Here is a 143,697-nt window from a genome sequence, read left to right as displayed (position 1 = left end):
TGGTGGTAGAGCATACGCCAGAGACACCATGCCCTGCAGCCCAGTGTAGGAAGGAGAAATCAATGAGTTTGACAGTAATTTGTCAATCACAAATGCTGCTTTAACATTTAAGGCAGTTAGCCTCACTCATGGTTTGCCGCACTTGGGAGACAGCAGGACAAACCTACCAGAAGCTGGTGGGTTTGAGGCTTCCCTTCAGCTAGAGAAAACTTCAAGAGGGACAAATTTCTTGAAACATCTTCAAGTTGAGTAAATCAGACTATAACATTCAATACAGCATTTGTTTTGGGACCGATGGCTGCAATTGCTTCTAGTATGAGAATCAGCTAAGAAAAGCCCAGGATCAGCAGGAGTCAAGTAACCTTCAAATAATGAGAGGTGGTGACAGCTCAGCTTCTGCACTGTAAATTCCAGTGCAAAGTAAATTTAGTTCAGCTTCACAAAAGATTTCCCAATGTATTTACAACAGGCATATGAACAGATATTATCTTAGCATCTTTCCTGTGTCTGCTGCTCTCCTACACTCAGGGCGCACTACCTTTTACAGCAAGGGAGTGATGTGTGTCCATGTCCTGCTAATGTGACAATGCCAGCTTTACCAGGCCAAAGAATGAGCTCTACAATGTACTACAAGAGAACTCCCAAGGAAAACAACATTACTGCAAATGAAAGCCCTTTGGCAGTACTCAGACATTGCAGAAACAGCATCACCATGGTGACTGCCATACTCTTTAACTTCACCTGCAGGACAAGGTGTGCTGGTCACCAAGCAATAGTTACGAGTGGACTGGGGTAACGCTGACTTTCATCGTGAAGAACCTAGCTACCAGAAGCAGCTTATTAACCCCTGTGATCCTTTGATATCATGGCAAGGTTAGTTTTGCATATTAAACGCATTCAACATGCCAGCAGAAGTTCAAATACAGCAGAATTGGGGTCCTGCCCATTGATCCAGGTCTACGTAAGGCCATGTGCTGCAATGTATCATTTCATAAATGTCACGTAATACTTATCCAAAAGCACCAGGTACTGAAGCCGAAGCTGGTAGAAAGCATAAGTACATCAATAAAGATGATGAATACAGTAAGCTGCCACCACAGATCTATCAAGACATAGAACAGGTGGAATGCTGCATGTGTTCCCTTAAGGTCTTTGCCTAGATCTTGTCTCCCACTGAGGGTGTTAGATTTAAAAATGTGATTGTAGTTGATTAAAGATACCTACACAGAAACCACTCAGATAACATACTTGCACTAAATTTAAAATAGCAACTACACTTTTCTTGTTTATGTTCCGACTACAGTGTCATCGGTCCCACAAAAAAATCACTGGTAATCTGTTAACTTATCTCAAAGGACCTGCAATTTTGCTTTCCCAAAAGCTCCACTAAACCAGAGATCTAGAATAACTTTATTTTTGTGAATAATGTATGCCAGTTGGCCAAGCATGAAAAAAAGAGATACTCTTTCAATCTAGGAGACTATGACCTTTTTAATTTTCCACTTTATCTCATAACAGCCTACTTTAGGCTTGAAATAGTCCTCAAAAATCAAAGAAACTACTGTTAATTTTTTTAAGAATTAAGAAAGTGTGCTCATATAGACCCCTACTGCAAGCTAAATTTGGCATGGCCTTCCTAAAAATGAACAGCAGTAGAAAGGAGAAACCAATACATGTAGTTGAAGAGCATTTGTTCATTTCTTCTACATAATCTAGAGAACTATAAAAAGGCTTTAAAAAATGGTGAAAGCTCCTACAATGTAAATTGGGTTAACGCAAATTTTTCAATACCAGTCATAATAACAGATTCAAATAACTGAAATGAAGGTCCAAATAACTGGTGGGTCTCAAATCCAGCCACTTCCAAACCAGCACATTCTCTCCCAGCTACACCATGTCTCAGAGCAGCTTTGAACTGCACCATCTCCTACATCACTGCTTTGAAGAAAGCACCAGGGCATTTAAATACATTGTTAAGAGGTCTTCCAGTCTGCCCCATCCCAACCTTTCCAGTAAATAACTCTCAGATTCTAAATACTGTTTACTTAGGATATATTTATCTTACTGCGATGTGATTCGAAACAGTTCTCAAGGTTTTTCCAGAAAATCCAATCATTGCAAGGTCATTTTCAAGAGTTTGTTTAAAATCATGAATCCTTGGGTATCATGGAGACAAACTAATTCATTGTGCAAAACGGAGGACAGCCAGATAAAAATAAAGAAAATAAATGAGTCTGGTCAGTAAGCACTTCTTGGATTTTGAAGGTTACAGGTGTGAACAAGGCACATGCCATGTTTTAAACAGGAACAGATCTAACAGTTATTTTACAGTTCAGTACAAAATAGTCACATTCAACAATGTAAGATCAGTCTATACAGAGCAAGTGACTGTCTAGTACATCTACAATGCTGTAATTACACAATAGTCCTCCTCGTATTTTGCCAGCACAGAGCACATTACGTTTTGAAGAGGAAGAACTTTCTACATAAATCATTGCAGTTCCCAAAGCAAACAGCACAGATGATATGGCAATTAACCATCGTAATTACAAACTCTGTATTAGTAGAGCAGCACGCTGAGGTTCCTGTATAAAAGGTGTTTAAGGCTCCCGCTTCACTGTGTCATTTTTCTTTCAACAGCCGTCATACAACACCTGAGGTTAGATTGCGCTCCGCTCCCTCTCCAGAGCAGCGCCTGCACTATCCTCCCAGCATGTGCACCATAGGTCAGGGCTAAAGGTGTATTAATGTTTACCCCACACAGGGATATTTAGTCAAATCACTGGCTAACAAAAGCAACAATACTGCTAGGAAATGACAAAATTGATAATTCAGGTCAACCAGCATCTGGCTACTATGTTTCAAAGTTACTAATTAAATACAAAAATGAATGACTGCAAAGTTTGGAAGACGTTAGAAGAAACTGGGAATAAAAACCAAAGTAGGTTACAGTTAAACCAGCAGACCCAGAAATTATTAAAAAGAGAGGAAAACACCCTGATGCCAACAGTATTTCTGCAAAATGTGGCTGAATGACAAGTGCACCAGCTTCCAGCTCTCCCAGAGATACAAAGATGATGTGAAAGGAGTTTTTAATGGGCAGTGGCATGGCAGAAGAGCTGGGGCACACATCAAACTAAACTTTTCAGCTGACCTTAGTTCCCCTTTGTTAGAAGAAAAAACACATTCCAGCCTGGGCTCCAAACAAGCCGGTAGTACAAGATACACTGATGACAGGCAAATCTTTCAGTGTCTGCACTTTTAAGGTGTAGAATTCTTTACTCATGCATCTGAAAGGTTGTAGGTGAATGAGCAAATGAATGATGCATAGTTCATCCAATAAACTGCCTGTACAGTCACAGAACAGCTGCCCTTAAGCACATTTTTGGTCAAAACTGCTACTGCTCTCCAGTAAAGATGGGACAACAGGATCCATGCTGAACAGGTACCCACCTGCTGGATACTTTTCTCATTCCAAAGATGGGAGGCATAATTTTGCCCAACTGGCATAAGTAAAATAATCATCACATGTATACAAACCTTCTTAGACAAGGAATGCTTAAGTGCTTTTAGCCATAAAGCACTAAGCAAACCATAACCCTGGACTTACTTCAACCATGTATTTAAAGAAAGGTTATGGGACAAAGTAGCCATGCTGGCTTGCAAAACACCTCACTTATAGTTCTGAGCAGTTTCTGAAATGTAAAAATTATGAACAATTCCCAAGGGAGAAACTGACAAACAGAAGATCTTCAAACTATATTCACGCACAAAATAATATTTTAAAAGTTTATCTGTTACTGCCATCTCCTGGCAGCAAACTAAATCAGCCTCTCCCGAAAGAGGGATGAGAGCTCCCAGGAGCTGTAAAGTTACCAATAACCAACCTAATAAAAAGGCTACATTGCAAGGCATCCTTTGAAGGCAGCCAGTGCATGGTTCTGTGGTTGGCTCTTGGTGGGTTTGAGGTTTTCCCACCTATTCCACCGTACCTCTAGTATCTTTCAGAAGACACTGAACGGGTCAGCTTGAGAGCGGAACTTGCAATGCTTTTCAGAGTTAGGACTACTGTATCACTTGTTTTTCGATAGTTTTTGAATCAAGCACAAACACTTTAGGAGTTTAATATACAGCATATTCCATTACTAGAAATCCACATCGTATTTTAAATCCTTTGTGCGAGTAAGAATGTACATGTCATTTAAGTAGCATTGAAGAATTTGATTTGTATTACAATTTTGAAACCATAAAAAGGTATTTGGATCACAAGACAACATACACCAGGGCTTGCTTTCCCCATCTTAAGACCTTTTAGCACAAGGCAAACACAGGATTGTTGAAGTCCATGGTTTTAATGATTTCCTATACAGAAATGAATGCGTCCATGTAATACAATGTGTGTACTCAGCAACTTGCATTCAACTGCTTTGTTTTCTTTTCCTTATGAATTATTTTTCAAAAAGATAGTACTCCATATTAAGAAAAATGAGACACAACAAAGCAGGAACATTTTGCAATTGTTCAATCTTTCACAAAACTGCCTTTGAAAAAGCAGTAACAACCCTCTGACAAACAGTTGTGAAAACCTGGCTCCAAAGCCTCCTCTCAAGCTTCAAGTCTAGAAATGCAACCTGAATGACCAAGGTGCCACCACCAATTCATCCAAAAGCTAAGCCTTTCTTGGAGAGATCACTGTTGCCATTTCTGGCTGTCAACAAGCTGATGTGAAGCAGAGGTGAAGAGCTGGCAGAGGCACCGGGGCATTAATGCCATTTCCTCAGACAGAGGAGGTACAAAAGTCACCCCCCGCAGCAAAGCCTCTGCTCCGCCTGGGGGAACGGTGTGACGGAGACTGCTCCAGAGTGCAAACAGGACAGGGTATTGCAATGTGTTTGGTGCCTTTCTGTGGCATGTGCAGAATTCAGAAGTACCAGGCTAACACCCAGGTCCCTCTCAAAATCCAGTTTTAAAAAAAATCATTTCACTGTAACATCAGACCAAACATTTAGAGACAGGGCTAGAACATGTTCCCAAGGACAGTAACTCTCCAAATAAAGTACCAGGAAAATCTTCCTTCCTAAGGTCAGTTTTGTTTTCTACAGGTCAGGAATGTTCCTGAGAAGATCTAGACTTGACTGCCTATCTACAGAACTATCAGACTCAGTGTCTGGAGAGACAAAATCCAAGTGACAAGTGCTCCGCTTGTTTTTATTCACTTCACTAACCCAAGGCTTTTTCAGGCTCCTGCCTGTGGTGTAATCCTAGTACCAAATGCTCATTAACCTTTACCTGAACTAAATCCAGGTTTTCCATAAAAGTTAACTGCAATGAGCTACCACATCTCCACAACAGCCAGAGCATATACATGTATGCGCATCGGTCTGGGACTGTACACTTTACACACACAGCTTGTTCATTATGAAACCATTGAGTTTTAAGGATCAACTGCAAATTACCAGGCAGAAGCCCTTTATTAAGATGCATAATTTTCACAGTTCTGTATTACACTGGCCACAGTTAAAACCAGATTTTTACAAAGTCAGAAACTCAAGTGTTTCCTGATGTTAAAATACGGCAATCTCTTCTGTGACCACACGGAGCCTTGAAAGTTGCATACTGAGCACAAATACACAAATGCTTTGCCACCAAGTCTATTTTAAGATTTTTACTGCTTGCAAAAGTGCACAGATTTAAATTGTTTGCATTAGAAAAAAAAAAAACATCAAGTAAAATATTTATCCTACTTAACACAGCAGAAACAGGTCCAAAGCACAGGTAATTACAGTGGGCCTATCTAAGCATTTCAGACAACATACAGGACTAAGTTTAAGACGCATTAAGATCTGAAATAGCTGCACATACCTATTTTACATTAAAAGATATAAGCATTCAGTTTCATAAACAGTTTCTCCAACAGGTACTAAAACCTATCAATTTTCTACAGTAAAATGCATCTAGCATTTATTGGTTCATTTTCCAAAGAAAAATATGCTCAATTCTTATGCCTCTACAAGAGCTTTTGCAGTTTTATAGAAAATGCTGAAAAGTTACATCTGTTATTGATTATAGGTACCAGATGAAGGTTTGGTTGAATTTCAATAAGAAATTAAAACAATTAAAATCCACAGGGATTTCAAAGCTCAATGTGTAAATATCACTTTGTATGAAAATGAAACCCAAATGTGGGATGTCAACTCTATAAAACTGACTAACATCAGATACGAAACAGTCACTTAGATCATCCAACTGCACAGGCTTTCATTATTTTAGAAACACATTTCAGAAGAAGCCTGGCAGGGTTTTACTTGCCTGACACAGTGTATAGCGCTCCTATAGTTCTAACACACAAAACAGATATGGAAGGGACTTTCTTTCCTAATAAAAGGTGATGAGGTAGTGCTCAAGGGTCAGAGTTGCAATTTGATTAAGGAAGAAGCAGAAGTTGCATGAGACCATGCAAGGAGTGTTAAGATCAACATCTTAAAGATAATTAAGAGAATCAAAAGCACAGTAGTGACTTAAGTCACTCTCGCAATTACGCTGTCCACCACGTACCACTGTCTTTTGACAGTTGTTTTTCACATGCTAGAGGAAACACTGTTGACAGATGTGGAAAAACAATGAGCATAGGCTCATCGATGAGGCTTCTGAGTCACTCTCATCAACAGGACTTGCAACAGCTGATACAGTATTAGCCATACTCCACAACTGTGATGTGCAGTAAAAAGCCCAACCACTGCCCAACTTGTAAGGACAGATCCTGCAAACTAAACGTTTTGCCACCCACTTATGGAACAGCACAGCAGAATTATCACTTTTTTCCACTGAAGCGAAAAGAAGCCAGATACCACAAACATTTTCCATTTTTCCTGCATCCTCACAGGTGTAAAATCAGTAAGGATAGTAGCAAGCAAAGACTATTTCCATGTACAACAAAAGAATTTTGCTTAAAAGAAGTGAGACTATCTTTTTAAAAGGTAGTACTGCACTGTTATCTTTTAATGTGACATTAGTTCAAGAGGAGATTGATTTCAATCAGCTCAGATTAAGTTCCTGGGTCAATTTATACAGATATTCCTCACACACCACATCACCTTCAAAAAGGGCTGGGCATGGGAACAGTTCCCAGTATTTACATTGTAAAAAACAACAAAAGTTGTTCCGAGCAACTGAAAGAAGGAATCATGGCTGGACTACAGAATAAAAATCCACAAGTGCTTTCGCTCTCGAGTCAGTAACAAGACCAGACAAACCAGATTCACTCATCTAAGCAGGCAGCTTTTTATTTAAGATTTAGGAAACTCAGAACAAAACTAAAATGTAATGAATGAATGAAAACACCTTTATAGTATTTTTCTACACCTATGGTGTCCATATGAAAATGGAATTTAGACCAGAGCTTGCAGAGATACAACTTTAGCAACAACTCAAGTTTCAAATTACACACAAACTAGTCTTCCGGATATGCTACTCAAACTACTTTTACATGGAACAACACTGGCATCCAGTGGCCAATTCAATTAATCACAGAAGGGAATGATTTCAGCTACCCTCCTGCCCTTCTTTTAATTAGGAAGCTTCACTTTATTTATACAAGACAATCTCAATCTGAAGGACATTCTGAAAAGCTGCATACACCCAAAGAATTAAAAAAAAATATTTATAAAAGCACCTCTTGTAAAATAAGGATTAGTTTACCTGGTAACGCAGTGATGAAGTCCCGTTGTAACATGGGCTTCAAGTAAGAGTTAATATGTCCATGCTGATAGTGACACATTCGTGAAATAAGATGTTCCACAAATTCAACTTGATCTGATTCAGACCACTGGTCAAAATATTTAATACACAAGTCTTTTTCCTTTTCGTAGTTTCCTTCCGATGGTCTTTTTCTTGAGACAATCACAGATGAAGTTCCATTACTTATCTGTGTTTAGAAAAGGAGTATTAGTATTTAAACATAAAAAACAGAAACAGCTTTATAAAGAACTCTCTCAAGGAAGAGTATGTGAGAAGATGCAAGCAAATAATCAAAACATTCTCAAAGCTACAAGTTACACCATATAAACTTCATCTTCCATAGATAAAAGATCAATGAAAGGACTTTGCTGGTAATTGTAACTCACTTCTTACACTGAAAGACTTGAATTCTCTTACACCTCTTACCATTTAAACAGCAAGGAACTTAACTCTTTTCAGAAGAAACTTTTCCAGATTAAACCAGTGATTTCTGCTGCATATTGCAGTCTCCCTCTTCAAATTATTTACTCGGGTTCCAGCAGTTAAATTAATGCACATTTACAGACATGCTGACATTGGATATTAATATTCTAATTAACACAAAAATTCAAGACCTTTATGTCAGTGTCAAACTGCCTGGCCATAAATGAAAACGGACAATTACACAATATCAAGGGCTTGCTTTGTTTTGGAAACACAGCTCATGTCAATGTTTGGGACACACACATAAAAACACCATTAAAATCCTGGGAGCTTTACCTACAGATAAGGATGCTACAAGAACACCACTCCAGGACTCATTACTAATTAGTAAATAGAACCAACGATTTATGCCAGGCTCTTCTGAGCCCTTCAGGAGACCAAGAGAGCTGTTGGGGAACAACTGTCAGCTCTGAAATATTCCCAAACTTCTTCAAAGCAAATGGGTTGCAAGTGCTTGCCATGTGAAGGTGCTGAAATTTCCCTTTTAAAGGACAGTCACATGCTCAGAAAGGTTGAACTGTATCTCAAGTATCCTTTGATGCAGAATTGGCCTTCCAAGGTCAGCACAAACTACAAAATCTGAGAAGATCTAGTAATTTCTCAAGTATTATTCATTGGCATTATCCTTCACTTGAAGGCTGAGATAATTTTAGGATGATACAATCAACTACATACAAGGACGATTATGCAGATGCAAGATTTGGAAGTTTCTCAAAAGCAGGAATGTACAAAATCATGCCAACTCTCTTTCCACGCAACTGTTAGCCCTACCTGCCATAGGGTATTTTTCTTTGGAGACTCATCTTCATTCTGATCCTCCATTACTGACGTGTTCTAGGGGAAAAAAAAACCAAACGAACTTCAATTTCTTTATTCTATGGTAATTCCTTGCTCTACAAGCATTATGAAAAAGCAAATCAACTTAACAGATAAAATTCACTTTCCCAGTGAATAGAATTATCAAAGATTTCTGGCCAAAAAAACCTGGGTATTTTGAATAAATTCCCCTTTTAACTGACATGTTTATCAATTCCATTTACTGTAAAGATAACTCCCCAACCCCTCTTCAGTTTCCCTTGACAGGTTTTCATGCAGCCTTTCAACGCTTTTCTCACTGGGAAATAAATTCACTTTCATCCTACTCAAGCCAAAGTAATTAAACCTGTCAAAGTAATCAACCAGCACTTTCTGCCAAAGTTAAATTGCATACATCTAGTTAAAAAAAAAAAAAAAAGAAAAAGAAAAAGAAAAAAAATCACTATACACTACTTCATGCAACAGAATATGTTGGTTTTGTTTCCTAGCTCTAGCTTACCACAAGGAGGAGGGACGGTTCTTGCAGAACGTCTTTGTAATACCCTGCCACAGTCTGTGTCCTATAACCCTTGGCAGTCACCATCTCTTTCCTTGGCAGTCACCATCTTTCTTTACCCTGACTTAATTACAGTGTTCTCCCCACATTATAACTGCTCCTCCCTACTGTTTTCTTCCCTTTTGTTCGAGAACAAGAGATGTAAGAATTTCTACAAACATTCAGCTGCAAATGTTTCTTTTACAGCTTACCTCAGTTTTTCAAACTCTTAACTTAATTCTTCCCTTTTCCTTTTCTTAACTCTCTGCTCCCTTTTGCTGTCCATAACACAATTACCATCTATTTCCACCTACTCATTGGTACCCCACACCTAGGCAATTACCGCTCATTTAGCTTCCCACCAACCCTGTCCTCCCTATCATTCGCCCCCAGGAGACACCAACAAACTGGCAGAGGGCTATTGTGAAAAGCCCTTAAATGTCTTAAAACATTGCATTTATTTCAGCCTTCTCCCCTCTTACCAGCTGTCTCAGTAGAAAGAGGAACAACGCACTCAAGTGAAACACATGATGGAATAAGTCACACAATTCCTTTACTCTTGCCGTCACAGATTATGGATTAACTCCTTAACAACTACATCCATCCCCATTCAAAAAACACAATTCCACTCAAAAGCATTCACTGCTTCCTCTCCTCCTCGTGTAAGGGATGTACCACACCAAACCCAGAAAACCCCCAAGATTACCAGTATTACCCCTTCAGGCAAGCCTTCCTCCACCACTTGACTACACTGCTTTGTCTGAAGTTTACCTTGAAACCTTTTCTGCCTTGCAGTAAGGTATGAAAAACCACGTATCACGTGGACAAAAGATTACATTATAAAAACTATGTCCACTGGGTGATGGAAGAACTTAAGTATATCTAGTTACAACACACATGACAATGACAAAACACAAGCCCAGGAGATGGCCAGAGGCAGCAAAGGTTTTGTGTTACTCCACAGATACATGTATTTTAGTGTTTCTGGACATACACAGAACAGTAACACTGGAAAAGTAAACGCCACATTCCACATTTTCAAAATCATACTTCCTCAATTGCCATTCTAGTTATTCATAACTACAGACTGTTCACAACCAGCGCTACCACTTATGTGCACATGGTGGGCGAACGATGCTCTCCTGCCACACGGTGCCACAAGAAGGAGCACACATCAGCCACAGACTCACTGGTACCCAACTGGCCCACACCAGTTACATTATTCTGGAAAGCAAACATGACTCCAGAGAATTATGCAGGGCTTTTCTTCATTTTATTTTAAATTTGAATGTGTAGAAATACTCACTACAGTGATTATATGTTGTTAACTGTTTTCAATTAGTATGTCCTTAAATGAGTAAGAGCATGTCATCCCTTTTGCAGCTGAAGGCTAAATATATGCATCGATCCTGTGAGCTAAGAGCAAGGAACAGGACCTCTCATTGAGAATATCAAACGTTGATGGCTTGGGTCAGCATATTCACAGAAATCTCACATGATACCAACTTAGCTCCAATCTAACTTCCCTTCGGTAGGTCATGGCAGGACTCTACCACTGTTTTCTTCTGCTCCTTGGTTGGGAAGTACCTTCAGAGATCATCGCTAGCTTTCCCTGGGATGCAGGATAAGAACTAACTCCTAAATGTCACATTTTTTCATTCTAGGAATCCATAATAAAACTTGCAGAGCAGCACTGTAACGCAAAACGGGCAATAACACAAACTTCACCAAACTGAGCAAACTTCCACGCTAAGCAGATTACAGAGCAAAGTTTTGTCTTTGGTGCACACCTATTCAGTTCTACCGTGGCTCTGTTGCTGCCTAGGTAAAGAAGACTGGGTGGCAGGCTTTAGGGACATGCTCCATCCGTGGCATGTCCACTGATACAAGGGAGAAGTAGGAGGGACTGCACTTCTCCTACCCCTTGCCGCTTGTCCCTCTTCTTTCAGAGCATCAGAGCCCACTCCTGGCTAAGATGACAGTGTCTTAGATCCACAAATGGGTGACCTGGCACAGGCAGTACTGTTGCTGATATTTCCATACCCTCTCAACATCTGGGCTGTGAACATGAGGGCAGACTACACAGACTGACTTTTAGGCTGGAAATTTAACTCTGTATTTATGCATTTAACCAGGAAGTAGGCAGTTGTGTTAGTTTAATGGTATCTACTACCACCTCATTTATGGTGTTTTCCCTCTTTTCCCATCCTAAACTCAGTCCAATTTTCTTACCATATTTTAGAGCTTGAGATTTTAATCCTTCCTTCATTCTTTTCCCTTCTGCTCCCAAATATATAGTTTGTTTTCCCTATTATATCTTCTCTTCCAAATAAATTTGCTCTATTTCTGTCTTAAACAATTTTTGGGTCATTCCCCTGATTACATACATCCTAGGCTATAATGTGTCTCTAAAGCACTTAAGCCTACTAGCTGAAGACTAAAAGATGGCCAGGTGAGGATCATGTCCTGGAAAAAGCAATTAGACAACTCTAATCTGTCCTGTACATCCACAGCACTTGGCAAAAGAATAATTTCAAAATTCCTAACAGCTGGTGTCACTAGTCCTTGCTCAGGAAGGCCTCCAGCTCTTGTGCAAGAAGATAGATAGGCATCCCCAAGTCCAACTCTTCCCTTCGTCCTGCTGGTCCCTTCTCTCCACGTGTACCTTGTTGTTAACCTCACCCACCCTCTATATAAAACTACCGTGCTGCCCACCCCACCTCTGCAGGTTTCCCAAGTAGCTTTTTGGTGGCGTTAACATGGACTTGACTTCATTTCCCTGCAGCTCTGCTGCTGAACAGCATCAAGACCTGCAAACTGTGACCTCTCATTCCAGTTACCCTAGCAGGGCCGTCAGCCCCGGCAATACGAGCGACCTGCGCTCGCAGGCTCTGAAAGAACATGGCTGATTTTTCACCCCCACAACACAAGAGCCTAGCAGCTTCTCACAGTGGAAGCACAGCCTCTAAATATGGTCAATTAATCCTGTTTGTAAGTTCATTTTTTCCAGAAATTCTTGTTAAGTTGCTCACAGCTCTTGCGAGAGTAGAATGATTATTTCCAACCAGCTGTCATTCCTTAATTAGTCAGCCTGGAGTAAGCGCTCTCCATCCCCTACTGAGAATGGCAGCAACAGCGAAGTGATAACAATGGGTCTAAGCAGAGATGTTTTCCATTGCCTTATAGTTGTTATAACCCAACTGAATAAAGTTACACCAAGAAAAGCCTCTGTCTTTTATTTTCACTAACAGTAAAACCAGCAATGGCAGTAAAATTTACAAATTGCTCTACAAGTTGTAGTTTTAGTTTTAAAAGCTTGTTTCCTGAAGATTTGCATCTCATATTCCTTGCCTAGTTCTGCAGTAACTTCAAGCCTTCTTTAGTCTTTCTGCTCCACAATACCGCAAGTCTTTGGGATTTCTGAGATGCAGATGAACATGGCAAACAGGTTCAACAGTTTCTTGGGGAGAAAGAGGAACTGACAAGCATAATTACAAAAAGCTCATTTCCTTTGGAGATTATGAAAAGCTTCCAAATTAATAAAAAAGAACAACCATGAATGATCCTCAAAGGCAAAATATTTTGTAGGTATTATAAAACTTCATGAATCGGTTTCAGTGAAGATCCTTAGCTACTTGGTAGCAACTAAAACCGGCATCTCAAGCGTAATAGTTCCATGTATATAGGATTGTACAACATTTGGTGCAAAAGCACCTAAGTTTTTCTGTAGATGAACGGCACTCAGCCTGCAAGGCTCATCTCACTCATGACAGATATGAAAAAAAGCTGCGTCTTTTCTAGCAGAAATCTATCCTCCACGGGCTAACCAGATTCCTACCAAATTTGTCTTAGCTATAAAGCAGGTAACACTTGGGTTTGCACCATGCTTCAGGACTTGGGAGTGCCTTCAGTCACTTAATTGACTCTGAAGAGAAACTGCATGGTGCAGCTTTGTTCTTTAACCCAGTTTTAGTGCCAGTATCTAGAGAGCAATTACAGAGGTGATAGCAGTAATCCTGGGAACTGGGACAAGACACACGAGTTGCAGGAATAGTACCTAGCAAGGCAGAGAACATTGCTAAGTTTCTTTGATGAGAAACTTTTCCCTATCCAAGAATGGACTCCCAGGATACAAAGAATGGATGGACAAAACTAGACAGTAGCTGTGTTACCTTGGGGGAAAAAAAAAAAAGGCAGTCTTCAATTATTGTATTTTTGGCTAAAACGAAAGGGAAAGTGATAGAAAACAAGAACTACTATTTTCCCACTACCCTTGAGACTACACCAGTAATTCTGATCTGAGTTAAAGACTGAGCTATGTCTTTAAAATCTGATTTTTGACAAAATTCCCTACTCACTGAAAAGCATACCAGGAAATTTCACTTAAAATTACAAAACAAGCAAAACTAATCAAAACAGTTCAGCTAAACAGACTCTGATCTCCTTTAACAAATCACATCTACATCTGACCTTAGAGAAGCTGAAGAAACAATTTTAAAAAATAATTAACACATACTTGGATATCTTGAAGTCAAACCAAGCAGATTATGCTTGAGCTCCGTGAACTCACATTGCCTTCTGAAGCCAGCTCTGCCAGCACAAGGATTGCTGAAGGCATTAATTACACATTCACCCAGAGGAGGAGAGGAATCCACCATCCTGGGTGGCGACTGGACCACATCAGTAAGGAAAAAGCTGGGGAACCACCTTTACCATCTGAAAGCGATGAGCGTGTGTCCCTCATGGCTTCCTGCTTTTAGTACAGACAAAAAACCCCGGGTGGTTTAAAGCATTTCAAAGTGAATGCAAGCCTCTCCTTAGGATGTCATGGTCACTATTTTCCAATCCAGGAACCTGTTAAATAGCGTTTAATAACAACAACTTGACACTTGATCAGGAATATGAGAGGATTTTCTTCTTTTAACTACTGAGAGCCTTAATATACTGTAGCACAAGAGCTAAATGAAGTTGGAAAACCACTACTTAAACTGCACAAGATGCACCAAACCCCTTACATATCACACCCCTCAAAATCTGTAGATATACATCTGCAAAGAAATACAAAAAATACTACAGTGCTTCCAAACGCCGGGTCAGAAATAGGTGGTCACTGACAAAGCATCCTAACCACTGCAAAGACTCATCACTTCAAAAAAATTTCTTCAGAAGCATAGCCATAGGCTATATACAGAGGAACAACATAAAAGATTCCATGTCAAAGGAATCTGTGTAAGAAGGTATGGACGGTTATTCAAATCGGACGTCTGGCTCCACAGAGAAGACAGCACCAGCAACAACCAGCTCCAGCTTATGGGTTTAACCTCACTCAGATTGCCTGTACGAAATGGTTCCTTGCAATATTTCTCCATTAATTATGTACTAAGATAAAACACATCTTTTTTTTTAATTTAGAGAGATAATCAAGTGATACCTTTATGCAAAAAAAAAAAAAAAGAAAAAGAAAAAGAAAAAAATCCCTTCAGAAAAGTAGAAAAGAGAGCCCACAGCCGAATGATTTTCCAAATAAAGACTCTGAAAATATCTGATGGTAGATAAACTCGATCCGCTGTCCACAGTCACTATAAAGCATTGGAAAAGAAAGCTCTAAGGTTCATCCAGTTAAACTTGGTTTAGTTTTAGGTAGTCCTACAAGCTTCCTACGAGCAAGGAACCACACTCAATGATTCTTACAGATCCCTTCCAACTTGAGATATTCTATGATTCTAACTTGAAAGTTAACTCTGCTGACCACGGACTTGTCTATATTTGACATCTGTGTTAGTAACTGCTAGTTTCAGCTTAAATTAGCTGATTTATATAAGCACTTGGGATCTGCACAAATTAAACTCAATATGCTCCATTTCTTACCTAGCTAGCTACTCTGCCAATTGCCAGGTTTTATTTTAGTGCAGTTATTGCTGAAAGTTCAAACAAAAATAGACTTGAAATACTAAAAGAGTCTACCAAGATCCAACAGCTGAAGGCAAAATTAGAAAAGAAACCCTTAGGCTGAAAATAAGGCATCATTTTTAATTGGCCTTTGACTAACCACCAAAAAGCGTACAGGAAGATGGGGTAAATTCAGTACCAGCACACAGTTACCTAGTTTGTGTTTCAAGTCTCTAAAAAGAAATGCTGTAGTTTGACCACAAGCTGTAGATACGAACTTTTTTAAAAGATACCCAATGCTTTCACATACCCAGTCTGACACCTCTCAAGGGCCCATCAGGAAGTTTTGTCCAGAGCAGTAAATCCCCCAAAACCAACATTCTCCTGCTCCTGTCACTGCTCAGAGAAACAAAATCTTCACCTAAATGTTCCAGAACAGTTATTTCTATGGGTTCAGAAGACTACAAGCAGGTACTAAACAAGTTATCTTGTTTAATCACTAATGCTTTGATGACTGGCAATTAGTACCACTGATTTCACTTTGTTTCTGAAGTATGTCTTCACCTTAACCTCATTACAAAATTTATTTGCTGATCTGTAAATAAGTAACTGCATACCTTTTAATATTCAGTATGTCTGGCTTAACAGGAAATTAATCTCAGAAGTCAGATCAGTATGGGCTGTGTCCAGATAGGACTACACTACGTAACTTGTTTGTACGTAATTTCATTTAAAAACATGATCAACAGTTTAGAATTACTCTTCTGATCCAATTCCATGAAACACTAAGCAAGGGCTCTGACTCCACCACAGAGCTTTTGGTGATGACACATCCTTTTAATAGGCATAAAACTGCATTCTGAAGCCTGGCAGAGCAGTTAATTTCTTAATTCATACCCCAACCTGCAAAGCATAATTGCCAACGAAGTAAGAACCGTAACAGCAAAATCACTCTGCTGGCTTTTAGAACTTCAGAAATAGTGTAATACAGGTTCTCATAAATTTAAAAAAAAAAAAATTAAATATATATATAATTTACTGATTAAACCTTAAAAAAAAAAGTAGGTTGCAGTAAAAAAACAAACAAAAAAGTGCTACTTTTGTCCAAGTTACCAGCTATTTTCCAGCATGTCTGTATTTCCACTGAGCAAACTGGCATCACTAGAAAAAAAATATAACTATTGCAATCCCAAGAGACATCCAGTGTTTTCAGCAGCAGGTGTAGTTTCTAAAATCAGATGGGGAAGATGCTTTTGATCTTTCAGCCAATTCAAGTCGTCCATGTCTTGGGGTTTTTGTAAGTACATAATAGCTTATTACTTCTTAGGGGCAGGCTTACCTCAACAGGTACTGCGGGATCACGTCTAACATATTCCTTGCGTAACCATTTCAAAGACACCCTAACTCTCATTTAATATTCTGAACGTCTGGAATAAAGAGTCAGTAATCCAAAACTGCCTGTATCCATCCTATATTAATATGTTGTATTTACAAGGACAATGAGTACCGAATTGTGTAATTGTAGCAGTTTGATGACTCATCCCTGCACCATTCCGAGTACCCAACCATGAAGGCTTGCTAAACTTGCGCATCATGCAAGTTATTTTGCTGAATATAAATATGTTGAGTCCCAAATATATACATATTTAATCACTTTCTCTACACCTGCCCCTCAAAAGTACCATTTTATGCAGAATCAGCTTACTAAAAAAATGGCAAATGCAGTTTTAAATACAGCTAGGCGAGGTCTGGGGGCTACATTAAGCCTTGCTGTAACATTTTCCACAGTGACTACTTGTTCAGCTTATGCTGGTAGTTGAAAAAATACAAATCAATAATAATAACAACAACAAAATCTTAGGATGTGGAAGAGCAGCCAGCAGTTAAGGGGTAATCCAGCAAGTCTTACTGCAATGCTCCACCTGAGGCTTACTGATCACGTTTTACTTCAGATGAAAACTGGCTTTATTTTCCAACCGGCTGGACTCTGCAGCCCTTTCCCAGCCTAACAGGAGGTTTAATTATACCTTCAGCTTACAAGTGTTGCTTTTCAGCTGTCTCAGTTCATGCCTTGAACTATATGGTCACTCAGCCTTTCTTGGCAGATACTGGATGTGTGCAGTAGATTAGCAGTCCACATTCTTGCTTAGAGCAGAAAAATCTCAATACTTAAATAGTATATTAAAGCAGTCATCAGGCTTATCGTTCCTAGCACTGCAAATGGTTGCAATCACTTTCCTAAAACACTTCCGAATTAGCTTTCACAACTCTAGAGTATGAATACCCCAAGACAAACCCTTTCTGCCTGCAAATGATAATTTTAACAGTAAAACGTTTACATCAGAAATATAGCTATGACGAACTGGCTGTAGAAAGATACACAGACACTAGGAGCAAGGTACTGGGTTTGGTTTGGTCTGTTTTAATTAAGAGAAATTACCTCAAGTTCTCAGCTACAATTCCTATTATTGCTTTTGCACTGACAATAGCACTAATGGTTCACCTAATTGATCCTCCAAATAAACCTATTCAGGCAGAACCTATGTGCACTCTAATCTTAATCCATCACGAAGTAAAACAGTTTTTCTGTATGTTTAAAACTCAAGGGAAACTTCCAATTGCATGATCTATACAGTGAAGTCACTGAAACTACTGAAGTAAACGCAACATGTTTTCAGAGCTTCCACTGCATCACGGGCACTTGCCCCACACTACGTATTTGTTCAGACCATGTGCATCTACAACTACACCAAAAGCTACCTTAAATAACTGGATGTTGTTACGCAGTTAGCAGGACTAGACGTCAAGCTTTTATTATTATTATTATTATTACGAAAACATTAAGTAGCATTTACTACCTTAGAAACTGTCTCAATACCTAGTAAAGAGCCCCTTTAGTTTTTATTTCCTATATAAACAAAAAAATCCCAAATAAAAACTTGAGGGGAAAATACTGGCTCAAGATTATAGCAACTTTTATGCCAGAGCAGATGCAAAGAAACCTCTTCAGATCCACTCATCTATTCATTTATAGGACTTATAAAAGGAAAACAATTTAGAATGTTGCATTTCACTGCTGACTGCTCAGATTAGCACCTCCATCATAACCACTTTAATCGAGGAATTTAAGCACGCCAACAGCAGCTGATTTCAAGGACTCCATAAGCAGCCAAGACTTTTTCAAGCTGACTGATGCATCCCCGCAACACACTATTTCTACATTAGCATTCATGTTTCAAAGTCCTGAACCAGCTTACACACACCTCCTACCAGCCAAGTAGTTCAAATGGAGTACCATTTCCAAAAGCATTTGCAGTGTGTGGACACCCCGAGTCAGGTGCAAGGCAAAATTCAAATTACGCTTCACACTGTACAACGCTGCATACAAAAGCTGTAAGTTGTACATTTTTTTTCTGCATTATGTTCATGTGTAAATAAGGCAGAAAACACATTACCCTCCCCTACACAATTAATAAGCCTGTTAAGTATTTCAGATTAAAGGTAGGATAAGTAACATCTCACAAGCAAATTTCAGACTAAGCTAGTAATTAGATGACTTCAGATTCATCAAAAATAAATTAGCCTATGTTGAGATTAACTACATCTGCAACTTGGCTGCCTGGTGTAAAGGTAAAATAATTCAAGGGTTATTCCTAGATTCCCAGAGGGAATTTAGGTTCAGATCTCTGCTACTAGCTCCATGTGAAACCAGCTCTGTCCAAATGTAGTTACCTTGACATGCCAGCCAGAAGACTGGCACAACCCTCACCCAACACAAAGGTGGCTAAAAAGCTGTATGAGACAGGACATTGATAGGCATCAGAAATACAGACACTGCAGCCAGTTAAAGACCCAGATCAATAAGCCATTCTTTCCAAAGCCTTATTTTTTTTTTCCTGATATCCACTAATGCTTAACACATGCATTGGTGCTTATTACCTGATTCTTTCCCTAAGATCTAGAAAAGATCTGCAGTCTTAAACTCTCCAGTAAAACAATAAAATGGGTCAGAAGGAATGGAAGCAGCAGACGTACTTCCAGCTTGAGAGAACTGGCTGAGCAACAAACACAAATACCACATATTCTTCAGTTATGTGTGCTTTGATAATTAAAAGTAAGTAACTCTAAACAACTACAAATCCACAGCTATGAACTCACTTGCATTAAATAATATGACAAGATGACTGGAGAACCAAAATAAGCTGCAAGCTTCAGTTACATGTTCAATACTTTCATCCAAGCACATCTTATGTATTTTTTTCCCTAATTTTTTGAAGGCCAGGTTCTGGCACTAGTTTCTCTACATCCCTTCTTGCTTTCCCTGGCCACCAGAACTACATCAGAATTTATTCTCATTCTGTGGCTTTTTTTGCTCTTCCCCAAGGATCAGCAAAACTTTAAAATATTCTGAAAGAGGTTTCTATACAAACTTTTTCTGTAAAGGTTTTCAAAAGGTTACTCAAAAACACTGAGGAGTCTGAAATAATAAAATTGCAATAGCCCTCAATTATTTGTCTTTTGCAAAATTGAAAGCATTTGCACACAAAAGAAATACAGAATAACGTAGCCACCACAACAAAATATTCAACAAAACTAAAGCCTTAAACCAGTCAGCTACTCCAAGAAGAATCCCATGCTGTTGTGAGTCTGGTTTTTTTTTTTTTCCTCCAAAGACGTACGGTAACATATTCCAGATTTGGCAACTCATGAAACTGTTATCAGTCCATCGTAACTATTCAGGAAATCCTAATCACTCATTAATTGCCTGAAACACAATCTTTTGCTTACACACAATTTCAGTGTGTTTTTGTAATTGCCGATATCCAAGCAACCAAAAACCTGGAGAAAACCTTATCTCAAAAAAGGCTGCAGACTAACCTCAGCTAAAGAAAGAAGCCTTCAGTAATAAGAGATGTTAAAAAAACCATGCGCAAATCATTTTTTTCAAATACTCACTCAGCCTTGCCTGGGGTTAGGCAGACATTCTGCATTTGAGTGCTGATTTTATCTAGGTATTAAAAGGAATGTGCAATTGCATAATTTAGATTTCACATGATTTATATAATGGATGTCTAAATGCTTCTGACCCATCAGGTCAGCACTACTTCTCCCCCTGTGACTTCAAGCTACAGTTGATTAACACAAAAAGTACATCATTATAAGACTCTACAGAAAAGGATTTGAGAACAGGAGGAACAGCTGCCCGATGTCCCAGGTTCCTCTTTTTGGAAGATTATTTTTATTCTGTATCACATCAGTGACTTACTTTACGTTACAGCACACCATCTTGTAGCAGCATAACTGAGAGGTGGTAAGCTGTTGCATGGGGGCAGCAGATCGAGAAGGCAGTGGACAGCTGAAACCAACATATTGTGCAAGGAAGATTTAAAACCAAAGCTGTGACCACCGCAGCATGCCAGCAACCATCTCCTTACTTCCTGAAGACAGCTGGGTTTGATGTCACTTCAACGGGAAAACTGCTGTATGTTTCTTTTACTTCTGAACAAAAGGACAGAATTATACGAAGTTCCAGCTATGGTTTCTGTGGCTTGATCTGGAATCTGAAAGGGCTTTTGCTTCTGACAAACTGCACTGAAGGATAACTTTGAAGTTTGCTGGGCTCAAAAAGAACTGAAGAGATAATGCAGGACAAGATAAAAGTCTCTACTGTAGAGTGATGACAATCACTTAGCAGCAAGCATCCTGAATTTTTACTATTCAGGTACTGAATTTAAAGGCATTTGACCTAATTCTTATCATTTTTCCCAAAACATGTACTCAGATATAAGCATGAGACTTTCAGATGACATTTGCTCCAACAACCTGAGCTCAACTGTACAGAACTGTACATGGATTCCTGTAGCATTACTGTAAATATTTTTTCAGTATTATATGCCTTGAATAAATTCTCTAGTTCAAGTATGTTCAAATGCAGACAGAAGTACTATGATTTTAAAAGTTCAAGTGTGCATTCAAAAGATGTTTGCATTCATATGCTTTATAGTAAATATTTAGCAGTTTGTTTATTCAAAAATAATATAAAAAAGTAGAATGGATGCCAAAAAACCTCAACAGGTTAGAAGCGTAGCTTGGATCATCCCTAAAGCCTAGCTTAATAATTGCATCAAAATCACAAGTGAATTGAGGAATGCAAAAAACATTTAACAATTAAAATGTGAAGAGTTTGGCTTCAACAGCTGAGAGTTTCTAAAAACACCAATGCAATGCCACTGAACAGAATTCAATACTTGCAAAGTAAGTGGAAAGGCTGGGATGGAGACAACCTGTATTATTTCTCTACGGCAACAATGTCAACTCTAACTTTTGAAGTATATGTAAAATACACCTGTCCAAAGCACTGGGAGGCCATCCTGTGCCACAAAGTAACGCCTTTCCCTAGTGGGGCTTTGCAAGTACGGCTACTTTGCCATAGAAATATTATGCAAAGTAGTACAAGGGTTTGGTCATAGTTCCTTCTTTCTCTGCTGTACCACTCTTCCATACCTGACAGATGGATTTGGTAAAATTTGCTCAGTTCTGGTGTTGAGTTTGTAGACAGCCATCCCACCCTCGATGCCGACTCCTCTGATTGATTTGGATTCTACCACCATTTCAAAGGATCACAAAACCCAAACCACATTTGTGAAGACTCTCATATGCCACAGCCTTGAAGACTCACATAACTTATCAGATGCAAATACGGGAGGCCCAGGGAAACCTAGGAATGGCCTGCCTGCTAAGCACCCCAGGAACTTTTCACACTGAAAGAATAAATGCCCTTATGATGATGACTCCTACAGTGGAACCACTAGGACCAGCAAAATCACTACTAACACTGGTATCAAAAATGCTCCTTAATTCCCCACAAGCAAGAGATCCAATCCTCCTGCCAGCGTTGTTTCTGATAAGAAGTTTAACAGTGCTATGTAAAGACACCACACAAATGTAATTTCAACATTAGTGAGAAATTTTTCATTATATTTTTCTGTTTCCTGGAAAATTCTTCCATGGGAAACAGACCAAACACCTGCAAGGAAGAGGACTATATCAAATATACCAGGAATAGACTGCCTTGCATTTTCTTCCCTCTCCAAAGAAAGACTTCACTCCCTCCCAGCACAAGCATGGCACTACCAGAAGGCAGGCAGAGCGCCAGGCACATTACCTAGCAAATTCCTTTGCACCATAACAGGATCACATAGCAAACCCCCCCTCTTCTCCAAAAGAGGTTGAAAAAACATAAATACAAAGCAGTGGCTAACAACATCTCTCCACTCAAAGACATACTCTCCTGCAGATACATCATAAGAGGTATCAGGAATAACAGCTCCTGCCCACTACTTGCGAAATGTATTAAGCTTGATGTGATTGTGTTAGCTTTTATGAGGAACAGAAATCCATGTTCGAAATTATGCTCATCTGTTGCAGCTATAAGCAACGGGCTGTGGATTTACTGAGGCAAGGTCTAGTATCTTGTGTTGATAAATGAGTCCATCGTGAAGAAACATACTTGCATCCTTTGGGACATACCCTTCCCAGTCTGAGAGACAATAGACTGTGATCTCTACATGGTACAAGAGAGAGACACTAGCGAAAGCCAGAATAACTAGGAGTACACCCAGGGGAGTAAGGACTGGATCTCTAAGCTCACATTACTTTTTCTGCATTCACAAGTGCCTTCTACAGCAGACAGCAGCTTAGCAAAATATCCAAGAGGGAGTCGTATCACCACTCCCACCTAATCTCTGTCATAAAGATTACTGAGTAAATTACTAACTTTTGAACACCAACAACTTCTGAAGAGAAGACAAAGGTGAGAGAATCGCACACCAACTAACAGCCACAAGTGAAATAACTTGAAAAAGCTGTTTAGAAAGAGAACCGCTTCTGTTCAGGCTTCTGTTCAAGCAAACTTGCAGCCCGGGGATGAAGCATATGATCCTTAGTGCTCTCTAAAAACTGCTGAAAACAAGAATCCAAAAAAAGCACTCATAGATACAAAGCTGTTTCTACTAGCAAACCCCTCTACCCACAAGCAGGAAAGTTAGCGCTGGCAGCACTCACACAGCCCCAGCCCAGAGAGGCCACTGCAGTGACCCCAACATGTGCAGTGGTTTTCACAGCCTGCGTGCACCTCCCGGCCCGCAGCTGCCACGTGCTGCGTGCTTACCACAGACCAGAAGGAATACAGACGGACTTGCTCGGCAGAAGTCATAGGCAGCTACAAATGACTGATGTACATCGTGTCTGGGGATAATTAGGAACCAAAACTTACAGGTATTTACCCCATTTGCTAGTCTTCTGACATCAGGGAACATGCTTCTGCTCCTCAGCTAAGGAAACTGAAGAGGAAGAGCTCTGGTTCGTAGCTCAATACTAGCTCACTGGCTGAACATCTGAAGTAATCTACTAAGTAATCACTCTCTTCTACTTAAAAATAAACAATATGAATTGACCATAAAGAAAAGGTCTCTCTTCGTGCCCCTGAGAAAGAACAGGCTTAGTTAATAATTAAAGTCATAAAAACGAAAGCACACAGATATACAATGGATGACTGAAAAAAGTGCTTATCATAACACTTTCCTTCAGATAATAAATCATGCTTAGAAAAAAAACAATCCCTCCATATTATATTTACTTCTCCTACTGATGTCTAGCCCTAGCAAAAAGCCATGGGCACACCATCAGGAAGCAGCACCCCAAGCCACAAGCAGAGCCATACTGGGTGCTCAGGAGCCCACAGCCAGAGCAGCGAGCCCAGCTTCGGGCCCCCCAGTACAAGAACTGCAGTGGGATACTGGAGTGTGATCTGCTGAAGGTGACCAGGATGGCTGAGCACTGGAGCACCAAGAAAGGTAAAATGCAATGTTACTCTTTGCAAAATATTTGCAATATATGCAACTAACACCAAATCCAGCTGTCACATCAGTCCGCAGTCTGCCACACACACACGCCAAGAACTGGGGAAAAAAAAGATATTATGAAAACCTGCTGAAAACAAAATCAACTTCATTAATTATGAGAGGAGCCTCCAGCTTTGGCCAGAAGAAGCAACAACACTGGAAGCACTGCTACCGATTAACGGAGGGAAAACTGGACAGTTTCGCATCAGATCTAGAGATTAGGTAATTCAGGGCATCTCACTGCACAAAAAGGCAACAGGCCTACTGCATGGATCTCTTTCATTGCTTCTACAATGCTATGCTCAGCTTTAAAGCTGTCTTAGAAAGAAGTCTGTTTAAAACAGAGGGGCAAGCACAAATATTTCAGGTCTTTGAGAGAACATTCTGTTCCCTTAAAGAAAAGGAATCAAATATCCATTTCTTTTTAATGGACCTGTTGGACTGCTTCCAAAAAGAAATGGTAACAGCGCCACTGTTTTGAGGCAAAAAACCAGACAACATGTCAACGAAGTATTTGTAAATTACTTCAAACCTAACAGAAGAAGCAAAGCAGTTGTCTGGCTATGACAACTCATTTTAACAGCTGCATAGAAGAATAACATTTTCAAAAGGATGCAGACTACACACAGCGACAGGCTATTCATCATTTCCCGACTTGTGATTTCATGCACCATAAGAAAAGGTTTTAGCAGAATGCATCTACTGCGCTCATTGTCATTTTAATACAGAATCTGTACTGTGAAAAAAGGATGATGAAGTTTTCATGTCAATGAATCAGAATTCTTAGTTTTCAAATACAATTTTTTCCAACTATAGTTTCCATTGTTGTACTTCCTTCTGGTATGCAAATAGAAATATCAACCAACAGAAGCTCAAAGTTAGTAAAGAATAACAAATAGAAGCTTAAGAAAGTTAATGCTAAATTGTATCTTATCAATAAATAGAAAGATAAACTTCCTTCTCTGTGCCTCAGCCCAGATGTGACAGCACTGAGATTCCTCACCACTAACAAATCATTTCCTTTGCAGGGAATGCTATTGTAAGAAATAAATATTAAAAACTTAATGCACTAGAACTCCACTTGCCACTGGCAAATAATAAGTTCTTCTGAATGGTAATAAATTATGAATTAGCCAATGTAAAAGGCTTTTAAGACCACGTTTTTGTGAAGATAGCTTCCAGTTATGGAGAGTAAATCAATACACTCCTGTCTTAATCTACAAGCAGGAATGATACTGGCAGGAACCAAGTCAATGTCACCTTCCTGCTGCTTGTCCATCACCGGGACATGTGGTGTAAGAATGAAAATGCAGATCAAGGAAAACCTATAGAGCTGGGCATCCCACCGGGCAGAAGTCAAGAATAAAGGACAGGCAAAGTGAAGTGCACTATCACAAGCCTACAGACCGCTGAGCAAACGGGCTAGGAGGAGGCAGCATAGCTTCAACTGAGAAAGCCACTGCGTGAATTGTAAGATCTGGCCTCTGCTTCTCACGCTGGAAGCTCTGTAAGTGAGAAGTTCATTGTTCCTCCAGCAAACCAGCGCTCTGTTAAGCTTCCAAGCTACATACCCTACGTGTGAACATAAAAGGAAGAGCAGGACAAACATTTAAGAGCTACATACAATTAAGCTGAAAATTTTAAGGACAAGTAAATGGGAAGATGTAGGAAAAAAAATCCCACGACATATTGGGGAGGTCTAAATAAGCAAGAAAAAAATAAGCAGAATTTTAAAGAGGGATAAAACTATCTCTTAAAAAAAAAAAGGTCAAGGAAAAGTGTGACTGAATAGAGGGAAGAAAGTTAGTCAAGTAGTATTTGGTTACTAGCTTAATTTCATTACACTGAACTAATAATTTATTCCCCAAGTGTTATTTCATCACACCGTACATTATGCAATCATTCAAAGCAATGTTTGAGCACTTATCTTCTGTTGCTTAATGATTAGCCTTCAATTCACACTGGGGATGTTTAATTACAGAACTGAGAACATTGGACATTTCTCCTTGTGTGACAGCACTGTTGGAGCCATCTCTCAAATCAGTATGACAAAATACATTTGAAACCACTGCAATGCTTCACGAGGATGAAGCTATGGAAGGTGATGTATCCATATGGTTACATTACACAACTAATTACAGAACCAGTTTCTCTAAACACCTAAATAAGAGACCAGTATGCTTTTAATTTTGCAGTCAAATCCATATCAAAGAGGATGAAAAACAGTAGCTATCTGAATCCAGGTGTGTTCATAATGGTAAACTCTTTGGTACAAAAGCATTATTGAAGATAATTAAGTAGGTAAAAAAGGTCTCAATCTGTAGTAGTTTCAAGTACTATGAACGGGCATTTAACTTATGCTTTTCAGTACAATAATAACAAGTGATAAGTGTCAAGGACTTTATTTCCAAATAATATTAATTACACTGAAAATCAGAATAGATGATAGCAAACATCAAGTACCACAAATGGGAACAAATATTTTTTAATAATTTCTCTTCTCCATTTGCTAACAGCTCACAGAATGCAGAAAGTAAAAACTTCTCCAGTAAACTACAGGAACTATGAAGATATTTTACTGTGTGAGAAAAAGCACAGACTGGTTTTGGAGAATTGGAACACTACCTCCAATCCACTGGCACCATAGGATATTTGCTTAAATGTTACAGCTTGATTTTAAAAAAAGCCTAGTCAGGTTTTCTGATTGCTAATAGCATTATGGAAAGGCAAGAGTAAACCTAACCTCTGCTTTCTTCTTTTAGACTGATGGTAGATTACTCTCGAAGCCTAAATGTTTGATGAAGTACCAAGACTAAGAGCTTTCTGAAGAAATTCTACAAGGCTCCAAATTTAAGACTAGAGATTTTTCCCCTCTTTCTGGTCACATACAACACGCACAGTTAACAGATACAACTGCCAGATAACTTCTGTGAATCACCACAGGGCTTCTATATTTCCCTTAAACATCCTTTCTTAAACATCCTATCAATCATCATTACACTAATCGAATGTGTGCTAAAAACGAAGACCTTCTGGTGTAAATGCCCCACCTGTTTTTACACAGGGGCTTACAGCTCAGGAAACAATGAAGGGCAAGTCATGGTACCAAAAATAAAAAATGGGAAAGGCAGCTGGTGCCACTTTCACTTCCAAGTTCCCCTTTGGGCATCACTGAGTCACCAGCCTGAAAGGAGAACCTTACTTATTTTAAATAATAAAAAAAAAAAAAAACACCACCCAAAAAAAAACCCCACACCCTCCCACAGATGCTTCTAAAAGATTCAAAACCTCTTACACCTGGTTGCAGTTCTACAATAACCACTTAAAAAAACAACACTAAAAGCACCTTTATTTTGGAATAAAATTTAAATGAACAAGGTGCTCTCCACACCTCATCAAGCAGCACCCCCCCACAGGTATCTGCTTAGGACAGTTAAACCTCTTATTCTCTAAACAACCCACCAGGAGGGCGACAGCCAGCAGAAAAGCACAAGCAGCCCTGCAACACAGAGGGGCCAAACACCCTGGTGAAATCCCTTCTCAGTCACTCCTGGAGTACAACTGCCTGGATTGTTACTTTCCACACACCGAGCTCCCCACAGCTTCAGAGCAATCCCACCAGCTTGACCACCACGGTTGCCCTTGCAGTGAGGTACTTTATTACTAAAATTTGTTAACCCTGTTACCTGTTATTATATAGTTAAAAATGTTCTGGGATTGTTAAAATTCCTACAGGTACAGGGAGCAAAAAGCCTACACAAACTAACTAGTACTTCAAATGTGGTCTTTGTGAAAGCTGACAGATCTGTAACAATTCCTGAAAACAACATAGGGTTGAGAAATCTCTCAAAGTGACGCATCCTGACATCACAGCTACATTAGCTATGGTTTTTAATTATACATGACACCACATCTGTGTGGTAACAGGTTTCCAAAAATCTTGTGTATAAAGCAGAACATTCATGAACACGCTGCTTTGTATTTTATGCTGTAATCAATATTATCAACAGAATTTTGCCATGCAATGCACTCTGCATCGATTAACCTACCATGCTGGTCTGAGCTTTCACTTGTTCCATTTACAGTTAAACTACTATGCACCTACTGACAGATACTGTAACAGAAAGAAAAAACAGTGTTCATAACAAAAGGCTTTATTATTTCAATAGAATACATAGATTTTTCTCTTCGAAATACTGTTTCCTCTGTTGGGGAAAGAACCACTTCATTTGCTGTGATGTGCTAACTGATGAGAAATTTCCAAAGAGCTCATTTTAAGAAACTTGGGGCAGTCAAAGTTCTCAGATTCATCATCAAGGAGTCCCTGCAATTCTCAAACCAGGTATTTGCAGAAACGCATGCCTTGCTTGCAGTAGGGAACCTGAGCTTGTTATGGAGCCCCACAGCCTGAAATTCCCTGTGTGTGGCTCCAGCAGCTAGCCCTCCCCAAGGCTGGCAGGCCATGAAATCAAGATCTACATCTACCACTTAAAAGGCAGTTATTAACAGAAAAACTGCTCCTGTCCTGAAATAGTTCTCAAACTGTTCAATACAGTTAGACATAAGTCACAAATTCAAAAGTTGGGTAGAGAAGGTAAAAAAAATTAAGCAATAAAGTACGGACTGCAGCCCTAGATCTGCACTGAAGAACAGCCTCATAACAGCACACTTGAAATTCACATCCCTCACAGGGTTCATTAATAAGCCTTGAAATGATTACTGGCCCATCCCACAAGACTCTATCCAACCTAGTCCCAACATCACTGTCCATCTTTAAAGCAACTATGATACCTTGCTGAAACATTCAGAGATGGTCTTTGGACACTCACAAGTTAAGTCCCAGGAGAAAAAAAAAAATTCAGAATTCCCACTGAAAAAAGTTTTATTTTCCTTTTCCAGTGAGGGGGCGAATGCTGAGGATCAGGGAAAGAGAGCAGGAAAATCTTATACTAGAAGTAGCTTGTAAATATTCCCAAGGCAGACACCAAACCTCCATGACTTTGCCCTATCACGACTATAAGCATCTACTATAACCATTATTTGGCCATGAGGCAATGCCAATTACTATAAAACTGTATTATCCATCTATACATTTATCTTGGTCATGGGTTCTTTTCCCCATTGAATAGTATTTCAAGATTGGAAACACAAAGCATTCAAACAGAATAACATGTTTGTATGTGAACAGAAATTTTGAAGAAATTTTTAATTCTGAAAGTCAAAATTTGCTGGAACTCAAGTGGCCACATTTTGCAGGCAAGAGCTTTCTTAAGGCAAGACATTCATGTTTTCTGAGTGTCTGAACCCAAACGGACTGACAGCAAACAAAACTCAATTTGTTTAAGTTTTCATTCAGAAAATCAGTTTAAGTATTCAGTTTGCACATGTGAAAGACTGAACCACTAAATAATGCTATTGTGTTATAAAAGACACTAATATTAAAGAATAGTTATGTTGTACTAAAATTGTTACATGCAGAAACACCTTAGGAAGTGCCACAGTTACAACACGTTCTGTATTTTCCTTCCAAACTGAATATCCTGAGAGTTCAAAATTGTTAACCGGTATCAAAATCTCCTTTTTTAACGTTATAAGTCCCTCCCAAACCAGTGAAGAAACAGCAGCAATTCCCCCCTCTATAAATTACGCAGGCTCAGCTTCAACAGCTTACTAGAAGAAAAACAAGAGAGAACTTGACATTTAGTGCTCTTCTATGCAGAGTAAGCCCCCCATCCCTTGTTCTTCCATTTTTAACAGTTAAGAAGCTAAGTTGGCAGAGTAACCCAAAGAGCTCCAGGACTCCATGCTAACTATTCTGCATTCAAACATGCGCAACAACTGTAATGTAAGGCTATAATCAGAATGATGCTTAGCAGAAAATAAAAAGTTTATCCTTTCTAAATTAAATCACACAAATATTACAGGCTAGTCAGTTCATTGCAATTAAGAGAAATGGCAAAGCTCATTATGTTATTTTTTAAATTAAATGAGAAAGCAAAATGTAGCAGGCAACATGCACAACTATGCTACTTATATCACAACTTCAGTAAACAGGCAATAAAACACAAAAGCTCACCACCCCCCGCAAGAGCCTACTGTACAGAAAGCCCTCTTATGATTCACTCCTACAATGCAGTTAAGTAGAAGATTTCAGAAAAGGATGCACAAAAAACATTTAGCAGACTTAACAATTTGATTAAACAGAGTCCTGAGAGTTTAACACAGTTCAACAGCATACGCATAACATTTACAACAAGAAAGAAGAAAGGCACCTGGAGACATCTGACACTGGGCATGCTCTGCAGGCATCTCAGTGCGCACATGCTCTCTACCAGGTTGGAGCAGCCTAGCCACAAAGACCTTGGCACAGAACACTGCAGGGTGACAAAAAGGAAGGAAGAGAAGAAGCAGTTAGATGCCACAACAAATCACTCAAGGCAGGCAACTCATTAGTATGTTAACGTGGGTACTTATCTATGTTATTTCTACATTAGTCACAAGGTTAGCAGCCAAGGGTAAAATAACAACTGAAGATCCTTTTCAGAAAATAAGCCATCCCTCCATCCTATCAAGGATAACGAGCTGATTTTCCTCCATTTGCAACCGCCTGGCACTTTCCATGCCCAGCTGAACATTTTAACTTACTACCAGTAGTATTAGAGTTGTTACAGTTTGGGTCCACCTGTTCAGCAATGCATCCACAGGCTGCTACCGCCTGAAGTTCTGCTGCACCGGGGAAGATGCCTTACTCAGCAATCTGGCCTGGCAGTAATTGCTTGTGAGGTTTTCACCTTCGTGGTCACCCTTGGGGAGCAGAAGTGCAGGAGCTTTGAAACATTAGGGTGGCAAGTCTTTAGAATACAACCTGGCGGAGCCTCAGTAATTAAGGTTTGGCACCCCGAATTGTCTCAGCTTTCTCTATTTGTGCTTAATATGTCAACAGCAAAACCGACATTAACTTCTGATGTTACGGTCTATGTACTGAGATACTGACAACCAAAAAATGTAAGCATTTTAAAGAGGAACAACACCTAGCTAAGGCCAAACTGCAAGACCAAGTTCTGCTTAGTCAAGATGCACAGTATCCTGATTCAACAGGTTATGGGTAAAATGTTTGTATTACCAGTCAAGGGTATCCTAAAGCCAAATTATACCCTAACTCCATTTATTGCTCACAGCACCAACCAAGCCTAACTACCAGACTCCACATAGCTGACACTAGGAGTTAGGAAAAGTTTGGAAGTCTTTTTTGTTTCTTTTCTGAAGCTGAAGAAATTTGATGCAGACTACCCAAACCTTTTATAGCTCCATAATATTACTTCACAGTTCCTTTTAAGGACAGAATAGTACATACACTACATAACCATGAGATCAAGTTAGGGAAAAGGATTCAATTTCTCATTATCAAGCAGTGCACAAACCCAGCTCTAAAATTTGGCACCAACTTAGCTTTCAGAATCTTTCACACAGACTTCCAATTTAGTTATAAAACACACCAAATCTTTAAAAGAAAAATCCCACACAGACCAAAGTTGAAAGTGGAATAACCAGAGGTGAAGACTCAGGGAAAGTGGTTTGTGCCAGTAAGGAGGGGAAGGGGGGAGCCACAGCAACTGAAGAGGTTAAAAACTATTTTTTTCATTTTATATCTTATGAACAGAAGAAAGCCTAATATTTTCATCTCCATGCTAGGGAGAGAAATTAAAGCAAAAACAAGACAAGCATGACCCTAGCAACACCAAGACATACTGGAATTCTGAGTCCTCTTATCCAGCAGGAAGTTTGCCATTCCATATGGATGTTCTGTACTACACACTCGTCATGTGATGAGTGGGTGCATATACCTTATGTACAGATATAAAAATAAACATATTTATGTTATATTGTATTATTCTTCCTTCAATATCAAAATAAATCAGTTTTCTATTATTAAAATTTTCTTAAAGTTTAGAGAACTGATTTTTTATTTAGCTATCAAGTAGTTAATCCAGTATATCTAGAATCACTTTGCAATAATTTACGTTGACATGTCCTCACACAAACACTTGAAATTTAGTTCCCAGAATCGTTCTAAAATAGTCAACCAGTGACATCAGGGGAACTACCTTAATTCCAACAAGCCACCAAAAAGAAGATTTTTGTATTTTTAAAGAAAGGCAGGATGCACTATTCAAACCCACTGATCACAACACTGAATATGGAAGATCTTATACAGACCGCTTACAGCTCTGCTTCAAAAAAGCATAGGGAATTCAAGAAAACTCCTTTCTAATCAGTTTTGTTATTTAATCCTACGTGGCACAACACCTGAATGGTGTCTCCGCAACACTGAACCATCGAAGTTCAGAGCATGACTGCAGGTATTTATTAAAGCCCAAATATTTTTTTGCATTTTTAACTATACAGACCTGTTAAAATTTTTAATTCTGCTCACGTGACTCAGTAAAAGTCACTGATCAAGAAACACAACAAACTCCTCTCCTAAGATTTTTCAGATAATGTATAAAACATTCCGTATAACATATATAATGAATCTACACCTACAGGAGCCTGCAAATTATAAGCTAAAAATCACAAGTTTAGGTTATTAGACTGTTTTCTTTCAAGAACTACTCCAACTAAATAAGCTGAATTCTAAGCACTTAAAGAGAAATATGGGTAACTTGAGAAGAATTTTTTAATTTAGTTCAAAATACATTAGACACAGAGGCCATTTCCATGCCAAGTTTAAGACACACAAAAACGTTTTCACAGTATTACAGAACCCAGAATAAAGGATTTGTAAAAATCACTGGACACTTAGCTGTAGCAATGATATTGCACAACACTACAAATTAAATATTGCATTCTACTTCACACTGAAACAGGAATGTGCAAATATTTGTGTGCTTCGTTGACATGTTATTTCTTGACCCTGCTTGCATAGGAACCATCAAATAAAAGTGTAATAGCGTACTAAAGATTTAATTCTTGCATAACAAGAGCCTGAACTTAGGCCTTCCTTCACTTTCCATTTGCCTTTCATCAGGATCCCAGGGCGATACAGCACTATTTAATAAAGTTTGGGAAAGGGAAAATGACACTGGCCAGTCGGTCTAATATTAAATGCACACATAAACCAGCGTCAATCCCACCAGCAGACAACAGAACCATACAGGTAAAGATAAGACCAATCAAAACTTAAATTTTAAGGAACAAACTAATTTACAATGCAGAGTTTTAACCTACTCAAGATAGCTGCATGTTCCTCTGAACACCCTACTTGCAGGGAAGAGCAAGCAGGTAAAAGAGGGGCTTTACAGCTTCAGGACAAGGAGCGAATGATGCTAAAGAATAAAAGACAAACAGAGAAACCCTCACCCTGCTCTTTTAGCTGCCTTATGTTTAGAAAGATTAATACATTAATTTTATTATTCTAGGATTTTATTTTAATTCTATGCAAAAAGAACTGCTTTGGTAGTCCAGCCTCAGGAATTAAATTTCAAGATATCGATTTCAATGTTCAATCTCAAATTTAAGAAACCTATGCAAATGCTTGCATTTGCGTTCACAGCTATAAATTCTCAGTAGTTTCATAAAAAAAGGAATATGCTTCCATGTCTTTAAACCTCAGATGCTAAGAACTTCTTATATTAAAGGACACAGCAGTGTTTTTCCAATAACTAACTTTGTAGGTGGTAACTTTTAGGATAGAAGGACCAAAAAACCCAAAAAAGCCCAAAAAAAAAACTAACTCCAAAACCCCACCAGCCCCTGAACAATCCGAAGTTTTCATTCACTTGGGACTTCTCATAGGTGTAAAGCACTGCTATTTTGTTAACACACTGTAAAATGTCCAGAAACCTTCATTTCAGTGCCTCCGAAATTCAGAGTTACATCACACAGAAATCCTCATGCTTTCTTACCCCTTAAAAAAAAAAAAATAATACCCATTTATCCGATAAAGCCCACTGAAATGCTCAAGAAATTAATATGGACTATCACCTGTGTTCCTGGTGGACCAAATACATACAGCTTTGATACCCAGAAACAGAAATCCTGCAATGTCAAAATTAAGAACGCCAGCATTTACATAACCAAGCCTTATTGCTGGAAGTTTTATAAAGTATTAAAATTATGACCTTGTAATTTTTCACTGCATTCATTTTATTTATTCAAGATAATGTAAGGAATCAAAATTTATTGGTATGTTTACAGTTTGGCAAATTCTGCTCTTAAGGCAAAAGTATGCTTGCTTTTGAAAATCAGTCTCTTGACAGAGTCCAAAAAAGACTGGCAAGGGGAGATATTTTGTAGTTTCGAAGAAGAATACAGTAAAACGAAGGGGCTAATTTATTCCATTTTTTTCAAGGAGCATGACTAATTATATTAATTCACTCCTCCTGCACCAACTTCTTTCTTATGCAGTTTATTACAAAACAAAATTGAACATAACCTAACAAATCATCCAAGTCTACAAATTCTAAAGTCTGAAATACTTTTCCCAATTTTCTTGTGAGAACAAACCAGCTCCTCAGTAAGGTTAGTTCACGTTCTGGATGTCCACAGGGCTACACAGAGATTTGGACTGGCAAATAAAGGTACAACCAAAAACTTCAACCTTTACTCTGAATTCTCTTCAGGTTTTTAGCTACAAGAAACTCACATGCTAGTCAACACTGGTAACTTAGGGTTTAGTTTACTTCGATTTAGTTCTGGACCAACAGAACTGGTATTTCTTTATTTCCATTAACACCTAAAATTGATAGATTCATGGGGTAACTGCTGTTACTTAAAACCCTCTCTATGGCTGGGACCAACAGACATTCCCCTGTAACTCAGATTTAATGCTGTGAAAAGGGGTATTCTGAAAAGCAGACTTAGGGGCAGTATGACTGTTTATGAAAGCTATATGCTCCCAAGTCAAATTTAATATCAAGCTCAGATCTTAGTTTCTCAAACATCACCATTAATCACAACAAGATATTAAAATAAATATAAAGCAGTTACACTGTTCAAAGGCCTTCAGTATTATTTTACACTTGGCAATGAATAGTTGCCAACTACTCAAACTCCATCCCCTTTTGCTAGCTGGGATATCATCCAGATCTTACCTGGTGTTTTTACCTTAAGTGATTTATTCAATATAGCGACAAGCAGAGCAGTGATGAACCCACTAGATATCAGAAGTAGTCTGAATATTCGCAAGAGGTGGAAAAGTAAAAATTTCAAAGTATACTCTTAAGCGTGAACACTTAATCAGAAATAAAGTGTGGGGGCATGCACGTAACACAAATACACGTGTTCCACAAGTGACAGCCTGGCTTGGCACGGTAACACATTGACTGTGCTGCACATTTTGGTACAACCTTTAAGATCTTTGCTGAGGTACTCAAAAACAAAGAAACAATTAACATCAGACCAATAGTAGTACTTTGTATTGTTCCTGTTCTCACTTCAAAACCAAGTTGTCCCTTGAGAGGTGCAGTGTATTCACATGCTTCATACAAGTTTGTTGGAACCGGTGCCATCACATCACTACCTTTTTTCCACGTCCAAAATGCAATCTCACATCCAGTCCTGAGTGTCTGATTTGGAAGGCTGTTTAAGTACTATTCATGTAACATATTTCCAAAATCCATGAAGTTTTACCTATGCATTCCAGTGTTCTACTTTGATTTAAGAATGGCCACATTCTCAGGTCAAGAAAGTTGTCTTAGATGCAATTTACTCTCACATTGCTGTCCTTTGATGAACTACAAATGCAAATGTCAATTTCTCAAAAATAAGCATCCACAGGACACCAAACTCATTTTAACTTGTGAAGTGGTTTTGATTATTCATTTATTGCTATCAGATCACTCTAAAAGAATAGGTTACCAATAGCTAAGTTGCACTTCCGTTAAAAAAAAAAAAAAAACATTTACCTAAACAATTGCCATTCAACATAAAAATCACTCCATGTTACAACCTTCCAATAGCCATTCAAGATCTGCACATAAGCTTCTTGCATTTGAGGAAAAATTCTAAGTGAGGATTCAGGAAATTTTAAGCAAGGCAAGGGTAAAATAATTTATCAGATAAATTCTCCTCATTACCACACCGTTCTTCTAGATAGGACAATGAATTCACAGAAGGGTGATCGATAACGCAGTCTCACTCTGCTCCTGAAGATCAAAGTATGCGTTTGCTACAACAAAATGAATGCTACAAAAGGAATATGAGTTCAGCGGAGAAAAGATTAAATGCTTTCTTTGAATATAAAACAATCTTACTCCATTATAATTTATTAATTGGGATAAGACTCATGAAATGCTCTAGATTGTTTTCAGGAAGATACAAAGGACTAGGAAAAAAATCCTAATACATTTACATAAGTCAGTGTTAATGAAGTAATTTTTTCCGAAACACACAGTATTTAGATTAGCCCTTGCTTCCTTTATGTACATACACCCCAATTCCCACAGTTTCAAGACTCCAGAACTATGATAGTCCTTTCTGCATTAACATATCCTATGTTACATTAAAAAGGCCATTTCAAAATAAAAATGGCTTTCCTATGCTCACACAGTAGGAACTAAGGTGTTACGGACATCTACAGACAGCAGCACACCTGCTCGTAGTAAATCGTAACTGGGGGGGAAAAAAGAGAAATGCTGAAAAGAGACTTAGCACTCCCTATTGAAATAGTAGAAAATAAGTTAAACAGACGTCTAAGTTTCAGTCACATTCTAAGATGTTAAAAGTTGTCTTAGACTCTTTTCTGTATTTTCAAGGGTGAGGCCTAACACAATCTAAAAATAATATTAACCCCATCTAAAAATCTAGCATAGACAAGGCAGCGTGCACCTTAACTTTATGAGTTTAAATGCATATGAAGACTGGTCTCAGCACACAACAAAAAGCTAGCTTCGCATTCAGGGTTTGTACATCAAATGCTGCAGAGGAATATTTACGTAGCCTTTGATAGCTGACTTACATCTGACTTTTAGAAATATAAGATTCAAAACCTTGGCAAGAACTAAGCCTCCAATCTGCATACACTTGCACTCCAGTTCAACTTAGTTTTAATACCGTCTTTGATAGGACTGTTCCAGGTTTCAAGAAGTTAAGCAATATCACGTATCATAATATCAGTGATCTTAATCACCAGGAGCACACATTTATGCTTCCTCTTCCCGCCCCCCATGTACTTTAAATTATTTCCGCTTTTCAGTTTCCATCATTAAAGATGCCAAGCTCACTTCTGCCTCCCCATTCTCTTATTTTAGAAAAAGGCACAGCCTGAACGGCAAATATTCCACAGGAAGATGTTGTTTTGCAGTGTTAACTCCAAGGGGGGGCTGATGAGCACGTGGGACAAATTCAATTTGGTATTGGATGAGACTGCAAGAAATGTGTCAGACTAAGGTTAATGAGCATTTCCATTAGATTTGCCCTTTGGTGGGTTTTTTTAAGAATTATGCTAAAAAAGCATGCCCAAGACTTCTCCACCCTAACCAAATAAAACTCAAGTACTCAAAAAAATCAAACCAGGAACCAACAGTACCCTGTACACAAACAATTTATTATATGTACTCAATTAAATTCAAGTATAATTTTTGCACAAAATACCATGCTAGCAAAACAAAGACAGCTAAAACAATACATAAGATCTACAGCACTTTCTTCTACAGTAAATATTGAGGCCTTAACATTCACTTTAATAGCTGTCTACAAAAGAGAACACTCAAGCAGCTTAGTGTTATTGCTATTAATATCAAAAGAAATGGAGGTATACTGCTTTGTACTAACTTTAGAAATAAGTTGCCAAGTTCCTTAAAGCACTAACTTACAATAAAGCTGGGCATTAGGAGAGAAGTGCAGGTCTCCCGTTCACACCAGGTATTTAACTCACATTACTGTATTTTCTTACCAGCCAGGAACCCAGCTTTCCTTCCTAAGCCACACAAATACCTTCCAAACTTGTCTCTAGGGTAACATGTTACAGCCTTTTACAGCCACCTCGAAAGCTCAGATGAACATCATTCAAAATACAACCATACTCCCCTACTCTGAAATAAATCTGCTGTAACTTTAAAATGCCTCTTGAAAACTGTGCCTTACAACTGGCCCAGCTACGCTTTGAAAACAACTAGGAACAGAACTTTACGTTGAAATCTCTTGAAGGATTTCAAAGGCTGACTCCAAGTGCTTCCCACAACAGAATTTCAAATGGCATTTCAGCAGGATAAAGCTACTGGAATCTGTACTACAAACAACTAGACAAGTTCTCTCAATTTTTGATGAACTCACCAGAGGACACAGCTAGAAATCAGAGCAGATAGCTATTACTTTCCTGAATTTGACTGAGAAATTCAACAAAGTCATTGGTAAGGCTGCTTTCTCCTTTCAGAAGCAGGATTTATAAGCCATTTGCTCAGTGCCCGTGCCCCTGCCCCTGTAGATACTGCTTTCCAGCTCCACAGAAAGCAAGTTTAGCTTATGCTCCTAGGTCTGTTTTTCCCAGTACACTTGCAATTTCCTAATAAACAGCCCATGTATTTACTGAATATGCCCTTTCTTACTCTAAGCTCAGCAGCTAACTTGGTGTGTTCTAACACCTTAGGGACATTAAGCAGTTAAAGCAAGATACTGAATTTGCGGACAAACTCATCTAAGCAGAAGCAGCAAGATATAGTACAGGGTGACTTCTTACCTGAAACTTTGTTTCTGGGCTTCAGATCCACCAATCCAGAATGAAAGGGGATTCGAATGGGTTTTCCTTCTCAGACTTGTCTGTTAAAAGAGAGCAGCCAATCATCTTCAGCTTGGTGTATCTACTTCTTTCTTGAATGAAATCCCAATTACGTACTCCTAATGCTGTTAGAGAGACAAGGCAGCCTAGGCACCTTACCAGTCCGGTAACAACTACGTTAGCAGGGTCATCGGATTGGTGGATCTAAGACAAAGAAACGGATTTAAGGACAAGAACTTGCTCTTTCCCCTACCCTGAATCACCCAATGGACAACAAGAGTTTTGGGACTACAGCTTGCTTTGCAAAGATTAAGGAAGATGAGAAGAACCTACACTGCAAATTAACGAAGCGAATCCTAAAGCTTCAGCCACCAGCTTTCACCTCACAAGCCTGCTCCATTAACTGCCAGAACAGTAATACACAGGTTTTCAAAACAGTCCAAGTTCTCCTAACTTGCCATATAGGTGCTCTAGAGCATTTTATTGCAACGATTATTTCCCTGTTTCCAGATTCAAGATGACCTGACTTGCCTTACACGTCTGCAGCACAAAGATAGAGTCTTCAAGACACTTATGATCTGAATAACTGCACTGTTCAGTATCACTGTGCCTCTGGAAAAGAATTAGAAGTAAGCCAGCCAAGGCGTGCTACTCAAGAAAAAGTCACCTCTTACTGAGCAAGATGATAAAAGGCCTTTATCCAGTACTTTCAGCAGTACACGTAGAGTGACTAATTTAAAGCAGCTTTAACAATAAACCTAAGAGAAGATGGAGTCTGCAGAAAACCCACACTATGTGTGCAACAGAAAGTATACCCTAGAGAAACCAGACTGCGTGCCTTCCAGTCAGATCTTCAGAAAGCTTGAGATAAGGCCTACAAAATTTCCTCTAACAGGAGCCAGAAGCAACAGCAATGTTTTCTAGAACACAATGCTGCAACACACACAGAAGACCGTGCCACCGCTGTCTCTCACCCTTTCCTCTGCTGCGCAAGCCCTCTGGAGAGCAGAACCAAGCATTCTTCAGCCTCCACAACTGTGCCCCATGTCTCAAAGCACCAGCAGCTCAGAGAAGGGTGGGAGAAACTGCCACTGTTCCCAGCTGTGCCAAGAAACTCTTGATGAGGACAGTCATGACCCTGACTGACCAGAGCTACCCAAAGAAAGGAGCGTCTTCATTGTGGGGCGATTTTCTGTTTTTCTACCACTGGTAAAGCAATACTCAATTATAGGGTGACATTTCAAGGACAAAGCAGCACTGTCAGCTTGATACCATGTCCAATTTATGATTTTTTTAAGGCTGCCAAGTAATGCGATAAGATGTCAAGGCATATGACTCAGAATTTCAAGAGTACAATATAGCTTAGTAAGAAGCCAGCTATCAAAAGTATATAAATGTACTGATCTGCTAAGTCACAACAGAGCCAGCGGGGTGTTGGAAGGAGAGGCACTACACCATGAAGGCATTCCTTAAAAGTATTTGCGTTATAGCACAGGTCTGATTTTTGTCTCAAGAAGCGTTGGTGTGATGGAGACAGCCTGAATATCAAGTTTCCCTGGCTAGTCCTTCCCTGCCCAAATAGTATTGCCTAAAAGATTGTCTTTCAAATACAAGCTATAATTGTAACAATGAGCTTTGCAAATAGATTCTGAGTATAGATTTTCAAAGAGCTGTAAGTATTTTTGTCCGAAATCTTTAAACTGGCTTGACTGAAAAGGATGGAAGATTTGAACACATCACATTGTGCAAGCCATCCTGAAATACAAACACACGCCTCATGAAAAGGCAAACAATGGAAGTTGTCGTAACTTCTTTTGTACCAAAATTCTGTATTCAAGAACTCTTCAACAGGATGAAACTCAGAATGCAGCCCCGCAGCTCCTAACACTGAATATATGACTGTGGTTCTCCTCTGAGTCAATGTGCAAAACAAAATCTTGCAGCATTGCCACAGCTAGAAGTTGACCCGAAAAGCTTATGCGTTTACCCACAAAGCACATCAGTCCTTATTCCTAACAAGTAGGTACCTACCTACATCTTAAAAATTTCTGACTGTATTCATACAAAAAATGGGCCCAGGAAGCTGAACTACTCTTTGATCTCCAATAACAATTGTAATTCCCTGGGGTAGAAGTACAGAGATGTAAATCCTGAGGGGACCTGGATTAACAAAGCAATGAAGAAACAACATGCCTTCAAACGCTCCCCATTGTTAATTTAGCCTGCATGAGAAGCAAATTAAGTTTCCAAAAAGAGTCAGTGCTTTTTTTTATTAAAATACAAATGGCATTGTGTTATTTTTGCATTATCTGGTCTCTGTTGTGCACTACTCGCACTGGGAAACGCGTGGAAGTAGCACAGGAAAACAGAGTAGGCTGTCAGATGTCACACCACTGAGCTCATGAATACACCAATAAACTGGGGAAGGAAGGGATTTTCCAGAAAAAGTGGATTTTCTGCAAATAATTAAGTACTAGCAGTACCATGAAAATCAAACCGAGAAATCAGATTATATAACAACATAAACAGTGGCCTTAGTATAAAGAAGACATCACCAGAGAAAAAAGCTGGAATGTAAGTATTGTTATTAATCAGCATTAATTTAAACAACTCAGTAAATATTCTCATTTCCCTTCAATTTACTTTCTCCTTTGCAACAACAAAAAAAATTACTTGTCACAGAGCAGCCCTCTTATGACCATGGTCTCTTAACTCTCTCCCACACATCATTCTGGCACGTTTGCTGCAACATCCATTTCATTTTAAACCCATCAGCAATCTCACTTTGCACACTGCTGCACAAGCACTCAGAGCAGCACAGGAAGATGAAACTGAAAATGCCAAAGCAACAGTGACCTCTAAACTTCACAGCAATAAAATGTAACGCATCAAAAGACATACATCAAGTGGATTTAACAAGTAGCGAAGGTGTTTTAGAAAACACACATGAAATGAAAAGGTACATCATCCTTCAAAGAATGTTCCCAAGTCTCTCTAAGGGTACATCCTGTAACAAGGCAGCTTGTTTTGCTGAGATGCTGCTTGCAACGCTCATCGGTGACCCAAATTTTCAGCACCGTTCAACAACTCTAAGGGATACAGTCAGCACAGTCTGAAATGCAGAAATGGCATACATGTGCTTTACAACTTTTTAAAGGAGCAACCCCACAGCACTTCAGAAAGGGCAGCTGGCACGCATACCAGCATGCCTGCGGAGATGTGATCTCATTCCACAGTGACACCTGGACGCTGGATTTACAAGCACAATTCGGGAGCCCCAGGTTCCACACCAGAGCTCACAGGCAACGCACCACCCTGAAAACTACCCGGCAGTGCTCACACACAGGAAGCTAAATTCGTGTTTCAGGCAGCAAGGGAACTTTCTGCTGCATCTTACTTGCTCAGCATTGTTGCAAAGTCTGGAAAATATAGCAGTGGTAGAAAATTTAACTGCATTGTGAAGCAAAAAAACCCATCTCTGAATCTCAAGTGAGATTTAAAAAGCCTTTGGTGAAACACCAGTTTTTAGCCTCCCCATGAAACCATAACATCTTTCTATTAAGAGCTAAAAGCAATTCAGTTTCTGAATTTTCTCTACATATAAAGCATCTGCAGTTTTCCTTTACTTGTAAAAACTGATGGCTGCTGCTATAATTATCACAAACTTCAGATAACTTTTTCTTTACAACCTCTCTTCTGCAACTTCATATTCTCCTTCTTCCCTTTGCCACCCCATTTCCCCAGTCAGTCTATTGTTTCATCCAACCCTTCCCAAAAGATACCACTTTCCACACTTCTTTGTCCGCCTCTCTCATTTCATCATCACTCTGCTGGCTCTAAATGCAGTTGCCTTGCTTGAACTAATTTTCTTAAGCTCTTCCTTCCCGTTTTCTGCACTGCTGCCGAAGTCCAGCAATCTATTCTCTTTATTTTTGCATCCTTCCTCTTAACAAGCACTCTCTGAAATGTGACTGTCACTCTGATAGCCTATGTAGCAGCACAGATCTTGCATCCCCTGCCCCGAAGGTTCATCTGTGCCTTCCCAACAGCCATCTAACCACCACCTCTTCAGATATCTGCTCTAGCCATTTCCCCGCCTCCCCGCCTCCCGCCCCACATATGCAACTGTCCAGCATGCCATCAACTGCATGCTTTAATGTCTGACACACAGCTCTCAAACCTGCTAATTTAGCTACTGAAGATTAAAAGGATAATTGCAGATAGATTGTTATCTGGTCAAATAAAGCACAACTAGTTTACACACAGGTTTACAAATGTCTTACTAACTCTCATCTACTCACAGCCTTTAAGAACCAATCACATTTTAGCTAGAACAATCCCTCCTTTGTTTCAGATGCAGAGATGATCACCAACTAGTCCATCTGTATCTCTATTGCTACAGAAGTAAACTCTTTGAAGGATTCCTCTAAGAACATGCAGAAAAAAATGCACAAAAATGTAACTGCCTACTTGGCTTGCAATGACTGAGACAGGGAAGAAAAAAAGCCAGAACAGCCTTACTGAGATATATATACAGCAGCTGTATTTTAGTTTCCAAACAGAATCCTAAGATTTATTTTGCACTGTAAAGCTTTAAATAGTTTGGGGGCACAGCCATCTCCAGTTGCAGTAACCCAAGGAACTTCAGGTACTGCTGGCATGATTTACAGAAGAAGTTGCTGCTGGCAAGGCATGCCTGCATGAAATACTTTATTCTGAGACTATTACCTTTTTAATTTGAAGACCTTCATCTCACATCAAAGTTCTGCCAGGAGAAACTGAAAGACTTTTGGCAAGATGTTAAATTATAGTTCTTCATTTATTATTTACAGAAGCACTTAAACACTGGACACTTTTATGAGAGAGACATTCTAGATGGTGAAGGTAGTGTATTAGGAAGAATATTTTCCATATATATATAAATATGACTTTAAGATACAAATGATGATACAGTGTAAACAAGTGCTTCTCAGTTTTATTCCTACGCATGGTCTTTCCATAACCCTTTCATGCTACTACCATGGAGAAGTGTTACACTGAATTTAAACTGCCAACTCTGCAGCAGGGGGATCTGTGTTTGGAGAGCAGCACGTGCATCAAAGACACAGTGGAAAGGCTGATGATTGTAAGCTCAGTAAGCGTGAGAATTTACACACAGTTGGCTTCCTGCTTCAGTAACCATGTCCCATAGGTGTCTGGTGGGCACAACAGTCTGGGAGCAACACTTTTTTTTTTTTTTACTATCCACATCTTATGCTGCATGGAGTTCACTCCACAAATGTGTAACTTTTTAACCGGTACAAAAACCATTATTTGCCATACTTATGTTTACTTTCACAACCACTTTAATACAAACTAAGCAGCTAACTACCCCCTACTTTGAAAGCCTGCTGGTAAAACAAAAGTATGGTTCAATGAAGCTTCCTGAAAAAATGAGAAACACAAGGTATCGAAGGCAAACGCACAGAACCATTTTGATGTGGCTGAACACCACAGATTTTATATGCAACGCAGAATCTCTAGGTAAAAAAAAAAAACAACCTACTTCACAAGGCATTGTTGTTGGTACTTCACCTTAAGAAAGAAAAAAGTTTGGTTCTTTAAAAAGGTTACCGTTATCTAATTTCACAGAGAAAATCAAAACCAGGGGAAGAAAGAGCCCTTTCAATCATTTTGGCTAGCCCTCCATCTGTTCTGGATTACTTCCTTACTACTCATTTTCTAATAGTTTGCCCACTCACGCAAAGCATTTAACTGAGACAGCATAAGTATGAAGGTATCTGAACTAAAAACAACCCTGTCAGATCTGCTGTTAGCCTAAATCCGGACCTCCCACAGTCAACACAAGTTAAACTCTGAGGCCTCACACCTCTTGAAATCACCTCTATAGGAAACAGGTACCTTGCCTGTAGAGTTAAGAGACCGTCTGCAAATGAAAGCCATGAACAGTCAGCACCAAATCAACTGCTCATCACCGTTAAAATGGCTAGACAATACGATTTGCAAAACTAGAATAAGACATGTAAAGCCTTAAGCTGTCCTAAAAGATACAGTGACTTCAGAACACTCGCTAAAACTTCATACAGCAAATGAAAGTTCACTCTGAAACCTTGAAATATTTCTCTTAGATTCCAGCTTTAAAAATAGAACAGCATTATTTCAGTGACTGGTTTTTCTTTAAATAAATGCAAACCATCTAGACAGCGAAGGCACAGTTGAAGGCTAGAACATGGTGTTCTGAAACTTCCGTGCAATTAACATGTTGATACATTATCTCTTGTTTATCAGCCACTTCAGAATTACATTGTATTTGCTCCTCAGAACTTTTGCATCACAAATTTGCTCCTGTGTTTACTACAGATTCATCCTTGGCATGGGAGGGAAGTGATCGAGTACCCAAAGCGCATCAAACACAGTCTCCTGTATCAAAGAGAGGCATAAAACATCCTGGGTTTAGTAAACAATAACATTCTTAAAAAGAAAAGTATCCCACCAAGCCTGACACGCCAAGATGATCCCTGGTTTAGGCATGTTTGCCACCAGCATTAACAACCGATACAAGAGTTTGCATGGAATACTGAAATTGCTGACTGAAACCCGGTCAATACAGCTTCTGCTTTGTGTATTTAAACCAATCTGAAGAATCTTATCTTCTACAACACACGAGAAGGCAAATCTCCAAGTCATGTCTTCATCTAGGAATGACTTTCAATTATTTTAGTGAAACATTTAAACACAAGTGCTTCTATGCAAGCCTTTATAAGCTTAAAACTAAATTCAACTACCAACTACATTTTAAAGAGTATCATTTCCTACTGGAAACTACAGAATTAATAGTTTATTGATAAATATAAACATTTAGTAAGATATGTCATACAAGTGGAAGAAATTTGTTTCTTAAACCTCCTACTAGGTAATAAAAAAACTTAATAACCCATCGATATTTGCACTGATTAGCACATTTCCAAGGGTACAACAGTTACCAGCAAAAGTTACATTTGCATCCACTTGCTAATGATTTGGCCTCAAATAGAAGACACTTCTAAACAGAAGAGCATTTACAAAAAGACAAGCAAGAAAGTGGAGCGAGGTAAACATACCTTCCAGCCTCAAATGCTATTTTAGCACTTCGCATAACCCTAGGCTGAGGAGTATTAGTAATCCTCTGTTCCAGGTAGGAAAAAAAGTCACTAGAACTCACTTTACACTTTGGAAATTCAGCAGACATCTTTTCTGTAGATGACTCGTCCTGTAACGGATACCTGCACAGCTGCCCCCAGCCTTTATCCTCGATGCTGCAGTCCACTAACGCGGAAAGAGTTCTGATGTCACCCACGGTTAAGTGCAAGATCACTGAATCGATAGGGATCAGGAAAGGAGTCTCGCTAAGAACAGCTTTTAAGCTACTGGCCTCAGTGATCAGAAACAAATACAGGCAGAATCAAAGGTTTTCTGGGCTTCCCCCACTTTTCCTTTTTTTCATTTTTCCTTTTGAAAGCAGACAACACTCCAAGAAAGTTCGTATTTTCCAAATCCAGTAGCTTAGCAAGAACTCTACTGGCTAAAAAACCCCATTTAATGTCTTCACTGAACCCAGCTCACCTTTGAAGACCCTTAAATGCATATTTTTTCATTTTATTGCTCAATTCTGCAGTACTACATGAAACGCTGTATGCAAAAGAAAATTATGACAAATAAATTCACAAGATATTTACTGATTATCTTCCTTTCTCAGCTCCTAATTTTTTTACTTTATGTTAATGATCCCTAAAGGCAGCAAAACTATGGCCCCCTAATATTTGGCCACAGAGACCCAAGATTTGCTTATATTAAACAGAAAAACCCTCCTCTTTCTATTGCTTCTATCTGGCCGCCACTGCACTAACCCTTATTTAGCGGCGTAAGCGTTAATTCGGGGTTATAACAAATAACACCAATTAGGTCTAGTTAGATAATACCTTGTGCGCTGGACCGGAGCCCCAGCACCGGTGCTGCCCCGGGGAGCCGGGCCCTGCCCCAGCACCGACACCAGCGGCACCGCCGCTACCGGACCCCCGCAGCCTCACGCCGGGAGTTTAAATACGCCCCCCCCCCCCGGGCCCGCCAGCCCCCCGCAAGCGCCAGCGGGGCGGGCCCGGGATGCCCGAGGGGGGCTCTGCCGGGAGCACGGCGCTGCCCGGGGGCGGCAGGAGCCCCGGCCCCAGCCCCGCCGCATTTCGCTTTCGGTTTTTGCAGCGTGCCCGCATTGCCCGCGCACCGGGCGCGACCCGCCGCGCCCCCCAGGCCGCCTCTGCCTCCTGGGAGGGGAGGTTTGGGGTGGGCTTTTTTAATTTATTTTATTTTTATTGAAATTAAAGCGCTCGCCGCGGCTCGGCCTGCAGCAGGAGGACCGACGGCGGCCACGGCGGATGGGGGAGCAGTGCGGGGCCCCCCGCGGGGCGTGGGCACCACCGGCCGGGTGGGCCGGGCCCGGCCCCCCCAGCTCACCTTGGCGGCAGGGCCGGACCCGCAGGCCCGGGCGCGGCAGCGGGGCCTGCCGGCGGGCGGGGGGGGAGGGGGGCGGGCTGTGGGGAGGGGGCTGCGCGGGAGGCGGGGGTCACTCACCATCAGCTCGATGGTCTTGTCCTCGATCACCGAGTCGGGCTCCATAGCGGCGGGCAGCTCCGCCGCGGCGCCCCGCCCGCCCCCGCCGCCTCCCCGCGCCCGCCAGGCCCCGCTGCCGCCGCTCGCCCGCCCGCCCCCCCCCCCCGCGCCGGCCGCACGCACGCACGCATGCGCCGACGCACGCACGCTGCGTCCTCCGTAACGTCACGGCGCCCAGAAGCAGTGAGACGCCCCCCGCCCCGCCGCCCCTGCTAACCGACCACAGCTCCCGGCGGCCCCCGCGGCCCCGCGCTGCCATTGGCTGCGGGCGGCTCCCGGCAGCCCCTGCGCGGGACGCGGGGTATCCCGGGTGCTGCCGGGAGCGCCTGGGGGCCCAGTTCTCCGGTCTGGGCCTTACTGGGCCGGTTTGCCGCGGGGCCGCACAAGGGCGGCCCGGGGCCTCGCAGACCCGGGGCTCGCTGTCTGGCAGCACCGGCCTGAGCAACAGTGGCCGAGGGGCCCGGGTGTCGCTTGGGGCCCGTCACTGGCGGGAGCGGCACCGGCGCTGCATCTGCCCCGCCTCCGTCAGGGCAGAGTGGCGCCTTGACCCAGGGACGGGGGCAGCCCCCCTCCAGCAGAGGCCGAGGACGGCGGGGGGTTCTCTCGCCACGCTGCCTAGGGTTCCTCGGCGGCTGCAGGGTCCAAGAGAGCGAGCTCTGCTTCTCACGGAGCCTGCTGGGGGCTGGCGCAGGCACCGGGGAATCGGGAGCGCTGGAGAACCCACCATACACTTGCCCCGTGCTCTGCTGCCTTGGCTTGCTCTGCTGGCCTCCTGCCTTTCGCTCTCCTGACTTGCTTGGCAAATCACCACATTTAAATAGATTACTTTATCCTGTTCTCAATACATTCATACTGACCCAGACAATTGTAATATCCTAGTATTGAACCAGGAATTGGCTTGATTTTGTCTTGCTGCTTTTGGTACCAAGACCAGTGGAGGGAAGATGAAACCTTGTGGCAGCCGGACCCTAGCACAGTCCCTTCACCAGCTACAAAGCATGCATGAGGAAACTTCTCAAATCCTTTTGACTTACCTGGAGACTAAACTGGCCCCTGTGTTTGTGCCACACCTGAGGACTATGTTCTTTTAATTAAAAAATCAGAAACACTTGGGGAGGAAGGAGAGCCAAACTCAAAACTACTGAAAAAGTCGGGCACTACTCTGGCAGACCTGTCAATGTCACAGTAATATTTATATTAGGGTTTAGGAAAAGTAACGTTTTCATAAAGACCGGTACTTTTGTTGGTTTTGTAGCTAATTGCTGCAAGCTGCTACAGCACCTCTGACCGAGTTTCTTCTTGGCAGCAGAGCTGGGTATGACTCAGTCCAAAATCACAGCTGAAACCCCAAGAAACGTTGCAGCACGTGATGGTACCTTGGGAAATAAGAAACTTCCCTGTCTGAGCTTTGCGGTGTGACAGGGAGGAGGCATTGCCACCTGGGACTCTGCGTCACAGTGCTCCAAATCAGTCTGTAGGGACTCGGGGCTGGAGAATGCGACTTCATCTGTTTAACAAAATAAAGCACCAACAGCGTTTTATTTTTACCTTTTTCTTCTTCATAAAATTGTGAATACGCAGAAACTTGTTAGCAAAGGGGTTTTTAGAATTGCCGAAGTGCTAAGTGGTGTTGGTTTTTTCCTAGTGTTTTTTTTCCTTAAGTAGCATTAAGAAATGAAAATAGAACCCATGAAAAATACCAGCTTCTGCAAACTCTACTTAATTAGGAAAGCATTATGATATGCAGAATCACGTGCTGATTTCTGCAGGCTGTACTGTTTATTTAATAAACAGTTCTATTTAATAAGCCCCATTCTGTCCAGTCATGTGCCTCCGGACCTGTCTTGCTGGCATCACCTGCTCAGGCAATCGTGTCGCTGCTCTGGAGCGGAGCTGTACCTGTTTCTGCCTGCACTGCTGCTCCAGCTGCTCAGCGGGCCAGCCCTGCACAAGGTGAAGAGCCACCCCATCATGGATACGCTGAAATGGATGATTTACCAAATGCTGAGCAACAGCAGGTGCAGCATCCAGGAAGTAAACAAAAGGTCCTGGCTGGAGGAAACTTTTGGTCTAGGTTAAATGAAGACAGAAAGGGCTGAATAAAAAAGCTTGCAAAGGAGATATGCTGTACTCACAAGGAAACGTGGAAACACGTGGGTAAGGCAGTGGCATTCCCAGCTAGCAGGTCACAACCCTTAGCAATGAATAGCTTTTTCAACCTTTAGGGTCAGTATCCTGCTGGCAAACCGCAACTTGCCACCCTCCTCCGCTGCCACCAGCGCCAGGAGGCACCGAGCACCCGCAGGCGATGGCTGCCAGCAGCCAGCTGGGGCGAGCGCCAGGAGGGATTGCAGGATCGGCGACACTGCGAGCTCAGGTGCTGTGGGTGACCAAGGGCACACAGGCTGCAGTCTGATGATGCAGCAGGGACCAAATGCATTTGTAGGCATTGGGAATTGGAAGCAAAACTGTCATGAGCAGCAATCTGGTGTAACAGCACAGTGCTAGGGCTTCTGTGCTTGCGATGAAAATGGACTCAGTATCTTCATGCTAAGCATTTTTTTCTGTTACCTGTTTAAATCTCTGCCAAATGGTTAAGAAATGGAGTATGAACAAATGGAAATGGTGCAAAATCCTTTCTTATTGACAGCACACCTGCTTTGCAGGACATTTATGTCAGCAGAAATGTATTTCTCTTCATTCAAAAATGCTTAGAAGAATGCTTATCACGAGGTCTAAACTCTTTTTATAGAATTTAAAAAAATAAACCAAGAGCAGCGGGTCCCTCTCCCCATCAAACAGCTGCTGCTGCTCAGAGTCTGGGGCTGAAATCCCAATGTGCTCCAAAAGCTGCCCCATTCACATTCTTCTGGACAAAGTGAATACTAAACATGCCCTTGCCCCAGAGCCCCTCTAACTGGGACCACAAAGCCCAAACTCACGCACCGGTGCAAACATCAGCTTGGGCTGTGCCAGCACCTGCCGACCCTTACCCAGACACACTCCATTACCATGTGGACAAACACCCAAGGGCTTTTCCTGTCAAACCTGGGCACCTGGGCTGACAGCTGAGCTGAATTCTTTCTACCTTCGCATCATGACCGGTAACAAAGGACTCAGGTCAAATTATACCCTGTCCTCTACATTGTGTAACGCCACCGACCTCGACAAGCTCACAAAGGTGTCACCGAGAATAAGGTGGGACAAAATCCAACTTGCTTCTGCTCTCCCTGTAATCAGATGCTTGCTCTGGAGATCAAACAAGGCAGCAGATATTTGTTTGTGACACCAAAGTAAAAAATCAGCATGTCTCAGTCTAAATATATGCTGGGGAGAAATTTGCTGACCAGCACAATACTGTTTCATGTGGCACTTTCCAAAGTACAGTTGTACGGTCAGTCTGGTTTTCTGGCTACAGGAAGGATTGCCCAAGACATAGGGAAAGGGAAAGGAAAAGTAGAAGAGAAAACCAGGCAAAACCTCCTCCATTTATTTGAAGAAAGAGTAAATCGGTGATCTCATTCTGGCACTCTGAATGGTTAATGCATCGCAACGATGGATGTTACAGGAGCAGGCGTGGGTCTTTGAAACTGTGACATGAGCTGTCAGATGGAACTTGAGTTCCTGTATTCTGCTTTTAATCACTTGGAAATAACGATTTGTATGATAGGAAAGAAAGAAAAGAATGTTGAAAGTAATTAAGGAAAGCATTATTAAAAAATTAAGGTTTTTGGCTTCAGTGCAGAACACCAAGAAAAGCAAGAGCAGGGGATATCGATCCTTGTATCTGTAAATTAAAGTAAAATCATCTCTGAGCAACTCATGACTTAAGAGCTCATGGGGACTGAGCGACGTGTCCAAGGCAAGGTCTAGTAAGGTGGATGAAAAAACAGATTTTTGATAAATTTATTCTGATATACAAAAATCTTGGAACCTGATGAAGCCAAGCGCTGTACTCCCACAGCTACCTGAACTATGTGACTGCAATAATTTGAGGAGCCCGTCTCTGGGCGTGTGCGCTGAGCTGGGGTTAACACACCGCCGTATCAGCAGCTCCTCCGTGCGTATAGCCCTTCGTTGACAGATCCCTGTCACCCATCTGCACATCAGCCAGGCAGGGCCAAAGCTGGTAATTAAGCCCTAATGATGACCTTGTTAAGGCAGAAGAACACCAGGGCGGTGGGGCAGTTTCAGCCTAAGAGGACTGGCTCTGCCAGTTTTCCCATGAGGATAAGGATGAGGGGGAAGTGGAAGAGGGAAAGCCCCAGCGCCAACGAACTGGAGACACCTCCGCGTTGTGCAACAGGGCAAGAATTCATTGAGGCTAATGTCAATCAAAGCAAAAGCAATTGTTTAAAAAGCCCTGGGAAGCTTGTATGGTGGATCCTGACACCCGAGAGCTGTGGGCATCCGAGCCAGCGTGTCTGCACTGCGAGGGGGTGAGAGGCTGCCCCGATGAGCCCCGGATGTGCCAGGATGCAGCCCCCACCCAACCCCCCACCCCTGAGCGGGACCTCTACCGAAACCCGGCGGTCATTTAAATCCACATTTTCTGTATGTTCATTGCATGATGTCCCAGTTTCCTCTTCCAGCAGGTGTTTCCCAGCAGAGACAGGTGGGGAGGGAAAACCACACCGGCAGTGGGCCGGCAGTGCAGGGGAGCCCCCCGGCAGCCCCCCACCGGCCCTGGAACCTGCCCAGCTCCAGGGAAGGATTTGCTCACTGATCCCCTTCCACTCCACAGGGTAGGTCTGTCAGTGGCTCCTGCTGCTGTGGACCAGCACCACAAAGCACCTGGAGCAGGATATTAGGACCGACACAATATAGAAATATTTCCCAGTTACAACACAATTTGAATTTTTTTCTCCCTGCATCTTTTCTGTAAAGTGAATTATTTCTGAGCCTATGTCATTTTTTGCAATATTTTTAGGCCTTGGATAGCCCAGTGGGACGGCAATCATCCTGCCAGCTTGTTCCCTATTTCAGAGCTCCCCCTTGATGTTTAACTCCCATGGGAGATGGATAAAAGCAACTGGCCATGGGTACATCCCCGACAGGCTCCTCCATGCCCACAGGCTGCCCCCAGCCCCACTGCCAATCCGGCAGGGCTGCACACAGGTGGGGAAAAAAGAAAAAAAAAGAGGCAGTAGTAAAACCACACAGTCTCTGGGATTTGCTGCAGAGCTGGCGGGAGCTAGCTGCTCACACCTTCCGGCAGCTCCGTGGGTATTCATTTCCCAAACTTCAGATGCCTTCCTGAAATCCCCAGCCTCACACAGTCTACTCACCAAACCCCTCATCTTGGGATCTTACGCTCATTTCTTTGGCTGTTGGGATAGGGAGCAGAGGTTACTCAATGGCCACTAACAAGTTGCAGCGTGAGGAAAGCGAGGGCATGTTCATTTCATATGCTGCTGCTGGGAGAATAATTATTGAACTTACAGCTAGATATAAATCAACATTCTTCTTAGGGCAGGGATGACTGCACCTCCAGTATGTAAACATTTATTCTTGCTTCAAAGAAATACTTTGTAGCCAAAATGGGGTTGACACTAGGTTTCATAATTTTTTTTTTTGAAGATCTGGAAAAAATGGAGCAGATCCACAACGATTCTTACCCCTGCCCCGTAAGAGATGCACTGACTGCAGCCACCTGGGGAGAGTCAGCTGGTCCTTGTCCAGCCCCGCTATGGCACCTGAAAGAACAAGGTCAGGAGTAGGGGGGCTCAGAATACCAATATCTGTAAAGAAGAAAAAAAAAATCAGTGCAAAGCCCCCATGTCCTGGGGTGCAGGAGGAGGTGCTGCCTTCCGTAGGACCGTACAGGATGTGGAACAGCAAAACCCACAGGGCTGTCCAGGGGTCCAGGGCTGTCTGGGGGGCCAGGACTGCCCCCCCCCCACGGCTGAGGGGGCTGCGGGCACGGGGCAGGGGGCTCCCAGCACTGCCACTGTGGGGTGACGGGGCACAGGGCGCCCACAGGCAGGACAGAGCTTCTGCAGGGCACAGGGTCCCAAGCGTGGGATCCAGCACCCCGATCTTACTTTCCTGTGGTTTTGTTCGTTTGATAAAAGGTTTGGAGACAAGGAATGGAGGGAGGAGGACAGCGGGTGCGGGCAGGGCAGGCAGGGCTGCCGGCTGCTGTGCCCCCATTTTGTGGCTCAGGGCTCAGCTCACCCCCCAGCGACCCCCTGCTGCTTGCACAGCCCATGGGTTGCACTGCTTCAGCTGGCACATTCTATGTGATTGATGTGATCTTGTGATCTAAAGATCAGAGAGTCAGAAGATCCCCTTCCACAGCGTGGTTTAACGTTTGGCCCTCTGCACCCCGCAGGATCGCTGCTTTCCCTCGTTTTCCTCCACTGACCTTGTCTTCTGCTCACAGACCACTGCTCATCCAGGTCGGACAAGTTGCACTGCTCCTCAAGCCTCCCAAAAACCCCAGGAACCATTTCCCACGTGTAAGAGAACAGCACATCGTTGCTCTTTTCACATGCAGACAGGTGAAGCCTGTAATATAATACTGCCCAGTACGATGGCACTGGGTCCTGAACGTGGAATGAAATTGCCTGTCACGAAACTACATAAAACTTTACAAGCTCATACAATTCAGAAGGATATCTGCAAGGTGGGAATAGTTTAGAGAATGTCAGATTTGGATTATTAAGGAAAGAAACCCCAAAGTTTTTAATAAATGATAGTTGGAACTGGCTGGCTCACCAGAGCTGCCAAGCCCCAGGACTACTGTACACTGTCGCACCCCCTTAATTAAGCTTTTTGACACCATTTTGTTCAAAATAATCACACTTTTGGGGTGGAAACTGCACTGTCTGGCTTGGTGTCCCCCAGCCACAGTGCACCTGCCCTTCCCTGTCAGAAACCCCTCTGGCCTCAGCGGGGGGACCCCAAGCAGAGAGACATCCCAGGGGGACCCTCGGCTCCCAATCTGGCTTCTCCCCTGACTCACTGGCAGCATTCACAGACACCCTGGGGCCATCAAAGTGCTGTTCCAGAGCGCTGGTGTCCCAATATAAAAGAAAACAGAAAGCAACAAAATAAACCCAAACCTTATGCACCCTTCTAATTATTAATTCCATGTCTTGGCTGTCTGCAATGCATGTGTTTCCATCCTCACTGGCAAATATACTCTCTGTAGACACGCCGTCAGGTTATTCCAGCAACATCTTTTATTTTCTCGTGATGCCTTCAGTGCGTTGTGGACGTTTAGGAAAGTGAAATGTATTTTCACCCTGTGGTGGATGCAGAGAACAAAACCCAGCACTGAAATCCCTACTTTAACCTCAGAGCCAGCCTTGCCCTGCAGCCTTCCCAGGGCTCTCACCTGTATTTTGAGGTGGGACAAAATATGTTCCTCCATCCCTCGCCTGGCACATCACCCTCTATTCTGCTGTCACTGCACGATGCACAAACAGAACCAGACCTTTACTGAGGCTCAGCCTGGGGGTGTCAGTCCCGCAGTGGGCTGTAGTGCAGTAAGCACGGTGGTGCCGTCACTACCAGCCACACACAGACCCTAAGGACTCCTCTTGGCCTCCCCTTGTTTTGGCTCGTCTTGAACTGGACCACATCCCCCACTGGTGCAACGAGCTCTCCTCGCCGCATCGGCAGGGCTGCTGGACCGTCAGGCCAGCAAGCGGCCGCTGCACCCCCAGCTGCGCTTTGGGTTCGTGCAGTGATGTGGTTGTTGCCCTTGAGAACTGGATCGTATATGGTGAATCCGCTGCTGAGCTCAGTCCTCACTGTTTAATTAAATCTACAGACCCATCGGCAAGCCAGGAGAGTTGCCAGCGGGCTGCTGGGGAGCAGGCAGCTTACCCAGAGCAAGAGTTTGACTGCAAGAGCAGGACAAGAGCTCCTACGTGTGGAAGCAGGCAGTGGCGATCCTACACGGGAGGAGGGGACATTTGGGCAGCTGCCGTCCTGCCGACTGTAAGACAACTTCTTGAAGCCAATAATTAATTGGGAGATGACAATAACCCTATGAACACACTAACAGACCTGCTTCGCCACTCCGCATCCTTCAGGCACATCCACCTACCTAAGCGAAGCAGCAAGGTACTGTGAGTAGCTCTGTCGCCCCGTTAGTAAGAACAGGAGAACAAAAGCAATTCACACGTGATGTCTTTTCTATTCCCAGCACTGGGCAGCGAGGGATTAAACCACCCGTTGGTTCTGCAAGTGAAAGGGAAAGCCCCAGCCCTTTTGTTGGTCTTAATTAGAATTTATTGCCAGGCTATTTTTTACCCCATATTACAACTGTGCGGATTTTGGGAAGGATCAGTGCACTGGGGTTCCCCTCAGACCCAGTCGGGGTGTCTGCCCCAGGCAGCGCTGCCAGGGCTGCAGAAACCTGCTCGGGAGCCCCTGGAGCTACAGCAACACAGAGCCCTGAGGACCCCCACACCCCCTCTCCAGGCAGACACCAGAGGAAACGTAGCTCTGTGCAGATGGAGGCTTAGGAATAGCAGTTCTTTCCAAGCCTCGGCTGTACTTTTACATATTTACGGCAGCTCTTTGATTTCCCTGGCAGCCTGTACCGCGGGGGATGAGACGGTGGGTGACGGGGCACAGGGGCACCCCTCAAACCACAGCATCAGGGCAGTGCACACTGGCTCTGTGCCCACGGGGTGAGAGGATCTCTACATCAGCAAGGAAAAAGTCAGGAGAATGATTTGTATTTAATTTGTTATCCTCAGCTATGTTTACAGCAGAGGAGCTTGTCCTGGTACCATCTCCACCCACCTCCCCTGCGCATCCCCCCAAACCCAGCCCCAGCATTCCTCACGAAGAAGCTCGGATACACTTGAGGGAAGTCAGTTGTTACACAAAAGCCAAGGAGCTGTCTGAGAAGCCCGGTGGGAGCTGCCCTTCCCACGCAGAGCATCACCTGATGGACTTTTGGGTCCCAGCGCTCCTGGCACCAGAGCCAGCACGTCCCCCCCAGTGCCGCCTTCCACCCCCGGAACACTGCTCCCGGAGCAAACAAGTGTGACCCAGGCATGAAACCAAACGGGCAGAAGCACAGCAAGGCTCATCTCAAGGAAGAAGTGCAAAGGTGGATCTACAGAAAGACAGTCATGTGTGTCGTGTCCCATCCCCCCCGCAGCTCTGTCATCCCTAAATGTGCTCTGGAAAACCGTGCAGACCTCGGTCACAGCCGAGATGCACAGAAGACACGGGAGGCAGGTGTTTGAGATTTGCTTGGCCATGGATGCAACCAAAATCCATCGTGGCATAATAAAATCAGCAGGTTAAGTGGAAAGGCAGAGCAGCGAGGAAGAGGCAGGGCACCTCGGTGTGTGACAAAACAGGGGGAATGGTGGCAGAAACCCCAGCGCAGAGGTACACGAGGCGTCCCGGCAGCCACAGTCCCGACGGCCACTGCCACCTGTGGCGCGGGTTCAGAGCATCCCCTTCCCTCCCTGCCCTCCAGAAGGACGTTCTTGGCTCCCAGGTGGTGCCTGAGCGAAGGCGGTTGGCTTCGGCCTCCAGCGCCCGCTGCTGCACCTCTGCCGTCTGCGCGGGAAGCCCCCGCGCTCTCTCCTGTGCGAAGCATGAAACCCGCCCTGTTGGCTGGTTATCTGCAGGCAAGGAGTCAGTGGGAGCTTTCTCAGGCACGCCGCACAGGCAGGGTAGGGATGAAGTTTCTTCTTAATGAACCCTGGCTCCAGGAACACGAGGTGGTCCCTCTGCCCATCCCCACCACCTGCCCCCACGGTGGGCTCCTGCGGCCACCACCAGAATGCTGCTGTGTAAGCTAAGCACTAAGCAAACCCTGCAAACCACTACTTAAATAGATAAAACCCCTCTTCCTTTAAACAGAGACAATCTCTAAGCAAACTTTTCCCTTCCTATTTTCTGACCCAAGTGGCTTCAACCCATTGGTGTCCAGCAAAGCCGCAGGGATGGCGATGCCCCACAGACCACCAGGCCAGTGAGGGGGGGTAGTGGTGGAGAGAACTGCAGAGCAGGGACCGCCGGCCAGCCAGTTTGCGGGGGCTCCACATTTAGGAAGCTCACAGTAGGTGCCGATATCGCGGTAGTAAGTGTCTGGTTCGGGGGCATGGCTGGATGGTGCTGGTGTACGTGGGGTTGGGTCTATCCTGGCCAAACAGTCCTTGGGAAAGGCATCGAAGCCCTAATAGCGCCGGGGAGCATCACTTCTCCCCTCCCTGGAGGCAGCATTTAGTTTGTGACCTGTGGAATGGCATTTGTTTAGAAAAAGCTTTTTTTCTAACATGACCATGGATGTTTCCCGGCCTCAGAACAGCTCCGGTTTCTCTGAGCAGTGCCCAGGTCTTACCCGGAGGAGCAACCTGGGAGCCACGGGGCCGTGTGCTGTGCTGAAAGGCAGGCACCTGTGGAGCACCCAGCAACAAGGACCGTGGGGTCCCCTCTGGCGCCAGGCGGGGGGCACCTCCACCTCACCCCACAGCAGCCAGTGCAGCTGGAGGCCCCGCGACTGCTGTCCCCTCCACTGTGGATGTCTGCGACCAGTCAAAGCCGCCCGGTATTCCTGAAGGATGGCACTCAGGTGAGAGCGGCCATCCCTCTCTCTTTTGCCACCCATTTCCTCTGTATTTTCCGTTTTCCTCACTAGGAATAGTTTTTCCGCACACTTTCAGGTTTTGGGCAAGCTGCCTGCCTCCGTCTCCTCCTGTCCTCAAACAATACAAACTTCTCTGCTACTTCGGGTAAATTTAGATGTGACTACGCGGGACTGCCCCACTGGGGGTGACCCCGAGGGCTGTGCTCTGCATGTCCTTCCCACACACCAGCCCACCCGGTCAAAGTCCTCCTGTGCAACCCCAAACTGGTCCCAAACCCACTGGTGGCTGGGAAGCATGTGGGATGTCGGGCAGCGAGAGGTGCTGGTGCAGGCACACAGCCAGGGCAGAGGCGTGGGCACAGCCTGATCCTGGGGAAGGATCCCGGGGAAGGATCCTGGGGAAGGATCTCGGGGAAGGATTCTGGGGAAGGATCCAGGGGAAGGACCACAGAGAAGGATCCCGAGGTAGGATCCCGGGGAAGGATCCTGGGGAAGGACAATGGAGAAGGATCTCGGGGAAGGATCCTGGGGAAGGATCCTGGGGAAGGATCCTGGGGAAGGATCCTGGGGAAGGATCAGGGGGAAGGACCACGGGAGCTGCTTTGTTTAGTCTAGAGAGACAAAGATGGTGGGGAGATGTGACAGAGCTCTTACAGGGCTGCATGCGGGGAGAAGTGCTCGCACAGGAGACGTGGGCAGGAGGTGACACCTGGCAAGTGCGATTCCTTGCACCCAACCAAGCGGTTAAACACCCTTTGCTGAGCTTAACAGGGGAGCGTTCCAGTGTGGCTGCCTGGTGTGGCCCCAGTATTCCCAGGAGGGTTCAAGAAGTGTGAGCAGCACCACGGGAGCATTCAGGAGCTTTTCTACTAAATTACAGCAACCTGGCCTGCAAGCAGCTTCCAAGAGATCAGCTCGAGGGAAGCAGAGGGGTTTTGTGAGCCTGGGTAAAGCGGCTCTGCCTGCAGCCTGCTTGCCAGGGGCTGCCCCGCACCATGCCCGGTGCCAGGGCAAGCTTCCCGTGGCGCAGTGGGGACGCAGCTCCTTCCCAGCATAGCACAGGGCCCCTGTATGGATGCTCAGAGCAGCCCCCCCCAGCTCCAAACCCAGGTGAATCCCAAAAAGGGGAAGATAACCCCGGAGGAGCAGCCAGGAGGGGGGTCAGCACCTCTGTGAGCAATGCACCACGATGGGAACCACCGTGAAGATGGAAACCATCAGCCCCATTCAGAGCTCGAGGCTTCATGGGCTGGGACAGCCCCCCCTTGGCCGTGCCTCGGGGTGGGTTTGGGCATGGGGACAGGGGTGAGCACATCAGGGTGGGCTGAGCGGCACGGGGGGAGCCTCAGCACCAGTAACAGCAGCCAGCCGCAGCGTAGGAAAGCACAAGTCACCGCCATCCCCGCTGGCTCCCGCCACCACCTCCCCACCACGCAGCCCTCTCCGCTGTGGTGCCGGGGCTGCCCACCCAGCAGCACCCTCCAGCCGCTGCGGCAGCCCCCAGCCCCCAGCCGGGGCAGGGCAGGGCAGGAGCTGGCTGCGGGCTGGCCCGGGGTGCCCAGCTCGGTGCACCCCGCAGCGTGGGCAGGGTCAGTCCTGCCCACAGCTGCCACTGGGGCCAGCCACGGGTCCCCTCCCCAGGGACACTGCAGGGTGTCCCAGAGCTGCCTGGCAGCTGCACAGCCCATGCGTGCCCAGGGTCACTGCACGTGTCCTGCCAGGAGCTGGTGTCCTCAGCACCCTCATACCTCCACGGGGCTGTTGGAGCCTGGCCCAGGTGCAGAGCAGCTCACAGGTAACTGGAGGCTACTGGGAGCCTGCCAAGCCAAGCCAGGGTCTCTTTTAAACCATCGTGCAGTCCCAGCACAGGGAGAGGCTCTGGGACTCTCCAAGCACACACCAGGAATCACCAAGGCAAGGAAACTCAGCTGTGAGGATCCCAATGCCAGAGAAGGTTTCTGTGCCGATGTGGAAGCTTGGTAGCCAAACAGGTGAAGCAGCTTCTGAGAAAACTCCTGCTCTGGCATTAAAAAAAAGAAACTGTGGGTTAGAAACTTTTTTTGTCTTACAAGCTACGAAGCTGGTTGGGGTTGAAGGGAATAGCGCAACACACGGCAGCTTGATGTTCAGCCTCCTGGACTTACAGCATCCTTCTGGATCTCCTGCCTCCAGGTCCCAGCTTTCAAAGACCTGCTACATCCAGGGTGCCCAGCACCGCGGCTCTGCGGTGCGCAGCCCTGCACACAGCACCACCATGGAGCGACATGGCTGCGGCAGAGCTAAGGGTGACGCCCGGGGAGGCAGAGGAAAATGGCAGGACAGCCCCAAAAGGGGCACAGGGAGAAGAGTGAGGAGCCACCCCAGCAGAGCGATGGCCATGGACCACCTGCATAAAGCAGGACAGGCTGGTGCAGCGATGCCCTCCTGCCCTCACAGCCCCATCCCCCCGCCGGGCAGCTGGGGTCCCTCCCCACACCCACACATCACCTTTGCACCAGCTCAGCCTCCGCCAGCACCTTAAGGTCACCTCCTCATCCTGCTCGTTTGCAAGAAGTCAGGATTTGCCCTTTGATTTATTTAAGCCCTGACAAAGATTCAAAAGTGGTGGAAGTGCAATTTTTCACCACTGACTAAAAATAGCCGAGTGAAATTCCAGAGCTGCCTTTCAGTGCCGCCGGCTGTGCTCGGCTTCCCAGGACAATGGCATTTGTAGCCTGCTAGCAACAACAGTGCAGGCTGGGCTCCAGCGCCCAAAATAACAAGTTATAAAGGGCAAATTCTGTCTTTAATTACAGCTATACAGAAAGTAGCGTTTAAAAAGAGCATTTGCTGAATATCTGAGCACGTGGTGCCAACTTAAAACCGCGCTGGGGAATGCAGCAAGAGCGGTATGGACTTCAGTACACAGAAAATAAGAATTGAGCAGGTATTACTGAGGACATGAGGCACATGCGGTTGAAGCATTTAGAACAGCTGAAGACTTTTGGCATGAGAGAAAAAAAATATGTATTCAGCCAGCAAGCAAAGCCGATGACCTGCTACAACTGCTCCTGTGAGCCTCCTCGCAGCCGGCTGTGGCGGCACATGTTCATGCTCCGTGCTTCCGTGCGTGTTCATGTTTGCATGTGCATGTTCACGCATGGAAGCGACACCATTGCTTCCAAGTGCAGGTGTGAAATGGAGCAGGTGGAGCCGCACAGGGACGGGACCCTCAGGGGACACGAGAAGCACAGAGGCAGCTCCACACAACATACTGGAGATGACACTTTTATTTATCGTCTTGATTCCAGCTATCCAAGATCAGATCCCTTCTAGGGAAATAACTTTGTACAGCAGGCCCGCGGAAGGCCACCCTGCCGAGCTTTCAGATACAAACCTGCATCTTCTGATCCCTCGTGCCCGAAAGCGCGAACTCGGCCCTGCCAAACTCCCTTCCAAATCCCACGTCGCAGCAATTCAGTGCGCCGAAGGTGGTCGAGTCTTTTGGATGAGAGCACTGCAAGGGGACACTCCTGTTTATACACTGGGAAGAACCCACCCACCTGATGCTCTGCAATGTTTGATGTGAAAAAAAATGACTGTAAATCAGCGCTTGCAAATACGAGACAATCCAAGAGCCCACACTGACCCCCGCGACCGAGCCACGAGCAAGCCTGCAACAGAAACTGCCTTCTGAAGGGTTGAAGGGACACAGCGACCTTATTTCAGCAGCTGTAAGGAAGATCATTTCACCGTTCCTCTCCAGTGGCCTCACCTTCCTGTAACTCTGGGAGGAGCTGGAGGCGAGCACCTCTGTGGCAAGGCAGCTGGAGGGAACCCCAGCACCCACCTCCTGCGGCTGCTCTGCAGACTAGATGCATTTGTGTGTTCTCACTGAAACGTGAGAGAGACACGAGAAGCAACCAAGATTAATACGTGAGGGCAGAGCAGCTTCCAAGCGTGTCTGGCGCAGAGCATTTGTGACGCTGAACTAGATGCAGCAGCAGCCAGGCTTCACTGCTCCTCCCTGCCCCTTGGAAAAAGGGAAAAGCAAAAACCAGGTTTGCTGTTGCTGCCAGTAGAGGGTTAACTGAGAAATATTTCTGGGTGGTTTTTTTTCAAAACAGTATATACATCCACATGCCTGGTTACAGCAAGTGGTGAGACTGCATGGGCAGCCTTCTGCAAGCAATAGCTTCTCCTGCTCCTGTGACACGTACAGACTGATGGGATTATTTTTTTTAATATATATTTTGTGCTGATCTCAGCTTGATGCTTTTATCTGCACCACGAGCTGAACAGTGATCAGTTTTCCGTACTTAGGCTGTAGACAGCATGAGATGCATGCAGCAAAGCTGTTTTACGCATCACTTTTATTTCTGCTCCAGCAGAAACATCACATCTCCAAAACTTCTGCTACGAAGGGACCAGAGGCACGTGAGCCACACTTCCCCCATCTGCTATAGCTGCAGATCCAAGACAGTGCAAGGCAGTGAGTACAAAACCTGAAGCCTGCTGAAGCTCCCAGGAACACCTCTTGCTGCACGAGCAACAGTGTGACAACACCGGGCAGACAGCTACAGCTCCGCGGCGCAGATCCTGCTCCCTTCGGGTACTGCAGCATGAGGTGAATGCTGAGCTCCAGCCGGAGAAGCACCGCTAGGCAGGGCCAGCTGACAGGTGATTTAAAGCATCTGTTACAATTCCTGATATTGAGGATGTCTTTGAGATATCCCTTCCCAGCTAGGGGAGGAGGCAGGTCCTCTCCAGGCACCGACACATCACAGCTTGGGCGCAGGGAACGCGAGGCGGCAAGGCCACGTAGCAGCCACGCTTCGGATCCGCATTTGTCCCACGCTGAGGCAGGGTAGAAAGGGCTTCTTCAAAAGAAAATGCCCAGGTGTTCTGTGACTGGAATATCAAGGGCAGGTTCCTGCATCTGCAGGGTATTTTTCATCTGCCTGGGCTGTTCAGAAGACCACCCCTGCTAACCCTCCCAGCACAGCTTGCTTTGAGCTCGGGCTGGTGGGATTCCTCCCCCCTTCTGAAGTCAGATTTCTGCTACAGCTTAAAAGAGCAGCTCGGTAATGATGCAGAAACACGACGCTGAAGCCCAACTATGAAAGAGCTACCTTAAAACTCAAATACTGCCCTGAAGCTGGCAGCGAGCCGAGAGTGAAGCAGGTGTTTCCTGGACTAGAGAAAATAAATCAGGAGTCCGTACTATATTCTTAAATATGGTTTAATACTCTTCTCCATTTCTGTACATCACAACACCAAGATATCACTGCTTGGGATCTCTCTGCAGAGGCTATATAGTATGCGAAGGCTAGGATTTTTCACCCCCGTTTAATGTGTTTGTATGTGTAAGTGTAATACATATCAGTATATATTGATATACACATCAATATATAATGCAATATATATCACTGAAGAGAACACATTGATTAAAGAAATACAAAAATTTGGCATCATTTCCAAACTTAAATAGTAAAAATAAAAACTACAAAAAGGAGCTGCATACCCTAATGTATCATGTGAAACAACAAGCAGTATATTCAAAAATGTAAATTTACATCCAATTTTTCTGGTCTTGTCATGTCACATTAGACCCATTTACAATGGCAAAATCCAGAACATACCGCTGTGAAGACCACAAATGTGCTCAAACCTTGGTTTGCGCAAATCTGCGGTGGACCCAGTCACACCTTCCGTGAGAGATTCCAGCGTTGATGTGAAAACGACAGCAAAGCCATCTGCCCGGTTAGAAACAAGGGTTGCAAATGATATTGCTTACAATGACAGAAATTTTGGACCTCAAAGAACAGTGTGGCAGAAATTTTAAGACAAGCCCCCCTCCCCCCCCCCCCATTCAAGTGAAACAGGATTATTGGAAAAACAGGCAGGTATGCAGCTTGGAATGGAAGCTGCTTTTGACCAATGCACCAGGATGAGAGCCAGCAAGACCAGAACTGCCAGGCATCACCGTGTCAGAACACCCGTCGGAGAACCCCGTGACCCCCAAAAAGAAGCAAGACTTGTGCATCATCTTGTGCCAATGTCCACTTCACCCTCTGCCTGCAAGACCAGCTGAAAAACCCTTAGCCGTTTCTAGTAGGTTGAAATGCATTCTATATAGCAGGCCTGACAAAAAGCTTTCTTGTTTCTTGATGTGACCAGAAGTTTTAACCCGTTAAGGGCACGTTAGAGTTCAGCGTCAGATTGCCGGGATGCCTGTGAGCCAGTACAACCGAGCGCCTCGGTGCTGGGGGTGGATGGCCCCGGTGGGTTGTGCTAACGTTCAGCGGACTAGTATCAAATGCTCCACATGCACCAGCACTAAGGTTTCAGGCAAGGACTCTACGTACTAATTATTCCTGTAAAACACCCGCTTCCATTGAAGAACTGTGGGTTCAAATTCACATAATCAAGGAAACCTTACAAAGTCATAAAGCAAAAAGAAAACCTTACTGAGGAACAAAACAAAGCAAAGTGTACCTTACTTCACTTAAATCGTGTGTTTATTTTTTGTCAAGACTGAAAAAAAAAAAAAATAATTCTGAAGGCTGCACTGCTCAAATCCAAATTAAGCCCAAGACTTCAGCAGCATTTTCATCGCAATCAATGAAGTGCATTTCCTAGTTTGTAAGAACAGTGCTTCTGCAAATAGATTAAAGCACGTTTGGCTGGTAAGCCTCCCCAAACCATCTGAATTTGCATGCCACACATTATAAGCTAGCACTCTAGGTAAGTGCCTTCTCATTCTTTTGAAGAGAATGAATGGCTCCCATTTCATTATATTTCTTAGTCTGCAGTCTAAGCTGAGAATGCCATGTAAATGGGTCACGCCGCTGCAAAATGCAGCAATTGATTTCTCCAATCAAAGTAAAAAGAAACAAACCAGTAGGATCTTACTTCTATTAATTTTTGAAGGAAGAGGTTTACAGCAGTTAATGTATCATGAAGGTTAAAAAAATCATTTTCATAAAATACAAGAGCAACCAATTTCACCATTGAGTAAAAGTAAAAACTGGGATTCTTTTTAAATTAGTCCAAAGTGGCATATAGGAACTTAGTAGTTTGCTGCTGTACTGACACTATGACAAATCAAAGTGTAGGGTTTTGCTTTTTTAAATCCAATGCTTGTGGATCAAGTTCTGGAAATGTTCCAATTCTAAGGCAGGGATCTGTTGTGTTTTCCACCATGAGTTTGCTCCTTGGGTTGGATGCTGGAGGGGCGAGGCACGTTTTGCCGGACCCAGGTCGACTACCTAGTAGTCATCAAGGTCAAAAAATTCATCGTCTCCTCCTTGGTATTCCATTCCCTGGAAGTCCACTCGGTACCGCAAGATACCTGGTAAAAACAACACGCTTTAGCTTCTTCAAATTTCAAAGAGCTAGAAAGGCATTTTAAACAGTTTACTGAGCCCTGTCTGCACATCAAGAGTTTCTCAATTAAAATTTCAGAAACTGACTTAGTACTTGTATTGCCAGTTAGGCTCAAAGTGGTGACTGACAGCAGACATGCAGCTAGAGTGAAAACACCACATCCCTGTTACAGCCTGGCATGATTTATTGCCAGAAGGAAGAAAAACCTACCTGCCCAGCATAGGCCAGCTTTCTTCTGGAAAAGCTAAGCCTATTCTAGGAGGCCTGTACCTCCAAAAAAATACCAGTAACAGATCATTTGTCCTAATATAACTCTCAAAAGTCCTGTCGGTTAAACTAAGATGACAGCTGGCACTGAAATAACTTCTCAAACGGAATAAGAGCAGTATTCAGGGGCTGTCTTGCTGGATTCTTCTCACCCCAAATACCAACCTGGGCTTCTGGGAAACCTTTATCCGCAGAAGCATTTACTTAAGTGAAAGGTATTCAAGGAGTATTTCCTTTCAGGTCTATGAGGACCGGAGCATGGTAGCAAAGAGTATACCCCACCATGTAAAGAGGCTGGATCTGGCAGGATGGGTACAGACCCTGAAAGTTTAGAAACCTGTTGCTCCTTATGTAGCCAAACAATTCGAGCTTGTTTCCTTCTAACTGGTGTTCTCCGGCCCCTAGAAATTCCACTTTACCATACACTCATCTATGTTTTACATCCATCAACCTAAACACAGCACATGGCAACGGCTGGCTTATCAGCAAACAAGCAACAGCTTTGCCCTGGAACCCCCGGTCTGGGGAAAGTAAGGTGCACGGCAGGTGGTTTTGCTCTACCCTGCTAATGATTTTTGTTAGACAAGTGCAAAAGCTACCTGCACCTCTGCCAGACTTAGTCAAAACTGGTCAGTGAGCTCAAGAGAAGGACAGAAGGATTTCGGAAGCCTCATTTCTCCATGAAGTTGGGCTAAAAATACACTTTTATTTTGAAAAGAAGCGGAAGACCAGGGAGCAAAGTACAGGGAGGTTCTGAGAGATGAGTAACAGACATCCAACTGCTTCAGAAACTGGGCTGGTGTTTGTCATACACCACTTCTACACAGCGGGGCACAGCCTGCCACAAAACAACAACTGCGCAGAGACAGCGCAGCGGCTCACAGCCCTTCTGAAATTCAGCCGTTGGAAAGAAAGGACAGTCCAACCTGGGAGCGCCCTGGAGGACAGGGGGATCCGAGGAACACAGTCAAAGCAGCAGCTGACTAACATGCAGCATCATCTTGCTGAATAAGGACTGAATTCACCTGGAGATCCCTGATGAACAGGACAGTATTTTGAGCTGGTGTCCTGACTAAGAGGAGTAAGACTAATCAATCCCATTTGTGTCAGCAACAATTATCAAATCAACCATTAAAAGCAACAAACATTCTCCTGGAGTTTACCTCCAATTCCTCCAAATCCTTTCACAAATTGGGATCCTTCCTGTGATTTGTCTGTAACAATTTCCAATGTTGCTCCGAATTTCTTGTAGTTGTTTGCGAACCACTCCAGAAGGGGCATACTTTCTATCAGTTCATGTTCCTGGCCAGTCTATATAGACAGTTGAGGGGAAAAACAAACAAACAAACAATAAAAAGCATTAGTCACTGCATGTAAAGTCTTGATAAAATTCATACCAAAAGTTATCTTTGGCTTAAACATCACCACTGCCTTTTTAGTCCCGAGAGACACCAGCTTTCATGGGCTGCATGCTGGAGCACCCAAGAGGCAGGGTCTGGGCGGTGGGCGCTCCCGACACACCTGTGCCAGATCACTGCTGGTACAAGCAGATGGCCCCTGGTGCTAAGAAATTACATACGGACAGGCCTTGCTTTGGGCATCCATACTATGGAAGTTAGTGCAGAAGCAGGAAGGAAAATGCCTTCTTCATTTCTCTGGCCAGGTGTTACCTCACACTATGTTCCTGGCTTTCACTGTTTCTTTAAATTTGCTTTATACGCTGCAAACAGCCCACGGCCACTCATCCAACCAGGCGTGTATACTCTAGGAAACACTGACCTATGCAAAACCCATAGTTTCCCAAGTAGAAGGTCAAGTGATTATTGGCATAGAAACACTACATCGTTGCAGATAACATTGTAAACCTTCCCTGCGCAGAAGGAATTAGCAATTACTGCACCAGGAGGGAAAGCGGCTGGCACGGCTCCCCTGGCAGCCCTAACATGAGGCAGACACGACCACCCCTTTTGCAAGGGACAGAATTTTCTGCCCAGCTCACTCTGCAAGTAATAGATACCCCCAACCCTGTTGGGGGGTCTGACCTGCGCAGGCAAGAAACTCACAGGCAGCACACAAAGATCCACATTTCAAACATATCTAGAAGCAAACACTCCCTTGCGCTTCACTCCGTGTCATAGTCTGGAGCCTCACAGCTGCTTCAAATTGACCAAATCAGCCCACAGTAAGCAGGGAGTAAATGGGTTTGGGACCTTAGGTTGCATATTGCATGGTGGCTACCAAATTCTTCCAGCAGATGGTTTGATGGTGGTGAAAGATTCCATATTGCCTGTCACTTCAGCTCATTTATACAACCTTGGAATTGGCAGCAGGGAAGACTGGAGAAAAGCAAGTCTAGAATCCAGGGGTTACACTGAAGGTGAACAGGAAGAGCTGCTGACTTCAAGTCCCACCCGAGTGCCAGAAAGGTCACTGTGCTCACATGCTTGTGACAAACTAAGCTCAGATGTTCGCAGTGCTGCACCAGTACACAGAGAATAAAGCTACGTGACCAAAGCTGAAATACCTCTTTATCTGTGAAGTGGGATTTATCCTTCTCTTGCTCTGGTGTCAAATACAGGATCTTCTCCTCTGAGAAGGATAGGAGGGGGAAAAAAAAAAATAGGTTGGACAAGACTACCAGACACAGGTTAAGGACAGCAAGAAACTGACAGCAGCCAGTAATTACAACACAAAAGGTCTGATCATTGACACTGCCTTTCTTCCTAGCTGAAGGTCTATGAGAAACCAGCCAGGGCACACCAGTAGAGAGCAACTGTAGTGTCAACACAAAAAAAGGCAGAGGTCCCGCTGTAGGCATATGGTTTGTCTGCAGTCAGTAAGAATTATGTTTGTGGCTGTAAGGAACAAGCCAGTCTCCCCTCTGTGATGCACTGGTATCACATTTCTACTTACCCAACTGAAAGGCAGGATTCATGGTAGCTAGCTCTGTGACAAATTGCCACGCCTAGCTGGGATACTGCAAGTTAGTGACCTGCCTACATAACATCTCCTTGACCAAAAGTCCTTAAAGATCTGCTTAGGGAGTTCCTCCGGTGTAATCTATCCAAGTGAGACAGCTTAGGTGTTAAACCCTCATGGACTTTTTCAGTTTCACAGAAGTGCTACCTACCCTCTGTGCCTTGGCAGTGGAGAACGTATCTCATTATATCCAGATTTTCATAGACTATCAGTATCTCTACTGCTCCCATTTCCAAAGCTTTTAGTGTATCTTCAACGCCAAAACAGTACTTTCCCGTGTCCTGACTGATTTCGTCGAAGTATCGTCCTGCAGCCAGGATACAACAAAAGAGATTGTCATGAACAGTGATCGTGCCACATGGATTTTTAAACAAGCCTGATTTCAATGCAAGAAGCAACTGGACAAGGAGACTGCAATGCCACTGAAGGAAGCAAGGGATATGGTAACATGTAAAACCATGTAATTTAGAATATTTGTTGGTAGAAAATCAACTCCACCAAACACTGCTCTGTCAGGAATCTCTCTCCATTGAAAGGCTTACCTTGCTATGAGACAGTCAATTGGACTGACCCACCAGCAGGCCCTATTGAACTTCAGTCTTTTCAGAGGAAAGCAGCTATTGTTACTGTTGCCCTCCAGTGCTCTCTAATTAGTAACATTAGTCTGCTGACAATCAAACAACGGATCATTTTTACTGCTATCTTAAAACAAAATAAATCTTTACTCTCATTTTGCTGAAGGTGCAGACAACCTGAGGAGGTATTTTTTCCCTTCCTACCCAAATGTCATGAGAAGGCCTGAAACTGAGGTGACCTCTGATGAAGGAACAGAGAAGATCAGAGAAGTTTGGTGGTAAAAAACCCCACTCCTTAAAGTCTCATTTACGTCCTGCAGCATTTGAGAAGGTGCCCAGGTCACAAAGTATCACGACAAGTCACGCTCTGCCCAACTCTGAAAGCATTGCAGGGCTGAGGTAGCACACAAAGGCACTGCCAGGAGGTCTAAAGCAAGATCAGCACATTCAGTCAGGCACATCTGACTCCGGGAAAGGCTGAACATGTAGTCAACATACCTATTAGTTTTTTCTCTTGAATGAATTTCACATTGGAGAGGACCTCAGTTGACAACTCAATTGCTTGATTGAATCCATTTTCTCCTCCATATGAAATGTCAACTAGTTTGAGCACTTTGGATTGCAACCGCTACACAAGAGAAAGAGGAGACACCAAAAAGTCTATTACACAGCACTGCCGTAAGGACTACTTCATAACGCCACAAGAATAAGTACCTGGCAAGAGTCACAGCATTAATCTATTTTTCTTCACTTGCAAGCAGATGTTCTGAGTCAGAGGGACCTCTGAATGCTTAATACTGACGCACAATTTTCAGGCAACAAAGCTTGGGTTCAGTGGAGTTTAATTTCAATAAAGTTTCTACTTCAGATTTGGCAACATAAAGAACGTGAATGCCAGTTCCAAACCAGGGAGGACACATTTCTTCTTAGCACCGTTATTAAGGAAAGGAGATCCTACCTTCGTGCAGTAGGTTTTACAAAAGGGAAAGCTCTTTAGGATACATCAGATTTTTAGTTTTGCTCAAGTCACTCCAGACACCACTTACATTCCTCCTGAGATGCACCTTATACCAGAGTTACTGCTAAAATCACTATGTTACTACTGAAAGCTTAAACATTTGGGCTTTGCTCAGAAAAGGCCACTCACCTGATCAAACATGTCAGATTGACTTAATTCAGTTTTGAAGTCAGCTGATCCAGCTAAGACGAGACCAGCCACGTTCACCTTGTCGCCAGAAATGAACAGTTGCACAGCCGTCTCTGCTACCTTCCTTACATAGTTGTGTCGTTTTTCCATTCTCAAACGAGCAAAACGCAAGGCAGACTGACCTCCTCTACCTTTACGAGAGAACAGATGCGAGGTAGCAATTTGGAAGTAATTTCATTTCAGGAACATTATTAGCATGTGGTCCCAACTGGGCCCTGAATAACCGAAGCCAAGGGCAGATGCAGCTTTCAGAATTAGTTTGCCACAAGCAGAGCCAGGGGCACTCATTGAAACATGACGTGAATAAAGAGGGCTCATTCACAGCAAGAGATTTTTCTCCATGCACCCCATAGAGGAAAATATGTTGGGCTTTTTCCTTCCCCCCCCCCCCCCCCCCCCCCTCCATACAGACTCACAACTCTCTACAGGAATTTTGAACATCTGTGCAAATTTTTATGTCCCGTACCTTTATTAAAAGCAGTTTCCTTTGCTACACTGCCTCACATACTCTTCTTGCTGATGCAATGCATCCCAGCAGTCTGCTGCAAAAACTTGGTGGGGGAGACATTTCTATTTCATTTTGTCCCATCCTAAGCTACAAAGAAGGATGGTATGCCAGGAGCAGCTAACAGACAATTTGCTGAATTCATCAGCGGCTCACTACAACACAGCGTCATACCGTGGAACTAGAATTTTGCTTGCTCCATTAGGCTTCTGTGCTTCTTGGAAGGAACAGCTGCTTGCTTTTCGGTGTGGTGCATGCAACACCATCAGATGCAAATTTTAAAGACACTACTAAGTGAATATTACTACTTGTGCTAGTAGTAATATTTAGTTAAGGCTGCACCAAGTAAAGGGTCAAATGCACCAAGAAATAAAAAGCACCACTTTAAGAAGATCAACTGCGTATTACAGTGATGCATTAATTTTGACAGAAGGCTCAGACTAGAGGCTTTGCTGTCAGATTTCAAGGGAGCAAAGAACTGAGCAGAGCTGAACACCTACAGGCCAAGTTCCCTGCTTTTACCCTCGCATCTCACCCAACGACACTCTGCTGCAAACAGTCCAGAGACAGACTAGTGCATTACCATGCTTCTTTGGAAGATCCACAGTGAATTTGTGCAGGACTTCTCTTGTGTTTCCTTGAAGAGTTCCAAAGAGTGCACCGCTACCATCTATTACAATAAAGCCAAACTTGCTGTCGTCAGAAAGCAGCGCTGTAAGAGCCTGGAACAGAAAACAAACTGGTGCTTATTGCTGACAGCATCATTAAGGACACTGGTTCAGAACAGTTACCAGAAACAATACACCTCAGTTTTAGTTACATAGGTGGTCATTGCTATTTTTCACAAATAAATAAACTAGAAGAGCAGCAGATTCAGGAGTTGAGACTGTCCCAGATCACTATCTTGCACATTACTCCAAGAGCAGAAAGGCAACTGATGTTTAAGCTTGATAACTATTTTCACAGCATTACCAGTTCATCATATGACATCACAAGCAGATATAACAACAACACAGTAAAGACTGGCTCTGGAAAATGTTAAGTGAAACAGATCACACCTCTCCGAGGCTGCATCACCTCTCCAGCTGGCAAAACTGGAAGAGTTAAGCTTCCTAGTATTCCAGCCAGGAAAGCAGAACTTGCTTAGTTCACCGATTGGGCTATTTGTCAGTTCAGCTTTATACTACAAAGCACCGATACAGATTTTCAACTTGCCAACTATCACAAATACTGGTTTGCTGCACCTGCTGAATTCAAGTCCCAAAGGTAGAATGATGACACCTATAGTGGCTATGACAAATTCAGCCTTACAAAGCAGAATTAAGCAACAGCAGCAATAATCATCCTGTGCATAACTGGCTACAGAGAAGTCAGCCATAACATCTGCTGGAAAATGAAGCTATCCTTCACTTTTCTTCCCTTTAAAGAAGGCAGCTACATTAATCCTGTAAGGTCATTTCAGTTGACTAACAACTAAAGCACTGCTTGGCATCAAGGCTTTTGAGTTACTTTTGTCTAATTTGCTGCTCAGTCCTGGTCCTGGTGGTTTGGGACATCCACAAGTACCCAAACTCTGCACTCCTTTTTTGAGGGAATCTGTCAGCTACTGTTCCCTCAAGGACAGCCCAAGCAGGCAGGAACATTCAGCATGCACACAGACACATACACACACTCTTGTTCACAGAATTCATGCCCAGTAACAGTAATAGCAAGAATTCTGTCTCTGGCTGGCAAAAACACATCAGCAGCATGGAAAGCTTGTCAAATTCTGGATTGTTTTAAGTCACCAGTTTAATACTGGAAGAGTGATGGTGTTGGTTTACTGCACAGGACCTTTAACTGCCTGCATGCCTGCCAGCTTCATTATTAGCCTGAATGGAAAGGATAAAACCCATCAGTCATCTTTATCCAAAATCCACACAACCAAGTCTACAGCTTTCAAGCTTAAAAGAAACAGACACTAAGGTTTAATGGAATCTACTGGCCAAAATAAATATTCTGTATTAATTCTTCAGCAGTGGGATGAATGAGAGGAGGAAGTGGCATATTACATTGCAATCTATTTAACTGGGACAGAGCCAAGCAAATCGTGTGACTGGAACGAATGCTCCAGCCAAGGTATCAAAATAAGTCATTGTAAATCCTACCCTTCAGACACACATCAGGGTTCATACCCCTCTTGGGAAGTTGCTTTGGTTTCACACAGGCAATAAAATATCTAGAGGAAATCTTATCAGATACTCTTGCCAGGCAGCAGATGACTACAGCTCTGATGTTCTTGATTCCCTCTTATTTTAATAAAGTATCCAATGATCACTGATTCCCTCAGCTTCCCCTTCGTAAGTTCTATGTCAGCAATTCCACTGTTTGACCTGTCAAGCACAACAAAGGGACTATTGCTTTTATTCTACGCCTTCAGCCTGGGCTGAGTTTCCTCTTTGCAGCTTCAGCCTAAAGGAGAAGATCGCGTCCTTTTTCTGCTCCTTGACATGCCCTCACTTTCCCAGGAGATCTGTTGGTCTGTACCAAGACAGATGCTCTGTCTGTAGAGTTCTAGCTGCATGCTGGGGGGAACCAGTGGGTTAAAAGCATGGCTCCGCAACCAAATGAGACAGACAAATGAAGACTTCAGCGCTAACATCATCTCGTTGCTCAAGACAGTATACAGCAGGGTTTTACAGCTAGATTTGATTCTGCAGTGCAGACAATACCAAGTAAAATAATCACATACTCGAAAGACACAGGAGAGCAAACAGCCTACAGGGAAAGGTACTGTCAGTAATCACATCACCAGTAGCAGCAATTACCACAAATTCCTCAAGTTATTTCCACTCTCGCTGAGCAATGCTACACACCAGCAAGAGCGTATCTACAGCTGCCTCCTGAGAACAGTCCACTGGGCAGCAACTTTTTTTTTGTTATTATTATCATTTTTTTTAATATTGAATCAGTGCCCTGAGGCAGTAGCTGCAGACAAGACCAAATGAATCCCTTTCCTGACAGGGCAAAGGCAACTCACCGCCACTCACCCACTGCCAACAACTGCAGGGACAAATACCTCCCTGGGCTTTGCACCTCTGGCTCTCTCCCGAATTCTCTTGTTTACCTTTTGCTCTCAATTGCCTATGGGCACGTGGGCTCAGCAGAACCCAAGAGTTCTACCTGCAGTACAGTTGCGTTATTCCAGGTAGGTCAAAGATGTATTGGGATTTCATCCTTTTTGGGGAGACAGAATAATAGGGATATGCCTCACCTGTTCAACAAGCGTACCTTTCCTTCCCGTACCCCTCCCTACCCTTTGAAACCCAATCGTCTGCAAGATCTCAAAAACCCCCCCAAGGAACTACATCACTGAAGGGCCTGTCAAGCCCATGTCATACGGGTTTGATGACAGGCAACCAAGTCTCAGTCTACACGTTTATCACAGTTGAACACCATGGACGTGAAAGGCAGGCAGTAATTACTACAAATATTGAGACCTCTGCAACTGCCAGCAGATCCAAATCAGACTTAAGACGCAATAAACTGACTTTGTGCAGTCAAGACTAGTTTAATCCGCATTACTTTATATATGCCTCAAACCATTCATTTAACTAAGATAAGCAGATGTTGGATAAAAATAATCCCACTTTAGTGCAGACAGATTAGGCACATGCCAGTTCTCCATCACGGGCCTCAGTTAACACATGTGATATCAAGACTGGCAACACTAATATTATCTTGGCATTACTTTAAGGCCTAGCTTGGAATAAGATCTATGGGCCTCTAAGGTTAAGAAAACCCACTGCCTCCAGTTACAGAGAAAAGCTTACACCTGTGGGTTACACAAACTCAGCAGTTACTAGCTGGGCCAGTTAGCTGTAGCAGGAGCTGGACAATATCTCAGCTCCTTTCAGCAAATCTCACACATTTCTGAATACTGGCCAGTCACAAGCCACCCAGTGGCTTCACCAGCAGGATGTCTTAATGAAAGCCTGCTGTCCTACAGACTGTGGACTCAAGCACACCAAGGATTGTTCCAGTGAGCCTAGCAAAGCAGTCTGATTTTGACTACTGCAAGACCAGCAGGCAATAGGAGTCTTCTTACCTCTGTGTGGAATTTGTTGTCGCACAAATACAACGATGTATTGATTGGTTTGAAAGGTTCAAAGTCAATGTTGACTTTCTTCTCTTTTCCTTCTTCTGTCACAATTGTTCCACAGTAAACAACCAGACCATTTGGAGGTACTACAAAGGACATAATGCAATTTTAGATCACTAAGAAATATTGCAAGCTGGACCCATCAAAAACTAACTGCAAGGGCCCGAGACTTAAGGCAGAGTTGTAAAAAGCTTGGGAACTTCCATTTCTTTCCATTTTCCCCACCTCGTACCCTCCCAGATCTCTACAATGGAAAACTAACTTAGTGCACCTATAGTGAACAGCTTAGAGCCAGAAGCTAAAGGTAACACTAACGGGAAGGCCTGCAACAGGGCTGCAAGAACATGTGCCTGTCTGTTAAACCCATGAGCTGGCAAGCTCAGAGAATCCAGAAAAAGGCTGAACAGCCCTGTGACGCTTTCCTAGTTCTTACACAACGATTTATAGATTGACCATCTCAATGAAGGCCACTTGCCAGTATAAAGACAGTAACAATGAACTCTTTCCCAGTACTTATTTTAGATGGCCTGGAACTATTTCCTCTCAAAATGATGGTAGCGGCACAGTGGCATGCATAAAGCATACCTAAGTTTCCACTTGATGGAAACCCACTAGTTTAATGCAAATACACTATTGTGGAATAGCTCTTAGAAGATTGGCCAAGTTTAGAAGAGCCAGCACTGCCAAGGACAAAATCATGACCCTGCTTATTAAAGACAAGGACCACCTTACTACTGAAATCCCAAGGTCTACCCCTGAAGTAACCGTCCATGGGCAACATACCTGGAATATCAGTGCAAAACAGCAGCACAGGCCAACAGATTTGATTAGCAGAAAACTGCATAATGCAGGAACATAAGGCTGCTTCCAAGTAAGGGAAATTTGCCAGCATCCATACAAGCTAGAAGTTACCTTTGTTATAGAGTTTCAGTCTTTGCTGTACAGATGTAATGGCTCCCAGTACTGAAAGGCGATTCACTCGAGACTTAATGTTGGAGGCGGTGCCAAACTCATCCGCTAACATTTTTGCCACTCGCGAAATCTGGTCTTTGGGGGGAATGATCAACGATATCATGCTGGTACCATTGCTAGGAAAGGAAAAAAGAGGGGTTGTGAGCAGCCACCGGCCAAAGCAACAAGTGTATTCATACCGTATCCCGTGCACACGGTTGCCTCTCCTCCCTCCCCACAAGGAGGCTTCACGTCAGTGTTGTTGGTGTAATTTCCCTTCTGCTGGATCATAATGGGAAAGAAAAGAAAACAAAACTCTTCGGAGGATTTGACTCTATAATGAAGTATTCAGGTTAGCCACTACCAAGTCCTCCAAAAGCTGCTCATTTAACATGGGATACTACTCTGAGAAGAAAAGAATGTATGTACAGGCTAAGGGTTTCAAGCTAAAGGCATGTAAGCAGTCCCTAGCAGAGATTTTCTAAAACAATGCAGCCACATACTTTAAGGATATTTTAAAGCCCATTTCATTTGTTCTCAGACAGCTGGAGCACTAGCCAGCCCAAGTGCTTGTTTAACACTTTGTTCTCCTCCGATTAATATAGAAAACTGAACTGGAATGATCCTTTTGTCGCAGTTAGTCCTTCCTAATTTCCCACTAGCACTTTGCTTTATAGAGAAGCTCACCCTCTAGCAGCTGCTTTAAATAAAGCACGCTTAAGCACATGACAGCTAGTTCAGAAGCACCAACCCCAGGCACTGAGTCAGGAGATAAGACCCTACAAATCACAGAACAGGCTTAAATTAAATGGCAGGGGGGAAGTAAGTTTGATATTCGTTCTTCCTAAGGCTTTTGGGTGGATCCGGCAGAGGTCTTAATCCCCAGAGCAGCCTCGTGGTTCAAATCCATCCAAAGCCAAAACGAAAATTGGGAAGTTCCTGTCTGCCTCCCAGCAGGTACCTCCCATTTGCCACTGAAGTATCCCAGATGTCTGAAGTGTTGCTTCTGCATTGTCTCAAATTTAACCCAGACCTCATACTTCACATTAGAGTAATGACATAAAAATCAAATACCTCATCATGTCCTCTAGCCCTCTCAAGGGCAAACCAGCTAAGCTCAGTGAAAAAAGCCTCTACTCAGGATGCCGAGTCAGAGAACTAAAGTGCTTTTTCAGCCATAATTTTTTTTTTTTTTTAAAGGGTTTTGCTCTTTTACATTTCTTACAGTAGGAGAAGACTAACACGGTACCTGTGTGCTGCTGTTTCAGCTTGTCATGCACTAGCGTCCTGCCTGAAGTGTTTGGGCTACAGAGACAGCAGGGAAGTGCTTTAAAAAGCATCACTTCATTAGCCTCTTTACAAAAGTTGTACAGCCCTCTTCCAAAGATCTTCAATTCAGGACAAGTTGAAACAGATGCTGGTAGGTCAAGTAAGTCCCTGACCTTAAAGACAACTAATTGGTTTTAATATCCAAGATCCCCATACACACTAATCAAGAAAGTCGCAAAGAGACACTTGCACACATTATTCCCAGAAGGAGCTTTGAGCCATGCTGACAGCTATCAGACTTCCAGGTCACACCAGCCAAGAATACTCCATATACCACTCAATTAAAGCCGTTAGCTACCCCAGTGAATGGCACAAGCCTTAGGGGAGATATAATGGCCTATCATTCCCAGCAGGCTCCTTTGAGCAAGAGGCTGATCAGAATGAAAGCAACTCTTCCCGACTTTTCTGAAAGTAGCATTCGAGGCAAGCTCACGCAGTTCATTTCTCCCCCTGAAAGAAGAGATTCTCACACTTCCCAGAGATGAGAAAGGTCTGCACATCACGCCCAGCTTGCTGCATGAACTAAGGCCTTCTCAATGTGACAGACAGGTGGGAGGTGGGACTGTTGTGCCTCTTGGTCACTCCATAGCTCTCCTGCTAGGAAGATGTTCCATGCAGTTTTTCCTGCATTGAGGACGGAGGGGGAAGAGCAGGCAGCAAGCCAGGGGAGCACGGGGGAATAGCAAGGAGGAAGGGTGGGTTCTTCAGTAAAAGAGCACTTCACTTTTGCAATACAAGCCACCCCTCGAATCCCAGCCCTGGCCTCGCGTTATGTTCCACTGCCCCAGAAACACTGGCGTTAGCACCCGCTGCCCAGGGTGCAGCTCTGCGTACTGTGAGCCAGCTGGACTGTACTAAACCCACACTGTGAAGAGGCCACCGTCACCGGCGAGTATTTATATTACACACAGAATCTTATCCACAAGGCAGAGTCACGTGTGCCAGTCAAATCACTGCTCCTTAGGACCACCCTGCCCAAAGCACCCTACCCGAGGTAACACAGCAGACTTCACAAGCCCTCATGATTTATTACTGCTAACAAATGAATGAAAAGGGTCTCTTAGATGATGTGTTCTCCTTCATTTAAGTCTCAAGCTAGTTTAACACGCACAGTGCAGTACTGTGCTTGGTCCAACCCTTCAGCAAATCCCAGCCCGGACTTACATCCAAAAGCACCTTCCATTACCAACAGCAAGTGCATTTCTTGGGTTTGACGTGCTTTCACCACTATTTAGTCCACCAAAGCTATTTCAGGCACTAACTGATTCCTGCAGAATCCAGCAAAATAGCAAGCGTGCAGCTTGCCACAGGAGCAGCAGCAGCTGGAGCACCTCGCAACAAGCCAGGAGCACAAGGAGTCAGCCAACTCGTCACCCTGTGTCCGCAGGCACCCAGCACCCCAAGGGGGGCAGCCCCTGCCAGCATGCTGCTGCCTGCTGGGTACAGCTAATCCACCCAACCAAGTAGTTAATTAGGCAGCCAGCTAATTGAAGGTTAACAGTCAGCACCCCCTGCTCATCTTCCTCTTCCTTAAACAAGCACACTGTCAGTATCTGATCACTAAACTAGAACACGTCCCAGAGAGGTTGAGACCAGCATGACACCAGCTGAAGCAGATCCACACCCAAATGACCAGGATGGCTACAGAACTGCCTCACACACCACTAAGACCTTGTCACCCTACCGCAGAAGAGTGGTTTTCCCCTCTCAAAGCAATCTTGTACCTGTATGTGACCTTACTGCAGGACGGCAAGGTCTAAAACAATAAAACAACTTGTGGTTGCATCTGCTAAATTCACCACAATGAGACAAAGCGTAGCAGTGTTTCCAAGAAAGTTGCTGGTCAAAAACACCTAGGAAAAAAAAAGGTTATTCCGTATAGTAATAAAATTTCCAGGTTTCCTAACGGTCTTTGCAGCCACTGCACCCGCACAAGACAATGGGTATTTCTGCAAAATTCCATGCCAGGCTCTAGAGTACATTTAATCTGGGAACAAGGTAGGGCAAATCACGCTGACTACAATCTCCCAAAAGGGGCCTTTCCAAACAGCAGACCTCTAAAACCAACAGGCTCTGCCATGCACGAAGCACACGGGACATTTGCTGCCTGGCAGGCCGCGGCCAACTATGCATCCCCTAGCAAGCACACTGCCAGGCAGAACTTCATTACAGAATTGTTACAGTGAACAATTAAGTAATCAATCTAGATTAAGGCAGTGCTCACACACTGGCAGCTCGTGATCGAACGTGCAATGAGCTGGTTCTTCCCTGAATCATCCCCAGCGCTCCTGCAGGAAGGATGGACCTGAAGCACTCTGGATTATATTCCGCTCAGAAGGATCCCGATTTCAAAATGCAGCACTGGCAAGAGGCTCCCTCCCTCGTTTTAGTGTACCCAAGACAAATTACACTAGATCAGCTGAAAGCTAATGCTTTCAGACTGAACTAAGCCGGGGAGTTTTAAGCAACTAGAGACAGTTGCTGTCCCTATTCTGGGCTAAGGAGTGCCTGCACAGCAGCCAAATAGCTGCCACTGTAACGCAAGTATGTGCATCAGGACCCGAAACGCTCCCAGATTATTTGCTTTGCAAGTAACTGGCATCCTGGACCACAGGCCAGCACAACATGTGGCACTGCACAAGGGACTGGAGAGGAGGAAACGAAAGCATTAAGGGCACCTGTTCACACACTACAAAGAAACAAGGGGGCAATTAAGCACCGACCTCTGGAAAGGTAGAAACACTTCACTGTGGGTACTACGGTAACTACTCATGCTGTGCCAGCCCTGCCAGTAATTGGCAATTAGATCAGCTTTAGCATGGCCTGGAAGGTACAGCATTAGGTATCTCTAGGATAGAAGATGATGATCAGGGCTCCAACTTTGCTCCTAAACCACTGCAGGTGAGCTCCAACAACCTGCCAGACAGCTGTTGGGGGGAATGGGTGGACAAACACACACAAACACATTTTGCACTCTCAAGACAGCAATTTCTTTAGAAAATTGAGGTGGATAGGACAGCCTGTTCTATTATTAAAACTTCAGTGTTACTACAGTTTGAATTTTAGAGAACTGTACCACAAACTAAACAGCTTTCCCAGTCACACAGAGGCCCAAGAGCAAATGTTAACAAGTTATCACAGCGAGTGGCAGTGCGTGCGGTGCTGAATCATCACTAACCTAGCCCTGAAAAGCTGAAGGGGAAAGTTTTGCCAGTAATCCTGCAAACAGGTATTACGGCATCCAAGCAGCTCATTTTCCCTGCAAGATCTTCCTGCACTGCCTAACAGGTATCATCTGACAGATCTCACTGTGCCTTACAACAGCTGTGGTACCTGCAGACCAAGAAGAGAACCACTGGGTTCTTTCCAGAAGCAAGAGCAAGGATTTCACAGAAGACACACCAGCTGGACTGCTGTTTGGAGTCCCAAGCCATGTCTGGCACCAGGAGCGGTGCCCACTGCGGACACATTTTATGGTTCAGCATGAGGAAACCACCACAGCAGAAGGGCAGTGCACAAAGCGAGCTGTGTGTCACATTTGAGATAAGCTGCCAAGTACACCCCATGGCTGGTTTTCATTACAGCTGGCAGTTAAGCCTCCTGTTCTGGGTGACCATCTTCATCCACAGGGATTCGGTTTCTACTCTTTTGCCCATCAGAAGGGAACAGCTGAGCAGATCCTCAGACCTTCAGCTTTCAGCTGAAACTAGAAACTGGTCTAATGGTTTTCTAAAAGACTTCTACCATCTTACACAGCACTATGTCAGTAAAACGGCTACCTGCATGGCCACGTACCACACAAAACCAAACCAGTGAGCACTGACTGTAGCTACGCTTGACTTGGCAGCCAAGAGCAATCCCCACCAGAAGTCTGAGGAGTAACAGTCACTCAACCTGTCTCCTGGAATCTGGGATATGTGCTGGCAAAGGAGAGCGTTAATTTAACAGACATGCCATATAAATAGCAGTTACTGGCCTACCCTGTGGTATCAGAGGAGACTTCACAAACAGCAGCTGAACTGTAGTTGTTCCACAATGAAACATTTTACACGAATAGCATACTGTGTAATGTGGAGATGCAGAGGCAAGGAAGGTCAGTCATTCCCTCGGACTCAAAATGAGCATATTTTTACAGTGCACTAGCTTCATGAGCATTTTGCTTTCCCCAGGAACCAAGGGCAGCACAAGGCCTATATGTGATTGTGCCAGAGACTGGCAGGAGCACGGAGCAAACATGCTTTCAGATAATCTGATCTTAACCACGTACCACAGCTAGGAAGCTTTCTATGAAATAACTGTTGCCACATACTGCTTCAAGCGATGTTACCTGCCCAAGGTAACATCTGTTGGTCTCCATCCAAGAGGACTGCAGATTACTGGGCAGGCATTACATGTACCGAGGAGCCCAAGCTGCCTGGACAGCCAAGACTGCTGAAGTTATATGATGGCTAGACCAGTTCCATCACTGACACATCCACAGCCAGCTGCAAGATGGATGCCAGCAATATCTATTTAGCCTAAGGCAGAGTTTCACCAGGCACATACCACAGGTCCAGGAGAAGAGAGCTACCTTTGAGCAAATATCCACACAGCACTGCAGGCATATGGTACTTCAGCGAAGGACTAAGAGGAGAGCACAGTCCACACAAGCAGTGACGCAAGTAAAGAATATATGAGCATTTTTTTGATCCTGTATCTGAGCAGAGATGTTGAATCAAGCACTATAAAAAGTAAGTGTCCTTTGGTATAGGCAAGCACAAAACTGCTGGTTCAGGTTCTCTTACAAAACACAGGCCATTAGACACTCCCTATTCATACAAGCTCTGTATGCAACAGCACTGACCTTGCCGTAGGGAAGTTCTAAGCATATGCTCTTACAACTTATGAATTATGCTTGTGAAGTACATAAACAGGTCACAGCCATGCCCTTTAGAGACTTAAGGTCCTTTAATAAGACAAAGCCTTCATCAAATAGGAAATGGCTCAAGTCCACTTGAGATGCCAAATCTAGAGAGAAGACAGCAGATGCAAAAGCTACGTAACTTTTCCTGGAAATCCTGTCAGCCTGCTAAGAAACAGCAGAGACAATCTTAAGAGTCTAGGATCCCTTCAGAACTTTCCAGAGGCAATGTCATCTGGAAGCTTACCCAAAGACTGCATTGCCTGTGAGAATATTGGTTGAATGCTTTGCAAGAAACACAAGCCAACATGCCTCAATATAATTGCCGCTTGAGAAGCAACAGCTTTTTGTGATGTCTCCATCAGAAATAGATGAAATCCCACTCCCTGTTCAGATGATGGGCTCAAAGCACAGCTGGAGCAGGAGACAAGTGCTGCATGGATACCTAGACAGACCACACACCACCAGTTAGCTTGGCAATGGGATCTACCATTAGCTCCTTTGAAGTTTAACGCAAAGTTGAGCTGAAAGCTATGCAGTTGGCAGTACATTTTACAGCACTGTTTCAGCAAGAACCTCACAACTCCCACCTCAGAGGCATTCTGCATTTCACCACAGCACACGCCAGAACTCTGGATCATCTATTAAAAGGCAACATCAATACAAGTTGCTCCTCAAATGTTTCCAGGTCATGCAAAGAAGGGTATGAAGATGTGGAAGAGACCGGTTCCCAAGCAAAAGTATAGCAGAGAGATGACCTCTCTGGATCCAGTGCCACCTCAGAAGCCCAGAAAAAAGCACAAGGTGGGGGCAGGGTGGATAGGAAGGGAGGACTGCAGAGCCAGAAGACCAAGTAATTCTTTCCCCAAGAATACTTTTCAGCATAAGCATTAATTGGAGAAAGCCAGCCCCCCTCCCCCGAGTCCAAGAAACACTCCAGACAGCTAATTCCCCGTCAAGTCTTTGAATGCCACCTCCACCCTGGACAAAGGAAAATCACTTTGCTGCACAGCATGAGGCCATGCAGCTATTGCCACCATGGCTCACACAATGCCAAGCTCTCACGCTGTAGTTCTGTCCCAGAGCCCTGGACAGGAATCTTGTACATCATCTTCCTGTAACGCTGGCAAATGCGGCAGAAAGCATTTTGTGTAACCAGACACAGTTTGAACAGACATTAAGATTGTCCTGGAAAGGTATTCTGCCCTCTTACTCTAACCCACTGACCTTCTCAAAGCCCCAGGTGCCAAGCAAGCTTACCAAGTGCAAGCTAGGGAGCAGAGCATGAACCCACCCTGGAAAAGAGAAGTGAGCCTGCTTTCCTCAGTGCACCCCCTGCTTCAGCAGCAAGGGAAAGCTTCCCAGAGGGAGGCAGCAAATGGCTGCTTCAGCAAAGGAGCAGAGGCAAGCCTGGCTAGTGTCTCACCAAGGGTCAGGCAAGGTAGTGCTCTCCCCACTTCAGCAGTCACGGGCCTGCTGCCAGGATATGCCTCCTGAGCTCAGCATGCATCACTCCCCAGGGACAGAAAGGAGGTGAAAGAAGAATCAGGTCACAGACCTCTATTCCTCCACACCACAGAGAATTTGGCCAGGTATCACATGTCTGAAGGCTGCACAAGTAGCAGGTAACAGCAAGCCCTTGCCCATTGGTCCACCAGGCACCACCTGCGCAGAGGCCAAGGGCAGCAGCTCCATGCTCTGAGCTTCCACCTGTCCCTAGCTCCGACACTGCGGCTGCTGCTCAGGCAACACCAGCACCCAGATCCCAACTCAGTTCCGCAGCTCCAGGAGCAGATCCTGGCTGACTTCATCCCCTGTTGCTGAAGAGCAGTGAATCAGCACCAGTGGACACAGCACACCCCACAGGGAAGGTGAATTAATGCCACTCCGAAATCCTTGGATCAAAGGCAACACATCACAAAACATAATTGTGAAGGCATGTTTTGAACAGGCCTTATTGGCTGCATCTGACCTCATGCAGAAAGCCCGGATGCCCAATTACTGGTAAGTGGAACAGACATTTCTGCACTTCAGACATTTGTGACTCACCGGCTTAGTTTTGCGACAGCTCCCCTGCTCTCCCTCCTCCCTCTCCAATTATTAATGCTCCAAGTTTAAAAGACTTGTTGCATTATGCTAATGGGCCAGTTGGGTACAAGATGTACACTGAGGGACTGAACCAACAAATCCAGATTTGCTTGTTAAGATGTTAATGCCTCAGAGCTACGTGGGAATCGGTAGCTAACAGGGGCAAAAAAGAAATCCAATTGCCACAAAGCCAAAAAAGTCTGTCCTCTTTTGAAATGCTCATTCCTGTCTTCCACCACGTCATTTATCTTCAGCAGTCAGGGGCTCATTCATTAGCTCTATGTGAATGATGATCTGTGTATGAATCACACTGTTCACTAATGATTCACACAGTTGTGAAAGCGGGTATCAGGCTGCTGAACTACCAAGGGCTATAAACCACTTACTAGAGTTCCTGTCTGACATGTAACCACTCTCCCAGATCAGGTCATTTTCTGCCACTTGCTAGTGTGTACTCTCAAAACAGCACTTCCTAATTGTTGCTATAATTCAAAAGGAACAGGTAGAGCAGGCAGATGAGAAAGCCCAGGAAATGTTTTACAAGAATTAGACACAGGCAACCAGCAGGATGTCAACAACCCTTTGGATGTTCTCCCCCGGCTTTGGCTGTCTTCTCACCTGGCGCAGAGAGAGGGCAGCTTTCTCACACCACCCACCCTTGACAGCACTGAAAGACAAACTCTTAAACACTGCCTTAGTCCGGAGAGGTCTGATCAGCCCCACTCACATGAACTCAGTATTCAGCTTCTAACCCAGCACTATGGAGGCTGGCAGCCTGAAGAGACTCAAACAGTCAGCGCAGGAAAGCAGCAGGTAAGCAGCTGCAGTACATCCTATGTGATTACCTGCCACAGAGCCCTCAGACACCACTTCTGCCCTGGACTACTATTTCTATTCCAGCCTCTCTCCCAGCATCTCCTCCTCCTCACACTACCAGAAGCAAAAGGCAGTACTAATATTATAGCCTTTGCCTCTGTAACAGAAATGGACCTCCTTTAGAAATTACCCTTAAAACAAGGGGGCTAAGAAAGCACTACTTCGAGGAAGCAATTTGGTTTAGGTAAGAACTGAAATCGTAACCTCTTCCCTGAACACTCCACACTTTAATGACAGATCATAAAGCCAAAGCACAGAATTCCTTGTCAGTAACATTCCACGTGCCACCCCGCAGATGCTACTGTTCCAGTCCTTGCCCCACTCATCTGCCTCTCATTCCCCACAGAGTAAAAGACAAGCTATTTACCCCAAGGCTGGCCCAGCCCAGATTCCAGGCGAAGCAAAAGACTTTTAGCAAAGGTAGGTCCACTGGAGACAGCAGCTTGCTGGAAAAAGATCCTCAGGGCTATCCCATGACTGGCACTAGCACGACATGTCAGCCCTGCAACCCAATTAACACAGCACAAGTTGGAAAGCCAAGTAGTACCTTGCCACAGCACTGCCCTTCACAGATCGACCAGCTCACCCAGGCCCGGTTCAAGGTCTCCATCATAGTCCATGTCCTAAGGTGAAACCTTCGGTTCTGCAGAAACAGATCCTGTATCAACGGTTAAACTGTTTCCCAGAGCCCAGATCAGAAGCACGGCCACAGTGACAGACCCCGATAAAGAAAGTAGGGAAAGAGATCTGCTGCCAGCCTGGGAGCAGGGCAGGGAGCCTCTGAACCAACACATCTCTGGCAGCATATCCAGAAATCAAAGTGATGAAAGGCCACACCAAATCCTCCTCCTGATGTATGACATCATTTAAAGACAAGATAGCTATACTGGTGCTTGCCTAGACACGGTGGTATTGTTACGCTCGAGTAAGACACAGTACACCACTATATATGGTGTACTGTATCTTACAGGCGTATATGGTGCAGCAGCAGAATTCACACCAGAATAAAGAATCAACTATTCCAGCACATTCAACTGTTCAACAGTTACTCCAGCACAGTTGCAACTTCAGCACAACGAAGCTGTACAGTGCCTGCTATCAGTAGAAAAGCCATCTACAGTCAAGTGCTGCAGATGCTCCCAGTGACTACTTGCACTGCCTAATTCAGGAGAGAAATACAGCTCACAGACGCAGCACAGTACAACCCCGCACCGCCAGCTTCCCAGCACTTTGTTCAAGATGAATCAGGAATAAGGCAAACCTGCACATGACATCTGCTTGTGACTGACCACAGTTATTCCCTAAGTGCATCCCAGCAGCTAGCGCTGCCGCAGCATTCACAGCTGTAGTGTCGACTCACAAGGTGGGCTTTCAGGTCCCTTTTGGAAAGGCCACCATCCTAACAGCAGAACAGGACAAGACCTTCTTGCTCTCCAGAACCACCAGGTTGTCCAACAGGTCTCAGCCTTGCCAACTTGCCTGGTCACCAAAGTGGCATCATCCCAGGAGACCCCAGAACAAGGTGTGGAGATGCACAGCCTACCACCCACCTTCACGCAAGTGGCCTCCCATCCCTGTCGCACCAGGCTGGGAAAGAGTAGCAGTTTGAGGCTAATTCTAAAGTTGGGCTCTTCTGCCAGGACCAGCAAGGCTCCAGATGAACTGCAGGAGAACCCTGTTCCAAATGATGCTTTCTGCAACACAAGCTGGGCAAATCATTTATGTCCAAGCAACAGGTCAGCTCTTCTACCCTTCAAGAAGAACTAGTATACGTTTCGCTTCACAGGAATTCCCACATATTTTCAGGCCTCTGTCCTTCCCGGTGACACGTTTGGTTTCTCCCATATAGCAGATTGAGGTCTCAACTTGGCAGAATCCAAACCCTAGCAGGAAACTGCACTGCTTTGCTTTCCCATGGCTCCGGAGACACCAAGACTTCCCTTCTCCTGCCGTTTCTCCATTCTCCTGCTTTGATACATTTCTTCCAGTCACAACCAGAGTAAGTTACTTGTTAAGACTTAGTTTCTGCATTTGCTGAGAAGCCTGCATATGCCCTGTTCCCCCCTACCTTCCAAATACTTAGTTTGAAAAAAAAAAAAAAAAAAGTTCTTCAACACACTATTTGTCAGCCTTAGTTGTCCTTGCAGACAGAGCCCTCAAAGACATCATTCTCTTTGCCTGTTTCAGTAAAATAACTAATAAGGGGTACTGCTCTGAAAGAGCAAGTCCAAGGCAGGAGAGATGATGTCTCAAGGGAGCAGGTTCATGAAGGTTTGACCATTATTAATGCAGCTCCACACCCTGCATCAGCACTTGCTGTGCTCTCAGGGTCAGAAAGTCCATCTGGCAGTGGAGGTGAGAGGTATTGGTAAATAGTTTCCGAGCAAAGCTGTTTGCAGGACGAAAACCCTTGTATCCAAGACTTTCAGAAGTTTTCCAAATGTGATTGAGATGTGACATCTCAGGCCTAAGCCTGCAAGGAGACTGCTAGTGGTTGCTGATACTCAATTTTGCCAAGCATTTACAGCTTAGATTAGCAGAAAAAACTGACCATAGCCCTGCTAACTATTCAGAACTGCAAAGACCAAAGGAACAAAGAGTGATTGTCAGTTTAACACTGACACTGGAAAACTGGACGAAGCAACAGCAGAAAAGCCCCAAGAGAGAGGACAAGGGAAAAACATAGTGGCTCATACCACTTGTACTTGAGCTGCTGCAACATCCACATCAAAAGACATGGCTGCAACTTCTAGGGGGCACAGTCTAGCACCAAGTCTCTCTTTTACAAAAACTAACGGTGGCCTGGAAGCAGAATCGCTTTGTAAGGGAGAAGCAGAAAGGCTTGATGAAAGTCTGAGCACTCCAAGCTACCAGAGATGAATGACAAGGCTAGACTTCTCACAAGGGCTGGCTCACCAGCAGCCTTTTACCCTCATCTTCTTCTGGCTAGAAAGGTTAATTGCCTGTAGTGCAGAACTCATGCCCCATTTGCTCTCATACATACATACTCTGCAGATACCACATACCCCCCCCCCCCCCTTCCTTTCTCACTAAATCAGAAAGACCAACTCATTCGCTTTGTACAGTATCAGACAGTTTGCAACTCAACTTTGGAAGAGCTAGGAGGAGATAACAGACACTTCGGCTTTAAGCAGCAAGATACTGACAAAAGCTCCTTCTACTCCCTGCCAGCAAACACAGGGTTTTGAGGTGGGTTTGAGAGTTTCAATAATTAGGTTGCATTTTTTTTATTTCCCAGATGAGTGAGAAAGCCAGCTTCCCTAAGCAAGGCCGGAAAAATAACACAGGACTTTCTTGCTAGAATGTTACCTTAAAGTTTCAGAAGCAGCCTTACCCTCGCTGGCCTCTAACCCATCACCTTCTGGTGAAGCTGAAGCTGTGATCCTTCTCCCTCGGTTTTCTGAGCAAATACTGCCACTTACCTCACCTATCCCAGACACGATAAAAGAACTTCCTTGCTCTCCTGCTTGCTTAACATTTTGATAACATTCTGCAGATTTCATTGAGATTTTACCAAAATAGCTGGGTAACAGCAGAAGTGCCCCAACCACCACATATGAATCGAACGCCTAGCTCCAGCTTCCTCTGTTTCCCGTCCCTTTGATCCACTGCAGGAACAACCAGCACATGAAACTGGGACACTGCTGCTGGGTCACTGTTAGGAGTATATGAGTAAGGGAAGGTGGAGACGCCAAGGAGTCCCTAGCTCTCTACATCACCCTATTTAAAGGCTTTGCCCCCTAACCCACCCCAGAACAGGTCTTCCTACTTCACAGGAAGAGGAAGTGACTCTCCCAAAGGCCGGAAAAGCCTGTTTCACTGCCTCACACCTCTTGTGCCTGAAGCCGAAAGCTTCTGGTGGCAAAAGCTGTAGCATCTCTTCCCCTTACTAGGCCCAAACTCAGTAGGATAGTTTTAGCTAGGACTCCATGGAAGCACAACACACATTTACACATAACCAGCATAAGCTTGCTTACTGAAGGATTGCTAGCATCAGCGGCCTTCGTCAGGTGGCGGTTTAAGCAGCTAGCACACGTATTAAGGAACAGCAGTATCACGACAACTAGGAGAGATGCTGGATCCAGAGGGCTCAACTAAACCTCCTACAAGCACTTTCTTGCGCTTGCAGCACCTTTACCACAAAGTAGAGATGTGCCAGGGATCACCGATAGGGAAAAGAGGGAAGACAGTTGGGCTGTGGCCCCAGGAAGCTGTTACCCCTAACAGCCACCCGCTCCAAGCTAGCCCTTCAGCCTCAGCTCCCCCAGGAGCTCTCCAATACCAGTTTTAATCTTGTCCTCTACAACATTCATCTGTTCCAAGCAACATAAGAGCTGCTGCCGCTAAAGGTAGACATGCTTACGCTACCACATTTTGAATCAGAGAGCGCCAAAATGCTAACTGTACATTTCCAAAACACACCCCAGCCTCCCTTGGCTCTGTTGCAGAGACCAATAGCTGTTTTTACAAGCTGCAATGGGTGCCTGTAGCTCCCAAAGCCCTTTCAGCTTCACAGCAGAAGTCATTTACGCGCTCCCATGCTTGCTGGGACCTCCCCATAAGTACAACACATGCTGTCAAGGCTGTGCGAAGGCACAGCCAAATGATCAGCTTTGGCAGTCAAAGTCCACTCTGCTGCAGGGAAGGACAACCCTGGCTCCCCACTTTGTTTTCCCACAACCTCATCCCTTGCCCAGCAACATTATAAATCAGATTTTAAAAAAAATTTAGGGAGACCTGTGGCTTGTGTTCTCCTCCTCATTGCCATCCTGCCTGGGTTACTTTTCAGCTGAACGATTCCCCTGGCCTACTCTACACACAAGAACAAGCACGAGCACTAAAGAAAGAACAAGATGGCAGCTCTGCTTACGCGAGCTGTCCAAAGGCAACCTGCCTTTTGGGTGGACACAGAATGGTGCCAGCGGTGCCCCAGCTAGAGTAACAGTGGTTCAGATGAACCTATGGAAACTGGAGCCGCAAGGGTAGCTAAGGAGTCACCCTTCATTTTTATTTTATTGCATTGCACACCGAGACACACACCTTCTTCGCTATTTCACAGCTCTAGAACCTGTAGCTCTTTCTGTTACTCAAGCCAGAGTGGGTTCCTGACCAGTACAACAAGCAGCTGCTGAGTTAGCCATGGAAACAGGCACCATGTCACTGTTGGCTGTAAGAACATCCAGAAGTCTAACTTCTAGTGGGGAAAAAAAGAAATCAAAGTGCAAGGCTGATATAAGCAGGATTAGAGACTTTAAAGGGAACACTATCCAAGCTCCGGAAGAGCGTGCTTTCAGGGAAATGGGGCAGAGCGCTTTCGCTGGAAGGTGAAGGGGTGAGAAAGAGCAAATAGGTGTCAATATGAGAAGTAAAGCAGGAAGGGCTGCCTCGGCCCCTGCCTCCCTGCCCTCACCCTGCTGCCTTCCCCGGGCCAGCTGGTCCCTTGGGAGGGGCCCAAGCCTGCACGGGGGGCAGCGGAGCAGTCTACTCCCGCTGGAATCCGCCGCTCCCCGGTGCCAGCTGGCACGGGGCGGCCGGGGGCACGGCCAGGCCGGGCCCACGTGGAGCTCGGCAGCCAGCGCGGGGCCGGGGGCACACACCTGTGACACCCCCGCAGCGGCGGCCGGGGGCAGCTCACCCGCTGCGGGGGCGGGGGGCAGCGGCTGCCGGGCCGCCACCGGGCCGAGGCCAGCGGGCAGCTCAGCGGCGGGCGCTGTCCCGCTCCCGCACGGCCACGCTTCCTTTCCGCGCCGGAGACTTCCCGGTGCCCCTGGGGGGGACGCGGCCCTCCCCGCAGGACCCCAGCCCCACTTTGCTCCGCCAGCCCCGGGCCCCAGGTGGCCACAGGGACCCTCCGCCTCACCACGCGGCCAGACAAAAGGGCACCGGGGACGGGGCCGCCGGGACGGGGCTGCGCCTCGCCTCGCCTCCCTCCGCCCCCGCGGCGGCAGGCCCGGGCCCGGGCGGCAGGGCCCCCGCTCCGGCCGGGACTCCCCTCCCCGCCCCAACACCCCCGGGGCGGCCGGCCCCGCTGCCCACCGGCCCGCCCTCCCGCCGCGGCCGCCCCTGAGGCGGCGCAGGCCCCGCCGCTCACCCGCGGGCCGCCTCCAGGCTCTTGATGAGCTTCTTGATCTTCCAGATCTCCACGTTGCGGTCGGCAGCGCTGGGATCGTCCGCCATCTTCTCCCTCCTCCTCCTCCTCCTCCTCCTCCTGCTGCGGCTGCGGCGGCCTGCGGCGGGCCGGCGGCACAGACACAGCGGTTAAACCCCCGCCCCGGCGCGGCCCGGCCCGGCCCGGCCCCGCCGCCGCCGCCGCCCGCCCGCCGCTCCCTCACCTCAGGCCCGGTCCCCCCCGGCGGCGCGCGGCTGGCGGCGGCGCTGACGTCGGACACCGGCTGCTCGCGCTCCCCCTCTCCGCGCTGCATGTGTTGCAATCGGCTCACATGGGGCCTGTGACATCACTTCCGGGGGACCGGGGCGGGGGGCGGCCGTCCGCCCCGCCCGCGCGGGAGCGGAGCGCCACACCATAGGCCGGCTGACGGCCCCTCACCGCCCTCTTTCCACGCCGCTATTGGCCGCCGCTCCGCGCGGGGCGCTATGGGTCGCGTAGTCCGCGGCCCGCCCCGGCCCGGCCGCGGCGCTCGGCGGGGCCGGGGCGGGGCGGCACGGCGGATCTCGCGAGAGCTGCGAGGCAGAGCCCGGGCGCGCTTAAAGGGCCCGCGGCCGCGGCGTGGCCCGGGGCAGGGTTTGCGGCGGCCCTGGCTGCCCGCAGCGTCTCAGGGCCCGCCCCCCCCCCCCCCCCCCCCCCCCGCCGGACCATCCCCCCCCTTCCCCGGGCCCTGCGGTTGGCGTCTGTGTCACACCCACCTACCGGGCGGTGTCACCCTCCAGACCGCCTGTGCGCCCCCCCGGGCAGCGGGCCACCTCTGTTACAGCCCATGCCACCCGCTGTGCCCCCGGCAGCCCGCCGGGGCGGGCAGCGGAACCTGTGCCCCCGGGCCAGCCGCTCCCAGCAGCGCCAGACGGGCCCTCACGGGCGGGATCTCCGGTCCCCGGGCGGCCGCCGCCCCTCAGCACGGCCGGGGCGTTCTCGGAGCCACCGAGGCCCCCCCGGCCCGTCCGGGTCACGCCGGGGGGAGCCGAGCTGGGCGGGGGGCGAGGGTGCACTTACGGAGCCGCAGGGTTATCCTTTCCCTGGAAAAGTCACCTTCCTGCCGGCCTTGTCTGCAGAGGCCTCAGCCTGTGCTCGGGGCGCTGCTCCGGGTCCCCACGTCCCGAGGCGGGCAGCGAGAGCGGCCGGGTTCAGGGGCGGCCAGAGACCTGGGGCGCGGGGTGGAGGGGACCCGGCTGGCGGGGGGGTGGTGCCCCTGCGGCCCTGTCCTGCACCGGGGAGATAAGCCAGCACCGGGCTGCCCGGCGGGTGGGGGCCCCGTGCCCTGTAGGGCCGCAGCTTGGCTCGGCGGGGGGCAACCTCCTGCAGCGCCCCCCGGGGCCCGGGCGAGCGGGGGGGGCTCACGCCAGCCCGTGCCCGGCACAGCAGTGGCTTGGCTGGGGCAGCAGGGCTCCCCGTGTGCCCCTGCAGCACCCCGGGGCTGGGGCCTCTCCTATTAACGCACCATTTGAGGGGGTTTGGCCCGGCAGCCCCGCTCCGGGGTGACAGGCTGGCAGGCCCCCCCTTGGTGCTGCCACTCGGCAGGACAGCGGGGCAGTGGGGGGCGACCCACCTCTGCGTGTCTGAGCACGGGTTCAAGAACTGCAGATAAACAGCAAACACAGCCCCAGCCTCCCCGCCCGGGCCTGGTGAGAACTGGGACCTACTGGGCTTCCTGGGGGATCGCAGCACTGCACAGGAGGAAAGTGAGATGGAGCCTCTCCCCATCCTTCGCCAGACAGTGGCTGTCAGTGCACTGCGAAGGCACGGCTCCTTTTTAAAACCCCTCTCCAAGTAGCACGGCAGCGTATTGAAGGCCACAACCGGCTTTTTTGGCCCCAAAGGCGCCAGGCAGCGGGGCTGGGAGCGCCATGGCCTGGGGAGTGCCTGCTGGTTCTGCCTCTGGCAGTGCCTGAAGCAGGACTGGCTGGGACCGGGGCATGAAACGATGCTGAAGCCATTTACTTTTTTCTTTTATGAAGCGGTAGCAGTGAGGTTGCCCCCTCCCGCCCCACCCCCGAGGTGATGCTCTCCTGGTGATGTTGTGCAGGCACCAGCTGGATGCTGTGGGGGTTCATGGACGAGGTGTCCCTCCAGCCCCAGTCTGCCTCCCTGGGACATACCAGCCCTGGTGTTTGCCGTCAGCCTTGTCACCACTGCCCTGCCCAGGGCAGCCTGGCCTCCAAGCTGTGCCCTGCCCCCCAAGCCCACTGCAGACTCCTCTCCCTCCTGCACTGCCTCTTGGCTCCCCGGCCCAGCACGCCCCAGTAAGGCAGCAGTGAAGCCCTGCTGGGAGCTGGGCACAGCTGGGCAGCACGGTCACCTGAGCAGAGACTGGTCTGGGACTCAGCCTGAAGCTGCTTTTTTCTATCAACAGGGTCATGCCAGGGAGATGCCGTGAATTTCTGAACTACCTGGTTGGATTTAAAGTTCTGTTTTCCTGAGGCTGAGCAAATACCAATTTCAACACTTAGATATTTTTTCCACATGCATCTGGTCCCACACAGCCCTTTATAATCCTCCTCGGTACAGTAAGACACTGGATTATGCCAGGCTTTAGGAGATGATCTGCTGAGATGGAAGTTTATGTGCCTGATAGGACAGGGACAGCGTACACACAAGTCACCCCGTGCTTCCCTGGCAATCCTGCCCTTCCAATTCAACCCAGGGACTGGACTCCAGAAAGCACCTGCTAAGCATCCCAGTTACTGTCTCCCAGTGCGACGCACCCACTTTGCCATGGCACTTTCTGCTCCAGCCTTCCCGATGCGACAGATGCTGCCATCAGTTCCCCCCGCAGCTCTCCCGCTGGCTGGCTGACACAGATGCCGAGCAGCGCCTGTCTCCAACAGCCGGCACAGCTCCGTGGGAATGAGGAGGGAGCCGAGAGCAGCGACGGGGACACAGCCACTGAATTGGAGAGAACTTCTTCAATACGCTGCCGTGCTACTTGGAGAGGGGTTTTAAAAAGGAGCCGTGCCTTCGCAGTGCACTGACAGCCACTGTCTGGCGGAGGATGGGGAGAGGCTCCATCTCACTTTCCTCCTGTGCAGTGCTGCGATCCCCCAGGAAGCCCAGTAGGTCCCAGTCCTCACCAGCCACGCTCCCCTAACATGGCATGCTGCAGTGCTCTGGGCTGGGGGAAAACGCTTTCAGGAAAGGAAAAGAAGCCATTGCAGATACCCTGCACCCGACTGACATGTCGGCCTTCCCTCCCCCATTACAGTCAGGCAGGAGCAGTGATGCTGGAATCTACTATCCCAGTCCTGTTTGTGTTAAGGAATGTTGTGGGTTTGAGGAAGCCTGACTTCCAGAGCCCAGGGAGGCCGCGACTTGCACAGACCTGCTCCCATCTGCAGAGGACATGGCGAGAGGACGCATACAGGTGGAAGCACGCAGCACAAACATGGCTTGGTCACCTTTTTCCCCCAAAGAACATGTGCAAAACTTCTTAATTACTATCCTACAGACCAGCAATTTATTCCAGAGCTACTGCACTGCTGGGGCTACAGGCTTCCTAAATGAGTATCAGCCTACAAGGACAGTGACAGCAGGCAATGAACCCCAAAACCTCCTTTCTCCAGGTGCTGACAGATACCTTCCTAGCGGTGGGACGGCAGCAGCTAACTCTGCTGGACAGGAGTCACTCCTTTTCACAACACAACAGCCCAGCTGCTGCATCTCCTGCCTTCCTGGCAGTTTTTCACAGCAAGAAACTGTTTTCAGCATGACACACATCACCTGATTTCACTTCTCCCTCCCCAGTTCAATAATTTAGCTTATAAAGGAGGAGCTAAGAACAGTGCATTAAAAAATAAAGAACATCTATGAAAGATGTATTTAAACCGTGACAGGGAAAATAATTCATTGAAGAAGCAAAGGCCAACCCTGATCAATGATTCAGGACCCTGGAGGCTGCGAGATGATGATCCATCGCCTTGGCCCTGACGGCACAGCGAGCCCAGAACAGAGGCAAGAGCACGCGAGCAGCAGCCCCCACGCGCAGCAGCGCTGTCCTAGGCTGCCCCGGCTCTGCTGCAGAACATCTGGCTGTGGTTTCAGGGACAGGAAAAGCTTCCACAGAGGATGATTTCCAGTGTTTCACTTAAGGACATTTCCTTTCAGCACCTGAAATACCCAGCTTGCTTTGCTGGGAAATTCCTTCTCTTGTTCAAACTCATTTCATACAGGGGACCACTTTTGACAGGAGCAGCAGCAGAGGGAAATTCAGGACAGAAGTCACCTCTACAAGCAAGTTTTGTAAAGGAAATTATTCCCAGGAGATGCCCAGCCAAATGCTCCCTGCCATTACCAAACTCACATACAGAGAGCAGTAGGGTTATGCTGTGACAGAACGAAGCACACAGCTTTGCACAGAAAACACACCCAGATGGCACAAACAGTTCTTGGGAGCAGCAGCTGCTGTGAACGTGCATGTCCTTAGCCACGTGTTCCTCAGAACTTCCAGGAACCACACTAGCCACAGCATCTCCGTACACCTCGGCCTGCCATTACCTGCCTGTGACAAATAAAGCCCTGCCACTTAAAAAAAACATAACCAACCAGGACACAGACCCACACACAACCAGTCTGTTCATGTCACTTGGCTGCTTGTGGAAGAACCAGCCAGATGAAAGCTGCACAGGCTGGCATGCTGTTACACCACCCTCCCCGTAGCAACCAGAGTTTGGATCCTGAGATCCCACCAACGCTCCTGCTGAAAGAAAAGCACTAAAATTTGGGTTGGAAGCCCTCAGTCCACCAGAAGTAAGGCTGCTTAACACCCCGAGTTTCTGTTAAGACCCCCCTGCATGCCTGCCTACCCCACCGCGGCACACCAAGCATGCTCCAGGCTCCTAAGGCATTACCTCTTACCTGCTCCTACAGCTGCACCAGGCCCCTTCCTCATTTATTAAAATGAAAAAATTTGACTTTACACCCAGGTCAAAATGCTTCAAGCTTCCTCTCGCTGCACAGCTTGACCACCCTCTAAAGTTTCTTCCCGCCCCTCTGTCCGCTTCCCCAGTCTAGGCTGATGTACTCTGAAGTGGAAGCTGCTTCCAGTCCTTGCCAGGACTGCTGGGGAAGAGCTCCGTGGCTGAAGCAGATGCTCTTGGTCCCTTCTATCCCCAACTTAAGGAAAAGTTGATGAACCAGGGCTTGTAGCCTCCCTAATAGCTTCTATTTAGGAAACTGCCTAGGAAGAATCCTTTCCTCCCTCCTAAATTCCTGAGCCGTCAGGACAAAGCAGCCCTAGACGTTGCATTTTCTTTCCAGTCCATTACACAAACAGAAGGGAAAGAGGAGAAACAGATAAAATTCATCGTGGCAAGGAGAGTGCAGTTCCCTGGAAGACACGGTTGTTGGAAGCAGCAGCAGGCAACTGCTGCTCTGCATCTACAGCCTGTCTCAGAAGGCTGAGACCACGCACAAAGTGCCTGAAGGTGAAGTCCCACCGCTACTGCGGATTGCAGCAGGACTTGCAGGTTGTGCGAGTGCAGCAGTGGTACTCCTAGAAGTGATGGACGCTGGTCTGACACCAGGTACCTTCTTTCTACATGTGACAGAAGCACAAATTCCAGAAAGCTGCTCTCACTACAGCTGGCTGGCCGTTCGCCCCCAGGAGCTCTCACAGGCCGTCAACATGCTCACGTTCTCCATCAAAGGCCAGGATACCAAGAACTCCATGTTAGACACTTTTCTGTTTTTATTTTAAAAAAATCCAGAATGGATCCAATAACAGTTTTATTATCAAGGAAATGCTTTACCATAAGCAGAGAACAGACACAGGATGGAGCAGAAGGCTCAGACAAGCAAAGTATTTAACTTCCACATAGCCTCTTTTGTAAGAAATAATGTTACAGCTAAATTTGAAGTAACCCCCCTCCTTCAGAACAAGGGTACTAACCTAGCCGCAGATCTGAATGCTCTCTAGCAATGTAACCAGCCTCATCACTGCCGCTCGCAGGCTTTATTACCTTCTCGCAAGTACTCAGATCCACAAGGAGGGTCCATACAGGTGCTCCTCTCTCCCAGTTCCAGCAGGACTTCCATCTCCACCTCTTAAATTTAGTGACATGGTTTCCAAACTTTGACATCAGATTTAGTACACCATTGTGTCAAGTATCAGAAATAAATCATCAGAGAGTCCCCAGGTGCCTCAGTTGAATACCAGGGGGCCAAACACCTAACTTCATCTGGCATGAATTAACTTTCATCAAGTGGCAATTTATCTAGCAGACGCATCACTAAGTTTATACATTAAAGAATTTTATATATAGAATACTGCAAAAACACAGTAAGTCTGAATTCTGCCCACTGCTGCTCAGGAAGGTCCCTTCTCTCCCAAGCGTCAAGAAAATCGATCTCTTTCTTCATACTTTAGTCAAGGCAAGACAGAGACTTCTTATTGCTTCTCTTCCTTCTGATCCCCTGGACTTCCAGAACCCTCTCTTTCAGAGGCCATCTGCAAAAAAGTCGGCTTATTAGTCGTATGTCCTAGACATTTTTTTCCTAGCTGGCTGCTTAGGTTGCTTCTAGACTGAAGAAACCCTTCCTTCAGTGAAAAGGGTAACTGTCCACTGGAGAATGGAAACCATCTTCATCTCTGCATGACTGCTACTAACAGGGAGGAAATTATCTTCCCATTATTTACGCTTTCCTTGTGGATGTAACGAGCTTACATTGCAGCACTGAACATTTTCAGTTCGACATCAGAAAAGTAGCTTTCCACAAACAGGACAGCTCAGCACCACCAAGGTCACCTGGGCAGCATGTGCCACTTCCATCCTGAGACACCTCCCTGCACAGGACGTCTCTGCCAGGGCTCAAATGGGTGGGCCTTTCACTGGGAAGGAGTCCCAGTGGCAATGGCCTTACTACTGTAATTTCAGGCAGACTGAACAGGCAACCTGTTTAACAAGAATCCTTACAATAAATCCAGACGTCACTTCTTTAGGCACTCTACACACCTAGGGGAAAGCCCTGCCTGTGCTGCTCTTGATACTCCTTACTAAGAAGTTCCAGCATTTTCCACGCAACACTGTACAGTAACGTAACATAGAGCTTGGGAGGTGGGCTACCTACAGTAGGATGGCCAAGATTTCAGGCCTTCAACTCTGCCTTTCTACAGCTGCCCCATCAGCAAGTGTCACTCAGAAGGAGCTGCACTGAGACTCAGCGCTACCTCCGAGCACAGCTCTTACAGAACGTCTGGTGTCCTGACTCACCCCTCCCCATCCAAGGGCTAGAAAACGGAAGCAACCATGAACCTACCTTCTTGTATGCCATTTCAAAGAGTTTCAGGGAAGCCTGCTGCAGGCTGGTTGCTGCCTGTCTGATGTTTTCTCCTGTTTCAGTATCTTTACGAGCCAGAAGTTCCCTCATTTTAGCAATTTCTTCCTTTAATTTGTTGCACTGCAGTAAGTCACAAAAAAATAAAAAAAAGATTAAATCCTGCACTTTGTTCACAGAGAATGTCTTTTCTGTCATTTCACCCACCTATTTGCCACAGCAAAACAACCACCTTTCTTTTGCCAGAAGCCATGAAGTTAGATCTCAGACCAAGCCACACTGTCTGCAGGGACTAGGACTGTGTTCAGCTCCCAACGGGCACCTGTCCACTTCACTAAATGTGCCACAGTTGGCATTAATCTGTCCCCTTGTTTGCGTCTCTCAGAGGCGCCAAGGACAGAAAGCCCTGCAGAGCCTGAACAGGCTGCCAAGGATGAGAGCTGCTCTCCCTGGCACACCTCGCCAGTGAGTCCGTCACCCCAGGAGCCAGGATGAAGGGAAAAGAAAGCTGGTTTTCATCTATAGTTAAGGCACTGTCAGAAAGCCAACAAGTAAGGCTGTTCACCACCCTGTTTAATCCCTTAGTGGCATGTGGGAGAAGGAGCAGAGAGGCAAACCAAAGCAATACGGTCTCATCCCAGCCCCTGTAGCCATCTGTCAAACCCTCCTCCCAGTCTGGCATTTCTCTGTCAGACTGGCACGCTGCTGGAGAGGCAGGCCTGGAGAAGCAAGGTTACTGGGGGACAGCTGTGCCGGCAGTGCTTGCTCAGCAGCGTTCGCCGTCAAAACGTGGGCAGAGTTCTCATTCAGACCCGCAGGAAGGGGAAAGCGATCAACGCCGCCTGTGTCAGGCCACCAGCCCCACTCAGACAGCACAGGGCTTCTTCCAAGCACTGCCACCCACTTCCCCTTGGTATTCCCCCTCACCCAAATGTTACCGGGAACAGTCCCTGCAGGTAACAGGGATTTAGGCTCTGTGCTCCTGCGAGAGAAAACTAGTAATCACAATCCCAAACACAGAGTCAGCCAGTATCCCAGAGAGGAGCCGGGCTGAAAAACAGCATTTAAACTGATCAAAGGCTACTTACCAGTAAACTATAATCTTGTTCCCTCAAACACCTCACAGAGCCCCTAAGAGCCCTCTGATTCTGCTTCCAAGAGTTTGCTGTCTTGAAGACTCTGTGCTCCATTTTAAACTTGGCTTTTGAAGTTCATAATGCAGAACTTAAACTGTCACTTAGAAGTGGGGTGAAAAGCACTCTTTTGATACCAAATATCCACTTCACTCCAAAGATAGAAGAAAAACTGGAGTTAAGTGGGTACAGTAATCTTCACCGTCTCCACGTTCTTGGGTTGCCGTGCATGTATTGCAGGGACTGCACAGCAACTTTGCCTTCGTCCCTCTGCTAGTCCACTGGTGGGCACTGTTAGTAATCTCTGGATTCAAGCAAAACTCTTCTCTCACACATGCCACAGTACAGTTCTTGTCAAATCACCACGAGCCCAAGCCAAGGACATAATTCATGCAGAAGCCTTTCGTTAAGGGCTTTTCAGGCTCTCAGATCTTCAATGACACTGAACCTGCACTCTGAAATAGGGTATTTGCTATTATCTAAACCATATTCTTCTATGTCCTTATATCCTCCTATCAGCCACACTCACGCACTCATCAAGTGCAAAAACCGTCAGTCAATGACTGCCATCTTTGCACAGTATGGAAATATGCACGGAGTTGGTGCCACTGGTCAAAGCCAGCTGCGAGTTAAGTGAGAATTTAAGCAATGATTCAGTAAGTAATCTTACCTCCTTTACTGTTACAGGATCAGAAACAACCTACCTCATCTGCTGGCAACTGATCCTTGAACTCCTCCATCTTCGACTCTGTGTCATGGATGATGCCTTCAGCCATGTTCACCGCTTCCACACGTTCCTGGGTAAGAGAGCTCATAAGGACCTACTGCACACATCACTGGCGATACAAGTTGTGTACATATGAGCTGACATTTCTTTCCTCAAACTGCCAAACTCTGCTCTGGTTCCCACCCAGCATCCTTCTTACTGGCAAGGGGGCAAGAGGAAATGCAGGAAAACCATTTCTAGATGCATTCTGGCACCAGAAAGCCTGAACACTGAGTCTATGCAAGTCAGTCCTCACACTTTCACACTCAAACTCACTTCCCTGGAAGTAGAAGCAACCAATGCAGCATGACTGTTGGCACACTGAAAGAGCCAGCAACTGCAGACAGCACAGCGCGCTCTGCCCTGCTCCTCAGGAAGGCAACAGAGCTTTCAGCTCCTTCAGCAACAAGGGCCCTCAAGACAACTAAAATAATGGGTTGTTTTACTCACATCCCTGAATTACAAATGCTTGTAACATCTCAACAGTGGAAAAATCCCACTGTGCTAGGTAAGACATATCAGTTCCTTAAGTTACTGTTGCCAAGACAGCCAACAGGGAACAAGGTAGGCTGTAAGTACAGAGCAGTCTTGCTGAGACTTAATTCAGTCCCAGTGTCAACATGAACTATTCCACCAGCAGCAGTCTCTGGTATATCCAACTCTCTCCATCTGAAAAAACTGTCTACCTGAACAAGGGCGTGGTAATATTCTCAGGAGACTAACCACTTGCAGTGGAAAGCCGATGAAAAATAATTTTGTTTCTACACTACATCTTCACCATTTGTGGGATGTCAAAGTTCACATGATGCCAAGTCCTGCAGAGTGGCAACTGTGCATTTGTGATATTTCCACAGCAGTAAAACCATGATCAGAAAGGTATAACAAGGGAATTTTGACAGTTACAGTTACACAAGTCCAGAGAAGTGATAGTTAAAATAACCTGATCACCTTCACCCGATGGGGTCACTGGACTGAGGTAAGTCCACTTCAGGATTACAGCAGGGAAGAACTTAACTCGCCAATTTAAGATACAAAGTCAAAATAAGGCAAGAGGAAAAAGTTTGCAGTGCAGCCTCTTCAAATGCTAGGCCACCACCTACACTTCATGTCAATGCTGTGGTTACTTAAACAGCGGGACTTTCTGAAGTCCCATCTAAACTACATATGATAATAAACCAACACTTTGTGGCTTTAGAGGTTCTGAGGTAAGGCAATACTGCTTCACATGAATTTATTCCATGCGTTTTCCACTTCAGTCCTCTTCTGATCCCTTTACTACTGAGGGTGAGGATTTACAGTGCTGCTTGAACACCTGAGAGTGGTTTCTACACACTAGAACACAAAATAGATCAGTTCATTGTGCCGGTTTCAGCAAATCACTAAACATATGCTGGTGCCATATCCCAGAGTAGGCCTGCACTGTCTGCTTAAAGAAGAAAAAAAAAAATCAATTCTCTATATTTAGTGGCGTAATTCATTAGTATTACCCTCATTAAACCAATTAGTTCCAACCATTAATCCTATATTACAGGTTCAGTCACTCAACCATGGCAAGTGTCATTCTTTTCTTGACAAAGTCAGTGAGGCTTTCAAACACCTCCTGATGGCGTCACCTGCACTGAGGGCAAACCCTGTGCTCTGATACAGCATTCAGGATGCCACAGTGAGACTTGAAGCACTACAGAAAGCAGCTTCCCACTTCTGAAAAAAAAAAAAAAGGCCAAGGTGCAGCTTTGCTTGGCAGGTTCTATTAATTAAGCTTTAAAATAAACTCGGAGAAAGCAGCTTAAATATCCCATACTGCCTCCACTTAAATGGAACATCACTTTGAGAGCCCAGCTGTAGTAGTCTGGCTTTAAATAAACAGCCAAGTAACAGGCATGTGGACAGGACAGAGCACTGATGGCAAAAGACATAACTAGAGCTGCAAAGCTGTTTGTTATGAGTTACAAGCAGGTGAATTTGCTTACTGCTGCCTCCACGTCCCAGAAATTCTTCAGGGAGGAATCAGAATGCCAGTTGCACAGCGTTAAGTTATTCAACCCAAACCCAAGATCCAAATGCCTCTACATACACCTCCTTGCAACTCTGGAGTGTAAACCGAATATAAGAAAGCAAGCAGATATTCAGCTAATTGCACAAGCAAGCAGCTCAAGATTATATAGGCCAGAGCTACAGCTCCTCCAAAGGTGGGCACAGTTATTAGCACAGACCAGCGATAACCAGCAGGTACACTACTAGCTGGAAGATGCTGTAACGATTACATTACCTTCCTTCGTCTGTCTTCCTCTGCATATTTCTCTGCATTCTTCACCATGTTCTCAATTTCATCTTTGCTAAGGCCACCAGAAGACTGGATAACAACTGCATTAGAGAAGAAGCATTGATAAATAACGTGCTCTATCTTTGAGGAGAGTATTATTTCTCAAACCTTCTCAATGGCAGGAGCCTTGCTCAGAACTCTGCACCTGTGAAGACCCTGTGGCCAGTACAAAGACAGCCAGTCTTTGAAGAGGCAGTGATGCTGCTGCAAGATAAAAGCCTGACATCTTAGATCTATGAACTCCCCAGCTCTGCCAGACACTTCCTGTCCACTGGTCTGCAAGTCACTTGACCTTTCTTCAGTTACTCCTCTTGAAAAGTGCACGTGCACACAAAGTCCCCAGACCAAAGGAATATTCAAGTTTTAAACCATAAAACTAAAAAACTCCCAAACAATCCAAACAAACCCAAAGCCAACAGGAAAAAAAAAAACCCAACCAAAAAAGAAAAAAAATCCAAACAGAAGGAATTGTTTTACCAGGGCACAGAGATTCCTTTCACTGTTGGAAAGAAGCCCAGGCTGGTAGGATAAGACAACTTTCCCCACCCAGCTCCTCACACTGCCCTTACAAAGTGAACATAGTGTTACTCCATGGGCATGCTCGTAAATGTGTCACACACACACCCCCCTTTTTATCTTCCATTAGTGATAAAAAAAGTGAAAGAAGTAGAGCCTGGACTTAATCCAATTTCTGCAGTAAAGCATAATTTCACCGTGAAACAGAGGCCCAACATCAAGGATATTGTAAAGTCCAAAAAAGGATATACTAAGATCCTTGCTAGAAGTAAGTTTTATATGTAATATTTGTCAATGGTACAAAACCCTGAACAGAAGACACACATACAGACACGTGTCCTTTGGGTGCAGATGTGGGATGAGCAGTTCAGCTTTATAATTAGGTAGGTATACAGATGGGCAGCTAAAAATTTCTGGTTGTCTATTATCAGGAAACACTTACTCAGAGGGTGAAGGCTGCCACACATAGAAAATCTACCAGGAAATCAAAGTAACAAGCAGCACGGTTTTGATAACAAATTTCTGCCAAAAGCCAAGCAACATGATTATGAAGAGTGTGTGTGTATATATATATATATATTTTCAAGTTGCCAATACAAAGTTAACAATATTTTCATAACTGGAGCATGTATTTGATTGCTCAAGTAGCTGCCTCCAAGAAACAACCGAAGGGCAGTATAGAGGCTTCCCAGTTAGAGGCACAAGAGAGATCTGTTTTGTATCAGGGGAATCTACAAATGCTTCAAATTAATCGTCTGAGCCCACAACAGAGCTTTAGAAAATGTCAACCATGTTGTTAATTACCCCAAAACACCAGGCCTAACATTTCATTGCACTACAGAGAAAAAAAACACTGACAGCTTGAAGTCCCCCAAGCCTCCTGCTATTTAGAGACGTTTCCAGCCTAAATGGATGAAAATGAACAAAGGTGGCTCCGCAAAATACCTGCTGCTTCAAAATACTTGAATTCCAAGACCTTTCTAACAGAGCACTTAGAAAGAAAACAGAGTCTCAGCAGAGGGCCGATCTGTTTGGCTGTACGTGACATGCCTTGGATTCAACAGAAATCTCCCCAATTCAATTTCTCCCTTAAAAGCTGACACCTTCATGCAGGCAGCAACCTTTTAAAGTTTTAGCAGAGGGCACTCCCAAAGGAACAGCATGCCCACAAAAACACAGCTCAAGAACAACTCCTACAAGGTGCTGGATTCCCACTCCCCCGATTTCTGTCCCTTCAGGGTAACACTGGGCAGAATGTCACTGCTCCAAGCTCCTCAGTGACACAGGACACCCCTGTAAAGCAGCAGGAGCACTGCTCCACAGACACCGGTATGCCCAACACTTCTCTGGGGACTGAGGCACAGCCAGGACATATAGGAAACCCCAGGAAACAGTTGCACTGCTAAAATATTGCTATAGCAATCACAGCAGATGGCAAGACCAAGAAAGGACTGTCATACAGTGCAAAATGACTTGGAACATGGTAAACCTTTGCCAGTAAGGACTTTCTTGCCCTTGGCATAGGCAGATGCTTCATCTATGCCTAATGGGCAAGGAGAGGGCATCCGTTGGTGGTGGTCTCTGTCAGCAGGCTAACAGAGAGGGCAGCTGCTGAGTGCTGTGTATTTACAGAAGCTTTACTTCCTTAAAATGAACCTACAGGTCAGTTGTCTCCTTTTCCCTACTTCATTTTTCAGTAACCTTTTGCCCTGCTTTCCAGAGGCATTTAGGCTAAGATTACTTCAACTGCATGTTACGCTGGCAACAGATTATTTGTGTCATCCTTACCCTTAATTGAGTAATGTGCTGCACAGTCCTCACCCTGGACTGTGGGATGCTCAAGACAGCACTCCGTTACCTTCGGAGTCACTTAGTGTTACCCCCAGCCCAACACGTGTGGGGCCCAGCCCTGCTCCACACCTTTCCTCCTCGATCCTAGGCAGCGCCCCAGAGCACTTACTTTGCTGTTCGCGTCCGGTGCCTTTATCCTTGGCTGACACGTGAACGATACCGTTAGCATCGATGTCAAAAGTGACCTCAATCTGGGGCACTCCACGCGGTGCTGGGGGAATCCCAACCTGAGAACGAGAAGTGCTTTGCCATCAGCTCCCACGTGGACATAAACTCAAGGTGTGAGGCTCTGCTGTTGCCATGTTATCTTAGTGATCTGTCAGTTGAATCAACTATTAACTAACCCTCAGAGCAGAATCCTCTAAAGACCTGTTGGCATCATGTGGTTAATCAGTAGCACCTTGACAAATTTGGACAGGACACAAATTTCTACCCTAAACAAATAAACAGAAACCATGAGACAGTCCCCAAGTTTGGTTTCAAGGTGACATGGGTTCTGATTTATTGCTAAACAAGTCCCTCTTCCATGGACGTGGCAGGATGCTTTCTTTCCTCAGTTCATGACATAACTAAACTCCAGTGACTACCTCAGAGGCAAACGTTTTTTTACGAGTGACAGGCAGTACAGCTTCCTTCTGAAATACAAAAGAAAGGCAAAGCCCTTCCTTTCTGTGGGGCTCCTCCTACCAACAGGAGGTTTGGACAGTTATAACAGGGCCAAACTTTGCCAACACTGACCAAACCAATTCTGCACAGGGAGCTGGTTAGGCAGCTGTTCTCTGTTCTCCAGTAAGCAGGGGGGTTCCACAAGCACTCACAGAAAACCAGTACTGGGCTAGAAATGGGTTACCCTAGGGACTGCAGGTATCATGGAGCCTGCTCCAAGTGTCGTCTTTGCAAGACCAAAGGAAAAGCCAGCATTCAGGTTATCTGCTGCGAAGGCCTAGTACTACAGAAATCTTTTTAACTCTTTGCGCCCAGAAGTAGAGTGCACCCTTTTAGGTAACCAGGCTCTAAAGCCATAGTAGCCCCTGTGCCACATAGGGCCACTTAGAAACTAAGCTCTGTGTTAAATGCTAGTTGCGCCCCTGCCACTGAAAGGCTGTCCCAGAATAAGGCTGTGCCTTTAGAGACTCCTTTTTTACTACAAATAGGGTCAAATGTCTTCTGTAAGATGACTCCCCCTTCAACGCTGCTTTCAGGGGTCAACTGAAATGGAGAAGGCTTTGACCTTCTCAAAGAAGGTCAAGTCTAAGGTCATGAATACTGAGTAGCAGACGTACCAATGTGAATTGGCCAAGAAGTTTGTTGTCACTAGCCATCTCTCTCTCTCCCTGGCATACTTTAATCTCCACTTGTGTTTGCCCATCAGCAGCTGTAGAAAACACCTGTGGAAAAGGAACAAAGTTACTGTATCACTAGGAAGTTGCAACACATGAACTGATGCAGTTACAAGCCGACTAAACAACAAGGAAAGGAATAACTGAAGAGGTAAAGAATCATTAAAACTTGTTGATCCCCCGGTTCCTCTGACAAAAGACTGAGGCTCCAAGACTAGCCAACAGCCAAGCTCACTGGCATCTTGTCCTGTATGCACATGAGCTCACAAAAAGTGGTAATGCCATGCCAGCAGCAGGCTCCAGTGGCAGCCAGCCACATAACCAAAACTTTTCCTCCTGAAGCAGCAGGGCTCCTGCCCCAGCCCCACACCCCAGACAGAACAAGTGTTATCAGTAAGAGCACACACTAGCAGACCCAGACAATACACAGTGAAAGAAAGGATCACACTCAAGTCTACTAGGGCTCTACAGCTCAGGAAAAAACCCCATAAATTATTCCTTCCAAGGCATGGAGACCAAGAAAGGTGGTCTCAAACAAGCATGGTGCTCAGTTACAGAAGGTCTCCACATAATTCTTCAGAATGATGTGTTGACAGTTAACATCACAGCACACACACTGCAATCCTGATGAGGCCACAAACATTCTGGGGTATCCTGGCACACATTAACTCAACTCACCTCCCCCCTTGGGCATGCTAATAATCAAGAGATACTCGGTGGCTGACACGCTGCATCTCCTTGCCAGATGAGGAGGAGACAAAACTATCTACTGGGATGCTTTGGGTAGCCCTCACTGGGTGTTTGAGACCACCACCAAAGACCCACCCATCCAGAGTCAATTTGTACCTGGCTCTTCTTAGTTGGTATGGTAGTATTCCTGTTGATGAGCTTCGTGAAGACACCTCCCAGTGTCTCAATCCCCAAGGAGAGGGGAGTTACATCCAGCAGCAGCACATCAGTAACATCACCAGCTAACACGCCACCTTGAATTGCTGCACCAATAGCAACTGCTTCATCAGGATTAACTGCTTTGCTAGGAGCACGGCCAAACAAATCCTGTACAGTCTGCTGCACCTGAATGGAGAGAAAGCACAGCTCATATGCAGAGTGAACCATTAACACCCAGTGCTGTGGCCAAAAGAACATGCCAGCCTTGGCTAGAGGTCTGTATCTTTATGCTCCTGCTGCCGTGTAACCCTGTGGCATGACAGAAGTACCAAACTTCAGGCCTGTGACTGCTCCTTAACTTCCTATCTTCCATGGACCCTATTAAATGCATTCGGTCTAGATATCCCTTTCTCTGGAGACTTTCTTGCAGCCAAGTTTGCCAGCTGCAAGTCAGCATCAGTCTTTTCACATGGCCCAGCTGTATTCAGAAGGGATCACTCATGCTTATCAAGCAGGAGTCAAGCACTGCTCCCCAGGACAGCACAGCTATGGAGGCAGAGCACAAAAAAATCCAGAGCAGGACAGTTCACCTTGTTCATGTGTAATAAGGCAGGGGTGGGGACTGTATCAAGTACAGTATTTTCAAACTCTACTTAATGGGCTGTTTCACCTGAGAAATAGATTTGCCATCTCAGCAGACAGTCTGAGCCGCTTTACTCAGCTTCTCACCGCTCTGCCCTTTTGGAAGGATGTGCTCGTGATTGCAACAGATGCTGCTGAAATACCCAGACGAGAATGCAGTAAGGTATGCATGAAGCAAAGCTCAGCAGTTCACTCCTCTGCCTCACAAGAGAAGGGTGTGGGACTTGGTTCCCAGTCACAGCTTTCCTCCTGAGTACACCTGTCAGGCACGCAGCAGCACAGGTGAGCATGTGCCTGGAAAACTGCTGTAAGCAAATGTCCAACTCCTCTGCACTTCAGCCAAGAGACATCTGCCGGGAGCATTCATTACAGAGGAAGACACTTTATGTATGAACACATAATTAAGTACAAGTCTTTCCCTGTGGAGGCATATTTTACAATATAAAAGAAGCATTACTTCTAACCACCCAGTGTACATTTCCTGGAGCACTGCCCATGTGAGTGCTCAAAAAAAGGCACCTTCCCTCCTAGCAGGGTGAACCAAAGACAGTACATGAGAGAAGGTTCTATGCTTTGTGCAACATAGTGGCACTGATCTGAGCCAAAGTTGTAACTAAAGGCATTCAGGAAAGCATTCTGTAAGCTTAAAGCCACAGATGTGGGCACTTATAAATAGGAAGTAAAAAAGTAACAATTAAAAAATAAACTCAATATTTAAGTACTGCCTTGCACTCCCAAAGAATGCATTATGTTTCAATAATGGCTTCCCCACTTCTAGAAGTGTTCCCCATCACTTATACGTAGCTAACCACAGCATTATTCCTTCATCCAGCTGGAACAGCGGGGAGGTTGGGAAGGTATAGCACAGCTACTCCATTTGAGCTCTGGCCAGAGCAGCACCTTCTGTTTGTCTTGTTGCTCCGATCTCCCTGCCTGGGGGATGTTCTGCACACACTAGTATCACCTCCAGCCACCAGGCTCATTTAACACAGCAAGGAAAAGGACCCCACGACCAAACCTCAAAGCAATCCCAAGTAGGATCACGTACACACCTACTATCCGAGAACGGACCTGCAAATCACAAATCTTAGCAGCAAACTAATGGTCCAAGCGTGACTGATCCCTATGGAATGAGATTTTGATGATCTCCGTAAGAAAAGGACAAGCTGTACTCTTGAAGACAGCTGTGTACATACATGTTCAGCTCTGCCTTCAGGGGACCTAAGCAGTAGTATGCACTGCTATGAACAAGAACAGTAAATTGCCAGCAGACAGCGCCTTACCTGCAAGACTGTGCATGTCAGCAGAGCAAGCTTCCAAGTTACCTGTTGGTGCTTATCACCACAGAATACAAGGGCCAGGTATTAGGTAATGAGCATTTGGAACAGCCCATTAAATATGCTTGACAACACCCAGCCCCAAACAAGTAGTCAAGTTACCAGCAGATAACAGAGCCATTCCGCTTGTGCACTTTTTTCAGAGCTAGCTATAATTGCTCTACAGAGGTGAAGAAATCCACTGGAAGGCCCAGATTACTGATAGATTCTTGCCATTCAAGGGTACCTTTATCACAAACTGAAGTTCACAACAAGAGAAAACACTGTGTATCTGAACAATGCCGCTTATGTTCAGTCCACACCAGAAAACATGATTTTATGTTGAATTTTCAACTCCTGATACCTCCCACTTCTCTTTGTAAAGTGCCACTCAGCTACAGCCCCCAGATCCAAGCTGAGCTAATTCAACAGGATGAGAAAGCCCCTTGCCACTGCTTTCACATGACTACTTAGCATTTCTGCTCCTGGCAACTTTCAGCTGTTGGAGCTCTGAAGTTACCAGACTCCCAACTTTCCTGTTACAGACCACCCTTAACAGAACACACTGAGTAGCTCTGCCAGCTTTGCCTGTAACAGGGACTTATCTCATACCTTCGGCATTCTGGTCATGCCACCGACGAGGATGACTTCACCGATGTCACTCTTGCTGACCTCAGCATCCTGCATGGCTTTCTGGCATGGTGCTACTGTCCTCTTGATCAGATCAGCCACAATGCCCTCAAACTGAGAGCGACTCAGCTTCATGTTCAAGTGCTTTGGTCCAGAGGCATCCATAGTAAGGTATGGCAAGTTAATATCAGTCTGCAGCACAAACAGACACAGAATAAAAAACGGGAATGGAAAATAAGGCAGCTACATACAGGTTTTAGATCAAGTTATAGATTCTTTTCTGCCTGTACCAAAGCATTACATGCCTGTTCACTCTGCAGCCCCGTCTTTAATTGCAGCAGGCACACTTTTGTTTGACATTTCAGACAAGGACAGGAAAATTATTTTGTTACATATCCCATTGTTACAACTGTTAAGTTCCAATTTTAATACTGTGTTATTTTGAGATCTTTTATGAATAAAAGAAACAATTTAATTTCTATCACAGCCACGAGGTAAGAACTGAAACATTAGAAGTGACCACCTTAATCCTCTTCCCTTACCCCAACACAGAAGAAAGCCTATCTTCAAAGTTCTGCAAGATTTTGCCAAACGACTAACATTTCATAGAAGGTAAACTACTTGAAGGAAGTAACTCGGGACCATTTCCCAAATGTGAACAACTCATGCTCAAAAACTCCACTGCCAAAGTTCATCAGTGCCAGGGACCATAAACCCCACTTTTCATGGCTATTTGTGAACGATCTTACAAGTTTACATGTTGTATTTTTACAGTGAATCTTGCACTAAACCATCTTGTTCAAGCGCTGAGTCATGCTGACATCAAAAGACACTACAAATCAAAGCAATTAAAAACATTAATGCTTTAAGATCTAGAGATTAAGTTTACACAACAAGAGCTAAACCTGTGTTACTGACTAGAGGTGTGCGTTCACTTTATTAATAGCATGGTCAAAAATACCAGGGGAAAACAGGGCCAAAAGCAAGTTGTTTTCCATTCACTACTAAAGAGTTAAGGAATTCAGTTTTTCCTGGTATGAACAGACTGCATTTGCCAACTCTTGAGCTAGTAAAACAGAGCCTGCTATGTCTCTGGCAGAACTATGAATCCATTGTGACTGGCTAAACTCCTTGCTATGAGCTCCCTACTGGCCAACAAAAAGACCACCATCAAAAAAAAAAGTTTATTCAGAGCCTAGAAATTGGCAGAGTCCCCATTTCAATTACTATATAATTGACCCTAATTTCACTTAGGCAAGACTATTACACCCCCAACTTGCTGCTTCTCCAGCTCCTTATTCAGTAGTGAATAAAGGACATGCTTGAACACATTAATATACAAAGAGGATGCAAAAAAGAGTATATGTTGCCCATTGCCTAGACAATGCTTCTATAGGCAAGTAAGTACAGGTTCTTTATAGAAATTATTTCTTACTGGACAAATTAGCTGTTTCAGGAATGAGTAGCAGCAAGGTTTTAGAACTGCCTGCACAAAACTGCAAGCGCTTCCAGTAACCCAGCAGTACTAGCTGCAGCTAAATTCCGTGATGCCCACCGTACTTCTGAAATACATTTAAGCTGGCAACAAGTTCACAATCCCTGCAAGGTCAGAAAACACGGTGCCAGAAGAAAAGCAAAGACCAGCACCCACTAACATTCTCAGCTTCCAACAACTAAACATGCTCCTTAACAGTCTACTCTGCTAAAGGACTTTCTGTTAAAGTGATGCCATTTGGTTACTCAGAAGCTTGTTCTGCCACCCCAAGGAAAAAAGCAGCAGTTTCATAGAGCTTTGTAAATAATAATAATGCAAAACTCACGTGTATCAAAATGTTTTACTGGACTGCTTTGAACCCAGCCACCTACCTGTACAGACGACGAAAGCTCACACTTTGCTTTTTCTGAAGCTTCTCTCACCCGCTGAAGGGCCATGTTGTCTTTAGTCAGGTCAACACCCATCTAAGTGATAAACAATATGGGTTAACACTCAGCGTTTGCACAGGAGTCACGGGGAGCTTTTCTTCACCGCAGTTCACCCTCCTACCACCCCTGACTGTAAAGATGTTTGTAGAAATACAGCCTGATATGTGCACTTCTGCTGATCTTTCTCACTTCTGGCAAATGTATTTAGCATTTCAAAAACATCTGCTAGCCCTCTCTGCTCTGGAAGTGATTATACAGTAAGTTACAGATAAAGCTTGGAAAAGGTGCTATATCACAGAATATAAAGGCAGGACTGATTTAGCAAAGGAGTTAGAATGACAATGTAGTTTCCAACAGTCTTAACTGTGTATTCTAAGAATCTATGCTGACATATTCAACTGAACCACAGATTTTTATTATTAAAGCAAGCAGACTATGTATAGGATAATCCTTCTACACTAGACGGAAAAAAAAAAGGCAGAAGCCCAGCTATTTTATGTCTTCCAGGAGAATATTCTACCTCAAGAAAACAAGCATAAGAACTGAAAGCCTGGCTAACAGGTGTCTAACACACTTAAATTTCAACTGTGTCATAGTTTACAAACCAAGTCCTAATAGTTTAGGAAAAATACATTCTTCTAGAGAAATTAAGCAAGGCTGAAAAACAGCGTAACACAAGATTGAGTTCTGATGAGATACCTTACCTCTCTCTTGAACTCTTTAACAATATACTGTAGCAAAGCTTGATCAAAATCTTCTCCACCCAAGAACGTGTCACCATTAGTGGACTTCACCTCAAAGACTCCCTTCTGGATTTCCAAAATGGAAATATCAAAAGTGCCACCACCCAAATCATAGACTGCAATACTGGAAGAACAGATGCAGAAAACATTAGTTTCTAGACAAAGTTGTGTGGCTCAAAAAAATCACTGTCCTCAGGAGGTAAGCGCGCAGAATTCATGTTGCTGTCCACAAAAGTTGTAAGTCTCTCTAAAGACAGCAGTCAACAAATTACACAGTATACGCATTCCTCGAGCACTCCGAAGTCCATGTAGAAGCCTCCGAAAGATGTGCTGCACAACATTTAACCTTGCCTGCTATTTCAGAGAGGGCAGTTCCTCCTTCTTCAAGGAAACACACTCTCATCCACTGACAAGGACAGGGACACCAGAATCATTACGAAACATGTTTTTCAAGATGTGAGGCTTTCACAGCACTATAATGTACACCAGAAATACAAACTCTGTAACAAAATACCTGCACCTATATAACCACCCTTGACAGTGACAGAAGGCTGAATGCAGTCAGGAAAGATGGAAGGTGTGGCCAAGAGGCACCAAACCTCAGCGGACCTCTTCAGCACCAACGGTGACATCCTCTCACCGCGTTACCCTTAGCCACACATATCACTGCTACCAGCGGGTAAGATAATTGCCACTACACTTTCATAATTAAGTTGTAGCTGCAAGTTATGAACTCACCGTCTTTAACAAGCATGGCTGGCATAAAACAGAGGTGACACTACACAGCACTGACTCACAGCTGCGAGTCTACTTTGTGGCAGAATTCCAACCAATGATTTAAAAAATAGAAAGCAAGAGAGACATTTACAAAGCAAATTGCAGCATGCTTATTTAAGAGAGGGTATGTGTTATGAACAGGCACTTACACTTTGTCTTCAGACTTGTCCAGACCATAGGCAAGTGCAGCTGCTGTTGGTTCATTAATCACCCTCAAAACATTCAAGCCAGCGATCTGCCCAGCATCCTTTGTAGCCTGAGGAAAAAAAGAGGAATGCTGACTGCTGCGAGAAACTAAATGCAATTTATAAGCCCGAAAATCTTACAGCTTGGTGAATACCTGTCTCTGGGAATCGTTGAAGTAAGCAGGGACTGTGATCACAGCATTCTTCGCCGAATGTCCCAGGTAATTTTCTGGAGGAAAAAGGAGACAAAACACAAAGTTGTCCTTGTAAGATACAAATGCCACAAAATTACTATGTAGTTTGAAGTATTTTTCCTGAACTAAAAACAGAAGATAGGCTTGCTGCCCAAGAACCTGCTGCTTTCTGGAAAGGTGCAGAGGGAGCTGTGCAGAAAACATGTAATTCCATATAACATGGGATAGTCTGTAGACTCTGACAGAACAGCAAAGCACCTCCACAATTCAATCAGTGACTGGATGCTGCTAGTGAGTGAGAATTCATCTGAGAGCTTGTCTTTTTAGTGCGTGAGACAAGCTGTTTTCCATTTCTTTGTAGTATTCAACATCTGATGCACTTAAAACTTACTCATTTTCATCCTGTTTAGTCTGCTGTCAGTAACATTTATATGGTACAAATAATGGACATATACTAACTTTATAAGAATTTAAGACAGCAAGTCAGGAAAAAAATATGTATTGCACCCTAATTTAAAGTCATAAGCTTCCCTCAAAAAAACAAGAAGGATGTCATCAAATAGACCCAGACTTCCTAAAAACTAAGAACGTGCATGATGCAGTGAGACTGCATACAGAATTTATGCCTATGCATTAGTCCTGCCCAGACTTTACACACTGCATTACTCTGCGTTGTCTGCAAAGCCAGATCATTCCATAGTTGAATTCATCCAGGCCAAAGCCAACAGACCTACAGGAAACAAACCCCTGCTTTGCAGAAAGTCAGATTCATCACATGATGCTCATGTACCACATACTTGTTATTTTACTCTTCAGTGTACCTTTTACCAAGTATCCAGGATCTATCACTGGGAAAAAAAATTAAAAAATACATTTCGATGGAAGCTTCAGTCCTGCCCTCCAAACACTTACCACTGGACGCACATTTACCAAACGAGGCTGCAGAAGGCAGCTACTGACTATTATCTCCACATATTATATACAGTATCCCCAGAAACCACGTTAGGAATTGAAAAGGAGAAAAAAAAAAATATTCTCCAGGCCAATGGATGTTTTCCCCTGGTGAAGGTTTAAAGGCATCACTGGCTCAGAAGCTATTCACTCAGCCCCACAATCGGGTCCCTTGAACCCCTTTCTTGCTACATAACTAGCAGCTGAATTCAAAGCAAAGCCACTGAAACCCCTGGCTGCCACAGCCTGTGCTCAGCCACAGGCAGGGTGGCACAAGGCCTGCAGCTTACAAGGAAAAGGAGCTCCCCCTTCTGAGCAAGTCTGCATCCAGTTCAATTAAAACTGAGTATCAACTCAATCAGTATTCAATTTTGGTAAGAGTATGTTTTAAGTAAAGCACTAACATCTTGCCAAAGACCCAAAATCGAGGTAGGCACTGATCTTCCTTGAAGCTTTGTAACAGCCCCCATCACTGCACCCCTTCCATGATCTGGCCTGCTGTACAAGGATTCCCGTACCAAAAAGGTACCTTTATGGCTGCAGCACTTCCATTTACCAAGGCCCAGCACCAAGGCCACACCTGTGTGTGCAGACGGCAAAGACCCAACTGTACCAACCTGCAGTTTCCTTCATCTTCATTAGTACAAAGGCACCGATCTGGCTTGGAGAATAGAGTTTCCCATGAGCCTCTACCCAGGCGTCACCATTGGAAGCACGGACAATTTTAAATGGAACATTCTTACTAAAAAACAGAAGAATTCCACACTCAATTTCACATACTCCCCCTACAATTAGTATCAGCAGATGAACACGTGCATATTCTAGACACAGAATAGTGAACCTGCCAGCAGCAGCCTCAGATCCCGAGACTCCCAAAAGTACCAATGAACTATTAATGCTGCTTTACATCAGCTCCATCATTTAGTCCCAAGTCCTAGATATGATCATACAGCTTTGATTGTAAATACCCTCAAGAAAGAGAAGTCTTCACTGACCACTCCGCACAGCGTCAGCAAGGCTTTTTTTCTTCCTTTCTGAAAACCTTAAAATCAGCAACTAACACAGCAAAATACAGCTTGACCCTCACAATATAAGCATTGAAACTTTGAGACATGGGGGCATAACTACTTTACCCAGAAGAAAGTTATGTTTTAAGACAGAACAGGTCATGTTATACAGCATTATATTTTACACATTTCTGCTAGTAGCTGAATTGCTCTCCACCCTCACTTACATATCCTTCTTCACTTCAGAGTCATCAAAGCGCCGCCCGATGAGACGCTTGGTAGCGTAAAAGGTGTTGTGTGGGTTAGTTACCGCCTGCCGCTTTGCTGGCATTCCAACCAAGCGCTCGCCATCGGCTGTAAATGCAACAACTGAAGGTGTTGTCCTGGCACCTTCAGAGTTCTCCAGCACCTATATAAAAAATGTTAACAGGGTGCCATCAAAAAAGATTGCCTCTGAGAACACTAATTTGGACATTCAACTTCTAACGTAACCACAAGCTGGTATACACTTCTTACTTACTTTCGCTTGCTTTCCTTCCATAACTGCCACGCAGGAGTTTGTTGTACCCAAATCAATTCCAATAACAGCACCTTTAATTGCTTCTGAGCTGGAGAGCATAATATGGGGAAAACATTAGTACTAAAGGAAAGTAACCAGATAGTAAAAAAAACCCCACTTTCTACCCTGAAGACAAGCCAAAGTGATTTTTCACTAGATGTTGAAGTAAATAGACACTGTATTTTGACCTAAGGTGTTCTCTGTTACACAAGAACTGAATCTTGTGCCTCTGTTTTCAATCAGATTGCTCATAGGTATATCCTTGCTTGTTTAAATAAACATATAAAATATTATTCTTCACAAGAGTAATCTTTACCACATATGTCAAAATCTTTAGGGATGTTGAGAAAACAAACTTGTAACTAATTCTGTCCCTACACAGACAGGACTTGTTTTGGGTTACTTTTGATGTCTGAACTCATTTGAAAACATCCAGCTGGAGTTAAGAATGCTAATAATAAATTGTATTGGTTTATTTATCATTGTTTAGCATGAAGAGAAAAATGCACAAAGACAACAAAATACTCAACCAATGCAGGTTCTCTGAGCCACAGCAAAAAATAACCACCTTTCTGATCCTGAGGAGCAACAAATTAAATTAAGTCTGAAAAATGGGGGTGCTTCTTACACAAGACAAATCTGACCCTCCTTCTCCTTTCTAGGAAGAGCATATTACCCCTTGCAAGGCTAGAGAGAATTCTTTAATCATAATTTTGTCTTATAAACAAAGCTATGTGCTTGGATGAAGGTGGAGCAGCACCACATTTATTACCAGGATGTCACCTTCTCACTCCCCAAGATGCTAAGTCACTCTAATTCCAGTTCAAATAACAAAGCAGTGATCTTGAAAATGTGTAACTGCTCAGCTTCTCTGTACTAACCAGAACGAGGCAGTTTTCCTAACACAAACAGATTTCCCATTCTGTGTCCTGAATCAGCATCAGCCACAAAACATCTGACAGTGTTACACAACTAACTGATACTCTCTTCCCATTAACTTGCAACAAGAAAAACAACTGATTAAAATGCATCAGCTGTTTGAAATAAATTTTAACTGTAGTGAAACAGAGCCATGTATCACGCTTGTTTCATGCTAGTGTAAAACAACTTGTTCCATCAGTGTTTGGGTATTTTTTTGTTTGTTTGTTTTCTCGGGGCTGCTTTTTTAACCAAACAAATGTCAACAATTCACATTCTGAATACTGGTGGTGGTGGGAGAAGGGAGGAAGAACAGTTCTTAAAGTTCCCCTGGAAAAAAACAAGAGATAAAGAACTAGCCTTAGAAAAGTTATACACAAAGATTCTAGTCTAATCTTGCTGGTTTTGCTCCATTCTTCCATCTCCGACTCAAATAACCAGTACTGTTATCAGGAGAAGAATAAATATAAATATCAAATGACCAAACATGAAAAAAACAAGGAAATACTTACGCATATTTTCTGCTAGATGCTGCTCTAAGAACATTTTGACTGAGGCCATTCCAGAATGTCTATAAAATAAATATATTCTAATGAAAATTCAGTTTTAAATATTAAGTGATCTTTAAGCTGCGACTTTCAAAGGAAGACAACTTCTGAAGCGACAGGGTCATACCACAATATTTAATTTTTAATAACTGAAGTGCAAATTCAGGAAGAAACTGAGAAAGATTTGGACTGCCCCAAAAAAACCCAGTTACTACAAATATCCATCAGGCAGAACCCTTATCTGTATTACCAGAACTGAGCTATTTGCCTCAGACTAAATAGTCAATGGCTATCCTACCAGGTAAAAGACATTTCAGTAAATTAACTCTGAACCTTCAGCTTTCAAAGAACAGCAGCAGATAAACATTAACCCCATTTCTCAAAGCTTTATGTGTGGTCAGCAACAAATAATCCACTACATCCCTTGAAGAATCTGCAATGGAGATTTTGCAGCAACTCTTCTAAGCTTTCTGCAGTGGCCACAACCTTGTGTGTGCAAATCAGGATCTTTGAGAACTCCAAAAGCATTATCCATGTTTCTGTTTTACGAATGAGTTTTTAACAAAACATCTTAATACAGACAGAACCACAACAAGACACGAGTATTTCGCCGATTCTTCCAAGACACTTGGCCTAGCCACACTCCATGAGCAGATAAGGGTGCAAGGGCCTGGCCAGAGCAGGCCAACAGAGACTGCTCTGCCGTGTGCCGATGACCACCACCAGCACCGGTTTGGTCTCTGTGCATGCTCATAAATTGCCTTCACGTGCCTTCCCCAGCCTGATCTCCGCTATCGTTTTCACACGGAGGCTCAGGAACTAAACAATTTTACTACATGCTTCCCTGAAAACAGACCCAGGCATACGGCACGCGTCCCCGCTGTGCCACCCTCTCCTCACCCACGGGGTGCTGCTGCGCCCTGCACCGCCATTAAACACTTTCTTAATAGCTACTCAGTACCTGGCACAGCCCAACGGGCCCGGGCTCGTCCCCGCCGCAGCGGGAACTCGCAGGTTGACAGTGCCCCCCCCCCCCCCCCCCGCCATCCCCATAGCCCCCTCTTCGCCTCCCCGGTGTCCCCACGGCCTCCTCCCCGGGCATAACCGACGGGCCTCCCCCGTCCCCTCAGGGCCGCGGCCCCGCCGGGCCTTGCCCCGTCCCCTCAGGGCCGCGGCCCCGCCGGGCCTTGCCCCGGCCCCTCACGCACCTGCGCCAGCCCGGGGGGGGCGGCGGCGGGGGCGCCCCGCGGCAGGAGCAGAGGGAGGCGGGCGGCGGCGCGGCGGGCGCTGAGCATGGCGGCGGCGGGCCGGGCCGGCAGGCAGAACAGGGGGAGCGTGGGGCCGCGGCTCTTCTGGAAACCTCCACCCACGTGGGCCGCGGGGGGGGAGGGCAGATCGCGCCGCAGGACCCCCGCCGCGGGCCGCCCCGCCGATCGCCCGGTCCTGCCGCTCGATTTCGGCGCTCCGCTCAGCTACCGGCACGGCGACACGGCTGCACGCTGCCTTTCAAAGGCGGCGAGAGAGCTCGCTGCGGCGGCCGGCGGGGAGAGGGGCGAGACGCGGGCGCCCGAAAGGCGCGGGGCAGCCCGGCGCGGCACGGGGCAGCCCGGGGCCTGCGGCAGCCGCGCACTCAAGGTCGGACAGGATAAAGCGCAGGGCGATTGCCGCGGCTTGCGTCAGCGCTGCGGCGCGCGTGCGCTCCGGGGGGCGGCAGGGGCGGGGCGGCAGGGGCGGGGGCGGGGCGGCAGGGGCGGGGCAAGCGGGGCGGGGGCGGGGCAAGCGGGGCGCCGCGCCTGGCCCTTCGGCTGAGGCGCACCCCGGGCCCTTCCCCTGCAGGCGGTGGCGAGCGCCGCTCCCGGGCGGGGCAAGGCGCAGCCGTGAGCAGGGCTGTACCGGGGCTGTACTAACAGGCCTCTGGCTGCCTGCGCCCTCGGCTCTTCGCCCCTCACGGCAGTTTCATGTCGTTCCCCACAGGCACGACCGGCTACGCGCCCCCAGACACTAAACCCGCGGGGCCCAGCGCCGGTGCGGCACTAACACGCTGAGGCGCTGCCTGTGCCCGGGGCTGCCCGTGGAGCTGGTCACTTCGCCCGGCACCAGCTGCCCGAGGCCGCCCACGGGCCGCGGCTGCCCTTCCCACGGCCCCACGGGGTCCGGGGCCAGACAGGGCAGGGCACGGCTCCACCTGCTTGTGGCCACCTGAGAAGGTCCATTTTGCAGGACCAGGACCCGTGGCTGGGGCCCAGTGCCCACCAGCCGGTACAGCCGAGCCAGGGCTAGCGCACACCCCTGCTAACCCCCCCGCCAGGGCCAGGCCCTGCGCCGTCCCCAAGGCTGCCTTCATCCCGCAGGCATCGCTGCTTGTGTAAATGCGGAGCCCTGGGGTGCCCACCCCGACCCGGCAACAAGGCAGGAGGGGGACGCACAAGTGCCACCCTCCCCTGTCGCCAGAAAGGGGCAGCAGCCAGCCGTGCTAGCGCTGTTTTCCGGCTGCTCCTGTGAGTCACCAGCCCGGGAGAATGACAGCTTCATTCACAGGGCTGACAAGTCCCGGCTACGGGCAGGGCTGCGATTAAACCACTGACGCGTTCGGAGGTGGCTCTCGGGGAGCCCTGCCTTCCCCGCGCTGCCCCCCTGTCCCCCGTCTCAGGCGGGGAGGCCAGGCTGCCCCGTCCCGCAGCAGCAGGCCCTTCACCCTGCGCTGCCGCACCGGCCGCTCCGACAAAGCAACAGGCAAGTGCTTCAGCAGTTTCTGCTTCCAGCAGAGACCGAGGAAATCCTCCTGCTCTGAAGGTCGAAACATCCCCCTCTGGCTGCTTCTAAGGAGCCAGATGTGACCTGCAGCAGCCCTGGGCACAGCACCTGGGCTCTGGCTGACTGCGGGTGTCAGAGCACAGCAGAACGCAGGCAGCGAGGGCCCTCAGAACCCCCGGGTGCAAGGCCAGCAGACAAGTTCAGTCCCCACTCCCAAAAGGTGAGGTGCTCACCGTCTGCTCACTAAGAGCCACGGCTTTGGGATTCAACTTACAGTTAGTTGTTCCCCTCAAGTGCACCATTTGCAATGCCCTTTGTACCTACTGCAGCTTTCCTCCCTGCTCCTACGCACATTGATCCGTCAGAAGCTATCTGCCTCATGTTCTGTTCCCCTCTGCTCCCTAAATTGTGCTATGTAGCCAACTGTGCTGGCGAAATGCATGGCCGTAGCCCTTGGGGCTCGGGCAGTGAGCTGGCATACTGAGAAACCCCTGAAAGAGATCCAGAGCTTCCAGCTCACTGGCTTCAAGTGACCTGGAGGATGCACTGCATCAGGCAGGATCAGCTCCCGAGCCTGTACCTCCCTGCCCTCGAGCCTTCCTAGGGAAAGGGGAAAAACTGTGAGGGGCTGGTAGCGGGGGGACTGCAGGGCAAGGTGATACAATTCATCTTGGACAATCCGCAGCGAGGACCAGGCAGCAGCTGCCTGCAACAGTGACACAGAAACGGTGTGAAGGAGCTGCCCTTTGGGGACCCAATTAGCTTCCTTCCTGTTAACTGTTGCCAGACGTGAGGCTGCTTTGAAGCACTGCAGAGGCTGGTTTCGCAGTGAGGCAGCCCTTTGGCAGCTGCAAATGCAGGGCTCCACGTGGATGTCCTGTCCCTACTCCCACAGGGATCAGCAGCAGAGCATTCGCTTGACTCCCGGAGGAGAAGATCAGGGGTATCTCCTTTCCTACAAAGCTTCAAGCCACTTGGCTGCATTTGTCAGCTCTGTAGGCATCCGTCTCAGAAGGACATCACTGTAAATGGGAAAAACGCAAGAAGTTACACACAGTTTTCAGTGGAAGCAGCATATCAGAGGCATCTGCCAGTGCTGAGGCAGGCTGAGGCTGCCGGCAGCATGACAAGAGCTTTGGGGAGCTCTGTGTTAGCTTCTCCACCTTCATTATTTCCCACTGGCAGGGATCTAAGGGCAGTCCTGCTCTCTGGCTCCTAGATGCCTTGGAGTTACCCTGAGCGATGATGGCATGACTTTAGGTGACCCGGTGTGAAAAGGCTCATTGAGGCAGCTGCCAAAACAGCTGCACTTCAGTCACTTTACTGCTCACCGAAATGGAGTCTAGTAGAAAAAAGCAGTGATGGATCAAACACAGCATAGCATCAGTCTGCACCCTGAGTCAGGGTGAATCACAAACCAAGCCCCATCGTGCTTGGTGTGTGGGTGGAGAAAGTTGTATTTGGATTTGGGGTTATCCCCAAATGCTTAGTGAAGGGTTGGCCAGGGGAAAGGCAGGCTGCAGCGTACAGGAGTAATGAAAAGAGGGCAGCAGGGCAAAAATAAATCCTCCCATTTGTGGGGGGGGGGGAAGGGGGGGAGGGGAAGTGATGCAGGTGTTTCTCTTTGGCTTGGGTATTTAGTAGTTCATATGTACCACTGTTGCAGTGAACTGCCAGCCAGGTGCTTGGCTAGGTAATCATCTCAGGGGGGATTGTAGCAGGAACATTAAGGTTTGAGGTGGGCATTCAACAGAGCTGGCTGACAGCATCCTTCCAGGTGTCCCAGTTTCACCCCCATGATTCCAGTGGGGCCAGCAACAAGCACCAGCCTGTAAAGCATCACGAAATAAATCAGAAGGCAACACAGAAACAATAAACCAGCCACAGGACAGTTGTGAAGGCTGCCTGAGAGTCTGCCAGAAGCTTATCAGACCTTCTTCCTACAGTGCATGTAGCAGAGACCTGTCACTCAGCCGAGGATGCAGGCAACCAGAGGGAGCAGCAAAGCACATCTCACCCCTACACAATTGCAGCTGCTGTAATAAGGATCTGAGGTGCCTCCAGGAACCATAATAATGAGGGCAATTAGCGTATTATAAATGAAAACTTCCAAATGCTGTACTCTGCAGATTTTTTTACCCTGATCTGAAGCAGCTAAGGTACAAAGGGAGAGTCATTTTGGGAAGGATGCTGCAGCTCTGAAGGCTGGTCTCAGCTCTGCCAAGAGGACACACAGGCTTGAAGGTCACCTGTAGCCAAGCCGTGCCATGGTGGGAAGGCTGACAGGATCAGCCAGCTGCCCTCACAGCCAGGGGAAGCCCCTGGGGACCCGTCTGTGAGGGGTTCATGCTGTATGTGCATTGACACAAGTCTCCCCTCTGCCCTTTGCTGAGCAGGGCTGGATTCATCCTCTCACCCTGGCTCACAGAGGGGTTTTCCAGTACACACCGGTCCTCTGCTCTGGCCTGATGTCTTGGAATAGGCTCATCTTCTCTCCCATATACCCTGCAGCATCCCCGCTTGAGACCCAAATGTGCTTCCCCATTTCTGCTTCCCTCATTTCTCCCTTAATTAAACGGCTTTGGAAGGATCGCTCCCCTGCAGCACACATGCCTCTCCCTCGCTGCTAGCTTCCTGTCTCCACAGCCTCTCTGCTCTTTTTGCTCTCTAGTATTTGCAGAGTCACCAAATTTACAGCCCGTGGAAACTTAAGTGGTCTGTACTCCCTCCTCCAGGCCATTATGAGGGTATGTTTCCACACTATCTCCTCCAAGCCAGTTCCTTGCAGCACCAATTGCCCACTGTCCTTTTACCCATGCTAGTTTAACCTGCTCTCTGGATTTGTACCCACCAGCCGAGAACCATCGCTTTCCATTCCCAATGCAGCTCGGAGGATGTAAAACTCCCCAGCCAGCACCTAAGTCCCAAGGCAACATCTTTGTCTTTTGATAAAGAATACAGGTTGTTATTCTGAAAACAGTATAAATCACTCCGTCGATACATACTTGTTATTTTCTCTGTTGCTTCCTAAATACACGTCCTTTCCTTTGAGGACTACAGCGCTGTGAACCTCGTGCAGCTCCTCTGGTGCAAACACACTTTGCTTTGTGCTCACTGAATACAGAGCCAGGAGAGAAAGACGCTTCCCTGCCTGGCAGAGCCTGTGCCAAGAAGCTCCTGTTGGATCAGCTGCTGCCAACACACCCAGCCCAGGTAGAGCTTGCAATTTATTTAATACATACAGTTACAACAATTTCAGTTTGAAATCAGCCTCACAAGATAGGTGTGAAACAAAAGGGTAACATATGGAAGAGATGAATTCCTGATTTGTGCTTAAACAGAAGAAATGCTCCTTCTCTGCTACCTTGGCAATAAGACAATGAGGGAGGAAAACCAAAATCATTCACATCCCTCACTCCCTCCTTTCCAGTAGCACCAGTGTGTGTTTTGAAGAGCTTCAATGCAGGCTTTTACTGCAGAAAATAGACAGTGCATCATGTCCCCCCCAAGCAGCAGCAGGAGAATATATCCTGACTGCCTCCAGCCTCAGCTCCTTACCTCCTGCTGAGCCAAGCCTCATCAGCATGCCAGGGTACAGACACATTTGGCACAAGCCAAACCCTTCCTGGCTGAAGGAGGACACAGCCAAGACACCCACCTCTTGATCTCCTGGAGCTCCCTCAGCCCCCGCTTACTTAGGGGCAGGGGGTGCTCAGCTGGGGGGCTGCAGGGACCCACGTCGCAGAGGGCTCTCCCTACCTTTGCCTTTTGTCAGGCTGGCTTTCCCCAGCTCGCTCCCCAAAGCCCCTTCCCTCCACAGACAGCTACAGCACAAGGTGGACACCAGTGACCAGGCCAGGCATGGAGGCAGCTTAAATTGATTTAAATAGCACTGCAGCCAATTACAAACCCAAAGTCTTTGCACATGATTTTCTCCTGCAGAAGCCAAAACCCCTGGGTGTAATTAGCAACACGCTGCATGGCTGAGGGGCCAGCTCAAACTACTGCTCTAAACTGCTGCTTGCAGGTGGCATCCCTTCCTTCAGAAGGAGATGGCTCTGGCGGGACGCGGGGAAGGTCCTGCCCGGCCGTAGCAGATACACCCACGCATAGCGTTCCTGCTGCATAGCAGGAGGGCTTAGGGGGCCCGATGCTCCCATGGCACCCCTGTGTCCTGCCTGTGACCCACCAGTTAGGTCCAGGAGCAGCCTGCGGCCGGGGGGGTGAGCAGGCATCGCTCCTCGCCCCAGGAGCAATTCCCCCCCCCCACTGCTGTCCCTGCGGGGGTCCCAGCCCTCCATGGGCACGCATCCAGGAGCCTGGGGACGACACAGACACCGCTACCCACCCTGTGGGAGCCCTGCCCAAGCCAAGGCAGCAACGGTGTCTGTGTCCTCTGGTGCCCTGGGCATGCAGGGCAAGCCCTGGGCTGGGACTTCTGCTCTCAGCAGTAAGCAGAGAGCCCCAGGGCACTCCAACAGCACGACTTACCAAACTGTACCAGCATCTGCTCTCTGGGTGTGTGGGGTTTTTTTTAAGCAAATGAGGAAATGAGACACACAAAGCACAATTTGCTGAAATTCATGTGATAGATTGGGGTAAATTCTGCCCTGTAGCGTTTTCTCCTTGGATCATGTCACTTGTTTTTCAGTCCATCAGCCCTGCCTGTTTTCAAGCCTTTCAATGCTCTCCTGACCCAAAAGGAGGGAAACCAGCTGTACCCTGGGCTCCTGTGCTCTCTGCCTCAGTCCTTTCTGGAGGACGTGAGATCCACACCTAACCATGCCACATTTTGAGACCAAAATCTTCACTCCTTGAAGCCGGGATCCTGCGTCCTTGGGTGAGAGAAATCAGAAAAGGACAAGGTGGGGAAAAATACGAGCAATGAGCTCAGCACCAAGCGTGTTATTTCCATAGAGGCATCTCGGATGCTTCCTAGTCCTGTGTTTTTTGGAGGGAGGGCATAATTTAGCACATTGATTCAAATGACCTCCACTATTAATCTTTGAAAGACTTTTTTTTTTTTTTTTCCCCTCCAAGAGAGCAGGCAATTTTAGCCACAGCATCATTCTGTGGGGAGAGAGAGGGATGTGGGATGTGGACAGCTTTGAAGATACGCGACTCAAAGACCTAGTTATTCTCCCTGTTTTTCCCTCACCAACTTCAGCAGCAAGAACACATAAATTGTGTGTCATAGCTGCCTTTTCATCTGTCCCGGGAGTTATAGACTGCACACATAAGACAATTCATGTTCCTCTGCATAATGAGGTGAGTTTTATAAATCATAAATCTTCACTTAATATGCAGGTGGTGTTTGCTGCCAGGTTTAGGAAAACTGATGCAGTTGCCAAGTTCATGAATGTCATAAATCATTCATGCTAAGGCAGTCTGCAATTGCTCAGTCCTTTGAGACAGACCAATTTCAAGGTGGTTGTTTAACGCACAAACACGATCTTCATTGATTGTTTATACAAATATATATTTTCATTAAGTTTTTCCGTCTCCATTTTTTTTCTTTAGGTGCCAAGAGTGATGCCCCGAAGAGTCTCGCTAGTGGCTTCTTTCCAGTTCCAAAATTCCATTGGAATTCCATTACCAAATGCATTAAAATCCATGGATTTTTACTAGAAAGAGCCTCCTAAAGCTCAGAGAACACAGCCTGGATGTCTCAATAAATCCCGATACATGTGATTAAAAAACCAGAGCGAGAGAGCATGCCTCAATTCTTCACAGGGTCATTTTGGACATAGAGTATTTTCCACAAAATTGCCATTAATTAAAGGTGCACTGATCCCAGCAGGGTTTTCATCTCTGCTCAGACGGTAGCTTCTGTGTGCACAAGAGCAGGTGACGCACCCCCCGTGGGGAATACCCTGCGTGCTTCTGGATTTAGCGTAGCCCACACACACTGGAGCTTGCTGGGTGCTCTGCAGCCCCCTGGGATGTATGAGATTCAGTGGGAAGTCTCATGGGAAGGCAGCTTTCCTGAAAGATCTCCAGTTTTTAGTGGGATGAAAAATTATAGCTGTGTAAATCCTGCAGCTACCTGGGAAGAGACCCCCCAGGGCCAGCCCTGAGGGGCTGAGCACGGACAATCCTGCTGAGGGCTGTGGGGAGGTTTGGTTCACCAAACTCAACCGTGATGGGAGATGCTTCTCCTGGCCTCACGTCTCCCAACCCCAAATGTCCCCAGGAGCTCTCAGCTCATGGTCTTTGTGCCACATCTTCGTCTCCCACCACCTCCTGGGCTTTGCATTTTGCTTTCTAATTTCACGATTGCATTATTTCTAGGCTGCTCCTGCAAGGTGAAAGCTCTTTGCCATCTTGGAAGTGTTTAGGGTCATCTAGGGAGAGCTGTCCTCTCCCCTGCAGAAGCAGGACCTTGGAAAAGCCTTTCACTTCCCACCTGATTTACATCTTGGAGAGATCAAAAAACATAAGGCACAGTGCTACCGGACAGAGTAGTAAATCAAAAAATGTTTAGGCTAAGAGTCACCTGGCGCCTGAGAGGGTCTAATATTGAACACCACATTAATTTTGAGTGGATCTAAGAAAATCGCGTAGGTGGAAAAAGGCAGAAAATTTTGACTGCTGTTCCTGTCTTCCATCATCCTTTGCCAGCATAATTAACTCATCACAAATAATTCAGGCACTGAGTTCTCTCTCTTCTTTTTCCCTGTGATGAGCCAACAAGTGCTGAAGTTTCTCAAGTTTATTCCTTGTTCCAAACCACTCACCGAATAATTTTTGCTAATAACTCCCCAGCTGCAGATTGTTCCTCAGCATCTCGTTTCAAGAGTGTGCCAGCCAGAATTTGAGAACTGAGCCAGCCTGGTTAGTTTTGGTGAGATGTGAAGGTCTCCTCCCTTGATTTAATGAGCGTGAAACCTAGAAAAGGCTTTTAGGGAAAAGATGACTTAATAGTTGACTTGCTACAAATTCGGCATTGGATTTGGCTCCCATCCTGCCCTGAGATTTCTGTGATTTCAGTGTTATTCCTCACAGTGTTAATCCTCACCAATCTCATGGTTCTCAGTATGTGATCAGATTGGTAAAACATCCCATTTTTATTGACGCTCCTGCTTGCAAACCAGTTCTTTTGGATATTAATGAAAATGCAGCCCTGGGCGTAGGTGCTGCCAAAAGGAGCAACCCTCTCGATTTCAGCAGCCCCAAGGTTCCCACCTCCTCACTGCAAGGTGTGCTTCAGAGAAGCATCTTTCTAACAAGAATGGCAGCTGATGCTTCCCACTGATTTGGAGGCGAGATAAAACCTAAGTGAATCTCAAGAGCTACAGGACCTTCACGGCTGTAACTCCCTCCCCTGGGAGTATTTATGTTCTCAGACTGATTGAGTTGGGGTTGAGCCATACCTTGCGCTCCTCGCGATGCTTTCCACCCGGTAGCCCATGCTGGCTTTGTGCTCTGCGCGTGAGCAAGCGAGCACAGGGCTGGGGTAGTGCCAGTGTGCTCCTAACCAGAGAAATTCATCGCTGGTGACCACAGCCCAGACAAAATAATACAGTGTTCATCTTCCTGGGAGTTCTGCGTTGGTGGGCAAGAGGCATTGCAACCCTGTTCTGTGGAGGGCAACTTCTCCTGGGAGCGGCAATCAGGGAGCTGGGATGCCAGAGAGGGAATGCTGTGAGCCCACCAGGATTTATTAGCAGTGAATCCTTGCAAGCAAAAATCTGAGCTCACCAAAACCCTGTAATGGTAAAAGACTGAATTATCTGAGTTATTCCTACTCCGTTTGCAAAGGGAAGTTTTGGGGGTGGTTTCTCTAAGGATGTAGAGGGAGGATTCAAACCTTCCTTTAATTGTTCCTCCAGGTCATAAACTACAGAGATGTGGAAGATGCTTCTGTGCCGAGCTTGCTGCTGGCTGCATCTCTTCACCCAGGGCAAGCCCCCAGGGGCAGGATGGGGGCAACAATAAAATGCCACTAGAATTATAAAAGAGAGGGAAGTGAAGAAGAAGGAGGTCAAATGAAGATAGGGCAGAAAAGAGCTGCAGGGCTGTAGCAGCAGCCCTGCTCCCGCGGGTCCCTGCTGCCGGGCAGGCACGGCAAAGCGGTGGGGGCTGCGGGCCGGCACTGCCCCCTCCCATTATGGGAAAGCCTGGTTTTCCTTGACGTTTGGAGTTAAATAGGGGAAACTTTTCCATAGCCTGGGGAGTCGCACACACTCGGTGGGGCAAATGGGGCTTCTCTGGGTCTGGCTGAGCCAGGCAGCTCTGAGGAGCACTGCTGCACCCAGGACCAGGGTGCTGGCCAGGGGGATGGAGGTGCTGGGTCCCAGGGACGGGGCCATCCCCAGGAGGTGGGCTGTGCTGGGGAGCCAGCAGGCAATGCACCACGGTGCTTTCTCCCATCCCTCTCATTCCTTTTGCATGCGTCCTACTTCTTCAAAGCTCCTGAGCACCCCAGCTAGCTTTTCTTCCCTCTCCTTTCTCCAAAAAGTGTGACATTATCACTGTCTGTAAAACTATCAAACAGGCAACTCGCCTTTGCATTTCCCTGCAGGGCTGCTCTTCAATTAAAAGCTTTTCTTGATGTTTTAACTTTCACCTTTCTTAATTGAGGTTCCTTTTTGCAGCTACTCCCCCTTTTTAATGAGAGGATAAAATGCTGGATAACAGAGCTTTGTGATGAGCAGCACGGGTGACCAGGCAGTGTGAAACCCAGGAGCACATCTGGAGGGCAAAGGCTGCCACAGCTGGGCTGCTCATGGCCTGGCCAAGTGCCACAGACCCGGGGAGCAAAAGCCAGTGGAAAAATACAGGATCCAGGCCATGTATAAAATGATCCTGCCCTTGGTGCATGCTCCCAGGCTCCATCAGTCAGCACTTCAGCAACTAATGATACAGCGAAGCTTCTCCTGTGGGTGTTGCAAATGCAGGGCAGGGACCCAGGCGGTGCAATGGAGGCGAGGGGGGCACGGCCGGGTTTGGTGCTCGGCCAGCCATAGCCTCACGCCGGCACCCAAGTCTCCCCTCCTGGAGCACCGTTGCGGTGCTACCACCCGAAAATATTTTAAAAGTATGAGCTGGGTTATATGTAATGAGAAAAGAAAAAAAAAAGACTATACATCCTCTTCAATTTGCCTGCTAATTTATGAACAGGTAAGCTTCTCCCCTGCCAAGCTCTTCTTCACAAAAAAAAGAGGGTTAGAAACACTTCATAAAAAATATTGAGCACTTCACAAATTTTGCAAGTCCTTCTTGTGCAGGGATGGGGATAATTTTCTGTGAATTACTCCTCTTTTAAAATTATAGTAGGTGTGCAAGCAAAGTAACCGCACACCTTTATTTTACGTTCAGCCTTGGCTAAGTTCAGAAGGCTCTGATTATGTACACTCAGACATTTTTAAAAGCCGCTCATTTGTGAAAACCAATCTTCTTATGAAATAATGAATTGGAAGCTTTCATGGGAATTAACCACATGCTGCTGGGAACTGGTACGTGGAGAATAACAGAGATATCACAGAGGTTTGCGGATCGACTCCCTCCACATGCCCCTCCTGGCCCAGCCCGTGGCCCCGGGTTGCTGGAGATGCAGCAACCACACGCTCTGCACTGCGATGACTGGGAGCTTTGGGGCTCATTGCAAAGGGTTTCCTTGCACCAGGGCTGATCCCTGCCGCAGGGGCGACCCCTCAGTGCATCGTCTTGCTACAGTAGGTCCCCCAGCTCCTCTGCAGAGCTGCTGCACTCACGGAGCTGCTCAAGTCCAGGTGGTGCCAGATGTCCTTGAAATGCTGCCAAAAGAAGGGACAAATGTCTGCAAAATTGCTCATCTCTTGCTGTCCCAATCATTTTATTTCTTCCTTCATACAGTAAGCCTCATAGCTTGTAAACGCTTAAACTGTCCTCACCAACTCTCAAGCAGTTTTAAACCTGAAACGTTGTGTTGAAATACTTCCATGATTTCAAGCGTAGATTTTATTTCTGGCCTTGCAACAGTTTAAGAATTTCTGATGTTATGTGCTTGGTGGTCTTTAAAAATCATTCATTTGCAACATACAGTTGCCTTACAAAGTCACGGTGTGGGATTTGGGAGGGGAGAGCCGGAGCTGGAGCAGAAGGGCCGCTTGGAGCCAGGGAAGCCCTTCTCAAAGCCTTGCAGATGGGCAAGCAGACGCTTTCACGAGGGGAGAGTGGCATGAGCTCTTGGATGAAAGTGAATGAAGCAAGGACAGCAGGACTGGGGGGAGAGCACAGGAGCAAAAGCCAGGAGCTGCGTTTTCCAGCCCAGAGGGTTGGAGGCTGCTGCAAGGACTCAGCACGTGGTGCTCAGCACACGGGACCACGTACATGCCGATGCAAAGCCACAGGCAAGCTGGGCGGAGGAGGCTCACAGGTGGCACCTGGCTCATCCGCAGGCACAGCCGTATGAATACACATCTAAAGCTTCGGGATAAATTCTGGAGGAGGTGCACATATATTTTTGTAGACAATAATTTTGATTAACAGACAGAAAATCAGTTTTATAGGGGCTTTTAGGAGGATGTTTGCCAGCACGAATAAACAACGAGTGCCTGGCTCTGAAGGCAGGGTGGGAGCGGGGCTTTGTGGAGCACAGTGAGCCTCAATGGGCTCAGCATGTGCCTGGAGCTGCATGCCCACCACCCCCTGCTCCATAGTGGCTTGAAGCTTGGCCAGCACCAGAGCCACTGAAAAAAAATGATGTTTTACCCTTTACAGATCATTTAATGCTCTAATAAGATTCCTTAAAAATACAAACGAGCCACCTGATACGGCAGGATGAAAGCCTATCTCCATGGCAGTGATTTTTCTGAAGACGCTTTTCATCTTTGGCTGCTGGAAGCTTCGATGTAAAAATTTATCGCGCGCCCTCCCCTAATAAAATGTGATGGTTTTACTGTATTTTTTATATAAGCGTGCATTTAGTTTTGAATTATACCAAGAGGCAGGCGCTAGCTTTGGTCGAGTCTGCGACACGCAGCATAAATCACAGCTCCCTAGCAACTTCCCAAGACCACAGTCTTCTGCCTAAGGGTACAAGTAACTTCTATTGACTTCAATGAAAGTTTCTGGTATCCTGCAGCGAGAGAATAGGCCCCCAGAGACTCATTTGCTGTTGATTAAAAGCAAGAGACTAAAAGCACTGGGCCCCACAGTGCAGCCGAGCACTGTGCCGCTTCCCGCCCGCACCGCTGCTGGGGCATCAACTGGAAGCCTGGCCCTGCTGCTCCTGGGAGCAGCAAATCTCTCTGACATGCATCTTGTTACTGACCCCCAAACCATTCGTTTCAGCTGGTAGACCCCCAAACAGCACCCAGTGTCACCCCAGTGCTCCCAGGCTGCCCCAGTGCTCCCATTGTTCCGCCTGTCCTAACCCAGCCCTTGGCTCCCTGTGGACGTTGCCCCCCCACCTGACTTCTGAAAAGGTCCTGGGGTTCCCCTGCAGCTGCAGCCTTGCTCTGCTCAGCAGCTGTGTGAGGCATGGAGAGATGGGGGTGAGGGTTATGGGCTGACCCAGTCCCATTGCCCACAGCAAGGAGCACCACCCTGGCTTCTCATTTCTTGACCAGCGTGTCCTCTCCAAGGCCGGGGGTGGGCAGCAGAGCCCCCCGTGCACATGGCTGGTCCATCAGCCAATGGAGCGTCTGCCTTTGATCTGATTGAGCATAACGAGCAGCGCGGGACCTCGGGAGATGCACCATCAGCACGATTACCCACATTCTCCGGGGAAAGGGCTACGCCAGGGAGATGAGAAGATGACTGGTGATGGAGGAGTAGCAGATGGTCTCTCTCAAGGAGAATACTGGGACAGTAATTACAAGAGACAAGAGGAGAGCTGCTGGCTCGCTCACAAGAATTTGTCCAAGCCATCATGGGAAGCACGAGCAACTCTGCAGAGCAGGGAAGGGAATGTGATGGGGGATGAAGACTTTTACCCGCAGGCTCCCAGTGCCACAGCCAGAGCCCACCCGCCTCTCCAAGGCAGCTCAGAATCTCCCTCTGCTTTGCACCACGCCTGCAACTCCTTTTCCACCAGCATAACCATGGGTTTATATGCTTCAAGCTTGGCTTTGCATTCTCCTGCTCTACGTTGTCCAAAGGGCCTCCAAACTCCATGCCACTTCCCCCAGCCACTTCCCAACAGGCGTGAGATAAAGATGTGTCTTTGATTCTTGCTTCTTGTACTGGACAAGCTGTGCCAGGAAGGCTGGGCTGGCTGTGTCCTGGGAGCATCCCTTCCCAGGGCCGCTCAGGGAATAAAAAAACAAGAGAGCAAAGCTCACAGCTTGCAAGTGTTTTTCATCCTCTTCTGCCCAGCTGTGATTTTATGCCTTATTGCCCCTCTACCCCATGCCCTCATTTTTCTACTTTACCACGACTCTCGATTCCCCTTGGAGTAGCTCCCTGCCAGCCAAAGCATGGCAGAGGTTAGAGAAGAGTTTAATTAGCTCTCCTCTCCCTCGCCACCTGCTCTCCTGTGCCCGCCAGTGTCCCTGCAGCTGGGCTGGAGGAGCAGGAAGCGGAGAGGTGAGGAGGGCTGTGAGCATCCCAGGGTGCTTCTACTGTGACGGATCCCCTGCCTGTGTGTCCCCCTTGATGTTTTAGCTCTGTAATGCAGCCTGACCAGTAGCTGAGTCCTGCAGGTGAGAGGAAATCAGGGTTAATTAGAACTGCTGATTAGATCTCTGCTGAAACATCGCCTCTCTCTGTGCCCATGGGCTGTGCTCTGAGATGGGTCCCTCTGCCCGTGCCACCACATCGGGAGCACACATGCTGCACGCACACAAGCCAAAAACAGAAATGGGGGGAAAAAACATAAATCAAAATCACTTTTGACAAGACCGAAGTAGTTCACATCACGCTCCCACTGGCCTGGGAAGAGCCGCAGCTCCAGCTCTGCCGAGGGCACTGAGCCAGGAGCACCCAACAGAGATCTATTGTGCTTGCTATTTCTTCAGCTCAGCCTTCGGGGCGAAGCTGCTGGGGCGGCTGGGATGGCTCAGCACATGTTAAAGCCATCCCAGTAATGTGCTCCAGGACCAGCCAAAGTGGGGCCAGTGGCAGTCGGGGGCACCCAACCGCCAGGGCACCCTCCTCTCAAGGCTTTGCAGGGAGCAGAGCTGGGATTTTACTCCTGCAAGCTTTTCCAAAGGGCTCTGCAGCACGCCTGCCCAGCTCTGCCACCAAACCCCTTCCTGGAGAGCCCCGTCGTCTTTCTTGGCAGAGGAAGAGGGGCAGGCAGCACAGAGGGCTTGCCAGGGGACCCCGGGTCAGCCCACTCCTGGCCGTGGGCAGCTGGCAGCGCCCACTCCAGCAGTTGCCCTCAAGTTTTCCCGTCCCCTTCCCGTCAGCAGCAAACCCTTCGGTCAACTCACAGCTCCTGGAAGGGCGCTCAGCACACGTATCCGTCACCTCCAGGAGGAAGGGGACTCCCTCCCCTTCCTCAGAGCAGGGGTTTAAAATGAAAAGCCCCCCCCCCCGGATTGCAAAGCACAGCCCCGGGACAGGAAGCATTGGCACTTCTGAATTTACCTGGTGTTTGTTGGGAGGGGGCTGTGCCACGTATCCGCCGAGGACACCTGGAGTGGAGCCACACAGGCGTTTTGGTGTTGCTGCCGCCACCATCAGCATTTGTCTCGCAGGATACAGCATTGACCAAGGCAAACATACCCTTGGGTCAATACCATTTGCTATTTATATCAGCAGACATTAGGAATGCCAGATTAGGCTATAAGGCCCTGATTTACTGGAGCACTTAAGCTTGTGGCTAACTTTAAGCACACAAGCAGATCCATTGACTTCAGTGGTTTAAGGTTCAACATTTGTAAGTAACTTGCCGAACAAGGACCTACATTATTCATCCGAAACCCTGGGTAATGCATTCTTAGGAAATAACTGTAGCAAACTCTACAAATCCCTGCTGGAAGGACATCCTAAAGCCCTAGCTAGATAGAGAGATTAGCTGGGTTTGCTTTGTAAACAATGCACATACATATCTATTTATATTTTAAAATCAGGCAGTGCAAGATTCAGACTTGCAGAGGTCCCAGCTCTGCCTCCCTGCTGGATCTCAGGAGAGGGGACGTGGCAGTGCAGCAAAGCATCGTGGCACAGACCAGCCCTCCCCACAAGGCAGCTATATAGGGGATGATGCAATTAAGCAAACTAATTTAAGTGCAAATGTAGGTGCTTATACCACAGACACTCAGGCAACATCAGCCATAACTGCAGCCAATAGTTCAGCTGCTGTTATTGCAGTCTCAAGATGATATAAAGCCATGTCGAGTTAAGACATAGGCATAAAACACTACACGCAGAGGAAGCAGGCGTCTCCCTGCTCCAGGGAGCAGCAGAGCCCCCCAGGGGTGCAGACCCATGGTACCTGTTGGAAGTGAGCAGAGCCAGCCCGCTCATAACACCGACCACAGTGTTATCACTGTGAGCAGGACAAAGGACAAGCCTGGGGACCATGCCCACAAAGCAGGGCTGCTGAGGCACATAGCAAAGCCACCCCATAGCTCAAGCAAAGAGCAAGGGGTTCAGCTTAAATGCATCTCCCACGCTAAGGAGGAAGGTCACCAGTGAGGTTATTCCCACCTCCTTAGCACCCACCTGCCCCAGGAGCACCGGGCAGCTGTGCCACACCAGGACCCTCGTGCTCAGAGCCTCTCAGGCACTTCTATGGCATGCGTTAATGCCCGCTCCTTCCCCAGCTGGAATTGCTTCCTCCACAGTGGGTTTCAGCTGGCTGGGAGGGAAAGCAGCGATGGTGTGGGCAGGATGGGTGCTGCTGGCCACACCACTCCATTTGCAGGGGACCAGAGCAGGGGACCTCTGTTTCCAAGGGGCCTGGAGAGGCAGCGGTCAGACTGGCACTTGCCCACACCATGTTTTCTGTTACTGCATCTGCAATTATCCCCAGCAAGCCATCAGGAGCAACCTGTGTGGCATTAGCAGGGAAAGCACCGCGCATGCTTTGCTGTCGGCGTCCAGAAGATGGCTAGCAAAATGAGCTAAAACGACATGGGTTGGAGCCATTTCATAAAATGTAATAGAGAATTATATCCCTGTTGTGCAATTCCGCCAGATAGTTGAAAAACCCCCAGAAATCTGTTGAAAGGATCTCATTCTGCATTCAGCCGGATGAGCAACAGGAGAAATCCTTGCCTCATCCAAGCACATTTGTTGGTGCCCCGTGAGATGCACTATTACATTCTATAGCTTTTCTATACTTCGTGCCACATCCGTGCGCGTGGGTGACCAGCTATATGTGCAGGGCTGGGGGTGTCTGTGCGTGCAGACAGGTCTGTCTGCGTGTCCCTGTGCTGCTCCTTCTGCCAGCACGCGGGAGCAGGAGCAAGAGGGTCTGCCACCGGGATGGCTTCGTCTTCCTCGCCGTGCCGCTGCTGGTGAGATGCAAGTGGTAGGAAGTGGGGAGAGCCAAATGTTATGGATCCCCCAACCACTGTTATTTGTCCCCATGTGCATTGCTGGTATTTTGCATTAAAATATATGTTGTTAAATTTATGCCTTAATATATATGTGTGTGTAATACGGCTGAGTTACAGTTGCTGTGGGAACTATAACTTTCTTTCTTCCAAGAGGCTGTTACAAGTCTTATTATGTTGTATCATCTGGAGGTTGGCTGGAAGCAAGATTGCTGCTGCTAATCCTTCGGCATGGAGGGCTGATTAAACCCAGCCGGCCCCTCTGCAGGTCTGGAGCTGCGCGTAGGGTCTGTAGCTGTATGTGGGCAGCCCTCATAGCATAGCCTCTAATTAGACCGCTCGTTCGGGGCAGAGGATCCGGGCTCTGGAAGAAATCACAGTGTAAAGCATCGGTGTGAGCTAGCTCTTAGTTGCTTACCTGCTGCGCTGCTGGGCGTGGGCTGGGGACAAGCGCAGCCAGGCTTGAGCTGGGCACCAGCCACCTGCTGCTCCCACCTCTCCCATCCTCGCTGCAGAAGACAAACAGGGTCAGGCTCCAGCTTCCCCCACAGTGGCCTGGGCTTGGGCAGGATTTGAGCTGGGTCCCCTCCCTGCCAGCCTGAGCCTCTCCGTTGCTCTCCACTTGGGAGCTGGGAACCAGTAGAAGGGATGCAAGCCCTGTGAAACTGCCTGCTCCTGCCTGACCTCCAGCCCTACCAGTGGCATCAGCGGGACGTGCCCAAGTTCTGCACCACGGGGTTCATTCCCGGGAGAAGCCTGTCCACAGCCCCCTCCATACGTGGTCCCAGCACGGCTCCACAGGGGACGTGCCTTCCCACCTCCTGGGGGGCATCTTCACCCCCACACGCAGAGACGAGGCAGCACCTGGGGCACTGAGGCACTGCTGGGGCTCCCACCACACCAAACCCCGCTGAAAGCAGGATTTGCTCCTGAAAGCCCAGCACTGGGCCCTCCTACTGCCTTCGTGGGGTTGGTTTGTGTTTCGGCTGCTGCAAGTCACCAAGGTGGCTGATTAAAGGCTTTAATGGGCCATGGAGCGGGTTGATTTGCTGGAAGGCTGCTGTAAAAAGATAGGAAGGCTGCTTAGCGCCTCGGTCACTGGAGGTATAAACAAAGGATGGATTTTCCTAGCACATGTCCACTCTCCCGGTAATGAAACGCAAATTGCTCACTGAGAAACTGCTCCGGGATATAGATGTTTGTGAGAGGCTAAATGAGCTTCTTACCATTTAAATATTTATTCCTTTTCTCCTGCTTATTTTTTTTAATTTGCAGAAGCCACCGGTGTATAAAAGCTTCAATGCACAACACTTAAAGGCAAGGGAAGTAAATTCTAGTTGTTAAATGCTACCCCACTGGACCCCTCCCTGGCTGGTGGAACAGCTACATGTCCTGTGGTGTCCGAAAGAGCAACACCCCTGGGTGCCGAGGGACCCACAGGGATGAAACCCTGGCACCGAGAGGCAGCGCTGACCCCAAACCCCGGCAGAGATCTGAGCAGCAGCCCCCGAACAGCAGGTGGGGGGGGGAGCTGGGAGTGCCAGCGCTGGAGGCATCCTTCGGCATGCTTATGCAGCCCCCAGCCCCCCCTTTAACCTGGGTTTGGGCTCGGCGAAGCCTGGCTGCTCGAGAAGCTTTTCCTTTCGGGCGCTGATCCCAGGCGGGCTCAGCCCTGGTGCCCCAGAGCCCGGAGCCAAGGGCTAGCCAGGGGGGCTTCCAGCCCGGAGCCACCCCGTCACATCTCCCCATGGATGGCAACGTCCCCCACGCCAAGGTGTTCTCCAGAGCGTTGTGGCCTCCCATCACTCTCCTGCTGAGGACGACTTATGCCAGATATAAATAATCCTCCAACTGAGGTTGCAGGAAGGAGTTATTTACAGAGGAGGGATGAATCCCGCTGCAGGGTGACGTTCCCCGCATGACTAATGGCGTTGGTAGCACTGCTTTGAGTCTGTCCCCACTGCGAGGAGGTCGAGAGGCAGGGGATGGGATGGGGACAGGGCAGGTTTGGTCCTTGACCCCAAGCCCCCAGGAACAGGCTGGTGAGAGCGTAGGAAGGAAATGGACAGGAGGAACGGCTTCCCTTGGGCTTTGTCCGTATCAGTTCACATCCCTCCCAGGTGACTTCTCAGCTCTCACGCTTCACTCAGCCTTCAAGAGCAAAGATTTCCTGGAGAAATTAAAAGGAAAACCGATATATTTGCTGCTTTGAGACAGGGCCTCATTAAAGCCCAAATCCTCTCTCACTGGTGGGATGAGGGTTTCTCCCCATCTTGTTACAGGGTGATAGAACAAAACTAACCCAGCACAAACCCAAGTACAAAAGGTCAGATGAAGTTGCTGGAAGATGGGGCCATGTCCTCCCTGGCGGCAGACAAACAGCCTGGCCCTACCTGTGCAAGCCCTGCCTTGCTCCTGCCCGTGCATCCCTCCTGCCCAGCCGCGAGATGCAGGGCAGGCAGTGCGCAGCGTTGATGGAAAAGTACTGCAGCGAAATGACAGAGATTTCCCTTCCACAATACTGATATTTTAAAGTTATTTATGAACTAAATGTACCAGGGTTGCTATTGTCTCTGCAGCTCCATTTATTGTAAGGCATGCAGCATGAATTTAACATTGAGGGCTTTGTGCTGGGGAGGGCTGCCTGCGCCGCACGAGCACTGTGGGAAGGAACGGCTGGGGCTGGCTCTGATGTCCACGCTGCCCTTCCCACCTCCCCAGCGCTGCCTGACCTCGGGCCAGGTGCTTACTGGTGCTTCTCATCAGGGCAGAAGTAGAAATTGAGGTTTGCTCTATAATTTGCTTTTCAGTTGTAGCAAGAGCCAAGCGGAGGTTTAGAGGAGAGTTGAGGGAGCAGGGAGGCAGGGACAGGACAGTGACATTAGGGCTACACCTGGGTGGTGCTCCTGCTCCCATCCCAGCCCTGGGATGACAGCAGGGTTGGGAGAACATCAAGGAGGGCACCTGAAAGTCATGCTGCCTGCCCTCCCCATGCCTCAGTTTCTCCATCTGCAGAATGGGGTGGCTGAGCTCCCTCAAGTGCCACAGGGAATGCCGGTGGGTGGCAATGGCACCTCACGAGCCCTATCCTGGGAGTCATGTTGCTCCAGCCTGCACAGAGCCTGTCCCCAGCACCCATCCCAGCTCCACTTTCTTTGTCACCAAGCATCGATCCACCTCAAACAGCTGCATTTCCAGGAGCCCTGCCTGTTTGTGCTCGGCATGACATCGCTTGGCTTTGCAGTTTACCTTCTGCTCTTCAGATGAGTTTGTTCCTGCCCTTGAATCGCTGTTTGGTTTGCAAGTCCCTCCCAGCATGTTGTGCCTCCACACAGCCCCGTCTCTGCTCTGCACAGCATCGCTCTGCCCTGGCTCTGCCTCACGTTACTCGTCGTCTCCTCTGGGTTTTTCCCTGGTGACTGGCTGGCGTTGGGGATTTGCACCACCTGGTTTGATGCCACTTGCCTCTGCCAATTGCCTGCGTTTTCTTCTGCCTGTTCCACATTATTAGTCTTTTTCTTCTTCTCCCCTCTGCCCCGCCTTTATGTTATTTGTTGCAATTTGGTTTTCTGATGTTCTGTTGGGTTTTATTTTTGTTGGCATCGCATCTTTGGGGATTTCACTCACATCATTTCAGCCCAAATTTGCATTGACATGATTATGTTTCTTCTTTTCATCCTGCCTAATTTTTCTTCTCAGCCAGTGCTGTTTCAGTGTTCCCTGACACGGGCTGGGGACAGTGCTCCTTGGCCTTATTCTGGGGGGTTTGCCTTCCGTGGTGTGTGAGTCTCACGAGCGCAAGCTTGGCCTCGGGCAAGCACAGGCAGAGCCTGTTTTAGCGTTTCTGGGCTGAGCTGGGGAAACGTTCCCAAGCCTATAGCACAAGCGGCTGCAGGGGACACATGGCAGGCGGGAGCAGGAGAGCTGCCTGCAGCCTCGCACCAGTTCCCCCAGTCAGCACCTCCTCTCTGCCCTCATTTCTCTGCCGCTGAGGTGAAAGTGCCTGTCTGCTCCAGCACTGGCAAGGCAAAGCACTGCGACTACTATTGGAGTTCACTGCCATGAGACGGGAACGATTGCTGTCAGCACGAGGAGAGATCCAAAGCCCCACTGCTGCTGCTCGGGCTCAAAGCCAAGTGGGTCGGGGTGCCACATGCAGGTCACTGGTGGCCCCTCTGTGCCACACACTGGGACACCCACCCCTTCCACAGCCACCCCGGGCTTCATGTGTTGCGATCATCTGGTGCCACCTGGCTGCTCACCTCCAGGTAGGCACCAGGAATGCTGAGAGCAGAATGGGTGGGCAGGGATGCCACCCGAAGGCTCCAGGCTGTTCTGTCCTGGTCCTCACCTGCTGCATGTGCTTGGGAAGGCCAGTGAGCTCCTGGCATCAGGTCCTTCCTCACTAACGTTAACATCCAACCCTGGAAAAACACCACAGCTCTGCAGTGTATGTTATCTGGGCAGGGGCACGCAGGGATGTGAGAAACTAGAGCAGGAGGGAGATACCAACAGTAATGCAGGTATCAGGTCACTGCTCAAGTAGGGAAAAGCACACAGGCTCCCCAGATCCCTTCCCAGTGCATCATCTGCCTGATTACCAGCTCTCATTGTAGAACATTCACTTCTAGAGACCCACCGGGGAGGGAAATGGGGGGAGCTGGACAGACAGACCGACCAATGCCTGGGATGTACCAGCCATCATGACGCCTGGGGACATCCCAAGGCAAGGGGAGACGGATCCCTGGCAGCAAGAGCATAAACTCCTGGTGCCACCACCCAAGGTGCAGCCCTGCAAGAAGCTCTGACAAACAGCAGCAAGACCCCTCGCCATGTCACCCCAGTGCACATGAACTGACAGGGTGTCACGGGGGTTGTGTGACTGCTACCACCCGCAGGGAAGGACTGTGGCCACGTGTCCCTGTGCCAGGCTCTGCCCTGGGGCCAGACGCCCACCAGCCGGGACCAGGCTGAGCCCTGGCCTCGTGCTGGTTGTGGTGTTGCGCACAGCTTGGTGCGGTGCCCAGAGGTGGAGGCTCTCAAGAAGGAGCTCCACCATCACGCTGTGTAACCCCGACTGCCAAGCGCGTCCTCCCAGCCTGACCCTCCTGTGAGTGTGCAAATGGAGCTGGAGCCTTATCCTGCCCCAGATCCCAGCGCTTCTGAGCTTGGCTGGAGGTGCCAGATTTTACCTTCAGTCAAATAAAAATATATAAAAAAAAAAAAAGATGAAGGATGCATGGAGGGAGCCAACAGGAAAAACATGCTCAGACATCCTGAATCACAGGAAAAACTACAGCATGGCATGCCTGAGCAGAACAGCATGTCGCTGCTAGCAGCCCGTGTCCTTCAGCTACCGCTAAGGAGGAAAGAGATCTCGGCACAGCGGCTAACGAGAGAACTGCGAGTCCCACCTTCCTCAAGTACATCTGAGATCCACATTTAGACTCTCTGGGAAAATGCTGGCTGAAAGGAAGCTGGCACAGAATTTCCATTTGCAGTTGCAGGGGTTTGGGGAAATCAATCGCTTTAGAGTCCTTTGGAAACCTCAGTCTGATGGCTTTAAACACGTCCTGTAATGCTACACACCAGAACCCAAAATTGCGGGGCGCGTTCTCACGGGCAGCTGGTTGGTTTACATGCTGTAAGCCTCCAAAGCAGCCGGTGTGGGTACTGATGAAAAACAATCCTTAATATGATTGTGATTTGCAGTGGAAAGTCTCTAAAATGCATTTGAATTTGGGAAAAAAACCCAAGTAATTCTTGTGACTACAGGGCATTAGTGTCCTTCATGCTCTGCGCTGGTGATGGGAGCGGGACAAGGAAAGCCCACATCTCAGCCAGCTGTGCCCACCACCTCTTGCTGCAGGGATGAGCGACAGAAATACCCTCCTGGGATCATCTTCTGGTGCTTCTGTGGTTTGGGATGACTCAACTGGGGAAACTGGAATACAGAGATAATGCTTGTCCTGCTGTGTAGCTAATGACGTTGCCATCTCAGAGGCTTTAAAGTGGCCAGAGTGAGCATTAGGCATCTTTGGCATCCATAGTTTTTTCTCTTAAGCGTAATAGCAGGCGATATCTATTTTCCCCCTTTTGAAGATGCCTCTGATGTCCCTGCTGGTGTCAGGGAGAGTTCTTACTCAAAAGCCTAAAAATCAACAAGACGCTGGAAAGTAAACTTTCCTCACGCTGTTATGGTCTCTCCCAAAGTGACCAGCCCGTTTGCCCCCCATAGCTCTACAAGCACAGGCAGCCAGGGCAGGACAGGAGGCTGCTCTGCTCTCCAGGCCACCAAGATCCATCACAATTGCTGTGATCTGCTTCACCTACACCTAGAGCCCAAAGGCTGCAGCTCGTCACAGCTCGGGGCCACCAGCCAAGAGCCAGATGGCCAAGGCAGCTGCCTCCAATGGGCACGAGACACAGGAGACGTCAAGGACCTGCAGATCCATGGCTGATGGCAAAAGCGTTGTGCTCCAGCTACATGTTGAATGACGCTGTCAGGAGTGTATCTGGATGGAAATGTCTAAAGGTGCCCTGCAAGGAAAACCCGGAGATGGAGCAGGGAGCAGCAAGAGGGTGTCCAGCACCTGCACTGGCCAGGCCATGGGGGAGGTGTTGTGGGGATGTCCTGGTTTCAGTCTCCTGGCCAGTTTAACATAGATCTGTCAACGAAGAACACATCTTCACATGTTTCAGAGGCACCTGATGATAGCGGAATGTTTGAGCATGCTTATTCTTCCAGTCCAGAGAGGTCCTGACAACAGCCAGAAGATACTTCAGTGGCGTGTGGGTGATGTCCCACTGAAGTCCTGCTGTTCACATGCAGCTTCACCCTCCCAGCGCCGCAGCCTGGAGCACGTCCTGTCCCAGCGGATGGCTCCAGTGCTGCCCTGCACCACAGCAGGGGCTCAGGCCAACCTGAGCGTCTCCGAGATCAGTCTGAAATCACCAGCAAGACAGCTGCAGGGCACTCACTGGTCAGTGAGACTGGGGGTTAACCCCTTGTTAGGGGGAGGAGAGGGAGGATGCTGCTCCACAGCTCTCCAGCACCTGCCCCCCCCCGCAGCTCCAGCCGAAGGCAGCACCCCACAGCACAGGGTTCGTTTAATCAGGCTCAGCCCCTGCAGCCCATCTCAGCCCTCAGCAGGATATCCCAGACTGGCTGCAATAAATAAAAGTTATTTTGGTACGAACATGCAGATGTGAAAGCGAGATAAATATTTGCTGCAGTCAATTCATTAATCCACTGATGAGTGTGTCAGGGGCCTGCCCGGCAGGGAGAAAACGGCACAGGGATTGCTCCCTAAACAAATGGGACTGGCTGGTGAGCTCTGGGCATCACTCCTGGGCACA

General features: G+C 46.5%; 3 protein-coding genes, 2 long non-coding RNA genes and 1 other non-coding gene across 10 annotated transcripts in view; 1 reads left to right on the top strand and 5 right to left on the bottom strand.

Annotated features, from left to right (window-relative positions):
* Positions 1–47,816, bottom strand: part of FBXW11 (F-box and WD repeat domain containing 11) — a 74,680-nt gene extending 26,864 nt beyond the window's left edge. Inside the window, exons 1-5 of one of the 4 annotated variants that reach the window (XM_055718022.1) lie at positions 47,684–47,816; positions 39,041–39,120; positions 30,636–30,737; positions 8,992–9,054; positions 7,699–7,924 (exon numbers count right to left, since the gene is read on the bottom strand). In XM_055718022.1, the coding sequence (XP_055573997.1) occupies positions 7,699–7,924; positions 8,992–9,054; positions 30,636–30,686 (340 nt within the window). In that variant the 5' untranslated portion in view covers positions 30,687–30,737; positions 39,041–39,120; positions 47,684–47,816. The remainder of the gene's footprint in view (positions 1–7,698; positions 7,925–8,991; positions 9,055–30,635; positions 30,738–39,040; positions 39,121–47,683) is intronic. The other 3 variants (XM_055718024.1, XM_055718021.1, XM_055718023.1) reach the window with 3 other exon arrangements.
* Positions 47,817–63,495: 15,679 nt separating this feature from the next.
* On the bottom strand, positions 63,496–91,929 carry ETF1 (eukaryotic translation termination factor 1). Of its 2 annotated transcripts, none has more exons than XM_055718604.1 (10): positions 91,832–91,929; positions 76,247–76,422; positions 75,281–75,420; positions 71,777–71,915; positions 70,629–70,819; positions 69,980–70,109; positions 69,058–69,213; positions 68,452–68,516; positions 67,091–67,238; positions 63,496–65,625 (listed from the first exon to the last, which is right to left on the bottom strand). In XM_055718604.1, exons 2-10 carry the CDS (start codon positions 76,407–76,409, stop codon positions 65,543–65,545), a joined length of 1,215 nt encoding a protein of 404 aa, XP_055574579.1. In that variant the 5' UTR covers positions 76,410–76,422; positions 91,832–91,929; the 3' UTR covers positions 63,496–65,542. The 2 variants fall into 2 exon arrangements, with proteins under 2 accessions (XP_055574579.1, XP_055574578.1); XM_055718603.1 differs by lacking the exon at positions 91,832–91,929 and adding an exon at positions 91,591–91,730.
* A 5,401-nt stretch (positions 91,930–97,330) lies between these two features.
* HSPA9 (heat shock protein family A (Hsp70) member 9) lies at positions 97,331–119,527 on the bottom strand. The gene is made up of 17 exons (XM_055718518.1): positions 119,359–119,527; positions 118,115–118,173; positions 116,646–116,733; positions 116,353–116,534; positions 115,736–115,860; positions 114,129–114,202; positions 113,938–114,044; positions 112,973–113,135; positions 112,212–112,304; positions 110,328–110,537; positions 107,716–107,943; positions 106,813–106,917; positions 105,639–105,756; positions 103,109–103,203; positions 100,778–100,870; positions 98,923–99,063; positions 97,331–98,113 (listed from the first exon to the last, which is right to left on the bottom strand). Exons 1-17 carry the CDS (start codon positions 119,443–119,445, stop codon positions 98,054–98,056), a joined length of 2,028 nt encoding a protein of 675 aa, XP_055574493.1. The 5' UTR covers positions 119,446–119,527; the 3' UTR covers positions 97,331–98,053.
* LOC114016797 (small nucleolar RNA SNORD63) lies at positions 107,412–107,480 on the bottom strand. Its single transcript, XR_003561470.1, has one exon. It is a non-coding gene; the product is annotated as a small nucleolar RNA SNORD63 (small nucleolar RNA).
* A 783-nt stretch (positions 119,528–120,310) lies between the features above and the next one.
* Positions 120,311–134,528, bottom strand: LOC114016796 (uncharacterized). The gene is made up of 3 exons (XR_003561469.2): positions 134,423–134,528; positions 122,560–122,733; positions 120,311–121,926 (listed from the first exon to the last, which is right to left on the bottom strand). It is a non-coding gene; the product is annotated as an uncharacterized LOC114016796 (long non-coding RNA).
* On the top strand, positions 123,236–126,169 carry LOC129736718 (uncharacterized). Its single transcript, XR_008733756.1, has 3 exons — positions 123,236–124,117; positions 125,556–125,769; positions 125,945–126,169. It is a non-coding gene; the product is annotated as an uncharacterized LOC129736718 (long non-coding RNA).
* Positions 134,529–143,697: the final 9,169 nt, after the last annotated feature.

Source organism: Falco cherrug, chromosome 8 (genome assembly GCF_023634085.1).
Source record: "Falco cherrug isolate bFalChe1 chromosome 8, bFalChe1.pri, whole genome shotgun sequence".
Taxonomy (NCBI): Eukaryota; Metazoa; Chordata; class Aves; order Falconiformes; family Falconidae; genus Falco; species Falco cherrug.
The sequence above is the reverse complement of the archived record's forward strand: the minus strand, read 5'-3'. Positions and strand labels throughout refer to the sequence as shown.

Bases quoted from the DNA above. Each gene is read 5' to 3' on its own strand.
- ETF1 (XM_055718603.1), bottom strand. From the start codon at position 91,676: ATGGCGGACGATCCCAGCGCTGCCGACCGCAACGTGGAGATCTGGAAG. The intron at 70,110-70,628 runs GTGAGTGGCCTT...TCTCTTGTGTAG, and splicing joins AATCTGACATGTTTGATCAG to CGGTTGCAATCCAAAGTGCT. The intron at 67,239-68,451 runs GTATTTCAGCTT...CTGTCTATATAG, and splicing joins CCCACTTCACAGATAAAGAG to ACTGGCCAGGAACATGAACT.
- HSPA9 (XM_055718518.1), bottom strand. From the start codon at position 119,445: ATGCTCAGCGCCCGCCGCGCCGCCGCCCGCCTCCCTCTGCTCCTGCCG. The intron at 114,203-115,735 runs GTTGGTACAGTT...TTTTTCCTCCAG, and splicing joins GAAGATGAAGGAAACTGCAG to AAAATTACCTGGGACATTCG. The intron at 107,944-110,327 runs GTATGAGATAAG...CTCTCCATTCAG, and splicing joins GCATGACCAGAATGCCGAAG to GTGCAGCAGACTGTACAGGA.